The sequence below is a fragment of the Platichthys flesus genome, chromosome 6 (assembly GCF_949316205.1).
Source record: "Platichthys flesus chromosome 6, fPlaFle2.1, whole genome shotgun sequence".
In the NCBI taxonomy this organism is placed as follows: Eukaryota; Metazoa; Chordata; class Actinopteri; order Pleuronectiformes; family Pleuronectidae; genus Platichthys; species Platichthys flesus.
This window is the reverse complement of record NC_084950.1, coordinates 25,749,487-25,891,320: the sequence shown is the minus strand read 5'-3', so window position 1 is coordinate 25,891,320 and position 141,834 is coordinate 25,749,487. Positions and strand designations below refer to the sequence as shown.

Here is a 141,834-nt window from a genome sequence, read left to right as displayed (position 1 = left end):
AGGATGGTCCAAAAGAGTGAAAAAAAGTCTTGGTCATACGGACATTGTGAATTGGAGCGTTGTCCTGCTGAAAAACCCAGTCGTTACCACAAAGATGAGGGCCCTCAGTCATGAGGGATGCCCGCTGCAACATCTCCACATAGCCAGCTGCTGTTTGACAACCCTGCACAACCTAGAGCTCCATTGTTCCATTGTAGGAAAAAGCACCCCAGATCATGATGGCACCCCCTCCACTGTGCCGCTTAGAAAACATCTCAGGTGGCATCTCCTTGTCATGCCAGTAACGTTGGAAGCCATCAGGACGATCAAGGTTACATTTTTTCTCGTCAGAGAATAAAACTGGCGTTGAAGGAGACGTGGTCTTTGAAGACGTTTCTCGTTTTTGAAGCCCTTCCTTCGCAAATGCCGTCTGATGGTTATTGGGCTGCAGTCAGCACCAGTAATGGCCTTAATTTGGGACGAGGATCGTCCCATGTCTTGACGGACAGCCATTCGGATCCTCCGGCTCAGCGCCGGTGAGATTTTTTTGTTCCATAACCCTGAGGATCTTTTAAGAAATGCAAAATGACTTACTGCGTCCAACCTCAGCAGCGATGGCACGTTGTGAGAGGCCTTGTTTATGCAGTTCAACAATCCTACCACGTTCAAAGACGGTGAGCTTTTTTGCCTTTGCCATCAAGAGATCTTCACAGTGTGATTACTTGACAGGAAATGACATGGAATCCAAATTTTTGCACAGATTTTGGCTTTTAAAGGCTGTGGTCTTAAACTTTTGATCAGCTGATGAACAGCCTATTTGAGTTAAATTGTTGTTTTCAATAAATTGCCTGCTCACAAATTTTTGTCTCTTTTTCCCCATTTCTTCTTTTTGCAATTTGAAGCTCTACTTAGAACCTTCCTAAGATTCAACAGTGCAAAATGCAAATTCATGCAATTTTTTAACTGGTCTTAAGATTTTGATCAGGAGTGTATATAAGAAGACATAACTAGTTAATTTACAAACTTTATATAAAGTTACAATGGCAGGTACTACAGTAATTTGCTTCTTTCCAGAAATTGTTAAGCTGTTTATATGAGGTATTGTTTCATTTAATTTCCATCATCAGGACATTTTATTACATTTTTTCATTGTTTCACTAATCTTTGCTAGAAGTTCTCTCCATGCCAAGCCATGAATTGACCAAAAGATGGCAGCAAAGAATACGAAGCAGAAACCCAGTCAAAAAAAACACCTCTTACAGTTTTTCTCCATTGCTTTGGCTCATTTCACGAAACAGAAATGACATTCTCAGAGCTCTAAGTGCAATTGGCAAAATAGCCCATATGGTTCAGCACAACTACATAGATCACCTTCAAAAGGTCATATCTCACCCAAAACAGTTAACTCAAGTTTCAAAACCAAATCATTTTCTCATATAAATAGTCAGTGCCCCCAAAATGAAAATTTCCTTCTCGATTACTGTTGCTCATCTCTCAAAATAACATAGATGGTTCAGCAAATCTCCATAGCACACCTGCAAAAGGTAATATCTCTCCCAAAACAGACAACTCATCAGTCAAAACTAAATCCTTTTCTCATACAAATAGTCAGTGCCCCCAAATTGAAAAGTCCCTTTGGCATTGTTTAAACACTACAGGTCAAAATGTTTAGATGTTTTGTCAGTATGGCAGTGGACCATAGAAATATCCCTAATGTGCACATTTCAATCTTGGCTCAGTCCTTGAATGGTCACTGAATGGTTACAGTAGATATTTTCTTTCCAGAATATTATGTGTATCAAACAGAAAAAAGATTTATTCAAGGTTTCACATAAAATATGTTTATTGAACTCATACTGCCATGGAAATTGTTACAGTAATTGCCATACATCATGGTTACAGTAACAGAAAATGTGTACAGCACTATATACTGTCAAACAATAAGCACATCAAAACTAAAATTTGGTATAGTGATATATGACCTTTTGAAGGTGATCATGTAGTTGTGCTGAACCATATGGGCTATTTTGCCAATTGCACTTAGAGCTCTGAGAATGTCATTTCTGTTTCGTGAAATGAGCCAAAGCAATTGAGAAAAACTGTAAACTTACTGTGTGATTGGTGATCAGATGTGTGAAACTCAACCTTGATTACTAAAGTTCTAGTTGCACCTGAAAATTAAGCCGATGATCAAAGATATCCTTATTACAGTATATACCATGATGTTTTTCATGGTATAATGTGCCTGTACGATTTTGACAGTGGAGTGAACTATTGTGCAGGTGATGATGTACACAATGAAATTATGTCAACATGTTCTGCAGAGGACGACCACTTGACTGAGAAGCGACAGTCTGTTCTGACCAGCAATATATATTAAAATGGTAATTGGGCTAACTGAAGTTAATTGTACCTAACCGTTTGCAAAGGTGTGCTAAATCATTTGAAATTTGTGCAAGCTGCAAGGATGTGCTAATACAATTGCAATTTGATTAAAGGAATGAGATATTCCAATCTGTTGTGAACAAGTGCCCAGTGGTTTGGAGGTTTGCACGTGTTGTTTTGATGTCATGATGTCATTTCTGTTTCGTGAAATGAGCCGAAGCAATGGAGAAAAACTGTAATTTACAGTCTATGCATTCAACATGTCAAAATAAGCCGTGAAGGATGTTGACACAATCCAAGACATTAATCATGAAAGAAATGTTACAGTTTGGCGAGAGGAACACAGATCATCGTGAGAAGTTGTTTTTCTGATGCTGAGCTCGTCTGTTCCTACTGAATACTCCAATTTCATTGTTGACCTGCAGGAGAAGAGTCACCTTCCCCAGCAGATTTCTCTTTTAAACATGCAGTAAGATGATCACACTTTTGGATAAGATATGACATGTTTTTCTTGTCATCAGGTTGATGCTTGCTCTCACAATCCACTCTAACAAAATATAGTATATGGATATAGAAATAGTCATATGCTTGGTAAATTTTAGAAGTACAAACAGATATTTACCTCAAAACTGAATCCATCCTCATTCATTTTCAAACTTAGGATCATAAATCGGAGGCAGCTATTCATTAATTGTCTCTGGCTGCAGATATGGGTATGGACTGAACCAAGAAAACATCACGTATATATGAGAAGCTTGTTGTTTTTTAAGCTCTGGTTCTGAGGAGTTCCCATTTAAATGCTTGGAAAGAAGGACAAATGAAAGCAGCCAGGTGTGAACAATTTTATGTACAGATTTTTCTGAAAATTAACGTGAGTATAAAGCCTCCACACTGTACATGTTGGTAATTCTGATACATCCCAATAAAAAAAGTAGTACAGTACAGTGGATCAATGAACAACCCAAGAAAAATATGGATTGTTTTAGATCCAGTAAACAGCCGTGGTCCAAAATGAAGTGCATTCATCATTAACACAATACATACTGATGATGATCATTACAAAACATCCTCTGTTACTTCTTTAACTGGCTCAAAGGCTGCGTCGTCCATAAGCTGATAGTCCTTATGATGAGCCACTCTTTCTGATTGGCAGTAATAACTATTCGCACACACTCAATGTCAAAGCCAATCTTGTGGTACACATTGTTAACCTCAATGTTTCCACCTTTAAACTCCCCTAATGTGATGTATGATGAACACTGTCTTCCCTGTTTAGTTTCCACAGACTTCTGTCCCACTTCAAGAGCTCCATGATGAAGAATGTCATTCTGCCGATCCTCTGTACCTGTAACTATCTTAATTCTGCTGATTTTAGTTGATTTATTAAAGATTATGAGAAAGAAATCTCCAGTGCAGGGAGGTTTCCCCCAAAAATACTCATCAACTATACTACTGTAAGCCTTGGTTGCGTCATAGTTTTCGAAGACGTTGATGTTTGTGTAAAGGCTGGCAGGGGGGTTGTCAGGAATATCTATGGAGTCTTCCTCAAAGTCGTCGTCCTTCAGTTTGTTCTCCGCTCCTTTGTAAGATGAGTAGTAGCCCATGTGCTGGAAAAGCGAGGGCTTGAAGCGGATCACGTCCTTCTGGGCCAGCAGACCCCTGAAGTGAATGAGGAGCCAGTCACAGGGCATCTCCTGGTAGAACATGAGCAGGAAATGAGCCAGACGTGGCAGGTCTCTGGAGTGGTACAGCTTCCCGATGTAGCCCAGCTTGGAAAACTCCAGCATCACCCAGTAGGAGCCTTCTCTGGAAGTGATAACCTTCTTCAGGGCTGTCAGGAAGTTCCTGGAGCAGCGCACGTCGTCCTCTAACATCATGTAGAAGTGAGAAAGGTTTGTGCAGAAGTTGAGGAGGAACGCATAGTCGACGTTCTGCTTCGAGCGGAAACGGACACGGTCCTCCGGGTCGTTATAGTTCCTTTTCAATCCATCCAGCGACGGGTAATACTCCTCTGGTGCCTGGATCACCAGGAGGCGTCCGGATATGATGTGGTGAGCAAACTTCCTGGTGATTTCCTGAACCAGATTCTCACACCAGACCAGGTCAAAGTCGGCCAGGTGGACCACAACCACTATCTCTTTCAGTTCCTCGTAACTGGACTGATCAAAGATGGATTTGATGGTCTCAAGTAGATAATTCCCTTTTTTCCTCTTGACAGATGACAAACCAATGGTAAGATACTCTGTGGACAGAAAACACTCAAGTCAGTTATATATTTCTTGTTGCTTTAGATGAAATGTTTAGACCTCAGCACCTAACTTCAAACAAGTTTGGAAGAGACACCTACTTCTCCGTGGCAGAGGAGTCCCTGCCAGATAGCGATAAGTCACATTAATGGTCCCAGAGAAGTTGGATAAGTCTCTGAATGTGTGGACATATCTTTCAGAGTTTGCAGGATGCATCAGTGTCTCCCCCAGCCGTCTTTTATCAGCCTCCTAGAATTATAAAGACAACGATTACAGGAAAATTACACAAGAGCATTTGAGAGAAAACATCTGACAGACACATTTGAGCTTCATCATATTTGATAATGGGTGAAACCTACCAGCACATATCCACCATCCATGTAAAGGTTAAAAAAGAGCAGAAAGGTGATGAGGAATCCAAGAAACGGGAACATTGACCTCTTCCTGAAACACCTCATCTTGTCCACAGACTTCCATATCAGCCTCATGATCGCTGCAGGAAATCAGAGACAAACAGAATGCTGGTCAGTTAAAGATTGTAAAATGTATGAGGGCTTATAACCATGGCTACTTTTTATAAATTCTAATCCTTGAAGACATTGGGGTTATGACATTAAAACTTATGATCAGTGAATAAAAGAATAAAGACCTCATCACCTGCTTCAATCTACAAGTATGTATTAGTTTTGCTGTTACTGAAGAAAATTATCAGAAAACAAATCAGCAATATTTTCCGGACAGAAAACTAATTATTTAACTAATTTAACAAACATAAATGTCCAACATTCACCGGTTTCAGCTTCTTGAATGAAAGAAATTGCAGCCTTTCTTTTTAATTTGATTCATGCAACTTGATGTCTCTGGATTGTGTTCTATTGATCAGGAAAAACAAGCACCTTCTTGTTAATGTGTATATTTTATATATAATAATGTATCAATAATATATATAATATTGTTTATAAACTATAAGCAGTGGAGATGGAAAAGGAAACATGGGGAGAGAAGGATGGCAAGACCTGTATCAAACAACAAGCCCCCAAAAACTATTTTCAAATTCCATTTGGGATCTGGAAAATCACCATTATCATATTGTATATAACATTTTTTATTCTTAATTAGAGAATGAAAATGTTAGCAACCTGCTGCTTATTTTCACATCCAGGAGACCACTATTGATGGAAAGTTACAAATTACATTTACTTATTCACTAACTATTTGACGTCTAACTATTATTTGGGTATTTCCATTTTATGCTTCTCTTTACTTATACTCCACTACTACTTCAAGAACCAAATATTGAACTTCAACTCCAAACACACATGTATAAGACTCTCTACTCCTTTGAAAGTCAGAGTACACCCTGACCAGGTCACACATCTATCACAGGGTGAGATAGAGCCACCGATTGCTACCTTACTCTGGATTGTGTGAGGAATTTGGAGTAGGGGAGAGTGGGGTAATGTGAGACATTGGGTAATGTGATACACCCCCTGTATCTAGGCAACGGTACACATTTGTGGTCATGTGACCATAATGTTTTCAAACCCCTCCCATTCCCCCCTTGCCATGAAGGAGAAGTTGGTGCTGGTGCTGTGGTAATTATGTAAAAGTAATTATTTTAGCTTTGACCTTAATCAACTGTGTGTCAAAACAAATTGACTAAGGTAGAAAAACTTTTATCATACATGTTGATGAACTTCTACAAGTTAAGTTTAGTCTTAAACATATTTTAGTGTAATATTACATTACATATGTTTTATTTTTAATTTCATAAACATTGTAGAAAAGCTATCATGCCAAGAAACTACACCACGAAGACAAACTGGGGCCAAACACCCCTCGCAGAGATGAAGAGTGCAGCCGCTGAGGTAATGCAAGGAAAGGTATTTATATAGATTAAAATATATATTCCACAGGCTATTTTAGCTAAAGGGATGCACACAGTGATGCAGATTGTATCTAACTGCGTCTTTCTGCTGTTTGGTGTTGAGCAGGTAGTGCACAGTGGGTTTCTCAAGCTTTTCCGCTAAAACAGCTGCAAGAAGAAAGACACTCAGAGCGTATACTTCTGCTATGGTCCAATAATCCCCTTAAATTAAATCAAGCTGCACAAATTCATAAACTAATAATATCAGTGGGCTTTATATGAAATCAATAAATTATCCCTTGGGAAATCTGTCAAGATCAAAAGTGGTCTATTGACAATGTGAAAGAATCTGAAAAGAAATTCCTGGATCCACCAGGATCCAGTTCTTCGCTGACCTCTACCACATCCTTTCCCCAGGTTTCATGGTAATCCGTTCAGTAGTTTCTGCATAATCTGATGAAAACAGGGTTGATGAACTGGACCAAAACAATGAGCTGAAAGATGCTAAAATGTTTGGTAAATGGTATATCTTTTTATATAGACCTTTTCTAGTCTGGATGACCTTTCATAGTGCTTTATGTTAAAGCTTTGCCATTCACTCATTAACAAACATATTCATACAGTGCTTCTATGTGCAGCACTGTCTCTGTCACACAACACACACACTGCCGGCACAGAAGTCAGCTGCAATTTTTAGAGTTCAGTGTCCCAAACCAGTCGCCCCACGAGATGGAGCTGAGGGGAACTGCAGAGTCTAATGATAAATCTATGTGTTCATCATCAAAATGGCCAATTCCTTATTGTTTTTTGATCCATTGTCAATATAAAATATATTGATTGCTGCAGATTTAGTGAAAATAACAGCAATTGTCTCAAGAAGTATAAATCTTAAAGCTTAATGGACATTCATCCCTAATTGGTTATGATGAGGCACCAACACCACTTCCACAGAGATACAGAAGGCTGATTTCAAGGTTTATCATTGGAATAAACAAAAATTATTGCTAATAATGAGTCACTTTGGTCGTTAATGTAACTGCTTATGAGGGGAGGCATCAGTCATCAGCTCAGGCTGTGTGCAGCTGTCATAGGATTTTCAGAAATGACTAAACAACAGTGACATTTAGGAAAGAACTAATCTCACTCTTGTTCAGTGTGATTTTTCCTCACAGAGTAGACAGTCATTTAACTAAAAAGAATTATCCTACTCAGTATCTGTCCTATTTGGCATCACATCTGAGAAAACCCAACTGATCTCATGACGTCCTCCCTAATTCAGATGCTGGGTAACAACAAGACAAAGCCTACTATGTGAGTAACCATGAGCTCCCCAGTGGCAGGGACAATTTTTGTGCAGACTCTCGCCCCTGCCGCTGGGCACAATAACTCAATAAACAACTTGCTATTTACTGTGGTATTCACTGCTTCAGTTCCATTTTAGAAAAGGAAAACCATCTGCAAGAGAAGATAGTAGCTAGGCCATTTTGTGTTTCTGTCACAAAAGTGCACCTGAGAGACCCAGCGGCAAGAATAAGTGGAAACACAATGACAGCTGTGAGTCAGTTTTATGAAACCCCCACCTCACAAAAGCACCTCCACAAACACACACACCATTATTTGAGATGGCGGCCTGCAAAATCAGATATCGAGATGATGGAGGAATATCTAACAAGGCGACATAATGGCCACATGCTTTCTCCGGAAAGGAAATACTGCTAAGAAATTAGATTTTTGTTTGCCTTCTCTGAGTAAATCTAAACAGCAAACAAAGCGAGAAGAGACCACGCGCATTTATATGGAAATGAAGCTACATCTATGAATAAATAAGCACCAGTTGTTTGACCTGTTTGCTTTATAGTATAATATGCTCCTCTGCTGCCGAGTTGTTTTTGTTTTGATTTTCCCTCAGAAAATTATCAGTGTGTACGAGCGGCGAGCTCATTTCTATGACTGAAGTAATTTTAGATTAGACCTGGTAAAGTAATAACAGGTACAGAGGAATACTAATGAGTTTCAAGATTACACATTGTTATAGGTCCTATGGGAGAGTTTATCTTTACTGGGGAACATTAAAACAGTCTCTGGGAGATTTGTCCTTTCCACTAATCTTTTGTTTTATAAATGTTAACTCCACAGATGACGAGAGTTACAACAGTACTTAATATTAGTAGAAACCTGGCTCTCCTTGTTTGCAGGTAAATCTTCTGCATCAATGCAAAAGGAGGTAATATTAAGATAAAATGGATGATTTAAATAAGCAATTTCTCCTCCCATTAATATTTCCAGGAACTACATCTGATCGGACTCAACAATAGATTATGGACACATTATATAACAGGTAAATTGTCTGAGGATGCTACTGCAGCGAATGTTAGTGAATTACTCTCTTAAATTGCACATTAAGGCTACCAGCAGTCAAACACTCTCTTTAATGGTTTTTTTCTCCTCACTCAGTCTGTCTGTTTTTCTTAAGAGCAAAAAGGAGGAGGATGTTGTGAAAGGTCTGTGGGAAGTTTGTGAACAGTTATGACGTTGAATGGAGGATAATAATTTATTAGCATCAGAAAAAGCAAGGGACACAGACGTCATCAAAGAAGCAAAGAATGATGAGGGACTTGACAACAGGACTTGACAACAGATTTTTAGAGATCTATAAAGCAAATAACATTTTTTAGACGTTTGACTCAACGGTATATATGTAAATAATGCTGAAATAGCTGGACATGCATTAGATGGCAGCAGTTCTACAGATCGAGTCACACATTCAGAACTTCAACACTTAATAAAAACACTTAAATCAAAGTCTGTTAGGAAACAGGGTTTTAGCCATACACTGTATAGCGCAAGTTTTATTCAATTGAATTGGGCAGTTGGGAGTTTTCCACGTTTTAACGACAACAAACTTGTCCCCAAAAACATAAACTGATCTGACCAATCGCATGAAAAAGCTTCTTCAACTGAGTCTATGAAATCATTGCTGACTCCAATCATTCATGAACAACAGGCATTGGATCATTTATCATTACACACCAACAAGCAAGAAGGTAGTTTTAAAATAGTACGCTGCCAATAGTTACGACTGGTAGCGGTCTTTCCGCTGTAGCTGTCCGTGCTCCTGCAAGGTGCATGCAATTCTCGGCGGCCAGTTACAACACCGCCGTTTTGACGCAGGAAAGCCACCTTACCGCCCCTTTCCCTCAGGAAAGAAGTGGTGTAATAAGGAGCACTCAGTTAGTTGCAACCTCACACGATTCACTTTTTAATATGTTTAAAAAGGGGCAAGAAAACAGGCACTCAGCAACAGCTGAAGAACACAACAAATGTCTAGGATTTGAATCCGGTCATGATTGTAATGATTCCAAGCTTGTGGCTCTTCCTTAGGCAGCCCCAAGTGGTTTGACGAGTTTCCCTTTAAAGGTTGGGGGACTTGAAAACAGTTATGAGAAAACGTTTTTAGTCCAAGTATTGACTTTTACATCCAATATAGATTAAAGCAGTGCAGCTACACCTAGATGCCATTCACTGTGGAGTGAACCTCAACAATCACAATCCAGATTTTTGCTTTTAAATAAAATTGCACACACTCACCGATAACAACCCTATAAATATGACAAGATTCACAAATAATTTGCTGAGTAGTCAATCAAAATTCAGAAAGACTCCCTCTGTCAGAGTGTTAAAGAAAGGGGGAAAAAAAACGTGAATCCACAGCTTAATGTAATGGGTTCTTCACTGACGCAAACTGCATCCTTCCACCAAGTTTTGTGTTAATCTTTCCAATAGTTTTGCATAATCCTGCTAAAAAACAAGCAAATATATATCCGTCCCATTCAAGTAAATGGGGCAATGGTCTCATAGAAATACTGTGCTTCTGTTTGGAACACAGGCTTTCTATAGTATACGTTTGTAATAAACCGCTCCAATTTAATCTTTTCTTGGACCTTAAAAGGCACCTCAGGAGCAAGATATTATTATGATGTCAATTCTAAAGAAATTGTGTATTACTGCCAATGATGAAATAACAGATTTTTAGAGTTGAAATTGATGGAGTTGCGCTTCGATTTTTGGACATAATCCACAGTTTTTCCAGGATCACGAACATCAACATTTCCGGCCCATTATAACATAAATCTCAGATCTGAGAATGTTGTCTTAGTGCATCAAACAGCTGAAAAATATGGTTTAAATAATGACCAGTACAACACTGATGAATAATAAAAAAAACTCCTCTTGCTGACATGGTCTGCACCTTCAAAATTCTTGTGAGACGGTAACAGATCATAAAATTAAGCCTCCTTAAAGTATGATTTAAGCAATAATTTAGAAAATTCTGCAAAAGAGGCTGCAGAGTCAATAAATGGACCAATGTGAAAGTCGGCTTAAAGAAAAAGAGACTGTGGTTGTAATGGGAGGCTCGCAAGTTGGAATGTGTGTGTATGAAATGCTGAGGCAGAAAATGCTGCCTCAGCAAAGCAGCCATTCCTGAATAAATAAAGACAGAGAAAGATGGATGGCATACTTGTTGCTGCAGAGACAAAGTGCTGTGAGACTCGACTGTGATGAATGTACACACCAGCTGGCTCACATTATTGACTCCATGAACACGGATGATTTGAAATTGTGAATGGATTTACTTTGTGTTGACCGTGTGATGTTTTCTTCATGTTGCTGCTGCTGTGAGCTCTTAAAGGAAAATCCATCACACAAGACATTTAGCCATATTTTCACTTTCCCTAAGCACAGTCCGGGATAAAAACATGAAGCTGTACTGGTACTTAATTTTTCATGCGTCATGCTCCAAAATGTGCTCGATCCGCATGGCCGTACAAGACTTGAAAAAACAAAAAAGAACAAGTGCAGTAGCAGAATCACAGCTGAAGAACAGATAAACCTTCATGCATGTCAGACTGTCACAAGCACCTCATTAAAACACAATCCTTCTCCTTGGACATTAAACATATGAAATATAAGTATATGACTGAGTGCGCCTGAAACGCATGAAACGTAAACACTTCAAGCTGTAGGTAGGTATTGAACACAAAATTAGCTACTTCGAACACTGTTCATAAACAAGAGCTGAAGCCAACATTTTGACATTTTGACATTTTGACTAGACCTTCTTCAGACACGTTTACACAAAAGACTATGAATAAGACAATAATATAAGGGACTATCAAACAAAAAATATATTTAATTTTCAGAACTCTTCAGAAGATCACACAGTTGAGACTTTCTATTTTGTTATAATCTTAGGTTCTCTAATCAAACAGTTTGAAATTTTAATGGAGGTGGGGATGCACTACCTCATCATGCCATTTTAGGAATTGGTCATGGAGATATCTTTCACTGATCTTTTTTGTATATTCGAGTGCAGAGTAGAATAAAACACATCACTGTGTTTAAGTGTGGTCTTTTCAACTCTGAAGCTCTCTTATTGTTTGTTCTCGTTGTGCAGTGTCACCTCATACTCAAAAAACTAAAAATCCAATTCAAGTCGTAGGCAAATTGGAGAACAAGGGATGAACAGAGACACATTTGGGATGCATTTTAAATTTTTGGGTAACGATGACACTGTCGACAATAAATGTTATAGTCTGTGTTTGTATAATTTAGTCTGTACGAGGGACTGATTTGAGAGAAATTGGACGATATAGGTCTCTCCCTTGAAATATAATGAGTCGACACATCAGTGGAGAAGACAATAAGTCAACTTTTGCGTTGACTCACAGCACTTTTTTACACAGAGCAGTGCAAGAGCAGCACTGTGGCAGGCTGTGAACTGACAGCCCTTTCAGCAGCTCAGCAAGAGAGACGCTCCTCATTGAGGAAGGATTTCATGACTTAGCTATGGCCAAGAATCCACATTTTGGTTCTGACTGACTGAATCTGATGCTTTCATATCCCACAGGATTCCTGAAAAGACATAAAGCAACGTAAAGCAAGAGTCTCAGTAAAAATACAAGAATCATGTGCAGGACTATGGTGTCAAGCAGCTGTTACTTTGGAGAGTTTAATACAAATAAGCATGAACCTGTAGATGATGCAATAGTGTTGAGAAGGCTGATCAATATTCTCATAATTAATACAATTCTGCAAATTCATGAGAAGTAATTAAAGTAAGAATCTCTATACTTCATCACACTCATTATAAGTTACAAGTAAAGAGTATTAAGGCATATATGATAGAAAAACAAATCTGGAGATTTAAAGAGCTTGACATTTGGTTACCAAAAGCAAATCAGGTAATCCTTGAGTTCAAGTGATTATTTGTGCCATATCTGGAAGAATACCCTCAAGGCTTTCTGGAGATATCACAGTCACAAGAATGGACTGGACAGAAGACCTGAAAACAAAAAGCCTCTGGCTACTGGCTTTTGCCCATGCAGGCATAAATATAACTTAAATTTCCTATTTAAACTTTTGTCTTGTAACATTTGTATAATTAAAATGGTATTGATGTAATATTGCAACTTTACTCTGATAGTAATATCATGTCTTCATTCTCATAAGTTTATGACTCAATTCCCATAATATTAAGACTTCATTCCCGAAATCTGAGACCATTACTTTAAGGCCTTAAACAGCCTTAAAGTAATGGTCTTCTCCGGATGTATCACTTTAAAGAACAAACAAAAAAACAATTAACTTTTAAGAAACTTGAAGGAACATCTCTCCACTGCAACAAGAATAGTAATGATGACTTTGTCTGTAATCAGATTATTTAAGATCCTTTTAAATCAAGAGATCAAAACAGGAATCTGAGCCAAGGGCTGTTGATAGCTTTCTTTTAATCCTCTCCACATTATGAACTTCACACAGTCTTGTGGAACTCTGTGAATGTAATTTTATATACGATGCGCGTCTCAGACACTATATCCAGCTATTATTCTCTATCTCCATCCTGCCTCTGCGGGCTTCTGGCAAAGCACTAATGTGGGTCAAAGCACTGATTGCCGTTGAGAGTCTATCCTCATTACAATCGCCACCACTGGGACCCAAGAAGCCTTTCATGTTCCTTTTTAACCTGAAAGGTAAATACACTCCAGCTATAATTTACATGCACTGCAGGCCTGCTGTACAATCTTTAGAAGTAGAGTATCATGTTTGCATACTGAGGGCTAAAGCCTCCTTTAATCATGAGGACTGTGCAGCTATACTTATCATTGATAACATGATCATGATCACTGATCACAGAGAGGTGATTATTTTAAACCATGTTAATCTAAAAAAGGTAGGCCGTTATTACCTGACTACTTTTTAACTTGTCACAGGATAGTTCTGTAAAGTACAGGAATGGTCAATTAGTAGGGATACTTTAAAAAAAAAAAAAAAAAAAATAGAAGGATACATCTATGGCAACGAAGTATCAGTAAAATTAACCCATTAGTCGACTCTTAGTCTCAACCAATGACTAAAAGAAAAATGTGTGCTTCAAACAGCCACAGATTTGAAATATAATAAATATAGTACTTATATAATATATTTTATTTGCTGATTACTTTGATTTGCAGCAAGGTGTTTGATGAATTCCTACAACCTTTCCAAACTGCTGTCGTTCTTATTTCTTTGTTACCTTTATCTAAAGCTCATGTGATATGAGGGTTAGGGATGATTCACCGCCCCAAGTGAAGGGTCTTGTTCACGATGAGGGGATGATGGAGTGGGAAATGGACAGGCGGATCAATGCAGAGTCATCAATATTGCAGATGTTGTAGAGGAAAGTTGTGGTGAAGAAAGAGCTAAGTCGCAAAGCAATTAAGCTTCTGATTTACCTATGCTAACAAGCGTCGGGTCGGGACTGAAAGAACAAGGTCGTAAATGCAAGTGATCGAAAAGAGTTTTCTCTGTCGGGTGGATGAGCTCGGCCTTAGTGGTGAGGAATCCAGACATCCAGACAGAGCTCGTATGGTAGAAGCACAGCTCCTTTACGTAGAAAGAGGACCGTTGAGCTGGTACTGGGCATGCCCAACCGGGAGGAAAACTTTGGGTATACCCAGAACCAGCTGGAGGGACTACATACGCCACCTGGCCTGGGAATGCCTCCGGATCCCCCCTTGGCAACAGCTGTTTTGTCATTTAAATGCTCAGAATAAAAGTGAACCTATTTCAACAGCTGATGAGGATTATGTGATGTGATTGAAAAGACCATGTGGTTGAGATAGTTTGCAAAGTGAAGAGTGAACTTTGTCCCTCAGCATATTCACACAGTGTTACTTTACAAAAGGACAGGTGGAGGAAGCAGAGATAGATACTCTCATGGACATTACTTAGCAGAAAACAGAATTTGACATTGTGTACAGTAACACTGCTCCCACAGCGGCTCATGTCCCAACTTACTCTGAGCGTCCTGTAAAATGAATATGTGGGGTTCTTGCGGTCACAGCGAATCCATATGCAATGCAGAATAATAATGAACAGAAAGTGCTTTCAAAAAAATGCTATTAATTTAATAAAATGGCTACTGAGTGCCTTTAATGAGATGCCCCTTTCATAGTCCTCTGTGTAGAACAACAAAGCCATCTGGTAAACACTATTGTTCATTTGTCTGTTGACATCCAGGCAGTTTATGAGCCAACAGAGACCAGGCTGAGCTGGTGTGTATCTGCGTATGTGAGGCAGGAGACAAGGAGATGAAAAGGAAAACAAACTATTATTCTGTTTTAATTTGAAGAGTGCACACAATCAGCCCCATTATGTTATTTAAGTTAACATTATGGCAAACAATCCTAATGCTAACTGTGATAACGTTTAGGTGTTGAAAGTCTGGAAAAGATCTTCAATCGATCATAGTACATGGAGAAAGATAGAGGCTCGTGCTAGGTGGTCAGCAGCAACACTAGAGAATGACAGGATGACAGTTACTATCAGAGGGTTGAAAGGAAGCAGGCCTTTCTTGGTTTAATCAGGGATATTTGTTGTTGTTCTTCCTCCTTTTTTGGAAAGAAGTAGTGAAAAGTGTTGGAGGGTGGTTGTATGAACTGCAGCCAGGCCCTGCTCAGCTGTTTTCATTAAGAGACACGTCTCTCTTCCAACCAGGTAAATAAACATATAGACGTGCACTGGCTTTTCGTTTCCTCTCCACTGCAGTCAGGTTGATAGAATATAAAAATGAATGTACATCTCTTGTAAGCACTTGTAATTACCCAGTGAAATTTTACGCAGTTGCATCTATTTATAATGTCAATAATGAACCAAACATGAATATTTGTGTATAACTGTACATTTTATACCGTCCACCCCTTTCTCTCTTATTTTATTGGTTTTGTTTCTATATCTGGATTAGCTACATGTTTTCTTCATTGTGTAACTGTGAAAAGCAGTATAGATAATTGAAGGATAGATGTTCATATGAGTTTTTTAAAGTCAATCTCCTATCTAATGCTAATGTAGTCTATAACTTGGAATAAGGCAAACATTTGAGTTTGCCTTTCACACATGAAGAACGCAGCAGGTAATTCTCTTGCTCAGATGCATCACACAATAACACAGAAATCTCCAGAGTGTTCAGGTGAGGGGTAGCGCAGCAGGCAGGAGGCAGGATGTGACATAAATTCAACAGTGGAGATCACAAGATTTTGTTTCGGCATCTGCCCTCATCACCAAAAGCTCTCAAATCTGGTTGTCTTTCTATTTTGACTTCTTTGTCAGCGTCTGCAGCGTGTGTGACACCATTTTTTTTATCCTGAGATATATCATTATGTTAGGAGATAATACGTTTAGAGTTTAGTGCAAATCTGAAAGCATTTATACAATATTTACGTTTTAAGTAGTGAACTAATGCCAAGAGGATATAAGCATAATATATATATATATTAGGGTTGTGAAATGATTACAATTTTTAATCAAATTAATCACAGGTTTCTATGGATTAATCATGATTAATCACATTACCGATTTTCTCTGTATATTTTTGTGAAAACAAAAAATGTATGACAAAAGACGGATATATACATTTAACATGTTTTCTTTTTATATTCATAAATAAACAAATCAATGGTGCTGCAACTCAGCAGTTCTTTGGCAGTTGTTTTGGCTATTCCATATTGAACATTGATATAATCTTCATCCTAAACAGAATTCGGGCTTCTTAGCCATTTTAAGGTTGAATTAAACTTTTTTCTTTTCTTTTTAAATCAAACAGAAATTATTTGAGCTTCTTAGCCATTTTTTTTATAGAATGGTTGACATTTTTTATATTTTTTGTCAAACAACCATTGACCACACCACGACACAATCTAATGCCTCTAAAGGTCCTCTTAGCTAGTCGTTCTTTAGCCTGTTGGTGAGGCAAACTAACTTGTCCACATTCTATGACAGTAAAGCTGACCGCTTCTTTTGCCCAAAGTGTCCTGCGAGTGAAGCTGGTTTGGCGCATTGCACTTGAACTCCCCTTGCCAACAACGCATGCTTCGTGTTGCGGTGGTACTTTAGGCGGTATTACTACTGTGAAACGATAACGTCTTCCAACAGAGTGTACATATCACCTTGGGGTTATTGAATGTTCGATCTTTGTTTTTTTGGAACACGATCTTCCCGTCCAGAAGGTTCTCAGGTTCATCAGAATTATCCATGTTGTTTGTTTGAATGGCAGCTGCCGTCTGACTGCATTAGAGCGGTGACTAGTGCAGAGTGGGCGGAATTGTGGGTATATTGGAAGGTCCTTGTGCGCATGCGTTAAAAAAAAAACGAATTAATCCTGTAATTTAATCATAAGGCGTTAACTCGTTATTTTTCACAGCTCTAATATATATATATAGTAACAGTTTATAATACCTTTTATAACCATCAACTTTACAGATTAAACAAACAAGACATACCGTGTTAATGAGAGAGGGTTAGAGTTTATGGTGAATTTATTTTTGGACCGAACCAGGTAAGCCATTTCCCCTTACATCTTCGTCTTGTTTGGTCACACTTTTGCCTTTGTTCACTTTGCCCGAGGCATATTCGTGAACACATCTTTCTACTGACTTTGCATGCAATTGGGCTGCATCTAAAATTCTCTCCCTGTTCTGTCTTAACACACCTTGTCTCCTTCTGACTGGTGCACGGAAACACCTCATGTCAACTTTTTCCAGCACAGCCACCAACAAAGTGCCATGTAAAAACACAAATGCAGACAAAAATCGGCTCACCATCTTTACAAAACTAACAAACAAAAGAATTTCTTGAGTTACACCTGACACAAGGCTTTTTAACCAAGAGTTGCTGCAAATTTGATTGAGGCACAGAAATGCAATCTCCTGGTCAGAATTAGAGTTGACGCATGAATCTAGAGTCCAGAGGGAAATGTTAATAGAGTTCAGAGGGAGCGAGCTGAGGAATCATCAGCAAGTAAACAGCATTTATTTCGGAAGAAGGCAAATCTTCTTGCTTCCAGCTGAGAGTTTCACCGACTGCATCTCTGCTTGGTTCAATGTGTTTACTTATTCATCAAGGTGGAGGGGGCCAGTGAGTTTGCACAGACTCCAGGCTCCGGCAGTTACCCTCCTCCTGCTGTTGGACAACGGGGGCAGACCAGATTAAAAATGCATGAGAACAGGCATGGCCGCACGACCTGCACCACACATTCGTGCATGTAAGGATGTCAGAATGAAGAGCTGATGTGACTCTCTTAGCATCCAGCAGATCCAAGTTTGTGATGCAGTGTAGATATGCACACTTAAGCCAATTTACTACAAACCGTGTAGCTCTTTTTTTTAATAAAATGTTTGCATGAATATTTGCACAGACATAAGCAGTTGGATTCAAGGTCACAACAGAAAGAAACCTGGGGTTTTAGCAACATGGAAATTCAAAGAACAATATAAAACCGGTACAATTTCAGCTGGCATCTCTTACTTGGTGTGGGCGGCGCTGCTTGCAGGGCTTTGCTGCATGAGGCTAGCGCACACTCGCTTTATGTAGCAGAAAGTACAGTTATTAGCTTATTACATTTAGTGAAAACAAAGTTACTTAAGTAAAGTAAAGATACATTAAAAACGTACAGTAACGAATTGAATGTACTTTGTTACATCCCCTAATGCTGTTACTGTTACGCCCCTAAAATAGAGGAAAAGTGCAGGAATGAAACAGACACGTTGTTCTCTGGCTTCAAGTCCATGGACAATGTATTACAGAAATATAAACACATAGCAATTTCTGACTTTACAGCAATTCTCAAACACATCAGGAAAATCGGAACATTAAATATACAAAATACAAAATACATTTGGAATCTATGAATAAACAACATAATAAACACATTGAAAACATTCACCCAACAACAGTTACGCCTCCACCATACTACACACACAGCGGCGCAGGCGCTGCGCACACATTCGGGCCATGCACGGTCTCTACGTGCTCTGCAAGCATGGCGCATCGGGTCGGCTCTTTCATCTTTAAACTCTTCTAAAACTAAATCAAAAACCCCTGTAACCAAGTATCCCAGCACCAGCGCTCTCCCCACGACCTTAAACACACACATACGTATGCATTCACCATATTACAACTCCTGTTCTTACCTAAAATAGAGGAAAAGTGCAGGAATGAAACAGACACGCTGTTCTCTGGCTTCAAGTCCATGGACAATGAACGAGCCACTCCCTCTGCTGTCCAAACCCGGAACCCCAGTGTGAAAACAACCCATAGGCCAAAGCAACAGATGTCAGATGTCACTAAAGCAACAGATCTCAGATGTCACAGCTAATTAAATCCCTGAAAACACTATATTAGACAAATAACACATCCACCACACACTCCCCTTCAACACAGATGTCGTCCCGACATCATAGCCAACGTCAACATCACTTATCAATATTTACAAGTAGCCAGCAAGGGCACATAATGCAACTGCTCCATTTTGAAATGGTCCACAAACATGATAAGTACAAACACTCTGCTTGTAGAACATTCATCATCGGATGAAGCTTGTTGGAACACTCAGCTTTCTCAATAGTCCATGAATGCATATCCATATCTATATACAAGCACTAGAATTTTTTAACAGTCCATGAGTGTATGGGTATGTGAGCACTCTGCTTTCTTTAACAGTCCATGAGTGTATGGGTATGTGAGCACTCTGCTTTCTTAAACAGTCCATGAGTGTATGTTGGGCGTGTGTATAAATGTCTTCTCGGTGAGGAACAACAGGCTGGTAGTTAAACTGCTGCACTGGGGTCATCCACGTACTTGTCCCTTGGATTGCTCTGAAGGATCCTGGAGGGCACCAGTACCTGAAGTTGCTTTGGGGACCAACGCTGTTACAAACTGGGTTGCCTAGCTGGTTGTATGTGAAGATCCTCGGAGGTCGTCTCTCTCTCACTGGTCGCTAGCATCCTGTTTCAACTTCTCTGTTACTTTCACTCGGAACAGGTTACGGAGGTGCTTGTATTTCCTCTCCCAAAGCAAATTCTTCTTGAACCTGTTCTCCTTGGCCTAATGTCTCTTCTTCATCCAGCACAACTCCTCTGTCCTGAGCTTCTTGCGGTAGGGGTATGTCCTGGCACTGATGCTGCACATTTTGTGAGGGCGTTGTGAGTTCCCTGTCAGCATCCTCTCTGTCTGTGATCACCCGTGGCTTCACAGGCTGAGGCTGGATCCTGGGCATCTGATAGTACCCACAGTCATCGTCATCACTCTCATCCTCCTCCTCTTCTTGGTGAGGTTTCTGCTTATCTCTGCTGGTCTGAGCTGTTATTTTTCTCTTTGACGTTTCAGGTTTGCGCTGTGTCTCTAGCGGTAGGTGGTCACATGGTAACAGGAGATTACGGTGTAATATCCTGCTTCCTCTCCCTTTACCTCGCTCCGGCAGTACTTCATAAATGGGCATGTCTTTTCCCATTTGACGGATGACTTTATGAATGCACTCTTCCCAATGGCTCCGAAGCTTTCCCGTTCCACCTCTGGGTGTCAGGTTCCAAACTAGGACACGGTCACCCTTGTGCAGCACAGAACTCCTCACTTTAGAGTCATAATTTCTCTTGCTCCTCTCAGCACATTTCTTAGCATTTCCTGCTGTGATATCATAGGCCTCTTGCGTTTGTCTTTTCCATCTTCTCATGTATTCCTGTTGGTCTGCAGTTCCTGTCTCAGGAGTCAAACCAAACATTAGGTCAACAGGCAGCCTCGGTGACCTCCCAAACAGGAGATAGAATGGAGAGAATCCGGTGACTTCACAGCGCGTGCTATTATAGGCATAAATGAGCTTAGGAAGTGACTCTTTCCAGTTCGATTTCTGCTTTTCAGTGAGCGTCTTCAACATTTGCAGCAGTGTTCTGTTTAAACGTTCAACTTGACCATTCCCCTCTGGGTGATACGGAGTGGTTCTTGAACCCATCACTCCACAGTTCTTCTGCATCTGTGCAAATAACTGATTTTCAAATTCACCTCCCTGATCATGGTGAATTCTCATAGGAAATCCAAATTTCAGTGCATAATCATTAAACACCTTATCTGCAACTGTCTTGGCGGATTTAGAAGTTGTAGCATAAGCTTGTGCAAATCGTGTGAAATTATCAACTATCACTAGTATGTATTCATAACCCCCTTTACATTTGGTGCAGGAAGTCAATGGATATCAATTCAAATGGTTGTGTCGTGACGATGGGTGTGAGAGGGGCTCTAGTCTGTCTGGAGGGCTTCTTCTGTTTGAGGCATGTACAAATCTGAGACACGTAATGCTCTATCTCTTGCTGCATGTGTGGCCAGAAGAAACAATCTTGAATGAGGGATGTTGTTCGTTCCATAACTTGGTGTCCCATTTCATTGTGAAGTTGTCTCAGAACTGTTGCCTTGTACTTCTCTGGTAGCACCAGTTGTTTTCTGTTGGCAGTCTCTCGGTGAAGTATTCTGTCTCCATCTAAGCTGAGTTTCTCCCAATTCCTGAGTAAACACTTGCTCTGAGCACTGAATAATCTCAATTCCTGCCCCACCGGCTTCTTATCTAACTGTCTAGCGTGTACAACCGGGCCAACGTGCTGATCTTCTTTCTGGGCTTGACGTATAGCTGCTCTAGAGAAAAGCATAGGTGTCCCCACATCTCTCTCTGCACTCTCGATCGCCCTCGTGAACCACACTGTGTTTGCATCTACTGTTTCCACTGCTTGCAATGTTGCTTGTATGGAAGGAGAAGACATTTCCTCTGTGCATTCTTCTATCATTGTTCCAATTTCAAAGGGCATTCTTGAAAGACTATCAGCATCAATGTTCTCTTTTCCCGGACGATATCTGATAGTTAAATGAAAGTCTGCTAGTTCAGCAACCCACCTATGTCCTGTGGCGTTGAGTTTGGCTGTCGTCAATACATAGGTAAGTGGGTTGTTATCCGTGTACACAGTGCACGGTGAACTAATCAAATAATCTCTAAAACGATCAGCAACAGCCCACTTCAATGCGAGAAACTCTAACCGGAATGAAGATGGTAATTCTTCTCAGCTTTGGTCAGTGTGCGGGATGCATGCATACGCGGGATGCATACGCAATAACACGTAACTGTCCCTCCTGTTCTTGATACAACACTGCCCCTAGGCCTTGATTTTAGCTGTCTCAGGGTCTGCTTCAAGTAGAGCATACAGGGGTCCCGCTATTCGAGAGAAGTTCTGAATGTACTGTCGGTAGTAGCTGAGTAGTCCCATGACTGCCCTCACCTCTCCTACGGTTCTTGGCTTCTTCTCCTTTAAAGCTCTCACAGCCAGAGTATCAGCCGGGTCCATTTTACTGCCCTCAGCAGACACCATCCGCCCGAGGTATCGGAACCCACGCCTGAACACTTCACATTTACTAGGCTTGAGCTTTATCCCATACTGCCGTAGTCGCTGTAATACTGTCCTCACATCCTCTACATGTTCGTCAAAAGATTTACTGTAAACCAGAGTGTCATCTAAATATGGAATACAGATCTCATCTCTCAGTCCTGCCAAACATTCCTCCATGCAACGCTGGAAGGCAGCTGGGGCGTTCATTAAGCCAAAGGGGATCCGAATCCATTCATAAAGGCCCCAGGGAGTTACAAAAGCAGTCACAGGTCTGCTCTCTTTGGCAATGAAACCCTGGTGATAAGCTTTACCTTGATCTAGCAGTGAGAACCAATAGTTTCCTCCAAGACCATCCATGATATCTTGTACTCTGGGAATAGGCTGGCGATCAGGGAGAGTTTTTCTGTTCACCTCACGGAAGTCAATACATAGTCTTAAACTCCCATCTTTTTTTCGAACACAGACGACTGGTGAAGCATATGGTGAATTTGATTTCTGAACCCAGCCCTGTGTGATGAGATCATGCAAATAGTCTTTCATTTCACGATACAATGGCTTTGGCACTGAAAGATAGGTTTTTGCAACAGGTTCTGTGTTTTTCAGTGATATTCTGAGTTGCAGTTTTTCTACGCAGCCAATGTCCTCATCTGTTCGTGAAAAGGAGGCAGACTCCTCCCTTACCATCTGATGAGCTCTTGCTCGCTCTGGCTCACTAAGGTGGCTCAAATTCACAGGTGGGTCCCATGCATCGTCAGCAGCTGGGTTACTTTCCACTTTCATGTGATCCAGCTTGTGAGGGGCAGGGCTGGATCCTTCTAGAATGGAGGCTGGATAAACTGCCTGAATGGTCTGTGGGGTTCTGCACTCTCAAAAGAATGGTTGGTTTGTTACCTTTTATCACTTTTACGAGTGTGTCACAGAATTCGAGCCCCTCTGTCCAGCGGGGGTTCACATCGGGCTCCATGATCAGTGTGATGTCATGTTGTGGTGAACACATGAGCACATGACCCTCCACCTGGATCGAAGTGTGTTTTGGAATGTTGATCCTCTCCTTCTTTGTCTTGAAAACATACTCATTCATCTGCTCAGCACGAATTTGTTCCACAAATGCTTTTGCTTGAGTCGGCCCTAGGTCAGGAAATACGGCCCTCACCGCATAACCCATCTTTTCCCGATCAGTGGTGTTGGACTGTTTCAGCTCGCTGTCTATAATGAGCTCAATAACATTTGAGCCAATTATTGGTCGAATAAGCTTATTTCCTCTCATTACAAGTGTGGGGACTACGTCTTCTGTCATTGGAGCTTCTCCTGCAGCTAGTCTGAAAGTGACTTCCACCCACCCTGCATATGGCATGTTCTCACCGTTTGCTGCCACTATGTCTAGTTTGTCGGCTGTGTCCAGTATTTCAGAAATGTCTCTTAGCTTTGTGTCAGGCAAGTATTCTTCTTTCCATAGCTCATCAATTATTGTCACTTGGGAGCCTGAGTCCCACAAGGCTTGAACCCTTATATCTTGGATGTAACAGTCAAACAGATACTTTCTCCCCACCAGTGGAGCCATGTTAGCCTGTTTTTTTCTTGTAGAGGGAGAGTTAATGTTCATACATAAAAGTGGTGCACATTTCTTTTGGTGCACAGGCCAGTTATCAACTTGACATGATCTTGAACAGTAGAGTACTTTTTTTCATGAGGCACATTGCTTTAATGTTACTGTTTTACCCGTTTTCCCACAGTTTTCACAATGTGGGGACACTGCTGTGTAATTGGTCACTCCCTGTCCCGTGGGAGCAACCCTTCCCCGTTTAAAGTGTTCCCGCCAACATGTCTTTGTCCTTGAGCCCGGCAGCCAGCCAGGAAGTGCTCACTGCTGCCACACCTGTAACAGTGCATGCAATAGTCTTCAGTTCCCCGCTGTTGGCAACCGAAACATCTCCTCATACGTCCACAGTTTGGTGGAGGAAAACTGCGCCGTGGGGAAAACCGTTGCTGATACTGGGCAATCTCCCCTCGCTGTCCATGACCAGAAGTGGACCAATATCCTTGTGGCAGTTCCTGCATCTGCTGGCCCGGAAATTGCTGAACTGATGTGCTCTCTGCTCCACCTGCTGGTGGATAATGTCGTGGCGTGTACTGAGGCTGCTGCATAGACTCTCTGATTTGAGACACTTCAGCTTTGAAATCTTTCAATACAGCCATCTCAGACCTCATTTCTTCAAGCTGGGAGAGTAACATAGGGGAAATTTTATCTGATCTTTGTTGGGCAGGCAATTTCTCTTCCTTCTCAACAGGAGAATCTTTGGACTGGGCTGAATGAATCATGACAGGACGTTGTTGTGCTATTAATTTTCTCTTACTTTGGCTCTCAGCTTCACATGCACAAGCTGCATTCATCCGCTCAAGTAACAACTCATCTGAGATGTCAGTCTGTTCAAGATATGGTTGAAGATCACGTTTCACATTATCACTCTGTAGACCAGTCAACACAGTGTGTAGGAACATGTTCTGTACTAAGCTTGGGTCATATTTAAGGCCCGACTCTGCTTCCTGCGAGGCAAACAAAATCTTCTGTCTCAGGTCGAAGGTTCGGATAAAAAAGTTCTGTGGGGTTTCTTTGATGCCCTGCGCCTCAGAGGTGAGCTGTTTATAGAGCTCGGTTGCACTCTTCTCCTGATAGTGAGACCGAAGTATACATCTCAATGTGGCCAATGTCAGGTTCATCTTCCCTTCCAAATAGCCGCGGAGTTGCATACCAGGAGAAATTGCTCTTATCACTGCATCGACAATCTCAAGTTCTGGAAACCCTTTACTTAGGCCATGTTCAATTTGACGAGCTAAACTTGAAAATGTAAGCTTATCTTTCTGTCCTGGTTCACCAATTTGTCCAGATATTTTAAAATCCTTGTGCCATGGGGGAGGTGCAGGGTTGCTCTGTGCGTTGGTGTTGCTGGAAAACAATTTTTTATTTTCTTTGTCCACTTGCTTATTTTCCTCACTTGGTTTCTGTGTCTTTTCTAACTTGAGCTGCAAGGCCTCGATCTCGTTAATTATCTTTTCCCGTTCCTGATCCTTCCTAATCTGTTCCTCATTCACAGCTTCTCCCTGCGTTTTTATGTGTTCTTGTGTTTCACTTGAGGCAACTATCTGGAGCTCAGACATTTTATCCTGAAAATGGAGTAGAAAAGACATTCCCTTATCCTCCAGCTCTTCAAGCTCCTCCCTCTGTATGTGGTTAGAAATTAGTGTCACGAGAGCTGTTAGACTTTTCCCAGTTACAAACTCAAACTCTGGCCCTGCGATGATTAGAAAGTCACATAATTCCACCAGAATATCTCTAGGAAGTACACACAGTTCTCTGATTATCTCCAGTGCAGGTATGAAACAGACACGTTGTTCTCTGGCTTCAAGTCCATGGACAATGAACGAGCCACTCCCTCTGCTGTCCAAACCCGGAACCCCAGTGTGAAAACAACCCACAGGCCAAAGCAACAGATCTCAGATGTCACTAAAGCAACAGATCTCAGATGTCACTGCTAATTAAATCCCTGAAAACACTATATTAGACAAATAACACATCCACCACATTACCAAGTAAGTTGTGCGTCATTTCACATAGTTTGCCTCTGAGAGCTCACAACATCAGACCTTGTAATAAGAAGTGAGGCTTTTGTATAAAATTAAGCATAAAGGTATTCTGTTTATCTGGAGAATGTTTGCAGCAGTGACTTGAACTTACTGGCTCTTTACACCAGTGATTTTCAACCAGTGTGCCACGGCACACTAATGTGCCATGAGAGATGTCAGGTGTGCCGTGGGAAATTATCTAATATCTAGTGTTGCACCGAAGTATCGGCCGAACATCGGTAGCGGCCGATATTCGCCTCGTTTACCGACATCTGCACATCGGTAATAAACCGCCCGATGTGCGGTTGGGCACATCGGGCTCGTGCCCAACCGCTGGGCACAAGCCGCGGCTGGGGGAGCAGTCGCCCCGTCACCCTCCTCTGCACGCTCCCACGTTTTTTTGGGGGAGGTCCTCTTCCGCGGTGCCTCACGGCGTCAGTGGTGCGGAGGCTTTCTTTCTCTTGGACCGCGGGGCGGTGTCCGTCGCCGGCGCGGAAGGCCGGCCGTTGGAGGGGACCGGGTACGGCAGTCGCAGGCGGCGACTCTGGACACGTGTCGGGCCCTTCTCGCGGAACACCTCAGCTACGGCGCCCGCTGGGGGAACCCTCCGTTCGCGCGGGGGCCCCCTCCGGCGGTGCTTCTCGGCTGGCGCCTAGCAGCTGACTTAGAACTGGTGCGGACCAGGGGAATCCGACTCTTTAATTAAAACAAAGCATCGCGAAGGCCCACGGTGGGTGTTGACGCGATGTGGTTTCTGCCCAGTGCTCTGAATGTCAAAGTGAAGAAATTCAATGAAGTGCGGGTAAACCCTCCGGGGAGAGCGTGGCCTAGGGGATAGAGCGGGTGCTCTGCAACAAGAAGGTTGCCGGTTCACCGGCCACTGCTGCAAACATTCTCCCATCTGCATGCCTAAGTGTCCTTGGCAAGATACTGAACCCCTAGATGGCCCCTCATAAAATGATGAGTGTTCTAAAAATATAAGTCGCTTTGGATAAAAGCGTCAGCTAAATGACATGTAATGTAAATGTAATGTAATGTAATGTAAACGGTGGGAGTACTATTGGCACTCAAAACAGGTCAGTCTGAGGAGGTCTGATTTAGACAGGGTAAAAAGGTTCTGTTTTTAATGATCCTTGTGGTATTTTGACAAAAATATGTCACAGACATTTCATTAAGACCCCAAGGAACCATATCAACTGTGGTAAAATGGGTATAATATGTCTCCGTTAAATAAAGTTTAGTTAAATCAAAGATTGTTTCATAAATCTGATTCAATTTGTGCTCATTAAAAGATAAGAGTAATAAAGGGCTGAAATAATTTTAAATTGTGCTTTTTAATACATTTAGAAACTATATTATACCATATACTATATTATATGTATTATATGTACTGTGTTAGGCCATAGAGTGTCATTTTGGTTGGTGGTGTACCCCAGGATTTTGTAAATGTAAAAAATGTGCCGCGGCTCAAAAAAGGTTGAAAACCCCTGCTTTACATTACAGTTTCGCAATTCATACATTGCATCTATGTGTAGCTCTTTGTCACACAACACTTCTACAGTTTTGGGTTCAGTGTCTTGTCCAAGGACAACTCAGCACCCAGATTTGGGGAGACGATATGGCTGACCCTCTTGTAAGTTGCCACCAGCATTTGGTGTTTCAGTACAATTCTCTAAAATAAATCTTTGACTTGTTTTATTCATTCCTATCAAACTGCAAACAGCTGTCTCTAAGCTTGCAGCTAAACAGGGAAACAAGCGGATTTTGGAGCAGCATTTCAATATAAGTCAATCTCCTGCAAAACATTACACTGATTGCAACATTGTTGTTGTTGGTGTCTCACAGACGCTTTGTGATATATTTGCTTTGATTGCTTGTCAGTGAGCAGAGAGCCGCTGAAATTTTTTAAATCTGAGGGATGCAGATTGATAGAAGTGAGTGAAGGAAATGTTCCCTACCGTTAGAGTTTCAGTAGAAATATGTCAGTTGCAATGTAAAATGTTTTTTATATAATATATTTTATACAATAGTCTTTAACTGCTCTGTTATGGAAGAGTAGGAAAAACATTATATTTTGAGTGATTCATTACGTAATGTGATTGTCTCAGTATTACTTTGATTCAAACAGCTTGTCAGATTATTATGGAGCGTTCAGCATCAGTGGTGTTGCATGGTGACTCAGTCCCTCCTTATTTTTACCGGGCCTGTGTGACATCATGGACTGGTTGAAAGTTACTGAAATGGGTGAGAGGCTGAGAACAGGAGGCTGGGTGGTGTGATGGTGAGTGGGATCATTTTGAGAAAAGTGTTCGCCTTGGAAACATTAATAGCCTTTGATAACACATTTTTCTTCTTCTGATCTATCAATGAACAGTTGGCTGGCGCGCCGCGTACACAACAGCTGACTGCAGACATATTGTGGGAGTGGCCAAGGATGACCAGTGACTATATTAATCCTTGCTCAGAGGCACATAAGAACATTTGAAATTAGCACTTTTATGTTCTATTCAGTCCAGATTCATTCTGCTGTATATTGTAATTATTCTAGCTCCGTTTTGTTTTACTGTTGATGCTTTCACTCAACGTGCTGTGACAGAGAGTAAAAGGTTGTTTATATGTTTGAGACACAGGCATGTGAGTGTTCGTCAGTGTCCGTCAGGGAACGGGTACCTTGGTCATTTACAATATTAAAGGCCTTCAAGTTTTTCTTTTCTCGTTCTAGTGCTACAATAAATTCCAGTGTAAAACTTATTAAATATTGTTACATTAACTGCAATGAATACGATATGATAGATATTGGAGGCAAGAGGATGATAAATGTTGTAAATTATGTTCTTATGGTTACAATTTTTTCCAGAAATGTTTAAGAAGAAGAACGGAAGCAGGGCGGGAAGAAGGGAAGGAACGACAAAAGGAAGGAAGAATGGAAGAAATTAATGAGGGAAGGAAAGAAGGAAGAAAGTGTGAAAAGAAGGAGGGCAAAACATAATTAAGTAAAAATTATTCCTTACAATAAACCTTTTGACTTAATCTTTTAAGGCTTTTGTACGAAGTATTAAATAAATTTCAGTAAGCGTGTTCAATACTTTCCCCCTGTGTGATTCCATTTTATTACACATAACTTATTTCTGAACTTATTTGTTTGTTTTTCTTTGTATGTATGGATTACTTGGGTTGTTACTGACATCTGGTGAAAATGCCATGTCAATAGCACCTTTAGAAATATATTTACTGAGAAAAATGATGACATGTTCAATACTTATTTTACTCACTTTACACACAAAGATGGACAACATGACAATTCCACAAATGTGAAGCCAAATCATCTTGCTCGCCCCCTGGTGGTTGGCTGCATTTTAGTTTGTAAACCCCGGCTCCTCCATATCAATGGATTTGATATGGACCAAACTTAAAAGTAAAAATACATGTTAAATAATATATAGGTTTAGTTCTTATCACACTGATGTATGTTTAATTGTTCATGTTTCTGATAACTTTGGTTTTGACTAGTTCTAATTAGAGTGAAATGCGTGATTGACGGCTGAGGCTGACTCACAATCTATCAAGTGGGTTTACTTGCAGGATCTCGATTCCACGGCTCCACTCTATGACTGACAGGCTCCCTCCAAGTGATTTATCAAACACACAGCAGGGAAGCGTTAAAATCAGGGATATTTTGGCTTAATGTCTTTGTATTGGGAGGAAAAGCAACCCATTTTTCATCTTTAAATACTCATTATGACACTAATATGTAGTCAGAGTAGTGTTGCAATGTAAAGACTGGCTACGTGAACCTCTTAAATCTTGAACAACTGGCAGCAAGAAAAATGAAGTGACAGCAGGATTTTCTTAATTTAAAAAGAGTAGCAGGTGTGACAATTCTGTGGACAAGGCGCTCGACAATTCTGTGGAGACTATGACTAAAAATAGCTTGATGTCTTAAGACTCTCAGTTTTCAAAAACACACAGTACTGTGACTATCAGGTATGAACTGGATTAATTTCTCCTTCTGACCCTGCATGTAAGGGACATGATTTAGGGTAGGCAGTGATGAGTAGTTCTCTTTGTTTCGACCAAAGTGGTTTTCAAAAGAAACGGATCTTCCAGGGAACATAACAATATACGACAGGTTCTGTAAGCATAAAAACAAGAGGATTCAAATCGGTGAATTTAATCAGTGGCAATGAAACAGTTGGCCTGGGTGTTGTCATAGCAGAGATGCTGACCTGTTCACTTCTGGACACGAGTCCATTCAGGGAGTAAATCAGGAAACTTTGCTGCCAAGAAAACCACATTTAGGCCCAATCCCATTTCACCCCTTCTCCCTAACCCAACCCTTACCCCTACCCCTCGTTTTCGAGGGTTATCTTGCCTCTTGAAACGGAGTCACAAGGAGTAGTGGTTGAAATCTTCCCATACATATTGGAACAGCCCTTCGAGAAGCCATGAGATCATCAGTATTCGTTGCAAAAACCCCAAACTTCACCATTAGTCGTCGGTGTAAACAGCGAGAGATAACGCCACTTACGTTGACATTCATTTTTTAAATCATCATTGTATCTGGCCATCATGTGAAATGCCAGTGAGAGAACATTTGTGTGTGTGTGTGCTCTGTACCAGACAGTGCGCACACAGGCCCACAGACACTAACTGGCTCAGAAAGACCCATGCACTGACATCAGAGCTCGTTCATGTAAGGCAGCAGGTCTGTGACTTTGTTGAAGAACATTTGCTGCAGGTGGTTTGTACCGAGGTGGAGTTTCTGTGTCCTCCTCCACTCTGCTCTCACTTAAAGTACAAAACACTCATCACCAGTCCTCAGGACCTGATCAATACATGAAATAACTTAGTTTGATTCGCTCCAGAGATTATGAGGCAGACGTGATCTGACACCATCGGTTAATAACTAAACACATGATAAGTTTGTCACCTAAAACTTTTTTTTAAACCATGAACATGGTTTGAGATTTTTACAAATTTTCTATGAACATGAACTATTTCATTTTCATCTGCATGTACTGACTTTATTTTAAGTGTGAATTAGCACAGCTCTGGGCGTTTGTATGTCGAGAAAACTGTTGGGACATATTTGTGAACAATAGTTGGGCCTACATGTGTAGCCAAAGCCTGCAACCACATGTTTCTTTTTCCTGGAGACTAAGGAGAGCCTCCAGAACTCAGTCTCCCAGGGTGCTTCAACTTCACACCTTGGTGTTTAACTGCCCAAAGGACACATCTCTCACGTCATGCTCAAGATATAATAATCACAACAACACACACATGCATTTTCTCTTGGTCCTGGTATTTCAGATTGTCCCCTTTATGATGATGACTTAAAAAACGTGAGCAGCGAGTGAACGGCACTCACGTTCATCATTTGTTAACTGATTTGTTCAGTTTATCGTTTACAAAAATTATGAACATGCACAACACTGCATATATTTTAACAACGAACTTCAAGATTCGCAACCAAATCATTTTGATCTTTTAGACATACTGCAGTATGCTCTCAGAGGATTTTTTTTTCTCAAAGACAATCCCTGATAAAGTGAAATAAAGTTAAGCTGAATCAACCACAGGCTCTTGAGAGCTGGGGGCGGTGAAAGAGGCGGCAGGTGCTGCGTGATTGACACGTTTCTCAGCAAATCACATTTCGCCGCCGTTCCAAAAGATGCAAAAAAACTGCCTACTTCGCAATGAGTAGATCTGGAGTGGAATGTTGATGCTGGTGTGAGTCTCTAAATTGGAGAAAATTATTGTTTCCCTTGGATGAGTCTAGCATACGTGCTGATTCATAGAGCCAATATGCAAATCTCAGTTCCTGACAGTCATTGAGCCATTACCTGATAAATGAAATCTCAATATTTCACTAAATGCAACTGTTCTGTTAATAGTTTTCAATACTGACAACATGGAAATTCCATGTTGTGCATCCAAAGCATCCAATACCCAAATATTGATTACAACATTTGGGTATTGTGACATCACTGTTAGACTAATAAATAAACTGGCAACTGAGTGTATTCCTAGTACATATGTTCAATAGTTATACCAGGGATTTAAACTAAACCTCTGCCTTTATAAAATAAGTCCTGGATTTTCCTTCTGAAAAGGACTGACCTGGGTGGAAATTTGTTTGTGTGGCCTGTTATGGAAGCACTCTCACTCATTAATCATTCATCGGGCAGAGGAGCGCCTGCTGAGAGCTGGTTCTTGGCATTTAGACGAGAGGAAGACTACAGTAAACACATTCTCTGAGTGCTGCTCTGCTGCTCTGTCCAAATATAATCAATTCTCCTGTTATTACGTTTCACTTGCTGTGGGGTAAGAGGGCGAAGGGATATGATATCACCCAGGAAATGCCAATAATAAATTCATATCAGCCAGAAGCACCACAGGGGTACTGGGAAGTGTCAGGCTAGTCTGAAACACATTTCCAATAACAAAACAACGCTCCTGTGAGAAGTTAACAATGCCCCAAGGTGAGGCCCCATCTACTTGTCACTTTGGATGCATGACACCATGTGTTGCATCAATGCAAAATATGCGCAGGGGAAGCTATGATTTCACATGTGAAATGAAACTGCCTGTGAGAGAAAAAAGGGAAAGTATTCTCGAAGCCCATCACTTTCTCAGAGCTCTGCAGGAAAAGGGGACATCCACACGGAGGCAGGCAGCAGTAAGAAGGGCACAGTCTCATTGCCCCTAGTTTGAAATTTACATATATGGGAAATAAGAAGATTTAGAGAGCCAGGGGAATATGGGGGAGAAGATGTTGGTCTCCATGGCGACGTGTGTTGTGGAAGCATCAGAGCAAACTCAGAGGCATAGTGTCGCTCAGATGGCCTCTCTCTCTGTCACTCTGAAACGACAGAGCTCGCTGTAAAATCATCCCACAGCTCCACAGAGAAGAGGAGGAGGGAGAGGTGTCAGAGCGCACAAAGCTCTGCTCTGAAGCTCACTCCGTCACTTACATCCTTTTTTTCCCAAGAAATGATGATTCAGAGATACCATAATTGAGGGACACCAAACTCCATTCACACTAAAGCTGAGCACGCCCCCTGAATTACAAGGATGTAGAGACGGATAGAACAATGTAAATGGTTTTGTATTTGTATACAGATCTCACCTGGAACAATCGTCCAAACTTACTGGATTTCAATTATCTGTATTATCATTATCCTTAAACTACACTTTAGTCATCAAAATTGCATGTTGACATGGTCACGGTTAATGTTTGATGTAAGTGTCTTCCTGTCAAAGCCTCATCCTTGTCATGTTAAAAACTGTGAAAAAATATGATGCACATGCAGGTTGAGATAAATTAGATTAGATTAGATTAGAAAACTTTATTTATCCCAACATGGGCAATTTCGTTCACAGTTTCCAGTCTCACATAATAGATTACTTAATAAATACAATAAATAGCAATAGGAGGTAGACAAAAACATATATCAAAGGCGGTCCAACACACACATTTAACTCACAATTCATTTCAGCCCGTCAGTAACAACCACCCTGCCCCCGGAAACACCCAGCAACACTGTGCTCTCTACCTACTCCTTACTTTTGTCATCATTTAGTAACCTGATGGTTGCAGGGATAAAAGAGTGGGAGTACCTCATTGTTCTTGTCCTGATTGAACAGTAGCGCCGCCCTGAAGGCATTAGTTTAAATTCTTTACTGAGGACATGGTCAGGCTGACTGATAATGCATTTGGCTTTCTGGACTGCTTGTTTGTTCCACAATGAACTTATGCTCTTGAGCTGGATGCCAGTGATCTTAGAGCAGATCTTCACAATTTTAACTGGGTAAACTGCTGGGTCGCACGCTGAGGAGCGCCCCGGAAGTCGGATGTCTTCCCATAAGCAGCATATGCAGGGGCAGACTGTATACATAGAAATCTGTCATGGTTTTGTCTTCTAAGTGTGTTTCCGCCTCTTTATGAAGAGTGTTTTCAGTTTAATTATTTCCTCCTTGTGTATCATTGTTATCCCTGTGTTTATGTTAGTATATGAGTTGTTTCTGTGTCTCGTGTCTTCCCACTCCCTGTGTTCTGTTTCTGCTCCTAGCGTGTTTTCTTTATTCACTTCCTGTGTTTGTGATTATCTGCACTTGTCCTCATGTGTTCCACCTGTGTTGAATTGCACCTTGCCTTCCCTGTGTGTGTATATAAGTCTCCGTGCTTCCCTTTGTCCTTGTCCGTTCGTTGTCGTAATGCCTGTCATCAATCCCTTGTCTCCTGTTCTCCCATCCTCTGCCTTTTAGTAAGTTCCTAGTGTTTTCAATGGCGTGCTCTGAGTTGTTTTTCAGTTTAGACTTTTTTGAGATTCCTTTGTTAGTTGTTTTTCTGTTGGAGATTTTCCTATTAAAAGAACAAATTTAGCTTAAAACTCTGTATGCTGGGTCCACATGATTTACCAAACCCTGACAAAATCAGAGTAACTGTGAGCAAAATAAACACAGAAAAGTGAAAATGGTCTGGTGAAGAAAAATGCCGTCTTAGACAGACTTAATAGGGTAACATACATTATTGGACAAATAAACACACATTGGTGGTGGATAACTTTATAACTTGAATGCTTAATTCTATCATTTACTTTCACAAATGCTGTAAATGGGGGTGATATTATGCTGTGTTCACTTTCCCGTGTTTCTATATCCTTTTCTGTTGTGCAGTATTCTGACAATTTATAAGCTTAACAGTCCTGCTTTGTCTTTCATCTTCTCGGGTCAACATACCCACACCAATGCAGCTTCTCACATTTTGAAGACAGTGCTAAACGTTGTCCACTTCATGATAACATCTTTCATAGTTTTTCATACAATTTGTGCACGATATGTATGCATATGTGTATGTCCGCATTTCATGGTTCTTCATGAAGATAGCAAATGAGATGTGGTCATAGCTTTGGTTATCACCAACTTGGGTGCAAATTTGTCAGCAGTTAAAGTATGGCGGCTTTTCTTACCCTCTACTCTAGCAGATAATTAGAACACCCAAGCAGAGACTTGATCAGTGCTCCAGAGGAAAAAAAAAAAATCAGGTAATTTGGAACCAAGCCTGAAAGCCCATGTTGTGATGTAGCCCGAGAGTGAAGGGTAGCTAAACCATCATTCCTCTTCTGCCTGCCAACAGTGTACAAGTGAAGCTGCTACTATAAGATGAACATAATAGGATGCTAATAAATCCTCTGGAGATCACCGGGACATTAAATGATGCTTCCCAGAAAGCTCATGAATCAGGAACACAAGAGGCTGACTTGCTCTTGGATAGCGTCCTGTTTCTGCACCGCTTCGCTTTGAATGGAGTACAACCCACACTTGTGTTTTTCTGTAATATCTCACTATGATGTAAATAACCGTCACTTGATGAGTAATGCTACAATATTTTACCTCTTCACTGTTACACAAGCTGGCAGCACTTCTACCCTCTGACTTGCTAAGGTCTGTTCAGACTGTCCTGTTTTCTCCTGTAAATGGTAAATGGTCTGTATAGTCTTGATGACCACTATAAGCTCTTTACAGTACAGTTCTACATTCATCCACACATGCATACAGTGCATCTTTTCAAAGCACCTTTCTCTATGAAGGGTTCAGTATCTTGCCCAAGGACACTTCGGCATTAGGAATGGGGAAGATTCTAACCTTCTGGTCAATGTCTGGTTATGTCTTGTTGTGCTTGAGAAGTTTGTACTCTCAGTGTCATCCTCATTTATCTTCAATAGACCACTTTGACATATAGAATATTATAGTTTAATATTTTCTACTTATGATGATTTTATAAGAATATATGGTGATATATTCACTTTTAAAGCTCATACTGTTACAAGCTGGAAGGCCTAGAAAAGGGCTTTTAGGTGCATGAGGACATTCAACTTTTGTTTGACATATTAAAGCTCATATGCGAATACGGGGATGGACACAGCCCTCTGTCCATACTCTTACTTCTCCTGTGAAAGCTTACGTATATACGACAAAAAAGAGCAGTACTGCTAGAAATCTTGGGGGGCAGTGCAACCACTGGTTCAGACTGTTTCCGCCACGAGGACATACTTTACGGTTGGTAAGAAACTACAGGCATCTATACGACCTTACATCAACCAAGGCACAGGGACAGCTTTTTCTGAAGTTTTATTGCATGTCTTCCTCAGCAGATGGACAAAAGATTGAGATTAAGATTCCTTTATAGGTCCTGCATCAATCATGCACACACAGTCATGCTACAGGCAATGGAAGGTGACAGGAAGGTGAAGGTGACAGGAATTCACCCTCTACTTTTAACCCATCTGTCTGTGAACGCAGAACATGACAAACAACACACACCAGGGCAGTGTGCCTGGGGAGCAGAGGGAGTAAGGTGCATTGCTCAGGGGCACTTAGTCAGTGGGATGCGAAGAAAAGCTCAGCCTTTAGACTAGACTTTAAGGTACAATTTTCCATTGTCAAGATCTTGACTTGAAAAACATGTCGGAGTTGATCCAAAAAAGGTTTTATTGTCAAAATTATTATAACCCTCACTTTCAGAAAATGCACATTTACATAGAGAAAATGTCACATTAAGACTTATCTGTTTTAATAGAAATTGGGTAAATTGAAATGGATTGGATTGGATTAGATGATATTGAACTGAAGTGGATGTTATTAGATTGTTTTGGACAAGACAAATCATCGGATTCGACGAAGAAAAATAAGACTTAGGGACAAAAAGGGGAAAGTTTTAATTTATTCAAGAAGTAAATATTGTAAACTTCCATCCTTTGCACAATGATCTCCTAAGATATAAACAACAGGCTTCACAAAATACACAGACAGTGAAAGGAGCACAAGATGAACTAGAACACTGGATAAATTGTTCCAAGATTCAAAACTTAGCTCAATATTTAAAATCAATTGAAGATAATGTAAAACATGAGCAATTAATTGATAAGGCAGCACTGAAGAAGTGGTATTTAATTATCTGGAATATATTACTGCACAGTGCCATGGCACCAGCAAATTTAGTGGAACATTTTAATTTGTGCAACTTATTATATTATCTGTCAGCGAGAACATTATAAGCTCCTGCAAGCCGCTCTGCTCGAGAAAACCAAGTTATGCTCATGAAGAATTTCTTAGACATTTTTGTTCTTAAAATGAGGAGCCAAGGACAGTGCTCTGTCTAACACTTATTTATCAACCTTTAAAGTGGAGATATGGATGTGCTGGAGAAAAATAACATTCTTCATTTTGTTGGTGAATCTCGTTCATTGCTAAGAGCTGTTGCGGCAGCACTAGCAGCAGCTCGCTCTGTGACTGTTTTTCTTTACTGAGGAGGTGTTTTGATGAGATGAGAATGTGAAACTGGAGAAGGACGTCCACGCAAACCTCAGCCTCATCAATTGAGATTTCTTTGGGCCATCTGAATTCATGCTCATTTCCAATCTGAGGACTGCATGCCTGCAGGAATAATGAAAGGCTGACTCTGCCAGAGGTTCACTCTGTCTACCAGCATAACAATTCACTGCAGGAAGTGTAAACCATCTTCCCACTGCTGAACAGATCAATTCTAATTTTGTTCCTGAAGTCAATACCACTCTCATGTCACTCTTTTTATTCACCTACCACGTTTATCAGACTTGTGCCTGCATGTAGAAGGTGATCAAATCTCATTTTCTTACTGAAATCATAACGTATGATGTTTTTCACTTTGATTCTACAATTTGAACCGACATCTGTCTTGTTTCACTGACACTTCTGCCTGTGCTGCTTTTAAGGCTAAGCCCCAACTTTGGGCCTGGGAAAGCAAGAGACATGTGATTCCACTGATTAGCAAACAATACAGGCCTGATCTGGAACAGCTTTGAAATCGAACACACATCTTTAATCTAAAACATTCAGAGAGGGCATACCTCCGCCAAGGTCCAACAGTCCTCTCATGAGACCACATGAATACAATGTACTTGTACTGTGCAATGACAATAAAGTTGAATCTAATCTAATCTAAAGGTTCCCATGCCAGATAGTGAACCCTGGACCTCAGCTTCGTGGATGAGTATTTTGTGTCTGTGCTGCTCAACAACATAACATTTTTGTTTTTGTTTTGATCTGACCTCTCCACCCATTGCAAACGTGTACGTTGTCAGATAAAAATAACATTGAATTTTGAAGAGTCATTGAAAAAGACAGGAGTAGTAATCTTTAACTGGGGGAAACATTTAAAACACAATGACTAGCCACGAGCAGAAAATATCTATATTATTTAACTGAATGCAATGCAACTAAAATGAGACTTCCAATACTCCCCTTATGAAACCACATTTTAAAAAATTCACTAGATCTGGAATTATATTTTGTATTGCACCACACTAGACAACACTCATAGATATCAGTCACCTTAATATGCCAGATTTTTTTCATCAAAACCCATTAAGTTTTCTCACGAAAAACATGGCAAAATGCTTTATCTCGTAGATTTAAAGAAATTTAAGTTCCTGGATTCATCCCCTTATCAAAAAGAATTTTTCTGTCGGAAATGCCCAACCCCATTTTCTCATGAAAATCAGTTTAGTCCTTTTTGCTTTACCCTTCACCCTTCATCTCTGCTCCATCTTTGTTTGTGAATTTTTACGTTTTGTTTTTTTGTGTTTGTGTGTCTGTGTGTTTGTACTTTTAGCCTTTGGTTCTGTCTACTCAGGACCACCTACTCACCTCCACACCCAGCCCCTGAGTCACACTGCACCCAGACTTTGTCATAACATGGAGATCTGTATTTGGTTTGGTTAGTCAAAGCAAAACATTCAATCACTCCTTATTTATACTGTTTAACTTTTAAGGGTTGCGGGGGGGGGGGGGGGCAAAGATCCATCCCAGTTGACATTGGGCGAGAGGCGGGGTAGACCCTGGACAGGTCGGCAGTGTACCACAGGGCCAACATACCGAGACAAAACATCCATTCACACCCACATTCACACCTATGGTCAGTTTAGAGTCCTTAGTTAACCTAGCCTCACGTCTTGACTGTGGGAGGAGGCTGGAGTACCTGGAGAATACAAATGTAGACACAGGATGCATAACCTTACACAGAAAGGCTCTGACTGTCCGGCAGGTTCAAACCATCAACCTTCTTGCTTTGAGGCAACTGTGCTGAACACTGTGATCATATTTATGTTGATATTTTCCTAAAATATTGTTTATGTAGTAATATGTAGACTTTTCCTCACTCATCTTTGTTTTGCTGAGAACTGCTCTAATATTACTGGATGCCTACCAGCACAATTGGCGCAAGAAAAACATTTTTACAATCTCTCGGCTGTTTCTTTACCTCCACATTCAAACATTTCCAAGAAACAGCCAGAAACTGTCCTATTCAGGAAAAAGCTCTTGGATACTTTTTTCGCATGTTGAAGTTCTTACATCCGCTCTTATCAAAGGGCTCTGTCAGGAAACTGTAAAACAGGATCCTCCAGAAAGGGGGGGGGCGTCTCACAATCCTGTCACCTTCAGAGCAGACTGGCTTAGCTTATTAAGACTTGGGGAGCTGTGTACAATGTAGCTGTCAGCTGGGACATTTTGAAATTGAGAAGACTCAAATAGAGTCTTCTCAATTAGAAACTCTGTTAGCTGTAGTTAGCCGGCTCCCGCTAGCCGCGGAGCCACCTAGCTTAGCATGTAGCTTAGCCTTAACGAGCAGTCCCCAGACTAGTCCCGTGCAGCCGGGAGCCCAGGGCAGATGGGTGATGTTCCAGAGGGGGCATAGTGCTAGACTTAGAAAGCCCACGATTAAAGAGCCACCAGCTCAAGTTTCAAATAGATTCTCTCCACTCAGCGAGGCACCCGCTGATAAACAAACTCTGATTATTGGCGACTCGGTTCAGAGAAACGTCAGGTTAGCGACACCAGCGACCATAGTTAATTGCATCCCAGGGGCCAGAGCCGGCGACATCGAATCTAAACTTAAGTTAATGGCTAAAACTAAAAAAGGTAAATACAATAAAATCGTAATTCACGTCGGCAGCAACGACTCCCGGCTTCGTATGTCGGAGGTCACTAAATTGAATGTTGAGTCGGTGTGTGCTTTTGCTAAAACGATGTCGGACACAGTAGTTTTCTCTGGCCCGCTCCCTAATACAACAGGTGATGACATGTTTAGCCGCATGTTGTCTTTTAACCGCTGGCTGTCGAGGTGGTGTCCTGTAAACGGCGTGGGCTTTATAGATAATTGGCTAACTTTTTTGAGAAAACCTGGTCTTGTTAGGAGAGACGGCGTTCATCCCACTTGGGATGGAGCAGCTCTCTTATCTAGGAATATTACTAAGTCTATAACATGACAACCCATAGTCGGGACCAGGAAGCAGAGCTGCAGTGCTAAACACTTCTCTGCGCTCCCTGTGGATCAGTCACAAAACCCCATAGAGATTGTGTCTGTTCACCGTTCGATTAAATTATTGAAATTAAACAATAATAGAGCGAGAACTCCACACAAAAATTGAATACAAATTAAAACAACCTCTGAAACAATACAGGAAACCCAGACTTTTAAATGTGGTCTTTTAAACATTAGATCACTGGAAAAAAAGGCTCTTTTAGTTAATGAAATAGTCTCTGATTACAACATAGATTTATTGTCCCTCACTGAGACGTGGCTGCATCCTGATGATTATGTCAGTCTAAATGAATCTACTCCCCCCAGTCATATCAATTCACAGGTTCCTAGAGAAATTGGGCGAGGAGGTGGAGTTGCTGCTATTTTTAACTCCAGTCTATCAATTAATCCTAAACCTAAACTCAGCTACAAGTCATTTGAATGTCTGGTTCTTAGTCTTCCACCCCAATCCAGGAACCACCAACAACCAATCATATTTGCCGTAGTTTACCGTGCTCCCAGGGCTTATACTGAATTTTTAAAGGAATTCCCTGAGTTTTTATCAAACTTAGTCCTAAAGACCGATAAAATTATTATTGTTGGTGACTTTAATATTCATGTTGATAATAATAAAGATTGCCTTAGCGTAGCATTTATTTCAATACTAGACTCTATTGGTTTCAGTCAGTGTGTGCACAAACCTACTCATTGTGGTAACCACACACTTGACCTTGTATTATCGTACGGTGTCGCAATTGAAAATTTAACAGTACTTCCGCGCAATCCAGTTCTATCAGACCATAATTTAATAACCTTTGATTTTTCAATAACTGAATATATGCCACTAATAAAAAATTCATTTTCTAGATGTCTACCTGATAGTGCTGTAGCTAAATTTAAGGAAATAATCCCAATTACATTTAAACCCATATTAGCAGTAGATATAAACAACAAATTCTTTAAAACCCTGAGCTCCATTGAGATCGACCACCTCGTCGATAGCTCTGCAGACTCATTACGATTAACATTAGACTCAATAGCGCCTCTAAAAAAGACAAATGTCAAACATAGTAAATTAGCTCCGTGGTATAATTCCCAGACAAATGAGTTAAAACAATTATCAAGAAAACTAGAAAGGAAGTGGCGCTCCAGCAACAATGTTGAAAACCTCATAGACTGGAAGAATAGTGTTAAAGAATATAAAAAGGCTCTCCACAAAGCAAGAGCCGCCTACTATTCAAAACTAATAGAAGAGAATAAAAACAACCCCAGGTTTCTCTTCAGCACTGTAGCCAGGCTGACAGAGAGTCACACCTCCACCGAACCCAGTATTCCTCGATCCCTAAATAGCAATATCTTTATGACCTTTTTTAATGATAAAATTCAAACTATTAGAAATAAAATCAACCATCTCCTGCCCTCAATTGGCACTAATACCCTCCCAACAACAGAGATCTCAGAAACGGCTGAGAATCCTACCCATTACTTAGACAGCTTCTCTCTGATCACCCGTGATCAGTTTATCAAATTAATCTCAGGTTCTAAACCAACAACCTGTATCTTAGATCCCATTCCTACCAAATTACTTAAAGAAATTCTGCCCCTAATTGATAGTTCGTTACTTAACATTATCAATCTGTCATTATCATCAGGTTATGTACCACAGTCTTTTAAAATAGCTGTCATCAAACCCCTACTCAAAAAACCCACCCTAGACCCAGAGGTTTTAGCCAATTACAGACCAATATCTAACCTCTCCTTCATTTCTAAAATCTTAGAAAAAGTGGTAGCCAATCAGCTATGTGAGTTTCTCCAGGAAAATAATATATATGAAGACTTTCAATCGGGGTTTAGAGCCAATCACAGTACAGAGACAGCCTTGGCAAAAGTCACTAATGACCTTTTAATAGCCTCAGATCAGGGACTTGTGTCTGTCCTCGTTCTGTTAGATCTCAGTGCAGCATTCGACACAATTGACCATCAAATTTTATTACAAAGACTAAAACAGTTAATTAACATTAATGGAACCGCCCTTAACTGGTTTAAATCGTATTTTTCTGATCGCTCCCAATTTGTGCAAATTAATGAGGAGTCATCTGTGCGCACCAAAGTTAATCATGGTGTTCCACAGGGCTCTGTGCTCGGCCCAATTTTATTCTCATTATATATTCTTCCACTAGGAAACATTATCAGGACACACTCGGTAAATTTCCACTGCTATGCAGATGACACCCAGTTATATTTGTCAATAAAACCTGAACAAAGTAATCAATTAACTAAACTTCGAGCATGTCTCAAGGACATAAAAACCTGGATGACCCGCAATTTTCTCTTATTAAACTCAGACAAAACAGAGGTTATAATACTTGGCCCCAAACACCTTAGAGATGCATTATCTAATGATATAGCTGCGCTAGACGACATTGCCCTTGCTTCCAATGAAACAGTCAGGAACTTGGGAGTGATCTTCGATCCTGATTTATCCTTTAATAGTCACTTAAAACAAATTTCTAGGACCGCTTTTTTCCACTAGACATGTCCTTTCACAAAAAGATGCAGAAAAACTAGTCCACGCCTTTGTTACATCGAGACTGGACTATTGTAATTCATTATTATCAGGCTCCAGCAGGAAGTTGTTAAAGACTCCAAAATGCCGCAGCACGTGTCCGTACGAGAACAAAGAGAAGAGAGCACATTTCTCCAATATTAGCATCGCTACACTGGCTTCCAGTTAAATCTAGAATAGAATTTAAAATTCTCCTCCTCACCTTCAGGGCCCTTAATAATATAACGCCTTTATACCTTAAAGAGCTGTTAATACCTTATAAACCCACTAGAGCACTCCGCTCCCAGAATTCAAGCCTACTTGTCGTCCCTAAATTCTCTAAAAGTAGAGTAGGAGCCAGAGCTTTTAGCCATCAAGCCCCTCGGCTGTGGAATAATCTACCACTTTCAGTTCGGGAGGCAGTCACCATCTGTTCGTTTAAAAGTAGGCTCAAAACCTTCCTTTTTGATAAAGCTTATAGTTAGAGCTAATTAGTGCGCCAGAACGTTACTTGTTCTATTTTATGACACATGACACACGGAGCTTCTCTTTCCAGCTTCTCCTTCCTCTTCTCCATCCCTATCCCCCTTCCCCGGAATCCCTTTGCTTTATCACCCGCAGATCCAGGGCCTCTGTGGCCGCACCATGGATTACGGTTTGTGGATCGCGCACCGGGGGTCGCGGTGTTGGATCCAGTGTGGCGGATTCTGAGTCATGTGGGCTGATCGTGGTGCTGGTGGCGGACCCTGTGTCGCGTTTCCATTGGGCACGGGTGGTGGACCAGGACCGCGGTGGTGGCTTGTGATGGGTCCTCCTGGTGGGCGGCGGTGGACGGTGACTGAGGACTGAAGTGGCGTCTGGTCTGGATGGTGGATCGTGGTCTAGATGGTTGCTGAGCATGGACTGTGCTTCATCAATGCTGCTAGAGACTTTGATTATTGATGATGTTCTCCTGCACGTGGCATCTATTGCACTTCTGTCCGTCCTGGGAGAGGGATCCCTCACATGTGGCTCTCTCTGAGGTTTCTACATATTTTTACCCTGTTAAAAGGTTCTTGCTGAGGGTTAAGGACAGAGGATGTCACACCCTGTTAAAGCCCTATGAGATGAATTGTAATTTGTGAATATGGGCTATACAAATAAAATTTGATAAAATTTAATTTGAAATATTCATTTTACACAAGATAAATCCAAAAAAGATTGAATGAAGCTAACAAACCAGTCACTGTCAGTTTAAGTAGAAATGCCACATATTATGCATGTCTGCTAAAGCTGACAGAGGAAACCTGTCTGCTGCTGTAATAAGTCTTTTTTAAGTTGTTCTTTATGTTTCAATGGTAGGAGATGTCAGAAAATTTAGGCCACATTTAAACGCTGCTGGCAGGAACTTCTTCACCAAATTAGAACTACACAGGACAAGCAGAAAAAATCCTCAATCCCCAGCTCTCCGTTTAGTCTGAATTACAAAGTAGAACTGGATTAACTCCAACTGTTCTACCTTCAAAATATAATAAAGACGGTCGAGCAGACATTGTGGTTTTGTGATTATGACACTGCGATATCAAACATAGATAAACATAGAAGTGATTTTTATTTACATGTTTTTCCTCTATGATGCACATTTGGTATATTTACTTTCATTTTAAAGGAATAATCTGAATAGACTTTCAGCACAGGAGAGACAGGCAGCATGAAGTAGTTTGCTCGGCCTGCCTCTCTGAAACATTCACCACTGCTGGAAACGTAGCACTTCGCTACCAGCATCTTCTGCACTCCTCCTGCATCCCAAATGAAACATGCATGGAAATCACGCCCATGTGATACTGCTCAGTAGTCCAACTGAAGACAAAAGGATGACGACACTGAAGCATAACAATAGTTGGGCCAGAGCAGGGCTGCTACAGCAGAGTACAACTGCAGGGTAGAAATGGAAAGGAAGAAATCAGAATGTGAGAGCTGAGTTGCAGGCACTGTGATGAAATCCTCTCTGGGATTTACGAAAAGGAGGGGTGCAACCAAGCCCTGAATGTCAAACGCCTATCTGATCCAATCACTGAGGGGCTTCGGTTAGTGTCAAATAGAAGAGAAGATCCCTGAAAATTAGTCAAATAATCCCTGATCTGAATCAGGATCCCATCACAAGCACAGCACAGAGCATGTGTTGAGAATTTTGACGGGTGTGCTCTTCACGCTTCACTCATCAAACAATGGTTTGATAAGCTCCCATCTGATTGTCCCTCCCGTGACAAGTCCAGACATCCACTGATTGTTGAATTTTTAAGTAATCAATTTGGTTATTGCTCATTTTGAAAAGTATTATTACTGCTTATCATTAATTTATATGTATTTATGTTGGTGAACTGTCATAGTTACATTACATTACATTTATCTTTCTGGCAGTAATGACTTAGTTAGTTTCTGTTTATTACATAATGAGTAAAGTGCAACCCATATCTACCAGAAGACAGAAATCATTTTTGCTGATATTTCAGGGAATGATATTTTAGATTGTGAGAAATTTAATTCAATTTAAGGCGACTGTTTGGCCTTGGCTGATGTGCTCTCTACTGAGAGCCATTCTAGTTTTAAAGAATGAGTTTTACTATGTATCTGAAAGGGGGATCCATTTAAAAATGAACGCAATTACACATAAAAAGAAGATGAATATATAATATAAATATGTATATTTCATGTTTATATATAAAAAGTTAAATAAAAGACTGAATACTTACTGACTAGCAGTACTGGCAGAGGTATTAGTACATCGTCTGTTGTATTGAATTTGTGGTTTATTAGTTTTTTGCTTGGACAGTATAGGTCATAAACTGACAGTTATGATGAAGATTAATAATTAACAATAGTCTCTACTCGTCCATTGGAAAAAGGTTTTCCAAATCTAAACAGTGTCCCATTAGCTTACACTGTAGAGTGGCTGCTCCCTGTGCATTGCCCTTCCCCAAAATCCAGTTTCAACAGTATCACTGTCAGTAGGCTGGATGCTCTGATACATCATTTTGTTCTAAATTTAAATATAAGCTAGAAATACCGTGGCGCTGCTGTATGGCTCTGCCAACCATTGCAATTTCTGTTTACATACATCCTTTTCCCACATCTATGTAAAAATCACACTGACCATTGACCACCAAAATATAATCAGTTAATATTTATGTCCACTTCAGTGTTTCTACAAAATTTGAAGACTGATCTTAAGAAATCACGGAACATAAACAATTAGTGAGGTCACAAGGACATTGACCTTTAACCACCAACATTTAAGTAGGTCATTAGTTGCTGTCACAAGCCAGCGGAATAACAACTGTTTCATTTAAAACACAATAATGACTTGAGATTGAGCAGCATTTTTTTATCTCCTCATCATCGTGTTTCTCTGATGTTTCCTTCGCTCGCCCTGTTCTCGCCTCATGTGAATTAGTCATAATTACTTCTGCCAACAGAGGTGAAAGCGGATATTTGAGTCATTAGACAAAGACACTCGGTTCACCTCAACCCATATCTGATCTCATCATATATCACCATTTGATATCTCTCTTAAAGTTCGCCCTCAGTCAGGAGAAGCATCTAAGTGCAGCAGCCACAATTTCCTGTGGTAGGATAAACACTCCAAATATCGTAAAAATCTATTTTGATAAAATAACTGAATGCGATATTTAGTTTTGATTATATCACAGAATTATAAGTAGATTTGTTTTGGGACCCAATTATTGCCATTAGTGGCAAACCCAAGTCCCTGTTTGTGTATAATAAAAATGTTAATATCAATTTACAGACAATTATGATGTGTGGTAGGTGGAGGTGCTGAATGGGAAATCAACCGTAGTAGACTGGGCCAGAAAGAAAGAAGTTAAGTGCACGGAATTTCTGAAATATCTGAACTCGTCATTTAACTTGTGAAAGTAAAGCCACCTCCCAGGAATGTTATGTCTTTTATTGTGAATTTTGTAGAGGGGAAGAACATGACCAAAGGAACAGCAAACTGCATTTTGCAGCAGATACAGATAAATGAGCAGATACAGCATTTCCTTTTCCACTTCCTAAATATATGCAATATGTTGTTCCGCCTTGGCAGACGTATGCGCTCAACGACCACACTTCTAGTTCATACCAGTTTTAGACTGTTGTCAAAACAGTCAAATTTCAGTGTTGTTTATGCAGTGTTTTAAAACCCAGGCAGCTGAGAGGGTTGCAAACAATATGTTCTGTCAGGTTTTAGTGACTGTGATACAATTGGATACATCAAGCAGAAAAAAAGGAAACAATATGAGCTGGTGGTGATTTTAAGTGGGGGATATAAAGGCAGTGAGCTCCTGATTTTGGAGACAGAATATATTTATTGTGTGTTCTGAAGGCTGTTTGGCTGGCCCAACAGACTGCTTTTAACTGAGAGTGAACCTACAGCAGAGTGATTATTTGTCTCTTGCCTCAACAAGGTTCGAGTGTCCTTTAAACATAAAATGGCAACACTGATCATCATGTTTATGCTCCTCTATGCAGACATGCATCTCCTATTTTCAGATTCAAGTACCCACTGTCACTGTTCTATTCATCTTTTCTGGTAACAAACAAAAATCAAAAAATGATAAAAATATGTTTTAAAAAATTGCACACAAAAAAATATACAGTTTAAATCGATCAGAAAACATTGATAGCTAAATGTGGCACATTTGTGAATTAATAATTTAGTACAAATCTTAATATAGCTAAATTATGAAAATTTCTTTTAAGCACTTCTTTGCAATTTGTCTTTTACGTTGACATAATTTGTTAAAATGTCTTATCTAAAATTTGAATTACATTCCTTAGAACTATGAGCAGGCTCATTGCAGACAGCTGCATTCAGAAGAGAAAAAGAAGATGAAAGAAGAACATTTGTCCAGAAAATGTCTCATTAGAAGAGAATACCCACCATTTGACAATTGACAAAAATGTAAGGATGGATTTGGTTATTGTCATGAAATACAAAGCTCTGAGAATTGGAGTCAATATATGCAAAAAATCTATAAATAACAAAATGTAATTTCTTTTTTACTTGTAATGTGATTCATGCGGTCACATTTCTATTCACAGTAGTACGAGTGTTTCCATTTGGAGCAATCTCTCCACGCCCAGCCATCCAGACAGAACCAGCAGTTTTTGGCATCAACAAGAGAAATCAAGAGGATTATGTGCTCCGCCTGCCAACACAGTATTTTGATCAGAGGCCAGGTAATGTTAAGCAATCTACGATAATCCTACCATTTCAGTCTCCCTTTTAGTTCCTGTTCCATTCCCGGCCTCCACTCTTACCAGGTTGTTATCAGTCTGAGGGATAATTGAGCCTTGTGGGACTGCTGCATGCCTTCCTCCTCAAACATTAGAGGGAGGCAGATCAAACAAAGTTCAGAACAAAGTTTTGAAACACATCGGAAATAAAAAAGCTGATCTACAAGAGACCACAAACATCTTGTCTTCCTTTAACCCTCATCCTGAACTTCAAAATACAAGTTCAGACTTTGTTCATAGTTTGATATCATTGGACTTTTGAGCAGCTGTCAGTCATGCACTGAACCCCTGATATCTTTGCAGGGCTCCAGACCAACTTTTTCCACAGGCAGCAGTGGTGCTCCTTACTGAAAATATTAGGAGCACCAGCAGAAAATCTTTTGGTGCAACACTTAAAACGACATGCAACACAACACATTCATATTTTTCCCCATCTTAAGTGTTTAACTGATACATGTTTTGGTAATAAATAGCACAACCAGGAAAAACGTTTGTTTTATTCTCTGCTACTGTTATCCATTTGAGCACAGGTATTAGTGTCTTACTTTGGACCTGAGCTCAATAACTATAGGACCGGTTTCCTGGTCAAAAAGCTGCTGTTATTTCTTGTGATGCTGCAGTGCTTATAACAATGATCTGCATCAGGGTGACCACATATTTTTTTGTGTTTGATACAAATTGAGTTTACACTTGTGACACTAACAACACCTATTGCCTTATGTCATGCGTACAACCAAGAGTGCTCTCCACTTACTCACATCTTAACTTTTAAATTGAAAACCTGCCACATGTTTGCTCGCTGTTGCTACCATAGAAGAAGAAGCAGCGGAAGTGAGGTAGTTTAAAGTAGGAAGGAATGAAAAATAGGGGGAGATTTAAAACATCACACACTGTAACAGTGTAAATATTTCCATCGGAAATAACATCTCAACCTCGGCTCCACTGATGTCCGTGGTGCCACAAGGCTCTATTCCTTGGTCCCATCCTATTTTCGCTGTACAAGCTCCAATTAGGAGAGATCATCAACCATTTTACAGTTTTTCTCCATTGCTTTGGATCATTTCACGAAACAGAAATGACATTCTCAAAACAACAAGTGCAAACCTCCAAACCACTGGGCACTTGTTCACAACAGATTGGAATATCTCATTCCTTTAATCAAATTGCAATTGTATTAGCACATCCTTGCATTAACAAGTACAATTTCCAACAGCTTGCACAAATTTCAAATGATTTAGCCCACCTTTGCAAACGGTTAGGTACAATTGCCTTCAGTTAGCCCAATTACCAATTGAATATATATTGCTGGTCAAAACTGACTGTCGCTTCTCAGTCAAGTGGTCGTTCTCTGCAGAACATGTTGGCATCATTTCATTGTTTACATCATCACCTGCACAATAGTTCACTCCACTGTCAAAATCGTACAGGCACATAATACCATGAAAAACATCATGGTATATACTGTAATAAGGATATCTTTGATCATCGGCTTAATTTTCAGGTGCAACTAGAACTTTAGTAATCAAGGTTGAGTTTCACACATCTGATCACCAATCACACAGTAAGTTTACAGTTTTTCTCAATTGCTTTGGCTCATTTCACGAAACAGAAATGACATTCTCAGAGCTCTAAGTGCAATTGGCAAAATAGCCCATATGGTTCAGCACAACTACATAGATCACCTTCAAAAGGTCATATCTCACTATACCAAATTTTAGTTTTGATGTGCTTATTTTTTGACAGTATATAGTGCTGCACACATTTTCTGTTACTGTAAGCATGATGTATGGCAATTACTGTAACAATTTACATGGCAGTATGAGTTCAATAAACATATTTTATGTGAAACCTTGAATAAATCTTTTTTCTGTTTGATACACATAATATTCTGGAAAGAAAATATCTATTGGAACCATTCAGTGACCATTCAAGGACTGAGCCAAGATTGAAATGTGCACATGAGGGATATTTCTATGGTCCACTGCCATACTGACAAAACATCTAAACATTTTGACCTGTAGTGTTTAAACAATGCCAAAGGGAGTTTTCATTTTGGGGGCACTGACTATTTGTATGAGAAAGGATTTAGTTTTGACTGATGAGTTGTCTGTTTTGGGAGAGATATGACCTTTTGCAGGTGTGCTATGGAGATTTGCTGAACCATCTATGTTATTTTGAGAGATGAGCCACAGCAATCGAGAAGGACATTTTCATTTTGGGGGCACTGACTATTTATATGAGAAAATGATTTGGTTTGGAAACTTGAGTTAACTTTTTTGGGTGAGATATGACCTTTTGAAGGTGATCTATGTAGTTGTGCTGAACCATATGGGCTATTTTGCCAATTGCACTTGGAGCTCTGAGAATGTCATTTCTGTTTCGTGAAATGATCCAAAGCAATGGAGAAAAACTTTAATGGGATATACTATCATTCCTATGCCGATGAAACCCAAATCTACCTGTATTTTAAGCCAGACAACGTCAGCCAAGCAAGTGTTCTAATAGAGTGCCTCACTGCCATTAAGGAGTGGATGTCACTTAACTTTCTTCAGTTAAAATAAAACAGAAATAATAATATTCAACTCCTACCATTTCTCGGTCCCCTGGACACCAATATTAAAACAACAGCTAAAAATCTAGGTGACACATTTGATCTGAACTTCAAAACACATGTTAATTAAATCTTTATATCCTTATACTAAATATTTCTAAAATTAAATCATTTCTATTTCGCCCTGACTTAGAAAAGCTAATACGTGCCTTTGTCTTTTCCCACCTGGACTATTGCATGCACTTTATACATACCTTAGTTAAACCTAAGTAACTCGTTTGCAGGTTGTCATAATCTGACGATTGATCATTTCTTCTTATCAATCTAAAACTCTTACCTGCTGACGCGATCAGTTGGAATGTTGTGGGAGGGGTTTCTTGTGTTGGCTCTGGAGATTGGCATGGACTCCTAATCGTGAAGTGAGACAGGAAATTATGCATTTAGTTTATAGAATTCAAAAGACTGTAATGCATTTTCACCCACACATCTCCTAATGAACTGCACGGCCAATAGAGAGTACGGAGGACTGCATGTTCAGCAGACACAAGCTTCAGCTTCACACAAACAGAGCCCCCTCCAGTGAAAATGTTCTTTCCCTACATCTGAGATTACACAGAAAAAAATGGCCCATTATCGACACTAATCTCTGACGTCCATATGTAGGCAGATTTCTTACAGCATATTTGTACATTTTCAATTAAGTACCAAATGCTATGGATTTACTTACAACCAATATATGTATACTCTATTGTTATTCACAGGACAAAGTTGCAAAACACACTGTCATTCATGCAGCTATGAAAGAGAATAAGAAAAAAATCATCTAGAATAATTGTGATACAGATGAACCGGCAACAAACCTCAGACGAGTTTGTGGAATGCAGCATCTGTTTATGGCCCCAAAGCCACACTTGGATTTCAGCTTGGATCTGCTGTTATTAACATGTTGTGCTGAGCGTTCTGCTCACTCTTAACACAAGATGCTAAATTGCATGAGGGAGGCTACAGCCCTGATTAAAATAAAATTATTCTGTGAGCAGATGGCCATGCAGACTTTTTTTGCTTGTTTAAAAGTAGGCAGTCCACCCACCTTCCATATTTTTCACACTCAATCACTTTACTTTGTCGTAGGGAAAACTGAAAAGGGGACGGACGAGACAACTGAAGGCTAGAGAATAAAAAAATAAAAAAATCCATTGTTATAGTGTTGATGTCAATGGGTTCTTTACGACAATTTTTTCTATTCTTTTTTAAATAAACAGGAGGAAAATAATAGTTGTAGATTTGCTGATATTAAATTACTCAGTCCTGCACCTTTTAACTTGAGCAACCCTATAGACATTGTTTTGCCTAAAGCAGACTAACAGCAAATTTGATTATAATTCAATCTACCTCCCTGTCTCATTATGAATGTGTATTTCGTTTTGAATATGTTTGGAAGGAAATGTGATTTGTTTGTGTGGTCTGTGATCACTGGCAACGTTTTTGTGTGCAAGGTCACCTCTTGTCTTGCTGCAGGGATGTAGAGGTGCCCTTGAGTGTATGTCAATACACTGTGTTATCACTGTTGAGTGTTGTTAAAAGTGTGCAAACTTCTACCCACATCCAATCACTCACACACATCTGTGAAGCTCCAACTATTTCTGGCCTGATACAGATTTAAATATCTCAACTCCAGGTATTTGCTGCCAATGATGATCGATCTAAAACCATTGCTGTCTTTTTGCTCATTAAATCTGTAAATCTAAATGCATAGGTCATTTAATTATTTAGAAATTTCGATAGATCTGTGAAGCTAAAAACAAGTTGGTAACAAACTGTGATTGGACTGAAAACGGAAACAATGACTTACTTTGTAACAATGACAAAAAAAAGTATTTAATGTCTTTTGGTTACAATTCGGCTGAAACCTGATCCCATTTAACAAGATCAGTATTGGTGCTTATAACGATGAGCAAATCAGAAATGTGCAAGATTTCAAGATGTCCAGAAAAAAAAGAGAGTGATTGATTTTAGAAGCACAGAACAAACATGTGAAACCAGAATTCACAATACAGACTTTTCACCCAGAGAGATTTAAAGTTGGTGGTGTGGCGTCTTTTGCTTGCAATCGTCATATCTGTGTGATCTGGGAAGAGAGCATGAGCAGATCTTAAAGTACTCTAGGTGCACGTGAAATCTGGACTATTTGGTCAAAATTAGTTTCACCTTGAGAAAGTCTAAAGTCACTAACCCCCAATTTAGCCCTGTGTTCATGCAATGGTTTTGACATTGACAAAAAGACAATGATTTTCAAGTGAACCTGACTCAACTGAAGCTGTTACATTTGTTAACTGGCTGCACTGCTTCCCCCCCTGAATTGTTGCTGCTTGTTTATTGATCAGTGAGCTGTTTCGCCCAGCTGCAACACTGAAACTTTAATATGAGCTCTTAAAAAAAGGTGGTTCAAGAAGTGAAGAGTCACACAGGGAAAGAGAACATTGTTATGTTGAAGCTAAAAACACGGCACTTTCCTCTCTCCAAGAGGAACATGGTTAAGGTCAATACAGGTAAAAGCCATTTTCCTTAACCGACTCCCCCTCGTTAAATCTATATTAATCACAACAGAGAAGACGCAGGTAAAGAGAAGCAGACAAATCAATGAGAAGGATTTTTAAGCTGTGAGACAACAGAGATGTGAAGAAAGGGGCTGGAGATCAATATCAAGCAGATGGCCCTAATGTTTTGTACGTTCAATCAAGGGCTTTGTTGAGAGCAATATCGTGGGCCAACAAAGATGAAAAATCTCAGCAGTTGTCCTTTATAGAGAGTGATAAAGGTCCTTGCTGATGGTAAATCCAGTTGGCAATAAATGTAATTTCTAATTTTAAAGGGTCTATTAATTCTTGTCCACAACCACTGCCAGAAGTAGTTTTTATTAACAACTGTCATATTACTAGCGGATGTGTCAGCTGACAGTGTCCTGTTTGACAGTGTCCTCCTGGAAAATAACATATGATGCCATTAGGTGCCATTATAGGTCAAATCCCACACAAACACATTGAGGCTGCTGGGGAGCAACAGTAAATCACTCTAATCCAGGCAGGTTATTCCCACATCGCTGAAGGGACGGGGATATGTGTCGCCAGCTGAGTCATGATAAAAGCTGTGATAGAGTTCAGCTGTCACTCAGAGAGGGCTGAGCCACAAATCTCTCATCACCTGCCTTCTTACACTTCTGTAAAGCACGGACCTGCACGCCTCAGTCAGCATGGGCATGGAGGGATGGCCAGGGTAAGATCCAGCTCCCTGTTCATCCTGATACACAGGGTAAATACCCCCCCCCAAACAAAAAAAATGAACAAACAAACAACAAATATGCAGCATTAAATCCGACAAGCAGCCAGGGCTTACTTGTGCAGGATTATCTTTTCTCTCATGCAGATCGGGATCATTATCGCTGGCGCTGGTACCCTCCTGGTCCCTCAAGCCGAGATTTGCCTCATCTCCCTCTCATCCTCTTCCAACCCACAGCCCCTCTGCGCCGCCTGTCAATACAGAGACAGTAAACGCTGCTCAGACTGCCAGCACGGCTTCCACACTTTGCACAGTCCTACTGTAAAGCCCGCCTGAGCAAACCAACCATCCACGAGAGCACAAATGGGGAGGATGAAGTCTACTAGAGGGGTGTTCGTATGGTGAGAAGGACAAGAGGTGAAGGGAGCAAGAGCCAAACTCTGCAGAAGTTGTTTGCTCCTCTTCAGAGGAGACAAGAGGGTCAGTGAAAACGACACCCAGAGAGATGCAGAGTGAGCTTACCTGGCCACAGTGCAGACACTCAGGCAGATCTGTTGCTTCCTCCTGCTGCTCCGCACTGCTCCACTCACCTAAATCACTTCCATGACTCACACAGAGGGAAGAATACCGGCTCCCAGAGAAAGTGGAGTAAACAGTCGCTGCAAAGGAAGGCAGGGAGCTTGCTCTCGCTGCAGAGCCGCTATCTCTCATCCTCCTTTCTCCTCCTCTGTCTCTTCCTCTGCTTTGATCTCTCTCTCTCTCTCTCTCTCTCTCTCTCTCTCTCTCTCTCTCTCTCTCTCTCTCTCTCTCTCTCCAGTGTTGCCTCCCCTCTCTTTCTCTCCATCTCCGCTACCCCCTCATTCTCCACCACAAGGTGTCACAAACAGCATGTCTGCACCCACTGCCTCTTAATTTGAATTGTCTGCCTTAAAGAGGCAGATGCACAACGCAGCAGCACGCTGAATTTAAAGGTGCTTATCTGTGAAGCACAACCCAACAGTGTCTTCAAGCATTTTCAAGGTCCTTTTTTCTTAAGGATCTCAGTCCACAGTGGGAAAACAAATCATTTCCTACTCCTCCAATCTAAGTTGACACGTAAAGAGCACAGCAAACATCTGGATAAAAGAAGGACACACACAGCAATAGTTATTTTGTTGAGTCTCAGCTGATTAAACCAGCGTTCTTCCCCCCAACTCGTCTTCATCGCTTATACTGGATTTGATAAAAAGCTGAATTCAGAATCAGAATCAGAATCAGAATCAAAAGTATTTTATTGCCAAGTAGGTTTACACCTACAAGGAATTTGCTCTGGTAATTGTTGCATACAATGAACATAGGACATAAAAACGCAATAACATAAAAACGCAATAAATACAACATACATAGGAAAGGCAATAAAAAATAGAAAACCAGTATATATTTACTCACTGTTTACTTCTTATTTACTCACTTTTTTCCGATATTTATACAAAGTAACATTTATTTTTACATAAACATTTCTGAATAAAAATATATAGAAGATAAAAGATATAAAAAGTGAAGTAAAAAGTGAAATGCAAAATGCAAAACAGTAAACAGTGTCCGCTTGTAATATGCAATGAATGCAGTATAATATAATATGATATGATATTCACAGTTAAGATGTCCTCATTTGTATTTTGTATCTCTTTTGTCAGACCCCTGAATCAGAGCTGGGAATTTCTTCGTGATTATTTTAAGTTTCATGAAACTAATTCCATGTCACAATTGTGACCAGTGCATGAGCATGGAAGAATCTAGCAGCACATGCAGAGTAATCATCGTTTCAATAATTGTTTTAATTCAATGAAACAGTTTTTCACTCAGAAAATTACATTTCATGTTTACAGTTAAAACAGCGCTACCATCTTGCGCATTTGCAGCCAGAGTCTTCGCGCTTGAAATGTACCGACTATATAATATTCCCCACATTTCTATAGGATCAAATAACCAATACAAATTTTACTAATTGGGAAAATTAGCACTCAAACATACATCAGTGTATTAAGAACTACCTAAAATGACAGAAGCCATGATTACAGAAAGTACTTTCACTTTTCAGTTTCCATGTCCCATCCATAAACATGGGGGAGGCAGGGTTGATAACCTATACCAATGCCAGCCACCAGGTGATGATCAAGATGCTTTGGCTTCACTTGGAGGGGCAAGCTACTGGCTTCTGATATTTGTGTTTAATTATACATTTATCTCATATTATACATATATCCAAAAGTCTTGAAACTTTATGCGATGGGGCATACAACAGCAAATGTAAAAGTATACTGCACTACGTAAGATGCAGAAATCCAAATAGCAACACAACACCAAGCTGCTCTCACTAAGAAGATCTGAGGATTGTGAATTTTGAGTGGATGCAGCCTTTAATGATCAGTTCAAACTGGGTCTGTGCCGAAAAGAGGGCCAGGAGTCAAGCTTCAAATTTGCAATCATAATTAGCCTTCAGGCTCCTTAAAATGTAGATTACATATATTCTCCATGCTGCCAAGTCCTCGTGCGATATTCGGTCTAATTTGGCATGAAAAACGGATTAATGGCAGAACCAGAGACGCTCGTGCTGAAGGCATGAAGTGCTCTCAGTGTTGTCGTGTTTGGGTATCTGAAACTGTGCTGCAGCTGTTTTAAAATGTAAGAGTCCTAAATCATTCAGATCACACCATGTAACACCACAAGCCTATACCGAGTCCCTGCTGCTACAAGACTCCAGTAAGCATTAGCCCAATTCAAGTGCAGCAGCTTCGATATGAAGCGGAAATTAAAGAGGAGTAGTGGAAATTCGATCCTGCTCTCACTGGGAACTAGTGAGTCTGCTCTAACCAAGAGTCATCTTTTTGTCTTGTTACGTGTTACACTATATCTGCTGTCTGTTCATTGGCCTCAGCATTAAACAACTTAACTTGGTTGCAATATTTTGGTCAGTTTTCCTTTGCTCCGATCCACAACTAGATCTGAGCTCTGTACCGTTAATGTTAATTTTAATGTTCTACTTCTAAAACCATACAATTTTGATCAATACACTTCAGGATTAGCTGTTCTCTGTTGCCCGTGTGTTGTAGTTTAAATATTTCATCTCAGTTTTAAGATTGATGAAAAATTTATGATTTTCCTACCTTGAAAAGAGCTGAAACCAGTGTCTACCTGAATGTAGTTAATGATCAGTGAGCAGGTATGGTTTGAAGAAATGCTCAAGTGGACTCTAAAGAGAATACAGTCTGTAGTTAATGGGCTCAAATGTGATACAAAAAATGTTTCATTGTGGCCTGATATTCCAAAGAGGCTTCTAGGGACAATACACCAACTGAGTAATTATGTTTTAAGAAATGAAGAGTGCTACAGAAATGTCTCTCGATGGTAATATCAGTCAGTTGATTCCACCATTTTGGTTGCAAATAAGTATGGTACAGATATTCACAGTCCCCACAGGATGACTCTTAATTAATTTGGTGATCTCCTGTCTTTCCCTCCAGCACCTACATACGGTTCAAATTTGTTTTTTTAAATGTAATCTCTAAAAGATGTATCTGTTGCAATGCAATTTTGTTTGCACATTTAATTTCTCCAGTGGATCAATCAAAACACCCTTTGCGCTTCATTCACATATCTACTCACATCATGGGTCATTATTTCTCCAGTACTTTGGTTTATGACCTGATGAAATTCCCATCAGCTTCAGCTCGACTTTCTGTTTGTTGCTAATTAGCAAATGTTAACAAGCCGGAGTGACTTCATTAAAGCCAAAAGTTCCCTGTCGGCTTCTCTGAGAAGCAACCTGAAACCTCTGGCAGCCATAATGATGAGCAATAGTCAGCTGACTACTGATACAACAAGGGACTGTAATTATACATCAGGGGCGTGGTGTGTACTTTAGATATTCATGTGTGCTTTGGAGACACGTAAAGCTAACTTATGAATGGATGAATAAATCAATTAAAAATGTATGAGACATTAAAGTCCCGCTGAAAGACATTCATGGCTGAGTTGTCTCCTGGCATTGTGCTGCATGACCTCTTCTCTCTGAAATATGAATATGGATTTTCCTGCCTGAAAAATAAGCTCTGAATGTGTCAGAATTAGTTTTAATTTATTCTTTCAGAAGTTACAAGTAGCACTGGGAGCGTTTTGGGGCTGGTGACAGATGACACTTAAGAATAGTGCAGGTACAGGAGGGTGAAAACAAAGAAAGAGACAGAATTCTCTCGAGCAGTTTGCTGTTGCAAATTGCCATTTCCTCCATCTAACATTAGAAAGAAGATCTTATTATATTACAGTTTTTCACAATTGTTAACACCCAAAAAGCGAAAATTCTGCACAATTTGCACAACCTTCACTTCATGTACCAATTGCTCGACCCAATTTGGCACTACTTCACACTCCCTTATCTGCATTATACTCTGACTTTCATTCTTTACACTCTGATGTCAATTACACATCACCTTGTTGTCAAAACACTACACACAATGTTCAGTTGTTGCACACACTTCTCAAGTAAAATCTCAAAGCATCAACCTACAACACACAAATACTCAAATCTCTAAACATTCAGGTCTGTTGAGCAATTTCACCTCATTTACACAGCCGAACAGGTGACTGAAATTGTAGATATGGGTCGTGAGAACAACTCAATCACACTCAGACAAATAAAAACTAGGATCCTGGCTGACCATGCTACATTTAGAAACGTCCAGACCGTCAGCCTCTCTACATTGGACCGTATTCTTCATAGGACTGCCATGTGAATGAAACAAGTGTTCAGGGTCCCATTAGAACGGACACAGGCATGAAGGAGTTACAGTGAGAGTTTGTGCTTGTAAGTACCAACATTCAGCACATGCATGTATTGTACCTGTAATCCAATATTGTTCCTTTTCTGCACTGTCTCACTGTAGCCCACTGTGTTGACCTCTCTGTGTCCATACTGTAACTTGCATTCTCATGCTGTCTGTGTCAGCGGATCCAGGAGCATGACACAGCTCATATGTTGTACCAGTACATCTTTATTGATGAGGTGGGATTCAACGTGGTGAAGAGGAGGCGACGGGGCAGAAACCAGCGGGTTTAAACTTTACTCTAATGTAAAGTTTAAACCTCTTTTCTGTTGCACTGTGTTCGCACTGTGGGCTCTTTCTTACATATATAATCAGTAAAGACACGGAATTACAGTTTTTCACAATTGTTAACACCCAAAAAGCGAAAATTCGGCACAATTTGCACAACCTTCACTTCATGTACCAATCACTCGACCCAATTTGGCACTACTTCACACTCCCTTATCTGCATTATACTCTGACTTTCATTCTTTACACTCTGATGTCAATTACACGTCACCTTGTTGTCAAAACACTACACACAATGTTCAGTTGTTGCACACACTTCTCAAGTAAAATCTCAAAGCATCAACCTACAACACACAAATACTCAAATCTCTAAACATTCAGGTCTGTTGAGCAATTTCACCTCATTTTCACAGCCGAACAGGAGACTGAAATTGTAGATATGGTTCGTGTGAACAACGCTATCACACTCAGACAAATAAAAACTAGGATCCTGGCTGACCATGCTACATTTACAAACGTCCAGACCGTCAGCCTCTCTACATTGGACCGTATTCTTCATAGGACTGCCATGTGGATGAAACAAGCGTTCAGGGTCCCATTTGAACTTAACACAGGCATGAAGGAGTTACAGTGAGAGTTTATGCTTGTAAGTACCAACATTCAGCACTGACACATGCATGTATTGTACCGTAATCCAATATTGTTCCTTTTCTACAGTGTCTCACTGTAGCCCACTGTGTTGACCTCTCTGTGTATATACTGTAACTTGCATTCTCATGCTGTCTGTGTCAGCGGATCCAGGAGATAGATGATAGATTACTTTATTCATCCCTGAAGGGAAATTAAGTCGTCATAGCAGCCGGTACATTTGAATACAATAAAATAAAATACAATAGAATAAAATAAAAAGAATTGTGGTATGAAGCCTCACACAGCTAATGTGTTGTACCAGTACATCTTTATTGATGAGGTGGGATTCAACCTGGTGAAGAGGAGGCGACGGGGCAGAAACCTCAATGGCCAGCGGGCCATTGTTGAGGTCCCCGGCCAGCTGGCCCGGTAGATGACCCACAGTGGATCCATCACGTTGTCATCTGGGACAATGTGACCTTCCACCAGGCTGCTCAAGTGCGTGAGTGGTTCCAGGACCACCCAAATGTTTACGTTCTATATCTTCCACCTTATTCTCCTTTCCTGAATCCTATTGAGGAATTATTTTCAGGTGTAAGGAATATGAACGGAACCCACAGGACCGGGTCCCACTGCTCCAGGCCATGGAGGAGGCTTGTGGCGATGTGAGTGTCGAGGCCTGTCAGCATTTTGTCTGTGAAGTTTTCAGCTGCCTGTGTGCAGTTTTGAGAAACCCTTTATTGTTTTGAAAAACATGTGTTAACAATTGTGAAAAACTGTAATTTTTGTGAAGGGTGGGGGGGGGTTGAGCAGGCCGGTTTACTGTTCTCTGTTTGTACCGAAATAAACCTTTTTATGCTGCATATTTGTGTGCTGTTTTATGTTTGACTATGAAAAAGGTAGGCCTACACTGAGACATTTTACAAAAGGAGAAATGGCTCATTCTCCAGAGTCACTGTCATTCATATGGTGTGTTCCATTTTGATGATTGTGTTATCAGTTTTGCACTACAGTGTGCTGTAAATGCTTGGTAGTGTGCAAGCAAATGCTTAGTTGTGTGTACTCAATGAATGGTATGTGTGTGTCAATTGAAAATATGGCTGTGTGTACCAAATGAAAACACGAGTTCCATTTTGTGAACAGGTAAGAGATTTGATATCAAAGAGTCATCTTGCAAAGGGAGTGTCAGGTTTAGCATTTTGTGTGTGAGGTTTTCAGTTTTCTGTGTGCCGTTTTGAGAAAGCCGTTATTGTTTTGAAAAACATGTGTTAACAATTGTGAAAAACTAAGCACATTCATTTTAGCTCTGTACTAAAGAACATTTCTGAAGTGTTCTTAAGAACCTCGGCCAAGGAGGTTATATTTTCACCCTGAGTGTTTGTTTGTGATCGAGATTACACAAAAGCCACTGAAAGATTACATGCAATTTAGTAGAAATGATGTGATATGGTTCAGAGAAGAACCCATTAAACGTGCGTGCAGATCAGGACACTTTTTTTTCCCACTTTTTGTAGCATGTGATTCTAGTTTGTTGCTTTGGATGTTTGTTCATTATTTGGCAGGATTGTGCAAAAACGACTGACCTAATTTCCATAATATTGGCTAGGCGAGATGCAAGGAGGAACACATAACATGTTGGTGTCGATCCAGATCAGCAGGTAGATCCACATATTGTCTTTTCATGTCTTTACCATTGCTAAATAGGGTTTGTTGTTCTCAGAGAATAATTCATGGCGCTTGATGAAAACAGCCATGTCAAGTGCACTGATACAAATCTGGATCTAGTTAATTTAAATGTGGTTTCAGAAGGGGACTGTTGGGCCTTGGTGCCGGAATGCATTCTGTGTGCCTTTGAAGTTGAGTTTTTCCATTTTATGTGTGGCAACATTGTGTTTTGTGCTGTTGATTACTCGGCTTTATCAGCCAATCACTAGTACAGGGACATTATATATAGTTGTAGCTCTCCCCTGACGCTGATGGCACGTTCACCCTTGTGATTATTACCAGACTATTTAACCAGGTGGTTTGTTATTGGTGGTACCACAACTGCAGACCACAGGCTCGCTCTCCCCCTCCCTCCCTTAAAGGTTCAGTGTGGAGACTTTAGTGACATAAAGTGGTGAAGTTTCATGTGGCAGCTGAATACATCCTCCTCTCCTTTCCAAACAAGAAAGAGAACCTTTGATAACCTTCAGTTTTCATAAAAACTCAAAGGGTGTTTTGTTTGTCCAGTCTGGCTACTACAACAAACATGGCAGCCTCCATAGAGAGGACTCCCATTGATTCCATGATTTTGATTTGCAATTGAAAATTTTTACAGTGCGTTATTGGTTTGGAGTTAAGGATTATTTGATCTACCTCAGAAGATAAAATTAATTCAAAACCCGAAGTAATGAATGATGAATATTGGTACTGCAATAAGAGTGCTGATTGTGCGAGGTAAAAAAGTCAATACTTCACCTCATCTCCTCCATACATCAAGAGATTTCCAATCAGAGGGAAAACATAGTGGATCATAGCAGCAGCGCTGAGATTTTTCTCCTCACCTCCGCCAGGCTGGCAGCGCTTTACATCAACACCATGACCTCAGCTCGATCCATTAGCTTGTCAGAAACTTTGAATTGGAATTGATTCACCTTGCAGAAATTATTCATCTGTCTTGATTATTTATCGTTCTGACAATCTTGTTGGTCCTTTTGTCTTGAGTGTTAAGATTGTTTTGGGGTGCAGAATTTTAAATTGAGATGAAGGTGTGAATTGCTCCTGAAACAATGGATACAGATTTGTCTAGAACAGCTGGAGCATAGTGAGCCATTTCAAATGCATTTACGTCAGTGGTTCACTGTGTCTGGTTTTCATCTAGTCGCAAACTTCCCCATGTACTAGAAGTTATTCGATTTTTTGTTATTTGTCTTTGTAGCAGTACCAGCAAACAGTTTTTAAAGGCAACATGTGTTTTTTATAAACATGGAATAAGGGGTGTAATGTAGGTGAAGCGGCTGATGCTGACAGCAGCACGACAGAAGAGGAGGAAGAGGGAATGTTCACTCCACATATACAATGCCACTGCAGGTACCCTAACTTATCTGCATCCTAACAGACTAACCTAGAGTCTCTGACTGAATGAATGGATGGATAAATTAATGCATTAAAGAATATGTGAATCATCCAAGAGGTGCTTTGGAATCCAGGAACCATACAGGGAGGTTAATTTAACTGCTTGCGCTTCAACATTTGCCTTCTCTTTCCAATGCAAGTGCAAAGGCTGTACTGACAGCCTGAAATCTTGACAACTGTTACAAAGGCTACATTTTTAGATCCACTTAAAAAAAATCTCTGCAGTCACAGAAGAACGTGAAGTACAAAACAAATTCCCTCAAACACTGTTGGGAGTCTGAAGAATTCAGATGAAGGTAACCTTTGGTAGGTAAGTAAACATTAGTCATAAAAGGTTGTGAGAACAGGCCAGTAAAATCCTCTATTTTGAGTGGGCATGTTTCCCACTCTAAAATACACACAACAGATTTGATGCTGCCATTAACCACCCACTGTTGACATGTTGGACTAAGAAGACATTTAACAGGCCTAATTTCTATCATCATTGTAAGTTAAATATAGAACAGTGGGACAGTGTGTTACAAACACAGGGATTTGTACGTCTGGATGGATTTCAGAATATAAAACCTGTTTAAAGGTTTTTGAATATTTCTACGTGTTGATATTAGAAAAAATACCTTATTTAGTATTTACACATTTGTTTTTGTTTAAACTGCAATTTGCAGGGTTAAATAGAATGGCTCTTAGTAGAGCTCATACCTACACAAAGGCCCAACAGTCTGCTTAAATTCAATCAAGCTAAATCATGTCACACACTTATAGGTATCATTAAGATGTATGATTAATTCTCAGAGAAATCATAAAAAACTTTTGAAAAATGCCTTGCAACGTTAAAGAAAGGGATTCCTGGATCTCCACCTAAAATGAATGGGTTCTACTTTGTGTCTTACCCCACCTATCCACAAAATGTATGGAAATGTACCAACCAACAAACTAGAATGGCATTCAGCTCAGTGCAAATACCTCTGCCAAGTCCCAACACCTCAAATTCAATCAAGCTGCACTCATTTGCACATGCTCATAGATATCAGTTTCCTTAATGTACCTGGTTTATTCATCGACATTGTTCTCTCATATTGTTGCCAAACATCATATGTCACAATGTTAAATAAAGTGAAAAATCATTCCTGGAGCCCCCCCCCCCCCGATCCGGCCAACAAAAAGGGTTCTTCCCTTACCCATACCACAAGCTACCATTAACAAAGCCAACCATCCATCAATGACCAAGTTTTTGTTAATAAGTTTATATAAGAAACAAATAAAGTTGAAAACGTATCCTCCTTGGCGGAGATGCTATACATCAGTAAAGCCGAACCCACAGCAGCAGGTTCGGTATAATGATATTTTTATGCATTGGATGCAGTTATGAGATTTTGATCGCCCAAGATTTACTTGCCAGCTGGCAAAGCTGTAATTTTGTGTACTTGACAGTTGCTTTTATATACAAATATATATAACTTGTAACACCAGATAAGCATGGACGGAAACATCAGATAACTCCAATTTGATTAAACGGTCAAATAGAGACTTATACTTTCAAGGTCCCACTTATTTCACTGGTATTTTTAACACAGATGATGAATAATAGTTCATTAATTTACATTGTTCCACTCTTCAAACTGCCAATTACTGTTTTTCTATCTGCCTGCACCATAATTACATGCTTGAAGGGCGTGAAGGTGGCCATTAATGTCAGCCTTGCCAGTATAAAAGGTGAATGCAGAATGCAATGCTAAAGGGAAATTCTGTCATCCTATCACCTGTCAGATGCCTCGCTTCTGCTCCATCCCCACAGACGGGAGGTCTGAATATTTCATGATCTATAATTTGAGGGGCTGCAAGAGTTCACAGTGTGACTAAATATTCAGTGAACTGCTACTCACATTTTTAACCCGGTGAAACCAGATGAAAGGTGGCAGCATGGGCGTGACGTGACACTCTCCTCTGCACCTGAAGTACCGGACCGAAATCCCTCTCTGCTCAATCCCGGGGTCACATTTTCTGAAATGAAATAAATAATTCATTGATGAATTTAACACCTCACTGAAAACAGATACTTTACAGTATTAGCCAACATCACACCAGTCTCTAAACCTTCAGGGTAGGGACCCTGAGGTCCTCTTGATATGCAGAAGAGAGATTTATCTATGAATTGATCTACAACAATTTTTGATCGGATCCTCAATTAATTGTAATGCAGAGATTTTGATGCATCACTTTGCCTCTCAAACATTGTTTTTCAGAGTTTGGTAACTGTTGCTTGGGGATGAGCATTGTCAACAGTTGAGATTTGACAGAAAACAAGACAACCACAACATTCAGCAAACTAAATGTCCCAAGCCGGATATGAGCCGGGAAGTTGTGACCGCCAGGGCACCCAGAGTGATAATAATAGTAATAATAAAAAGGGTAATTTCAATGCCCTAATTGATGTTTGTTAGCTAATGACTAAATTCAAACTAATGAAGATAGACTCAGTATAATCCAATAGGAAAACCGAAAACACAAACTCAAAACAAACTACAAGCAACAGACTCAAATGCATAATTTAAAATATTGCCCTTCAAGTCTCACTTCATTATTGCACTGGAACAACAGTCTTGTTCTTAACACTGGCTCCACAGTAAGACGTACCTGTGTGTGGTGGTGGAAAAGGGACACAGATCTTTCACTTTAATCAAATAAATAATAAATGTAGTTTCACAACCATCAGTAGAAGCTGTTTACTAGCACTTGTGACTCTTCTTCAACCATATACTTTTTATACTGCTCCTGTAAAGTAGATGAAAAGCTATTAATAGTGTTAGTTAGCGCTTCAGTGCAGACGCCGGACTGGAACTATCTCTGCTTTAACATGTATTGTTCTGTTACATGCTTTATAACAAACATCTTCATAATGTTTGATGGATAAAATGATAGTAATAGAGATGAATTAGACAAATTAGTGGGTTAGCATGTTAGCAACAGTATCATTGCTATTACAAGATGGCGGGGCGATTGCAAACGATTCTAATGCGTTCCTGTGGTTTACTGACGATTATCTCAAGATAAGTCTATAAACTGACATACCTTCATCTTCTTTGAGGCTCTTCACTTTATTATGTCTTGGCCAGACAAATACTTTATTTTATCATGTTCCTAAAGTTAGAGTGTCATTTGACCTGCACCTGTGATGTGTGAAGTCCAGAGGAGTGACAGTAAACCTGACATGTCCAGAGTCCAAGGCAGCTGCTGATTTAGGTTCCATTAACAATTAATAACAAATAGCCTGTTCGTAATGATGCTGTATTTATTTAGATTTTCTACTTCTCACTCTCAGGCACCTCTGCTGGCAGATTTTTCTTGTGGGGCACCGCGGAGCATGTCGGGGCGAATTCTCACAAGAACTCAAATAAATGCCCTGTCAGATATCAAAACACATTTGGGGGGAATTGATGACAGAGAGAGTCATTGATATTCTTAAATATTGATTAATGAAGAAAAATTGGGCTCCAGTAAAAGGGTCACTTTCCTCATCCAGGGCAAAAGGGCCAGTGCTTGAGCACCACTAGGGGTCTATCTGTGCACGTGCCTGAAGAGGAGTCTGGTGTGAAGAAAACAGAGTGACGTCTGAAAATTGGAGAAGAAATCCAACATTGGTTTAAGCAAGAACCTTGTTGATCAATTTCAAGTCTACTTTAACATTGGGAAGGGACTTCCGGTGATGGCGGCGAGGCGGGCAGCAGAGTAGTTTGTGAACTCCCAGACTGGTCCACGAATTTCCCCATTTTTAGAGAATTATTCCGGCTTATTTTATTACAAATTTAATGGGGAAATATAAACTAAGGAAGGCTAAGAACGTCACTATTCAAAACAGATCGGAACACGAGGAAATGGCGAGTGGAGAAGCTGATGTAGATGTCGACACGGTCGAAGCTAACGAGCACGTGGACATGAACACTCTGCAAGCTAGCATCAAGGCAATCCACGCTGACTTAAAGGCAGGACATGCCGACTTGAAGAGGGAACTGAATGGTTTCTGCGAGACAATTAAGCGAGACATGAAGGAAGAGCTGGGGAACTTTAAAGAAGAAGTGAACCAGAAGCTGAGTGAGATCGGTGTGGAGCTGAATAATACACAGGTCAGACTGGACGAAGTAGAGACACGAGTGGCCGAGGTGGGACGCTAACGCAAAGAGCGTGCTCCTTGAAACTTTGCAGCAACAAGAGCACATTCTATCCAAATTAGTGGACCTAGAAACACACTCCCGCAGAAATAATCTCCGCATTTTTGGAATCCCCGAGGGAGAGGAGCACGACAATCCCTGTGCGTTCTTAGAGGAGTTTATTAATTCAGAGTTATCGCTCCCCGACGTTGACCTTAAAATACAAAGCTGCCACCGATCTTTCGGCCCGAAGCAACCTCCCCACGCCGCCCCGAGATCCATGATCGCCTATTTTCTCGCCTACAGCACCAAAGATCTGGTGCTGAGCACTGCTTGGAGAAAGAAGGAGGTTCACCTTAATGGAAAGAGAGTTTTTTTCGACCACGATTACCCGGTGGAAACCATGAAGAAAAGAAAGGAATATGCCCCGCTGAGGAAAGTATTAAAGGCAAAAGGGCTGAGGTTCCAGACACCCGCACCTGCAAGGCTCCGAGTCTTTTATGAGGAGGGACCGACGACATACACTAATGCAAAAGAGGCAGCGGAGGACATGCTGAAGAGGGGGATTCTGTCGCCTGGCGAAGAGACCGCTGCACCTGTGGCTGTCTGCAACCAACGGAGCGGCGCAGACACGGCGCCCCGGAGGAGACTGACAGACTCAGGCTGGGAGCTCCGCGAACCCACCAAACGCCGAAACCACACCGCAGGCATCGATCGAGCCCGAGAGAAGCTACGGATATTTCAACACTCTCAAAGGCTTTAGGAGAACTGTAACTGAGATGCACTCGTGAGTAACTAGAGATAATAGCCTACGTCAGAGTTTACGCACACAGATATATATATATGTAGCCTATAAGATGTTTTAACAGTGTTCGTGGCTGATTAAAGTTTGAATATCAGTCCTGTTACTTTACCTGTTTATATAAATTGCTATGGTATTGAGTATACTTAGCCAAAACATTAGTCACTCTCTGGACCAGTAATCTGGGGGGGATTTATCTGCACTCAAGCCGCTGGGTGTGTGCTCTGATGACACTGATGACATCAATGCGCACCTGGAGGGGCCCTCCTCCTGGAGGCCTCCCCTCCCTGTTCAGAAGTTACATTTGCACTTCACTTTTGGAGGTCACTACTTTTATGTTTGACTGTGTAGCACATACTTTTTTTTTGTTTACATGTTCAGGTCATTGGAGGAGCATTATGTGTTTATTGGTCTAATGGGATAGGATGATAAACCAGGAGTACAAAGTTATCACTTTGAATGTTAATGGTTTGCTTAACCCCATCAAAAGGAACAAGCTACTAACTAAAATGAAGAGAGAGAAACAGGAAATGGTTTTCTGGCAAGAGACTCACCTCTGTGATGTGGAACACGAAAAATTAAAACGCTTTGGCTTTAAAAATACTTACTACTCATCTTTTGGACGTAAGCAAACAAGAGGGGTAGCAATACTGATTTCAAATAAGGTAACATTCCAATTTTCAAAGCAATTAACGGATACAAAGGGGCGTTACATCTTAGTAAAGGGACATATAGACCAGAAACCTGTGACACTGCTAAACGTTTATAGACCCCCAGGCAACGATAAGATATTTATTAAAAAAATATTTGATTTAATTGCTGAGGAGACCTCAGGTGTGCTCATTTGTGGTGGGGACTGGAATGTACAGCTACAACCCTCCCTTGACTCCTCTAACTTAACGAAAAGAAAGAACCCTGAGACAGTTACAGTCAAAAAACTTCTTCATGAAGCAGGTTTGATGGATATCTGGAGGCAAACTCACCCGACGGAAAGACAATTTACTTTTTTTTCCCACCCTCACAGCGTACATTCACGAATTGACTATTTTTTCATGTTCAACTTTGACAGGCATAGAATCACACAATGTGATATAGGTGTTAAAGACATATCGGACCACGCAGGGGTATATCTATCTCTACATCTGGATACCGAAATTAAAAACACAACTTGGAGGCTTAACACTAGCCTATTAAATGACCCATCGTGCAAAAAATATAGTATTTAGAACACAGTGACAATGATGAAGTATCTCCAAGTAACATATGGGATGCTTCCAAAGCTGTAATCAGGGGGAAACTCATAATGTTGTCTTCTACTAAAAAAAAAGAAAGGCAGAAACAACTGAATGACTTACTTATACAACTAAAACACTTAGAAATCAAACATATGGAACTTAATGACCCCCAAGTATTAGATCAGATAAAAGTGACTAAACAAAATTTAAATAGGATATATGACAGTGAAGAAGAGATGAAACTTAAATTCACTAAACAAAGATACTATGACAATGGGCCAAGAGCCAAAAGATTATTAGCCTGGAGGATAAAAAAACAACAGGATGAAAGGTCCATCCATAAAATTAAAGATACACAATCTGGCAAGGTGTGTCATAAGTTGAAAGAAATACAACAATGCTTTGAAAATTACTATAAGGGTCTGTACACACAACCGGATAGTGCAGAATCCCCAAGCATTGTTTGAACTCATTGGACCTGCCGTCCATTGGCACGGAACAGAATAGTATAATGACATGTGAGATAACAAAACAAGAACTAGACAGTGCCATTTCGAGACTTAAAACAAATAAAATGTCTGGTGCGGACGGATATCCAGCGGAATGGTACAAAACATTTAGAGAGATTTTAGCACCGGTACTATTGAAATGCTTTAATTTTACGCTGAAGGGGGGTGAAATACCAATATCATGGAGACAGGCAATTATTTCTGTCATCCCAAAGACGGGTAAGGACAAGTCTGAATGTAGCTCGTATAGACCCATCTCAATTCTAAACATAGACTACAAACTATATGCCTCAATAATTGCAAAAAGATTAGAAAATATAATTCCAGATATAATAGATGACGCTCAAACAGGTTTCTTAAAAAACAGACAGACACAAGACAACATAAGAAGGGCCTTACACCTAATGGAGCATATGAGTAAAAATGAAGATGTATCCATTGTTCTCAGCCTAGATGCAGAAAAGGCGTTTGACTCGGTCAGCTGGGAATACTTATACTTAACCCTGCAGAGATTTGGTTTTAATAGCTCAGTTATTCTATCTTTAAAAAACCTATACCACTCCCCTACAGCCAGAATAAAAATAAATGGTAGTCTATCAAACCCCGTTCAGCTTGAAAGAGGATGTAGACAAGGATGCCCCTTAAGCCCGGCCTTGTTTGCTTTATTCATAGAGCCACTAGCGCAAGCAATTAGAGAAGATCATGAAATAAGAGGAATTTGGATTAAAGGGACTGAATATAAGACCTGCCTTTACGCGGATGATGTATTGGTTACTCTTTCCCAGCCCGAATTGAGCTTGCCTAAATTATTTTCCTGTTTGAAAATGTTTGGTCACTACTCAGGTTACAAATTGAACATAAACAAAACACAAATATTGTCATACAATTATACACCCGCAGCACAACTACTTAATCCGTCTATCTGAAATTTGGACAATGATGTTGTAAAATATCTCGGGATCAGCATCCCAAAAGATTTATCCAATATATACGCTATAAACTACTTACCACTTAACAAAGAAATAAAGGCAGATTTGAATAGGTGGACCTTATTACCTCTGGACTTGCATAATCGAATAGACATAATCAAAATGAACATCTTACCACGATTACTTTTTTTCTTTCAATCAATACCTGTAGAAGTACCTTCAAAACAATTTATCGAGTGGAGAAGAATGTTTTCTGTGTTTATTTGGAAAGGCTTAAAACCTAGAGTTAGATATATTACATTGCAATTACCCAAAGATAAGGGGGGACTATCTCTACCGAACATGGAGCACTATTACAAGTCAGCCCAACTGAGATATTTAATTTATTGGTGCAACCCATGTTAAAGTGCTAAGTGGAAAAATTTAGATCTGAGTCAATTGGATATTCCCCTCCAAACATTACTTGGGGACAGAAGTTTATACTCATCTGTTAAGGAAAAATTAAATTGCTGGACAAAAACTCCCCTAAACATCTGGTTTGGTGAGTGTCTTAAATTAAAATTGGAAAATCATATCAAAATTCTAAGATGGGTTGCAAACAGTGGCGGCTCCTGACAAATTTCTCAGGGGGGGCAATTGTTGCGATGATGGCTAAGATCCACGGTACAATCAGATTGTTTTCTGCTTACCTCATTGAACAGCTAAATGGTAACATCAGACATCGACTGCATGTTCTATATGATTTTTTTGATACAGCTAAATCAAGTTCATAGTGAATGTTAACATGCTTTTGGCTGATGAATGAACTATCCCACTGTGGTCATCTAACGGTACATTTTCATCTACCATTTTGCCTCCTTAAATACCTCGGAAAGTTAAAAGAGACTGCTTTACAATAAATCACAATACTCTTTCTCCATCTGATAACATTTATTTTAAGTGCAGCAGTTGTGTTCTGATTTAACAAAAAAATGGATGTTAGCATAGCCTAGTAATTATAATATTTACAGTTCTCATCACACAACTTGATGACAGCATATATAAAAACTAGTGGCATAGCCTACTCATTGCAATATTTACAGTATTCCTAAAACAAGAATGATCCAAGGTGATAATCAAAACATTGGGTGCTATTTAACAAGAATTTACCCATAAGACACATGTACATTACAAAGCAAACAAAAAAATTGGCTAATGATATGCAATTAATACAGCTATTTCCAATTCAACATTTGAGTAGTGCAACAACACAACAACATTAAAACAACATTTCTCACTTGTATTGAAATTTTGCTCGTCTCTCTTTCAAAGCAGCAAAGTGATCAATGACCCTCTCATTAAAATCAGGCATGTTCCTGACTAGTTCCCTCTCCATGGAAAGCATGGCCAGAGCATTGAGACGATCCTGTCCCATTGAGTTTCGCAGGAATGTCTTGATTCTCTTTAAGGTCGAGAAACACCTCTCAGCTTCAGCAGTTGTCATGGGAGTGATTATGAGGATGTTCAACAGAGCCACAGTCTCAGATAGGGTCTCGTGGAGGTTGTTCCTCTGTAGAACCTGGTAGAGTGCCAATGCACCACTGCAGCCCTTGAAATCTGGACTCTCGTAGATAAGGGACAGTTCAGTCTTGAGCTTCGCCTTATTCAGCATGGGGTATGCCTTGGCAGTGGTGTTCAGAGCCTCATCAGGGAACACATGGCAGTACTGCTCAAACAGGTCTCCTTGTAGCAGCGTTGCACTCACAAGGTGGCTTGTGAAAGAGAACCTCTCGTTTGCATGGCCCAAGATGGTGTCACAGACCTGTCAAAATAAAGAGAGTATATCACAAATTGGAAGTACACTATGAGTTAAAAACACTGCCACCATCCATCCTTGAATGTAACTGTAAATACAGAAGGGGTGATTTTTTAACACTAGGTTCCAGAGGCCTTAAAAAGGAGGTCTGCATGACTTTAGAATACAATACAGTAATATGCAATGAAGTGAAGTGAGAGAAAAATAGAACAAAAAAAGAAAATAAACAAACAAAACTACAAAATCATCTACCTCCTTAGACAGCCTCTGCTTGTCTTGCTCTCCCAAGGCCCTCCTTTTTCCTGTAGTTCCTGCTGCTACTTGCTGCTGCTCTGGAGATGAGCTCTGGTCCCTGAAACAGACAGACAAGGAGAGTGTGTGTTAGTATATGAACGTATACAGTATGTCAATGCAATTACCTACAGTTCCTGTCTTAGAAAACCAGTAATAATAGTATGTTTTGTCCTGTTTTAAGATATCCTATACGAGCCATTACAGAGCCTATATTAAAAGGCAGTTAGGAAAAAGGCAAATAATATAGTTTCCCTGAATATGAAACGCTGCCATCAGGCAGAAGAATGTGTATTAAGATGCAAATCAAATCGCTTAAAATGATCATTTGTTCTGGCCTCCTATAATCCTGATGCAATAGAACGTGCAATAGAATAATGTGCAATAAATAGATAAGTACTTAACTTTAGCACTCATACTTTAGCACCTGCACCTTATTCCCAAGTTCTAGTGCAATAGTTATAGTTAATAGTTTTTAATGAATCAATCATTCACTGTGCCCAAGACAAATTTCCCCATGGTGACAATAAAGTGTAACTTATCTTACCGTATGGCTTGAACACTGCTTGTGAAGCTCTGCAGAGCACGTTTGATGAAGACTGCATCAATGTCCTTCTTCTGCAGCTGTTGGTACATAATGTCAACGTGAGGCATGATTTGATGAAATAGATGCAGGAAAAACTTGAAGTCATCGTCCTGCAGCATCCTCAGGTAGCCAGATGCCTCCCTCACTGTGGTGCAGTCAAATGAGCCGTCTGTGCTGATGGCTTCAAAACACTCTATGAGGTCATCTAGGTTCTCATAGACTTTGTTCACGACCCTGCTGTTGAAGTTCCATCTTGTGGCCGATGCTCTTGGCAGCCTCCGTGCAACAACCTGGTCGAGGATGGTGGTGCGTTTGGGTGACCGACTAAAAAAGCTAGAAATGCCATTCAGATCCGAGAAAAAAACCCTCAATGCTGGGACCTGAGAAGTGGCTTGCTGCATGATCAAATTCAGCTGGTGTGCATAGCAATGTAAATAATGTGCATTTTTGTAATGCTCTCGCACTTTTTGCTGCACACCAGCCTTCTCTCCTCATCACATTGGCCCCGTCATATGCTTGCGCGATGAGTTTACCCCTCTCTTCCTCGGTGAATAGACTGTTCAGTCTCTCCATAATAGTAGTGGCAATCGAGTCAGCCGTTGAAGACGAGAGGGGGACAAACTCAAAAAAACGCTCTTGAACAGCATGGCTCCCATCAATGTATCGCAATACCATGACCATCTGAGTCTGAGTCGAGACGTCCGTTGTTTCGTCAGCTTGTATCGCAACGAAGCTGGCCGACTTCACCTCCTCCGTAATGCGTGCCCTAATGACAGCTGCCATGCAGTCGAGCAGCTCATTTTGGACGGTCTTGGATGTGCCTTTAAAGACGGTGGCCGTTTTGAAATGCTCCTCAAAAACTTCATCTAGGGATGCAATTAACTGTACCAATCCTCGAAAAATTCCGGGGTTGCTGGATCCCTCGCTCTCGTCTCGGCCTCGCAAGGCCAACTCGAATACACCGCAGAACTTAACACCGTCGATCAGGCGGCCCAGAATGTAACGATTTTTTTCCCACCTCATCATTGTGCCGACGCAGTGCTAGCCTGTAGCCATCGTCCAACTGCGTGTTGACGCTCCCAAACGCTGACAGTTTTAAGCAGCTGTCAATGTGGATCCTCGATGTTTCATGCTTTTTTATTTTTTCGGACAGATGATGCATATCTTTGAAACCTGTTGTAGTCCAAGGTGTTTCCGTGGTGCAGCCATCAGGGTGGATGAGGACGCAGGGGTAGCAGAAGAGTCCGTTGGCTAGCTCGCATCCTGCTAGCCAGTTTTTCCTCTCCACCCAGCACCACAAAATCCCCTGGTGTACGACTTGCCTCCTTTCTTTGATATTTGTTTTATATTTAAATTTGGTCGGGGTGGTCCTAATTGTTTAACAGACAATTTTTCCTGATTGCTTCGACGACTAAATGGTAATTCTCTAAATGAAATGATGGAGTTGCTCTGAGCTGTAATATTCGCCATGACGATCGTGAATGTGACTGCGGCGGCAGCAAAGCACCACGTGACGTTCACTGTAGTGTACGTATGATATGACGGAATCACGTTAGTGCAAGCACTCCCGGAACCCATAGAGAATGCATTGCAGGGCTTGCAGTTTGAAAAAAAAAGCTTTTACATGAAAGTCAATGAGAGCGCTGGGGGCGATTTCCAGCCAGGCTGAAATCGCCCATAGCGCTCGGTTGGTATGAAATACAACTGCTCAGAGGAAAACAGGCTATCTTAATTTTTTACAAAATGTATTGGTTAGCATCATTATCACTAAAAAATATATACATATGATATATTATTAAAAAAAAATAATAGGCATATTATCTTTTTTTTTTTTTTTTTTTTATCTTTTTTGACTCAAGGAGGGCGGCGCCCTATCGCCCTCTATTGGCCGGCCGCCCCTGGTTGCAAACGATAAAGATTTTGGGCCTTCCCACATGGATGGCAGATATAAAAACTGGTCCTTTAAAGGCATTACCACTTACTGTCTTATTTTGGATGGTGGTTTGCTGGTTGACTTTCAAAAACTTAGTGATAGGTACCACCTAGAAAAGCAAGACTTCTTCAGATATCTTCAAGTTAGATCTCACTTTAATAGCAATATAAAAACAACAGAAAATTGCAACACGGACCTAATAACTATCATGATTGATGCATATAAATCTAAACTCAACAGAAAACTTATCGCTAGAATTTATTCGTGTTTACAGTCACATAAAGGAACTTCCACACTTTATATTAAATCAAAATGGGAAAAAGAATCTAAAATAATTATTTCTGAAGAGGATTGGCTGAACATTTGCGAAACTCATCGGAGCACTTCAAGTTCAGGCCAGTGGAGGGAATTTGTGTGGAAAAATATGATTATATTTTTTATCACTCCGAGAATAAAACAACTTCAGAGGGGTTTGCCAGAGTATGGGCATTGCTGGAGGGAGTGTGGAGACACCCAGGCGAACCATTTCCACATATTCTGGGAGTGCCCAACTATCCGACCCTACTGGTTGGAAATAGTAGGAAAAATTAACGTTATAATGGGTTTCGAGACCAAACATGACTTTTGCACAATATATCTTGGGAATATCCCATCCACAGTTAACTCTAGCGACAAGTATTTGCTTAAAATAATGTTGGCAGCTAGTAAAAAATGCATTACAAGAAGGTGGCTTAACAAAGAACCCCCGACAAAAGGGGAATGGATTGGAACTTTAAAAGAAATGTATCATATGGAAAGGCTGACTTTCTCCTTAAACCTATGCATGGACAAATTCACAAATATATGGAGAAAAAAAGGTCAACTCATTTTGAATCCGTTTAGATAATATACAGCTACGGTATTGATAAAGGTATAAATGTATAAAAATGTGTGTGAATTCTTGAAGATGTATATGTATGCATGTAAGTATATCCATCTGTAATGCAGATAAAAACAAAGGTCTGCTGCCCTTTTGTATGCTTGTGGAATATAGCGCCCCCTTTCGGCGGGCGTCGGGAATTCCGGTGGACAATGGACTTTCACTTCAGACTTTTTCCTTGAAATGCCCCCGTGATACTCATTGTTGGGTCAAACAAGAGGACCTACCTCTTATCCTGGACAAATGTTCACATACTCTGGTTGGCTCCCTCCCCCAAGCTACTTATATAATAACAAAGTGACTCTATGACCTTTTTTCTACCCATTTTATGTATGTGCTTTTTTTTTTTTTTTTGTGTTTGTTTTTCTATTACATGTCTGTTTAAATAACTATGCAAAAGAAAAAGAAAAACAAAGTTTAAAAAAAAAAAAAACATTGGGAAGAAACCTCTTATGGCCCCTCAAAGACATCCTGGACAGACTAACAGACTCTGGTCCCCTCTCAAATGGAGTATGACTGTCCAGTGATGTTTGATCCTTTTAACCAACACTGGACAGATCTCCAACAGAAAACAAGAGGCTGCAGATTATGTGGTGCTGGACAGAATGTCATAATGATTGTTTTTTATTGATTTGAGTATTTGTCCACATTTACAAAAACAGCCAAACACAGATGACGTGTGCCCTCAGGACAACATGTTTACAGAGTTCTGTCCTGTACAAACATTGAGAGACCCTCACAGCCTTTTCACAGACACACACCAACTCATCTGCCAACAACAAAGCATTAGAACAAAGCATTGTGCTCAGCCTCTTATCTGCTAATCAATGTGGAGAGACCACTCAACATAATTGACCTGGGATGTGATGATGTTTTTCTTTCTGCCTTGAGCTTTCACATATACACAGAGCAGGAGCACCCAGGTAAGTGGAGGCTGAACACGAGGAGGAAGCTGTACATGATAAGTAAGCATTTGCATATGAATAAGAGCAAATACTAAACCCTGCCACTTATTATTGTTTGAAGTGAAGCAGTGCACATGTTTCCGTCACAACAATATCATGATGAACAGCATGGTGCTCACTGTCTTTTTTTTGATGATGCATCACCATTAGATTACACTGACATACAGATGCTAATTTGCTATTTTAGACGAACACACACGCACACACTTAGTTTATATGATAACATTATTGGCACTGTTGTGTTTTATACACAGTGTCTGAGCAGTATGGGACCTCCAGCATCACCATGTTGTTTTGTTTTTAGAATGAGTTCTGTGGTGTGCCCTCTTTACTCAGGTAACAAGTAGGATAAGCAGGCTTTCTACTTTACTGCCACTGATGATGATAAATATTGAATGTATGTTACATCTAAAGCACCATTAAGATGAGCAAAACCTTGTAGTTTTACTCCCAGTGGCTTGTTTGACTCATTTGAGCCATTCAAGCAGAACTGAGCAGTGACGGATGGACGAGGCTCCTGCCTCACCGGGTTTCCTTCACTCTATGAATAATGGATGAAATATTTAGCCTAGATAAAAACGGTCATTAGGAAAAGACCTTTCAGCACACAAATCCAGGTGTTGTCTTTTTAAACCACATTACAGCATAGAGGCCTCTGTGACTCACATGTAGCTTGTTTATTAGCCTTTAAAGCTGTGCATTCATAAAAACAATTGACAGAGGGAAAATATTCTATTAAATTTCAATGGAAATACAGCACACCTTCGCAAACACAACCAAGTGCGTCATGTGCATAATTGTTGACACACTTTCTGTGGACTCTGTGAGTGTACTACACATGTTACCTGAGTAAAGAGGGCACACCACAGAACTCATTCTAAAAACAAAACAACATGGTGATGCTGGAGGTCCCATACTGCTCAGACACTGCTCTTACTGTACATGTGCATATCGCTAACTAAATCTGAAAGTGTTTTAGTCAGAGGGACTGAGTTTGATCATTTTTGTAACAGTTAATCTAACAATTTTGCACAAATTCCACTCTGTAGTATGCAGGGTTTAGACTTTTCTCTCTGGCTCACTTTTTTTCATTTGGAGGATCTCTGTGTTGAGGTAGTCAAAGGTGATGTCAGGGCCGGTGAGTATTTGACATATTGAACAGTCTGATGGCAGTTGGACCGAAGCTGTCCCTCAGTCTGGACGTCCTGCATTTCACACTTCAGAGCTGTGAACAGTCCGTGATGGGGGTCCTTATAAATGGAGCTCTTCTGTGGACTCAGAGAGGGTAGTGATGTCCTGGTGATCCACTCAGTAGTCTTCACCACTCTCTGCAGGCGCTGATGTAGACGCTCAGTTTGAAGCTGCTCGCCCTCTCCACCTCAAGCCCATGGATGATCAGTACCCGATGAGTTCTCCTTTCCTTTCCCATGATCCTTTTCTGGTCTTGTACGTGTTTAGGGTGAGATTCTTCGCCTCATACCACGTCACCGCACTTGCCACCTCATTTTCATTTGCTGTTTTAACACCACCAGAAATAAGCCACAGTGCTCCTGTTACGCCTGTAATTGATCTGTGTCACTCTGATGTAACATGCAGTATCATTTGCAACATGCTTGCCAGTTAAGATTTACTCATTGATGATAGTTCAAACAGACGGATGAGGGACAAATGCTGATTTGGTTAATCACCCAGGTAATATCAGTTCATCTTTCAGTCTAAGGGAGTCAGGTGTAATGACATTTCTCCAGGTGTTCCTGGAATATCTAAAGCTCCTGAGATATTACGTTCTTAAGAATGGGACAGATGGACGGATGTACAGACAACCTGAAAAGATTCTGCTTCTGGCCCCAGCTGTTTGGCAGCATGGAGGCACAAACACAACAGAAGGTAGCACTCAGATTTTCTGCTCCCTCTTTGGTCACACTTGTCAGCAGCAGGGCCAGTATGTTTGTGGTAAAGTGGGCCTCTTCAGTTTGTGGTTTGCATGTCTGTCTCTTATCTCTAACCAAACAGAAAGCTTGGCTGCAGCTTCTCACAGACTTGCTCCTGAATAAAAGCCAGTGCATCCAAAGTTCAAGTACCTCTGGTTCGACACTGTGATTGCCGAGACGTAAAGAAACATATAACAATTTATGGCCACGCTGCTCCCCTCCTCCACGTTATGAGCCAATGTCACCTCTCCTGTTCAGAGCAGGCGATCCAAACTGATGAGCTGCTGTTTGTTTGGCTACAGGCTGTCTCCGATGAGACACGATGCTGTCACTTGGATTTCATGGCAGCAGCCCCGATGGCACTGAATCACCATCTGAGTCTCTCACCGCCCCACGTTCCATCAAGCGCAGGTTTTCCAGCAATTTCACAATTTTCCATGCTTGTATTTGTTCTTTTTTATTACTGTTTATTACTATTACTGTTATTCTTTATTTATCCAGACAAGTGCAAATGTTTTGCTTTACAACGATGACTTGATTATTCTTCTGCCAATATTCACATCTGCAATGATTCTGTGCTGATGGTCAATCTGCTGGAGCAGTTGGGAGCAGAGTGCCCTGCTCAAAGGCACATAAATCAGTTTTTTGGCCAGAGTGACTGGAGCTGTACAATGATCTGAGAGGTAAATGTTTAGGAAAAATACTGCAATTCCAATGCCACCTGGTATGCACATACAATAATCCATTAAAACATATACAATTTAAATATAATATGCATTATTTCTACAAAGATATTCAGGCAAAATATTAGAACAATGAAGTCAACATGTTTTCTTAAACCTCGGATTCACATTGTTCATCACTTATATCAAGTACTACAGGGTAACAGGCCAGGGTATCATGGTTTGGTCATCCATACTAGATTGTGGACATGTGTACAATGGTGTGGTCCCTCGTTCCACTCCAGTCACTGATTACAGTAAATTGTTGTATTCACACCGACCAAACTGAACAGTGACTTACATAATCAGTTCTGTTTGAAATATAAACTCTATTTTTGGTTGAGGGGATGAATTCTGGGGTTAATTCATCTGACAAAAGCTTTGTTCTGTTTCCAGACTGGTTTATAACACAGCATGATATTTGGGCTCGGACAGGCTCCTCTCAGGACTTGGGCTCGGGTCACAGAGAATGAGGGTCGTACGATGTGTTGTTTGTACAGTGTGTTGTCAGACCACATCGAGAGTCTTCATCCTGGATCAGGTTAAAAAGCATCACAGAGAACAGGGGACGTGTTGATGGTTTAAAATGGGGATAATCATTTCCAGATCCTCTCCTGGCAGACAGACATCCATCGTGTTGCAGCTGGTGCATCTGAGTCAAAAAGGAAAAAGTGAGTGAGAGTGGTTTGGACTTTTAGATTGTGTTCTATGTTGTGAATTTATATATCACTTGAGTCCTTAAATGAAATCAAGATGTTAATATGTTGCACACGTTTATGTTTTTACTCATATGTTGAGCTTCTTATCTGTTGAGTCATCTGTTTACTGTTATTTTTACACCAGGGTTTAGGATGAAAACAGCATTTCAATCCCATCCAATGTCAAACTGAAATCAAATTCCTTGTGTGCATATGTATACTTGGCCAATAAGTTGTATATAAATAAAATTCTCATTCATGCATGTTGCTGTGGGAATAATGTGAAAGCAGATTGTTACTCTTTGAAAACCCCTGTAGGTAAATGTCTGTTATATAATATAACAACATCACACTTTCTTTGCAAAAGAGAGAGAATTATACTACATTAAAACTGAATGTTATACCTTTAGAAATGTCATCTTTATGTAAGAGATGCAAGAGTAGATAGGGCCGTATTTATTGATTTTGTACAACAATGAAATGATACAATATGGACACATTACTTCAAGTTTAAGGATGAGTGGTAAATACATATTTTGAGTGAATCCTGGGTGTTTGACGGGAGACTTGCCTGGAGAGTGACCTAATTTGGAAACACATGAACCCTATTCGATTGTTTTGCTTCTTTTAGCTGTGTTCCTAGCATTGTTTTGTGTGTATCTTGTTGTTTTACTTGATCCAGACAGCTGAACATGACATTACATTACATTTTATTACATTTTCATTTAGCTGACGCTTTAATCCAAAGAGACTTACAATAAGTGCATTCAACCATGAGGGTACAAACCCAGAACAACAAGAATCAAGAGTGTACAATTTTCTTCAAGAAAGCCAAACTACAAAGTGCTATAAGTAAGTGCCATGGGTATCTGTGTGTGGGATCTAATCACACAGCACATTCCACATGGACTAATAGGCAGATAGTTGACATTTTGTCATCCTCCTCAACACGACTGGAGCAGTGGTAGTTCAGTGGAAGGACATGTCACTGCTCTGCTGCAGCGGCTCGGTGTCCTTGAGAACACAACTGTGCAATGAAGCAACAAAGTGCTTCATTAAATGTGCCCTGGTAGATCTGGTCTGAGGAGGATGTCTCCGGGAAGAAGGATAACGTTTGGCTGCAGCTCAAGAGGGAGGGCCCACTGAGTATCTATCACTGGAGGAGACTGGTTGTCAAATAAAAAATAAGTAAAAAGCAGCGCTGGGTAATTTTACAGGATGAAAGTCAATACAGGCAATCATCTAAGACACGCCTCTCGCTTTCCCTTGAAGCTACTCACTGGCACAGTATTTACAATTGTGCAGGGCCAAATGGTTTTAACCTGCTCACAGAGGAAACAGATTATATTTGGCACATGTTCAGGAGGAATGTAGTGTAATTAAAAAGCTCAGTCAATTCAAAGCAGTAGAGTTCCTACTTCCACTCAGAAAAACAGTAAGGATCTTATAATCTTCCACTTAAAATTATATTGAGTAAGTGAATACACTTTCATTTCAAAACAGACATTAGAACACCAATTTTCCATGAGGCAGACCACTATTTTATAGGAATTACAGATTGTAAATGCTTTATCGATCGCTGACATAACCTCGTCTGAAACAGCGTACATCTTTTGAAACTACTTCTTGTCCAGGAGCTGTAACGTTAAGTTGGCAAAGACCTTGACTTGGTGTCAACGTTCTTCCTCACACATTTTGATCACACATGGACAGCTCTAGGTTGAGGTGACAACGGAGACAAATTGAGGCCGGATTTTAGATACAATCCCTCAGACCTCAGTTGGATATAGTGCGTGACGCATGAGGCCACTGTGATCAACTGAGTCACTCCCTCTCTCTCTTTCTGACATTGGATCTGGATCCGCCCCTTTACCTGCTCTAAAATTGTATTGGTTCTTCCTTGGGTCGGGCCCAACCCATCAACATTTTATTGAAATCTCCTATGTAGTTTTTGAGTAAACCTGCAGTCAGACAGAGGAACAACAACAACAAAATGGCAAGACCGCATAACCTCTGTGAAAGAGGTATAAGTGGGTTTAATAACGCAGGTAGGTAGATTTTGTTATTTCTGCACAGAGCCGGGCCAACTGTGTCCTACTGCTTACATTCCTTATGCTAAGATAAGCTCACTAGCTTCTGCCTGTCACTGTAAATTGAGTTTGCAGAGCTGAGAGTGGAACAGTTACATATGCCATATTCCTGCAGCCCTTAATATTTTAATGTTTTTTCCAACCAACATTTGCAAACCAATCCAAAGATATCTGGTTTAAGAAGAGCAGCAAGTTCTCACTGTCTCGGAGCTTCAGACAGTAACATCTTTATTAACTGCTGGAAACTGCCCCAAAAAATAAATTGTCTTATTGATGCAAATTAATTGTATGTTGATCAGCTAATTAACTGGATTTTTCAGATTTAATCAAATAACATAAAGGATGAATCAATCATTATCTGCAGCAAGGGCATGTGTCTCTATCAAATAGTTGCTGATTAATATTCTGTCAATCATCTAGTCAACTGTTTCAGCAACAGATTACATTATGTTTCCCCTATTGTTTGACCCCAGTGCCATTTATGTTTTTGAATGAAATCACTGAGAAGAAATTACCGTGAATGTGTTCTACATTCCTGTGACTCACTGTCTGGAATGCCAGAAACTCTTATTGCAGGAAGTCAACCGGTGTTGGTTTCCGGTTCACCCTGAAAGATGAAGGGGTGATAAGATATCTGTACTTATTTTCATGTTTCTAATTTTGTGTGGGCAAAAAACAGGAAGGAATCCAGCCTTTGATTTATATTCAAATGAGAAGTATACAGGGGAAATTAGATTTCCTCTTTCATTTCAGAGAACGAAATTCCTGGTGGCAGATCGTATTGTATCATCTTGTAGCGTTAATATCCAGCTCTGAGCGTCGAGAGCTTTTCTTCATTACAAAGACGGTAAGGAACTTTTACACCTCGTTGCTGAGAATGCAATGACAATTTCCATTTCTGCTCCAACGTTCGAACAATACCCCAAAGTATGTTTAAGACGTTTCTCAGCCGTTTTAATTTACACATGAAACACGATAACATATCAAAGGAGCTTTTCTTTAAATAAAACATCAAAATCTGTCTCTGCTCTACATCCCTCATGTAATGAACCGGGCTAATGCTGTGCCTCAAAGAAAACCAACCAGAAGGTGTTTATACAGCAGTGCAGAATTCATCAACGTACACCACCAGTTCAAGTTCAGACAATACACCGACTTATGTGAAAAAATATGTACTGCTAGCCTGAAAAGAAGCAACTCTCCATGAGCAGCAAACTCAAAGAAAAATTGTCAATGCCTAATTCTGATTTGATCTTAAGGATTAGTTTTAACTCTATGGACCTCTGTGACACAGCTAAGCCGAGTACAAACACAAGAAATAAGGATTCACAAGAGGAAAACTAGAGAAACTGAGTTTGATTCTGGAAGGGCTCGCAATAGGGTGTATGTTCCAGAACAAAAAAAGGAAAATTTTCCTAAATTAAAAACAAAATAATCAGACATAAGTGATAAATGTTGGGCGAGAGCTTGTGTGCAGCGTGATACGAGTCAAGAAGTCATGAGGCGCTCACTTCCACCTAGTGGAAAGCAACGGCAAGTGATGCATTTTCCCGTCTGGTGACCACGCAGCGTGAGCACTTAAGTGTTTTGATCTTAAAATGAAGTGTGATCAACTGACTAACTAGAAACTGCTCTGAAGTCAGTGTTGGAGTATTTCACTGTTATATGGAACGTATTATCAAGACGGTAACATGCACCTAGATGGATCAAGTACACGTGCAAACACTTGTTTGTTAGACCCACAGATGGTCTGCTCATGTGTTTTCCCTTCACACAAGAACCTGTTCCCTCTGTAGAGAATCGGCACAACCACCATTATAATAGCAATATACCAGTGCAAGGTACAAGTCAAACGATTAAGAAATAAAATTATTTTAACTTTTTTTTCCATTTTTTTAATTTTGTTTGCAGTAATAAGAATATATCGATATTTATTTGGTTTTGACATCTGCTTTCATTTTGCGATGTTAGGTGTTTTTCTATCATTGTGAAAAGATGAGATACAGGATACAAAGTTGCTTCTAAAATGTGGCACAATGATCTAACAGCGTGGTTTGGATGGAGATCTGGGACAAGCTGAAGGTTTATGCAGGAACATGCGTTGGAGTCTTCAACTGTAACTTCTCATTGACTTTGAATGGGAGGACTTCATACGAACTGCATTGCTTGCACTGTGTTTGGAAGAAGTTGAGCACAATTTACCATGCTGTCCCAGAGGTACCAGTCAAACTTATCATGTTTGGACAAACACAAAAACACAATGTGAAAGATGAGACAGAGGCAGCAAGTGAACCTGCTTCATATTCATCTGGTTATGGATTTATTTCCTGTGTACTTTTGCTTTAGCTTAGCATCGACAGCTAGCATGACATGATAGCACGAAGAATGGCTATGTTGAGCCTCCCAAGCACAAAATAGAGTTTTTTTTTCAACTTTTCAGGTTAAATTCAAAAGTCTTGAGACAACTGCTCGAGCAAAAGAGTCCAAATAAATTCACCAAAGACAAAAAAGAACTTCAAGACGTCACATTGAGAAAACTCTCACCGAAGGGGCTTCTCGCTTTCCTTCCAATATACAGCACATCCATGCTCTCTGTGCAATCTAAAGGCGGTAATCCTTCTTCATGCATACTCTCCGTGGGTGTCTTCCTCCTAACGACCCAACGTGATACACCAATACAGATCAGAGAATCTAATGCAGTCAGTCTGCATACATGCAGTACTTGGAAGCGATATTCAAACGGTGACTGGGAGTGGAAATGAAATGAAAACCAAAATCGCCAACCACTGCAAGTTCAGATGTACATTTTGAAAGCTGCTTGAAATATTTTGAGTTGTTTATTAATAGTTCACATCCACATTGGAGTCTGTAAAACCTGCTACACGTATGGAGGAGTAATTTGGTCTCTTTCATGTGTTTGTTTCTCCTTTGCCTTTAAATTAGCAAAGAAAACCCTTGGACAAGAAATTTGCAGTGAAGGGATAAATAACAATCCTCCAGAGCATCGTCTTGTATAGTCTGGGCACAGGAACAGAGCATCTCCAGTGGCAGAATGATGTGGTGAAATCCTGTGTGAATGTGTGATGAGGAAGCTGGATGCTGCTTTTTCAAAACATGATGACACATCTGACTAGACTCCCACATTTACACCTGAGCTCCTCATCTACTATGAAAACAAACAAAAAATAACTTGAATGAATCAAGACTACTAATTGTGTAAAGAGTTAATATCCCTACAGCTGGACAGACCCGCACTTCCACTACTTTGTGGCAGCTTCCCCATCGGGTCTCATGCTGAAGGGCTCCAGGCGCTCGCTCTCAGGCAGCATGTTGTTCAAGCGCTCCATCAGAGGCACCGTCTGGTCGATTCCCATCTGGATGCGTCTCAGGATCATGGACATCTCGTTGACCTTCTGGATTTGCTCAGCGTACTTGGCGTAGCGTTTCTGGCGCTCCTGCATTATGGTGAACAAGGTTTCTACGGACAAGTCCATCTGGAAGAAAACAGACGAGGGAGAGAGAGAGCAAGAATTAGATAGAGAGCTAGTCTGTGACTTTTGATGACACTTTGAATCATCTCAAGGCAAAGCAGGGAAAATCTTAAATATCTGAGATGATTTATAAAAATTCTGATTTACAACTACTCATTTTCCTAATGTAAAATATTCTGGTTAAATAAATTTAAAATAAACTTAATACCAAATGTTTAAGAAATATAAAGTTTTAGCATAGCCTTTCCAAAAAGCTTTTTCTAATGTAATTATCACAAACGTATTTTTTGTCCGATTTTGTGTCTTTATAATATGACAGCACTTTATTAATATTTATATTGCCTATCTTTGTTTCAATGATTTATCACTTTTCAATTATTGAGTAGTTAAAATGTTAAATTTTCCTCAATGACTTAAAATGACTTGTTTGGCCATGAAAAAACTCAAAACCTTTAATAAGAAAGACAGAAAAAGAAAAGCGGCAAATTCTCACATCTGAAACTCTGGAATGAATGAGTATTTATAAGAATCGAACAGTTAATAAATTATCCGAACTGCCCTTTCCTGTAGACTGTGGGTAGCTGTGGACATTTTTCTTTTATTCTCAGACAGTTTAGTCAGGACTTTCTCAGCACTGGCCACCGTTGTCGGTTCAGGACAACTTGAGTCTTAGCCATCAGGAAATTCCCTCTGCAAGAATCCCTCAAATAGCTAATTGGTCTGCTTTGTTAATTTCCAGGGAGCAAATCTAAACTTAGGGGTGAAATAACATTCCGTTCCATGCAATTTTACCTCTTTTATCCTCTTGACCAAGGCATTCTGGTCGAAGGCCACGGCCTCTGCACACTGGTGTAGATGGTCCTGGTAACGGATGCAGAGCTGCAGAACCTGAGCATTATCCAGCCTTTCTAGACTCACAGTGCTTGGTGACGTTTGGCCGCTCAGCACTCCTGTGGAGAGAAACGAGCCGGGGACCCACATAAACATGTTAGAACAGGGTAATGCTCAACAAAACCTGGATTTTGGTAATTATTTTAATTAGCTATGCACTGGATCTGAAGGACCTACCCTTCCTGCTATTTCAGGAGTGTGCCTTCACAGGAAACATGGCTCATTTTCCACATTTAAGTGCTAATGAGTTGCAGTGACAATTATCTTTGCTGCACAGAATGTTAAAATAGACCATTGGGAACTTGTGAAAGATGTGATGAAACCGTCACCATCTTCGTGAAAACTGTAAATGTAAAAACCCGACAAAAGATCTGCACAATGTATCCAAAGACCCTCATTTATAAGAGCAACATTTTAAATCGGACAAACAAATCTTTGCCAGACATTATCAAGATTTACCAGACAGACCAAAACATTGCTATACATATCATCCATCGATCCACCCATTCATGATCTATACTGCTTATCCTAACAGTCGCTGGGGAACTGGAGCCAATTCCATCTGACAGAAGGTGAGAGACATGGTGTAGGCTGTACTATTTTTGTCTGAAAGTGTTGTTTAATCTAGCACATGTAAAAGTTTCTTCTAGGCGTGTGCCCTCTACACCAACCCAGGAATGGAGATCTGATCCAAATCAGTGATGATAGTTTAACACTTAAAGATAGGGTTGTTAATCCTAGAAATACTAGCAAAGCAGGCTACACTTTGAAAAAATTCCAGGGATACATCTGACTGCCTACCAATGGCAGTTGTTTTGCTGTTTTGTTTTGTCCAAAGCTACACCACCAAAACAAATGAATGTGTACTGACTGATAACTGCTACAAGACGACTTGTTTATCTCAGCATCAAGACTCCAGTCATGCACAATGAGAGCACAGGCAGGGTTCGAACAGACAGACAGGTGTGCCAACAGCTCAGTCGATTCATCTGGTCCCAATAAAATGATTGGTTATCTTTACGTTGCCATAAAAAGTGTTGCAGTAACAACATTGCAACCCAACATTTAACACATATCTTATAACATTATCTGCCAGATACTGTATACTTTATTAGGATTTTTGTTGTGAGTGAACTCTTGGAGACTGTATGCTTATTAATGTGTTTATTAGTTATATGTAGCTGTAACTAATAAAGTTTAAATGAATGCAGTATAGCCTTCTTTCTTGCTGGTTAATATGTGCACTTTCCACTGAAACAACAAGCCACAGTCTACAAAATGACAAGCAAGCAGAGACTATTCAAAATAGGTTCATAAAAAACAAAGCATAATCATTGTATTGTTAATTTGATTACATTAGGTTATTTTTGACTTGCTGAACCAAATTGTCTGAATGATGAAAATCGATGTCAGCAGCTAGGGAACTTGAACGGTACCTTTCAAAAGTGGCTGAAATGTGGGTATTTCTTGAAGCTTGATGACGTCTGGGTCATTGTGGATATTCCGCAATGACTGGGTCCCCTGGGTTACAACCACGATATCATCCATCTTCGCCTTCTGCTTTGCTGGAGACGGCACCACTGCAACAACAACCATACTCTTAATATTAACAGGCACAAATTCCTTTACCATGTCACAATCAAATCACTTGCTACTAACTGTCAACACTAATCTGAGAAAAATGTGTTAAATCTTTTTGAGATGTACGACAGTGTAGAGGTAGATGTAAGAGTACTTTGGAATACACTGATCCATTTGAAACTTAATGGAATGGTGAAAGACAAACTTGCATCCTTTATTTAAAAAGACAAGTTATATAACAAAGGTAAAAAATGCTGGATCCAAGATTTGATTTATCTGAAAGTACAAATTTATCTTTAAACTTAGAAATAATTAAGTGACATTGATCATGCCAATCATCGATATCGACTGATATGAACGTTTTTATCCTGATATGTTTGCCATACTGCCCAGCCGTATAAGAATATCATCAGAAATATAAACAAATGTAAACAAGTATTAATCATGCAGAACGAATCATTTCTGACTACATGTTAGCATTTGCTTTCATTTCCATATTAGATTTAGCATTGATTTTTACTGAAGAATGAACATGTTGTAAGATGAGTATAATTGTATTCTGAAGAAGTAGCTGGAAACTCAAAGTAAAGTAACTACAAAGTAAATGTAATGGAGTAAAACATGTAATCATTAAATTTGAGGGGGAGGAAGTACTGCAGTAACTTAACTGTCCATCAATGCCAGTGACAATGCAAAGGTGCAGTCACTTTAGTTAGTCAATCTACTGTTGGTTAACCTGGAGACGGATACAAGTGGACAGAATACAAGGTGTTGTGTACCAGAGCACAGATTCACCTGACGCGCTGTAGTCGGAGTGTTTGTGCTCCGCTTCTCCGCTCTGCTCGGCTCCCATGATGCTAACGTCTGGCTAATGCGCTAGCAGTTAGCTTTCGTTAGAGTGTCCACAAACTGCGGCGAATTACCCACGAATGCGTTTGATGCTGGAGGGTCCACATACACCAGGACTGGCAGTGAGGTCACCCTGACCGCAGGAGAGGTGCTAGGAGCCAGGGGTGTTGTTGGCAGCGCTGCGACAGCAGTGTAAGCTATGTCAGCTAACGGTTAGCCTCAGTCTCAAACGTTCATGCTAGTTTACTAGCTGACATGCTAATAGAGGAAGCTACACGAGCTGTAAACCCGGCAATGAGTGAGAGACATGTAGTTGAAGACATTAAACAATCTTAACATTAACGCGTCACATGACACACCCGATATGACTGACTTTCTGTTCACGATTCTTAGGCAGCTGACAGACCAGCTTACTTCCGTAAACATTGATCACGTGGACTACCCTGTGCTTGTTTCCATAGCAAAACATAACCGCAGTCTTCTGCTCCTGAGGTCTGACGTAAACACAGCTCACCAATCATGACTCTTTTCTGTATATTAACTTATTAAAATTCATATTACATTTTGTCAGTGTTTACCAAATCTATATCACAATAATTCCAGGTCTTCTATAATTAATTTTGATTGATTATTTATTTAGGCCTCGGAAAAAACATTGAGGAATAAGACCCTTATTTAAAATTAGTGCCGAGGGTACAATGAACAGTTAATACATTGAGAAAATAAATAAATAAATAAGAATGAAATAAATATGCATATATACATACAGCAACACAAGGGAAAAGGTCACAAACAATCAACCCTGACGATTCAATAAATACTATAAAATACTATGGTTAAGCCTAACCCAACTAACAGTTACAATCACTGCAGGAGAAGCCAGCCGTACATGAAACAAGACTCGAGAACTCCTTTAATGAAATAAATGAGGTCAACTTTAAAGATTTTTGGACCTCATTCCAGATGTAGGGTGCCTTATAACAGAAAGCTTTCTTCTCCAAGTTAGTGTTAACACGAGGTAGATATAATGAAAGCCAGCTCTGGGAGCGGGTATTGAGGTTATTACAATTCCAGAGAGAGGAGAGATATAATGGCAGTAGCCCAATGATTGTTTTGTAAATATAGATCTTCCAATGACCATCCCTTTTTTTAGACAGGGCTGGCCAGCCAACTTTATTATAAAGAGCAGAGTGGTTTGTGCCATAGCGGTCTCCAGTGATAAAACGTAGAGCAGAATGGTATACAGCATCCAGGAGTTTCAGTGTGGTTTGCGATGTATTCCCATAAATAATATCAGCATAATCTAAAACTGAAATGAAAACAGACTCAATAATGCGTTTTCTGGTCCAGAGCCTCTGTACGGAGTGTTCATTTATTTATTCCTTCTACCACGTGTCGTGGTAATCTGTCCAGTAGTTTTTTTTGTAATCTTGCTTACAGACAAACAAACAAAACAAACAATTCAAAGTCCACTGGTGAAAAACCTCTTTAGCGGAGATAACATCCACAGAGACATGAAATGACCATAGACACCGACTTACCACATTTGGATGCTAACAGACCACAGACGGAAACAAAACAACACAAACACTGCAGTGTCTCTTTCATTCTAGGGACCAACATTGGAGGTGTGGGCAGGGCTTTTACCCAATCCAAACCCAGAGGCCCATCATCTCATAATCCATCCACCCAATCACCAAAATAAAAGGTAAGAATATGTTGGATAGATTAATTGACCAATATTTAAAAAACAGAAATATCTTCAAAAATGGACCCCGTAACATGACAGTGAGCTTCATAATCCCCATCAGCCGGAAGCCACCATCTAGCATTAACATTCTTTGCAGCCAATAAATAATGTTTAAGGCTTTTCCAAGGTCAAATAATGACTAAATCATTTTAGAAAATTAGTTTTTTCTTTTGTTGTCATATAAGACCTCCAGAAAATATACCAAATATTGAAAAAGTACAAAACGCCTCGTAAGCTGTGTAGATTTAATAAACAAGACGCAAGTCAAACTGAAAAACAAATCACTTTCAATACAAAACAATCCAAGTCATAAAGACTTAAACGAGAGCAAACATACAAACATGTATTAACTTATAGGTTTTATGTCAACTTTAAATGACGTGGAACATCCTGTAGGATAAAGAACAGGCATTAACATTAAATTTCTCATGTAAAGCTGATGCATTTGATACATAAACATTTGACTACTGTAATTTGTAACAGTAACACCTCTTTATTCAAGACAATCTGTGGGGTTTATTCTCCCTTTTTAGTTTCAGTCTTTTTAAACAATCTGCTAAATAAGAGGCTCATGAATCAAACAAAAACACAAAATGCCTTGAGGTTTAAACTTTTATCCAAGAAGGAAGAAATCCTATTCAAAGAATTACCAAGAACGGTTTACTGTAGTGTAGGAAACACTCTAAAATGTGGAAAAACAAGTCTTAATATTAGTTATAAAAGAACTACTTTGCCTTTACATTTAGTCAAAATTTGAAACCAGTGAAAGCTGATTTTGTCATTAATATATCAGCAGAAACACAAATGAAGGCCTCAGGCGGAGGACTCCAGGCCTCTGGAATCCTGTGTTTGGTCAACTCTTTCCTCCTTGTCGGTCAGTTTTCCATTGTTTTCTTCAACCAGAGGGTACTGCTGCAGGTTCAGGGTCAGCATGCGGCTGAACATGCACTCAGTAAACTGTGACAATAAGGGACAAACAATGTATTGAATGCATTTTCATGTAATAAAGAAACTTCCAACATGTTTGAAATGTTTCTTACATCTGAGTAGACTCCCAGAAGAGCGTCTGCCTTGGAGAAGAATTCCTCCTTCAGGGAGATGACAATGATCTGCATGTTCTTTCTGGACTCCTTCCTGATGAAACTGGTCAACTGAATGTGAACAAAATACCAACATAGTGCGCAGGTAAGCACACAAAACCCGATACAACACTGACAATTACACTACCAGTCAGGTTTCCCGATTTAATTGAAATTTAAGTAATTCAAATCAAGCAAATAACTCAGTAGGGGTGAACGGTACACAAGTGTCGTAGTCATCACTGCTGTGATAGGGCACCATGATATGGATTGTACAATGCCTTCAACACAGAGATAAATCAACAGCCTATCTATAAAACATACTGAATTTGTATGACTTCAAAATGATATGTTGTGCTCCGAATATTTTTCAGAATATTTTGTATCAAATTAAAAGATAAAACATTATCGCTTCATCAGCTGTTGCCTTACAAGGTACAGTATGTGATCGAAAGGAGTGGACAAACTGATCAGTTAAAAACTAACCAAGCCTAACCATAACTGTAAGATTTCAGTTTTCAGTTTTCAGAGCCTTACTCAGGCCCAATGCCGACAATATTAGCTGCACTGAGGTTGTGTTACCCTGACACGAACGGTTATTGTTATTATTAATTATTGTCCAAATCTAGTCCTGTCTCCAGTATCCACACTCTATAATGCAGGTTATTTTGCCATGTCATGAACACCAGCAACATGATGTTACACTTAAAAAATATCATGTCTGTGAAAATGAGGAAGCAACCTGCAAACGGGCAAAGCTGTTTGTGCAGCCAAACTGCAGAAGAGGAGTAGGTCCCAAAACCACAGGAGTGTAACTCCAGGCATTTTTTACCGCTGCTACACAATATAACATAAGACCAGTAAAGGATGGACAGATCTGACTTGACAGTGCAAATAAAAGTGCAACTACAGTGATATCAATTTTGGGTCATATTGCCCATCCCGGATAAACGGTACAAACTATTATGGTTAACAAAAAAACATGTGCATTTCATAGAAAACAAACGGAAATGGAAATGGAAGTAAGTAAAGAGAAACTTTGTGAAAGTTTGGTGTTGAGTGGGCAGGAAACTAGGTAAACTCTGGGTGAAACTGGAAACATACCTTGTTGATGTTAGTGTTGTCCAAGGCTGCGTCTACTTCATCCAAGACAAGGAAAGGAGCAGGGCGGAAGCTGAGAGAAAAGACACAAGCACCAGTGTCAAAAAGCAGCAGGGACATGAGTCGCATGAACCTAAGATCAATACTTTCAGTACAAAAGAAAGTGAAAAAGAAGCAGTACCAATTTATGTATTAAGCGGAAATGTCAAGTGAATCTTTGTGATATCTTTACATAGAGTTGATGACACTGAAGAGGAGAGTATCAAAAAGCTCTTCAAATTACATCTTATATATTTTGTTACTCACTTCGTCAGTTTAAAAAACTCATGGTCTTTAGCTGCTAAGTTCCACATTAAATGGTTTCTGAAATTGAATAACAATCTTCTATATTGTAAATGTGATTTGTAGTTTGGTTTGCAGTTTTGTTGAACTTCCAGGATTACCTGTGAATAGCGAACACCAGGGCCAGAGCAGCAATGGACTTTTCTCCACCAGACAGATTGTCCATGGACATGAAGGATTTTCCAGGCGCCACACAGTTGTAGTTGATGCCGCCAAGGTACGGTTCCTCTGGATTGTCTGGAGTCAAAATGGCCTGGAACACATACAGCACTGTATTGTAACTTCTTTTAATGGAATTTCTTCTTTTAGACACCTTGTCCTTGTTTCTCACAAAGGGATTCTTCACAGAATTTACCTAGTTAACTTAATATGTTAATACCATTAAAATTAACAAATTTCAACACACACAGGCAGTGTGTGTTGGAGTCAGTGAAGCTTTAACCTGATAACGTGGGCGCCAAAATGAAGGCAAGACCTTCCGTGTCTCACACATGCCTTTCAGACATCCAGGATGGCCCGGGCGTAAATCAGTAGAGGATAGCATATAGATATATACAGACAGGGAGGACAGAGGAAAACATGTGCATGTGTTGCTTCACCTGAGCACTGCTGTTCCTGCAAATTCTTTTATAGATCTGATCAATTACGACAGACACATGCTCGAAGCACTGGTTGAAGAGGTGGAGGCGCTGGGTTTTGACATGCTCGAACTCCTGGTTGCACCTTTTTGTTACTTTGGTGCTGGCTTCAAAGGCTGAGTGAAGGGGGGAGGCAAGGCTTAATAACCAGTCCAGGTACTTCAGTTATCACATGACAACTGAGTGTGATTACAACATTAAGCAGAAATCCAAAACGACTTAAATGTTTCAAAAAGTGGTTTTCAATGGCAAACGTTTTTATGCAGATACAAACTTTAAAAGCAACGCCTGAGTAAAGAATTACCTTCGGTCACTCCCTGACACTTGTCCTTCACCTCAATCATCTTTTCCAGAGCTTTCAGGTTGGGGGCTGTGGTGCGATGCAGTTCTGACTCAATGGCGGACACTGACTCCTTCAGCTTCTCTAGTGAAGCCTCTACCTCCTTCTCTCCCTGCAGACTCTGTATAAACATATATTCAATACAAGTATGTGCTGTACAAATGTATTGTGGTACATGCTGGTCCCATGAATAAACAGAACTCAGATAAAATCAGGGAGATGATGAAGTTTCAAGTCTCACCCTGAGCTCAGCCTCCAGTTCAGAGTAATCGATGACGAGCTGTGCCTCTCTCTCATAGATGTCCATGGTAGCTGAAGTGCTTTCTGATTCTGTGTCCGGCTGCACAACAAACACAGATCAGTCAAACCAAATGTTTTAAAATAACTCTTGAGTTTTACAGTAAATGTGCATGCATATTCCTTTGCTGACTTTAAAACTGACACCTGCACTTCTCCTGTGTCTCTCTGTGTCCTACCTGCACCCTACTGATTTCATTCAGGCTCCCTGACAGCAGAGTAATGGGCAGACTCTGGATCTTGCAGGCCAGCAGTAGGTTGTGTCTGGCCAAGCGTTTCTGCTCTAAAGCCGACTCTGCAGACATCACCTCACGCTGAAGTTTCACCAACTCTCTGACAGAAGGAGAAAAGTTCCCTTTAAAAACACCGCTATTTCTTATAGTTTTGTTCAGAGCTGGATTTTATTTTTCGTCATCATAAAAGTGGAAGATAAGGGCACACTTAAAAATAAGAGTCACTCATAAATTTTTTTTACATTTACCAGCATGTGTTTTGAGACTGAAAATGTGTTATATGCTCTTGTAGAAGTCACTACTGAAGTCTGTATATCTACTGCATATGTGTTGTATTCACAATTTCAAGGAGAAATACTCCACTAACCACAATCCTCAAGTGTAAAAGTTATGTGTTTGATTGGTGGGGCTCAGTGTCACAATGGAAATTGTTCAACACTTTAACCTCATTAAGGATTTTCTGAAACGTCAATGGAGGAAATGAATGGAAAAGTTACATCCAGAACAATCAAAAGTGGGCAGTCACTGATCTCTATGGTTTGCACAAGTTAACATCACATCTTACATTTAACATTTTACTTAAAGAGTCCCTACCTTCAATAAATTCCGTAACAATTTCGTGAAAAAGTATATGAGCTACCTCCCAGAGGAGAAACCTCTGTAGAAGCATCTGCTGCTGAACTAATAGAAACAGTGGCAGTTGCACTAATAATATTAGTGTAATTCTAACTGTTTGATCTCTTGAAGCCTTTGGGTTTTCTGGTCCAGCTCAGCTTTGGCAGCTGCCACTTGGTTCTTATTAGACAGCAGCCTGTTGTTCACCTCCAGCAGTTTTTTCTGAGCTTCCTCCACCAGCAGAAGCAGCTGCTCCTCATCCTGCAGAAAAACAATGAAACATGCAATGGCCGAAAAATTTGATCCGAGCCAGAGTTGTCCAGCACCAGTCCAAGAAACTACTAAACTCTTGATTCAACTTTTAGTTAGTGGGGCCATTATTTCTGGCCATGCTCATTGGAAACTAAAATTGTAACTGTGCGCGGTATTTTACCCTCTGGCAAATAACAAGAGGTAGTCCAACACTGAGATGATTACCTTCTTCTGCTCTGCCATTGACCTCTTCTCCTTGTTGATAGTTGCCTCCATTTTGTGCAGCTTCTCTATCTGCTGCTTCAGTTGGTCTTGTTCATATTCCAGCTGAGCACTCAGACGAGCACGCTGTGACTCAAACTCCAGCCTTAGGGGAGAGGAATGATGCATCAATGTGTTTATGTTGCAAATGACATGGAGCACGTACCGTGCAAGTACTGTAATTTTATAAAACAAGTATACACAGTACTAAAACATGTACAAAACTAAATCTGTATTTATAAGAAAATTACATACAATTACATTAAAAACATGATCAAATTGAGTTTCCATTAGAACCTGTTTTAGAGTTCATTCACCACTTTGACAGTTCACACCCACAATCCTCCATGATCAAATCCCATCTCCTTAAAGCAATTCACGCTGTGAAAAGCTACATGTGTGTCAGAGTGTCCCGAAATACTGACTCATCAGAACGTGTGAGGTGCATTGAGGAAGACGTCTCTTGAGTCAGCCGAGGATCACTATGCTTGATTTATTTATAACCCTGGCTAAGTTAGTGACTCGATGGAGTGAAGGCCAATGGTAACTTCTTAACCGTCTGAATGACTTACTGATGGAGTCATAAGTAAACCCACCTGATACCAGTGTATAACAGTTGTCACAAACCCTTTTTAATCCAAACGTAAGTTGAGATCTACCACCTTGATATCTTCCAAAAAAAAAAACACATATTTATAATTTCTGTTAAAGGTTGAATATATGAATATTCATATACACAAAGAAAGGCAGTGATGCAGCTTTATCTATTCAATGCACAAAGTTAACATTAATATCAATTCATATTTATTGCATCTGTTCAATGCACAATATTTAGCTTATGTAGAACAATGTTTTTACATAGATTTTGCCTTGAATATGGCCATAAATATATGACTATTTCATGTAGTCCTATTTACTCAAATAAATACCAGTACTATACAGTATGAAGCCTTGCATCTTCCGCTCCTGAAACTATTTTACAATAAAAACAACTTTTAAAACAAAAGAATAGATTCTGTCAATGGAAATGCTTTTATTTTGAAACGCATACAGAAAGTGTTGCAAACATTTGTTTGTGACATAAATTCATGGGATAAAACAATGAAACTCTGTTGAAAGATAGTATCTCTGTTTATTCTGCAGTCAAGTACAATGTTTATCTGTCAATGTCACAAAAAAATTTCCAACACTTCCGAACCAGTTTCAAAGTTAAAGCACTCAAGCGTTTCACTTTCTGAATCCATTCCTTTGTTCTAACAGAGCTTTGATTGTTATCGACAGACTGCAAGATTAATGACAAAAGTCATATATTGTGATTGTATTAAAAGGCTGACTTAAAACATCTATGAAACTTTAAAGCCCTGCACAATTCCTGACTCAAAATCACAAATTAAATATTTATCACAGAGGTGTTTATCATAAATCCTTTATCACAGACCTGGCTGGTTAAATCTATCACATAAAAATGATGAGTGGTTGTCGTACCTTTTTTTGTCAAGCTCTTCCTGCTGTTTAAGGTATTCCTGCTCATACTCTCGGATGCTGTCCACACCGATCTCAGCACAGAAGTCAGCAAACACCAGGTCCTCAATCTGAATACAAATATCATCTCATTAAAATTTGATGAGGTGTTATAAAATTATCAGGATTTATTGAGAACAATTATGTCATTTGAACTTTTAAAGCTTTTTTTATCTTAACAGTAATATAGGAAATGTAGAAAGTAGTGGTGTTGGAAAAATCAATTGTAGTCCATGTCAGCATGAGGCAACAGGCTGTGAAAGTGCTGCAAATAAAGGAACCTGATCGATCTGGTCTCTGATCCTTCTCATCATTGCATCCTTTGCCTCCACACTTTCCTGCTGCATCTGGATCTGAGAGTCCAGGTTTACTAATTCACTCTCCATACGTGAAATCTCCTGAAAACCACAGGTAGACAGGAAAATACACTTAAAGAAGATACTGTACAACTGCTCATGAGTTGGGATCTAGAAAGCTGCACGGAACCTCTCTAAATATCGTCTACTAGTTAGAGATGTTCCCCATCCCGCCTCTTGACTGTCTGTCTCTTTCACACATACAACGTTTGAACCGGTAGCTGAGACAGCCAATCAGTTACATCTGTTCAATTAGTTCCACTGTACGACTGTGGTCTTGGTTGTTAGGAGACTCTGGAAGATGTAAGCCTCTGCTTCATATGACATATTTACAAATATGTGTGAGCTGCTACTGAAGTCATAGCTAATTGGTTTGTCGTATGTGTGAGCGATCTGCTTCAGAGTTTTTATGGTATATCTTTGTGTATGCAAGTTGAATATAATTTGTCTGGAGCTTTGGTTTATACAGACATCTACAGTAAAAATTTGACTTTCATTATACCGCTTGGCAGTGAAGGATATTTATTTTGCGAAGGTTTGCCAGCTCATTTTTGGAGTATTTGAGGCGGGTCTGAGCACCATGAGCCTGAGCAATGATCTGGTTCAGGTCTGACTCCTTTCTCTTCAGCCTCATCAGAGTCTGCCATAAACAAAAAACACAGCAGGACTGTTCATTAGCATCCAAAAGAAATGTCTTAGCTCAATTACACACAGTCTTGCACATTACGTTACATAATGTGTTATTTGGAAATTCCACGAAAAGTACAAAGTATCGTTGATAGAACTTATGTTATTTAAATAAAAGATGAAAGTTTGTGTAGCTGAATAGAAAATAAACAAAACTAATCAAAGCTTTTGGACTCACGCGTAGCTCAGCTGTAAGCTGCTCCTTTCGTTCCCTCAGATGTGTCATGTCTTTCTCGTCCCAGCAGCGAGCTTTGCTCCGCAGATCACTGGAGCCTCCAGAGATCACGCCTGACTTTGCAAACAGTGTCCCGTCCAGCGCTACGGTCTAAAGAAAACTGAATAAAGCATCTCCTGCCAGAAAAGGCAAACATGCCTATCCTGACACATCCTGACTCAAACAACCATGACTGACAGTCAAGCTTACCTTATTCCGCTCCTGTCTGTCAAAGGCCATGCTCCGAGCTTCTTTGATCGTCTCACACACCAAGGTATTGCCACAGACAAACTGCACTACTTTTCTCAGCTGGGCGGCACCTGCAGCAGCGTTCACCTGGACAACATCCACCATCATCTTGGCGCCAGGCACCTCCCTCAGTCTCTCATTCAGAGGAGTCACCTGAACACAGTGGTGATCACGTCTGTCCCAGGTCAAATTCATTCTTATCAGCGATTGATTATATTAAATAATTGCTTATCATCACATAATGATTGATACTTTTCTTAATGAGTAAAATCTTTATTCAGAGCAGCGCATTCATCAGCCGTCCTGCTCGCTGTTTTACTCTCTCGCTCTCTCTATCACACACACACACACAAACACACACACACATATTCACTAACAGTGTGAGCGAACATAAATGTAAACGTAGACGGCGTGACTCTCAGTTTGGCTTGACACGGTTGACGCAGTAGGCAGCGGGAATGATAGATTCACAGAGAGGAGCAGTAAACTACTGACAGAGCTGGTAAAATCTGTAAAAAAAACAACCTTTCAAGGTCCACAAATGTATGAAAAGACCACAAATGATCACTTAGTGAAGCTGTGCATGGCTCCCTGGGTGTCTGCCCCGGACTTGGAGGCGCTGTGGCCGGGCTGTGCGCCCTCCCCCTGCGTCCGTAGCCAGGTGGAATTTCTTCAACTAAACCATGTTGTTGGAATATAAATAATGCTTTTCATTGTGTCTGCATAGACCACTTACTGTGTGGGGTCTATGTTAGCATTAAAACCAAAGCAGACTGACTTGATACCACGCACCAAACCAGACAATGTATACTTAAACATTTGTTTATTTATCGCTAGCATATAATCATCGCGATATTCAACATTGATATTGCATGTTTTCCTAATATCCTGCAGCCCTAGTTTTCCCTTTTAAACCACCTAAAATAGTTAGGACTTGTTTTGGAAATGGTTTCAACTTACATCCAAGTAGTCGATGGGCAGAAAGGTTTCAGGTTCATAATGCTCCTCCTTAATAAAAGAGATGCAGTCACGGGCCACCTTCTCCGTGGTCACCACAATAGCATTCATGTAACGCCCAAACACCTTGGTGACAGCCAGCTGGTACTTCTTATGGATTGGACTGCATAAGTCCAACAGCTGACCATACTGGGACAGGGGAAATAAAGGAATAGATGAATGACGCATTTGGTTCACAAGAATAGGCCTCATTGTTACAGGACGTGTCTCCCATATTATACAACCAGACTTTATTTGTGAGAATTAACTCCCAGGTCTCTGAAAACTAAATTAGCTGGGGGTGAATCATATAGTATGATTTGAGTGATATGAATTGGTCTCTTACCACAGATTCAGGGTAAAGTCTGCGTAGCTTCTCTCGCATCTCTTTGCGCTGCAGCTGGCGCCGGCTTTCCTGTGTGTACAGACGGGCATTACCCAGCTCCTCCAGCACCTGACCCATCTCCTGGTTCACCTCCTGGCTGCGCTGGCGTCCACGCTGCAGCTCTGCATTAAGACGCACCTCTTGCTGACCATATTCCTCAAGGGACGACCTGTGACATACAGTGCCTTTATAACATATGCTTGGTTTCCTTTTGAGATTCCACATCCTTACACCAAAGTATTTAATTCTTCACTGATAAATCTACGTGGAGTAATGTCTCCCTGAAAGCCAGGGAGAGTCTTGCTAGAAGACACGACATTGTGCAAGACATGTGCTGATGAGGTACACTAATGACATACTTGCAGGTCCTGGTGTACTCCTCCAGCTTCTCTGTTCTACGTGTCAAATCTTCCAGCTGAGTGCGGTTGCTCCTGATGCCAACCTGCAGCAGGTGATTTGTAGTATTATAAAAATTAATCACAGATTCAGTGGTGACAAACAGTGCGATACCTGTCTTGTTCAGCAGCAGTTCAGTCTGTGTTTATAAACTTCAAAAGATGTGTTGTGTCAGCAGAAATGTGTCTCCAACAGTACCTCGACTTCTTTCTTTCTGCACTGGTCGAAGGCCATCTTTTCGTAGTCCGCTTTCACCTCCCACTGAAGTTTCTCTGCCTGCTGGCTGAGGACAGTTGCCTGCTTTTGAGCCAGCTTCTTCAGGTCCTTGTATCGCTCTAACTGAAGCAGATATACGTGCACAAACATGATAAGGATGCTCTGACAATGTCCCTTTTTGCTTAATGTTTCCTGGTATTTTCCATCTGGCTGCAGGTCTAAGCTCTTATTGCAAAATCTAGTTCCCCCTTAGTCTTCAGCTGAAAATCTGGAACAGTTAAGAAGCCCCTGCCAGAGGATCTCAATGTGCACTCAGGGTTGTGTGGGAGATAAAAATATGTAATTAACTGAGGAGCTATAAGTAATTAAAAGAACCTTAAATTCACTTCTACAATATACTGGAAGTCAATGTAAAGCCGCTAAAACCCGGGGGATGTGTTCCAACCTGATTTTACCATGTTTAAATGTAAGTTGCATAGCTTTGGACTCCAACCTGCTAGTTGCTCAAATTGAATCTTGTTACTTACTTTGCGGAGAAAGGAAATGGCGTTCTTTGACAAACACTTACCTGATCCTCTTCCAGCTCGATGTCCCTCCTTTGGGCTGTTCCCTGCTGCTGGGCCTGCTCCTCGTAGTTCTTCCAGGTCCTGTCCAGTTCACCGATCTCCCGTCGACCCTCAGCCACGTCCTGCTTTTTGATGGCCAGCACACTCTGACCCTTCTTCAGGGCATAACTGACCTCCTCAGCCTTTTTCATGTGATGGGTGGTGTTAACCTTGGCTTTGATGTACTGAGACCGAGCCTGAGACAGGATATGTTCATGGGCACTGGGTGACAGCAACAGAGGAGGCTCTGGTTAATTCTAGTCAATGGAATTTTTTCTGACAAAGACCCCCCATATATAAAGACAGACCCCTACATTTTTTTTACATTTAATCTATTTACAGAATCTCCTTCACACACAAACTCACCGAATTTCCTTCTCAGTGTGCTGCTGCTCTCTAGTAAGACGTCCCTGTTCCTTCTTCTCAGTTTTGACCATGTGCTCCAAGCTCACCACTTTATTGTTCTTTGCAGCTGCAGCCAGCTGTTTCTCCTTCTGGATGTCACTGAGAGTGTTGATACCCCTCTCATTGTAGTAGAGCTCAGCCAGGCTTAGCTGCAGGCGGTTTTGGTGAAGGTCGTCAACCATTGACTGGTACTTCTGGGCCTGGAGAAAAGAGAGATGTGTGTGCATGTGAGTGTGTGTGGGGAGGGGGTTTATTGTTGGATATCCATGCTCAAGAGAAGCTAAGGTCATCAAATTCAGTTGGTGCTAAACAGTCCAAATGTACAAATGTCCAAATTTTCAAATGCATTGCATGCCACTTGTGGATGGACGCACAACTGCAGGTAACACTATGAGGTCTGACTGACTGCATGGATGGTAAAACGTTATTGAATGATAGCGTTAGCGCAAGAACAAGTATGTGCCAAATAATGCTGTAAATAGCACAGCAGAAAGTCATACAATGCATCAATGGGGCAAAACACAGAGCTATAGGTCTCTAATGTTATAGTGAGAAGTGTTTAATTTGTTTGGTCAAGATAATTAATGAGAAACAGTGCTTTGACATTGCCAGATAGGGCATGGGCATTGGTGGAGGTATGCACTCTCAGAGCCCTCTGCTTATTGTTTTTTTGATGGAGGATTGATATTCTACCTTCCAGTTTGATAATCTTTTGCCTAAGGTGGTGGCTGCTAGAACAGTCAGGAGGAGAGGGGAGTTGCAGCATTATGGCGTGTTCAAGAGGTTTTTAACAGTTCTCCTCTCTAAAACAAACATACCCAGAGTTTAAATCTGGAAAAATCCATTATTTTCACATTTAAAATCAATGCCTCTCCTATGCTGACAGAGGATGTTTATATTTGCTTATTATATTTTACCTCAATTTTTTCCTGGGACACCTGCTTCCTCTCTACGGTTGCAGACTTCTTCATGTTAAACTGAAACTGTGTATTCTCTCTGGCCTTAAGCAGGGCCGCTTTCTTCTTATCGTACTCTGCAGCAAACTCTCCCGACTGACTGATTAGCTCGAACATTTTCGTCCTCTCCTTCGGGTCCTTCAAAGCAATGGACTCCACTGCCCCCTGGTGAGAAGTATCATGATTAACAGACTTCTTTTGCATGGCTTTTATTGTATAACAAGCCATTACGAACTGTGCCTGTGTCTAAAATACCCCCTATGTTTTATGTCTTAATGTATTTATTTGTTATGTAGTGATGTTCAACCGTTGTGTCTTGCATTTCCTAATGTTTCTGATGGCAATATTTCTGTTATCTTTTCAACCATGTTCATAAATTTCTCCTTCTCCTTCTCTACACTGAAAATAACATATTTAATTATTTTCTGAATTGAAATAATTAGGGATTGACTAAATAGATTTTTTCAACAAAAGTCGATAACAGATAATTACCTGCTTCTCATGGCCAATGAAGACAATGTTAAATCAATAATCTGACATTATTTAATAATTTTTTATTGAGTATAACCTGATCGCTGAATGTGAACCGGCGCACTGCTGTACTTGCAGTGATGCCTTTCTCATGTTAAAAGAAATTTGACTTATGTCAGAGGTCTATAGGATAATTTGCGTTTGTACCGCCTTGGTAAGGTACAGACCTTTCAGGTGACTTATAAGATTGGTTTTGTTAAAACATGCAGTCCTTTTACCTTCCCTTCAATCCAGGAAAGTTATTTGCATTGCTGCCACCTACTGACTTAAAAACCTCATTGCAATTATAGGCTCTTTTTATCAGCTTACAGTTCGTTTTTTTTTTTATATTCACTTATACCAGCATCCACAGCATGAAATATTGTCCGACTATTAACACTTGAATTTCAATACCCTAGTAGCATTTGTAAGCAGTATAAACATGTTTTACACAGTTTTTATTAACAATTATAGCTAATAATATTAAGACATCATCATCCATCAACAGTTGTTGTGGTCAGTGTGTTCCTTTATCATCTGCTCATACAGAAGGTGCTCACAGGAAAAGTTATCAATTAATACACATTTTTTATTAAATGTTTACATTATGCTTATAGAAGCTAAATAGGAGGATTTAAAGTGATTAGTATTAGAGCTGGTCTTACTTATGCGCCACATCATACTGTTAATAATATAATTTCATGATACTACTTCGTAATAACACCAATATATACAAGTTACAATGAATATAAAAATGCTGTTACACATTTCGGTCTCTTGGCAGTTTACCTGAAGCACCAGACAGTTTCGGGCTTTGGTCACAACGCCAATCTTCTTAAGCTCTACCAAGTATTTGACGAGACTTACTTGAACGCCGTTGATGCGATACTCAGAGGTGTTTCCTGAACAATACAAAGAAAAGCAGTGAAGACTGATTGTAATCAAAAACTCCCAAACCCTTGGAAGATAATAATGCTAGTTTTCAGTATTAGATTTCTCAGCACTGTTACCTAAATTTGAAACACAAGTATTAATCAACATATTTTAAATCCTAAACAATTTCTTATACAAGTTACCCAATTTCACTTTGTGACGGCTGTTGAAAAGGGCTATAACTGTGTTGAATAGAAATATCACTATTATTCACAATACCAACACCTTTTAATGAGGAACAAAGCAGAAGGAAATATGTGAGCAAAGTTATTCTTATTAAAGAATATAAAGGTGCTATGTCAAAGGATAGACAGCTTGTTTAACTCAAATTAAATACTGTGTTATAAAGTAACTTAACTATTTCAGATTAACTCCACTTCAACCATCAACATACAAATGTTACTGTGTGAATAATAGTGTAATAATGAATGTGACCTGAATTTTGACAGCCTTACATATTTACTTCTCTTCACCGCAATCTGCTGTGAAGTGATTTGAACCCACCGGTGATGCTGCGACGGAAGACGGTCTCCTGCTTCTGGTCGTCACGGTACCGGATGGAGACCCGGGCCGTGCTGGACACAGGCTGGCCGATGTGGGCTCCGTGAACCAGGTCTCCAAGGTGCTTTACCCGGAGGAGGGCAGCCCGCTCCCCCATGGCGAAGCTCAGGGCGTCCATCACATTGGACTTGCCTAGTTTGAATTGCCATGTTACATATGTCCTGCTTCAATAATAAAAGTCGATAAAGTTCTATACAGGGGAGTTTGCTTCTGCCAGGTTAACGACCATGCTGAGCATTTTCTATACATATTCAGACCAAGTCTGGATAAGCCACATTTTTCATTTGGAGCATAAAGGATATTTAAACATACAAGCTAACTGTAAATATAACTGGATGCTAGCAGCATGAATTAAAAATAATAATCTTCACAAAACGTCAGAAGTTTAGGCTAGTTGAGACACCAATGACGATGCTGGCATCGTCTGCTAGCATTAGCAGCTAGTATTGTCTGCTAGCATCAGCGGCTAGCATTAGCTGGCTAAAGAGCAGCAGAAATTGACGTTTGAAGTTACTTACCAGAACCATTTGTGCCAATTACACAATTAAATCGCATAAACGGGCCAATAACCTGCTTCCCTCGCCATGACTTGAAGTTTTCAATGTCAATTTGTTTCAGATAACCCATTTTAAGACCTCTTTAGCAAACTGAATGGAGACCCTGCCTTCTGCATCAGAGACCAAGTGAAAAAGGATGAAGGGCGCAGGTGCGCATCCGCACTAAGCGGGAAACTGACGGGTTCTCTGAAAAGCTTTTCATATATATATGTACCGGATATATAAGGTTAAGATTAAGATATGTTTATTCATACCAAACGCATGCACAGACATGCACAACACACTCATGCAATGGCAGGCAAATTCAACCTCTGCATTTAACCCATCTGTTTGCAGGACACACAGAGCAGTGAGCGACCATGTACGGGCTCGGGGAGCAGATGTTGGGGGAGTAAGGTGCCTTGCTCAGGGGCAGTAGACAGGGTAGGGAGACTCTTGGATTTTTGGACAGATCAATCCAGGTTCGTCTTTTGTTGTTTCTCCGTGGAGTTGAACCAGAGACGAACTAGAGACCCTCTCTGCCCATAGTCAAAGTTTCTGCCACTAGACCACCGCCTCTCCCTCAGACATACTACATCGATCATACTGTACATACATACTTGCCTACACATTCATACTGTACATACATACAGTCCTACAGAATAAAATTATAGAAAAAGTGCATAATACAAAGAGTGCAATGTCAATTATACATTATGTATTAATGTATATATATATATATATATTTATATTACAAATGCTAGCATAGATTATGTATTTGTAGATGTGACTACAAATGTTTTCAATCTCTGAAGAACTGAGGTGGCATATGAACAAGCCCCAGATGTACATGCCACACCAGTATTAACAACTGTAACTTCAAATCCATTTAATTAACTTTGGTTTTGACTCATGTGGCTAACAAACCCCAAAGGACAGTGAAGAGTTTTGCTTCTGTAATAAGACAGAGGCAAATGTTTACATCGAAATATCTCATCTTTCAAGTCAAGTCCTGACTGTAAATGTGGAATGCCAAGTTAAGGCCTATTTCAGGACACCGCCTATTTAATCCTTAGATCAAACCCCTACAACATAAATAGAGTATATTTGGCTATTTTTTAGACGTCTCATGTTTGTGCAAACAACTGCTCTATAATATGACAGAATATTGAAATAGACAAAGTAGAAATATATTTTAAAGAAGAAGTTAAGTAAAAATCCAAATACTATATCAGGTGGAAAGTGATTTGAAACTCAAGTCACATATAATGTGCAGTGTTTCTCTACAGATATAAAGTCAAATTTGAAGAAAGTCAAATAAAAGTAACACTTGTAAATTGACACAGAGACAAAAGTATACTGTATTTGTGACTTTATTGGTCAGTCTTGGAAACAGATGTCATACATCAGCGTAGAATACTTAGTAATGATGTATCCTCTTTTCATGTTCATACATTAGTCATTAATAAGGATGGTCACGGACATATCCCATGATATAATTCAGGGCCTGCCAGGTCTCAGAGGCGGTGGGAATGATCTGATTGGCCGGCAGAATGAAACCATAGCGACCCGTGTCCCTCAGCTCAAAGGCAAAGGAATATTTGATGCCCAGATCATAGGACCAGTCAATGCTGCCACCACTGGCTTGATCTGTGTGGAGAGGAAGACACATGATAGTCATGTTAATGGAAACAGTACTAATTTTAATATTAATACTGAGTCAGGCATATTACTGTTATTTTGTTTAATTGAAGTTTTGTTTAATTAATTAAGACATATATTGTTTCAGCTTAAAGAAAAGTCTTTACACAGTAGTTAGAGCTGTCAGTTTATCATTATTTACATTGGAAATTTTGATGTTTGTTTATTTTAGTGAAAGCAGAAACACCAAACTATAACAATACTCGATTACAAGTAAAGGTCATACATTTCACTTCAGTACAAAAAAATGAGTATTATTATAAACGTTTTGGTGGTTTATTTGCTAATGTAAAGATAATTGTATTACTGTTGAGTAAATACTGTATAGAAATGTATTATATTTAATAAGATGTAACTTGCATGTAAAATTTGCAATGTCACTACTAACTACTTTCGATTACATTATAATAAATAATAATAAGAAGTATTGGTGTGGTCAAACTATTATTATTTATATGGAACTTCCAAATCTTTTACATAAGCATAGTAAGAATACTAAAGAATCTGGGTAATAGTATTACAGTTTTATAAATGTTGATGTGCAATATGGAATTGTAACTTCTATTCATATTGTTGCTTAGTTTATACTCTAGAGAAGTGATTTTCACTTGTGTTTCTGTTGGACTTTCTGTTTTTGTTTCTTGTTCACAGATTTGTTTGTTTTCTGTGAAACGGTTCGTCCGTCTGAAACGATCAGATCGGTTTCATTCCAAAATAAAAGCTCCAATGGTTTTATAAAAACATTCGTCTGGCGTCTCGGACGAATGTTTTTCACATTCCGGGTAAAAAAGAGTCCAAACGGAAACCGTCTTAAATTTATCTCGAAACGTTTTTTTCTGATTTGAATAAAATTTCCTGAACTCGAACAAAGAATCTTGTCTCGAAGTTCGATTCCCTGATGACCATCATGGGGTCAAAGGCCGCGTCTCTTTAGAAGAGTGAAACTTTTCATTTTCTGACTCTGAGTGTTTACTTTTCTTGAGTCATTTACTAAAGGCTGGTCATTTGTATGTAAATGTTCTACCTGCGACATGGCTAGTTACTACTTTGAGGTCCACAGTTAATTAATGCGGCTGACCAATAACAAAAAGTCTTTCTGCAAGGTTTCTAACTGAGGAATTTGAGATCACATAATATTGTAAAGAAGGATGAGAGGGTTACTTACAGATGATGTTGCAGATGCTTCCCACTTTGTACCTGGTGCCATAAAGAACAGCAAGCTTTCCCACTGCAGCTCTCCCGATAGAGTCCTAGTGGAAGAAAACAGAACATTATACTGAGGTGAGGAAATGACCACTTATAACAGAAAGAGAAGGAAAAATGCTATGAAGTTATACTTTTTATTTATAAATTTATTAATAGCTCATTCAAATGTTGTTGTTTTTTTAAATGAGACAACCTTGGCAACTTGCAAGGCTGTAGCTGTAGATTTGTCCATTAATTTGTCTTGAAAAGGTTAGCCAAGCTTTGTTCGGACTGTAGACAAACAATATTGTTTTCAAAACGTACTGTAATTAAACTATTGATCGATTGGTGTGTTAAGACACAACAAACCCATCTGCATGGGTTCCTGTAGAAATTACTTTCAGTAACTATGCAACCACCATCTTTCTGAATTTAACGAATAAAAAAACAAACAAAGGCAGAGGTTATCAATTAGAATATTCCAAAAAAAGCAAGGCCTTCATAAAATATGAGTAACTGTTTTAACATAAAGCAGAATATGGCTGAGGAAAGTGACCAGGCGTACTTAAAGGAGATAGTTATTCATAGGTAGTAATGATGACTTTAAATTGTATTAACCCCAGAGCGGCTAATTTGAATTTGAATCAGATATACAATTTGAATTAGGAAATAATCTGTAAGCCACCGTTCTATAGCTAGGGGCAAAAGAATAGGGCATTTTTCAATATCCTACATCCTCTCGTTTATAAGCCTTGTTGATCCGACCTTCGCTATCTGCTATTTTCGTCTCTCTTACCAGCTCCTGCTGATGGGGCACGGCTCTACAGGAATAACCGTAGGGGTACATGAGCAGCTGGGAGTAGGCATGGACGGAGATGAAGGACTTGAAGTTGCCGTGGCTCTTGATCAGGTTCACCACGTTCTTTACTTCGATCTCGGAGTGAGCTGAGGGGCCGTGGTAAGAATCGGAGCAGGGGTTCCTACTGGCGCCAGGACCTGGAGGGAAGAGCAGAGAGGGAGACAAATCATGATGAATAACATTTCTGCAGAGAGGGAGAATCAGCAGAATTTCGTGAGAAGTCCAAAAGGCCCCATTGGAGTTTCACAGTCCATAATGTACCTGTTACAAAAACATTTAATGCAGTTACATAAAGGTTCCATTCTATCATAAAGACCTATTTTATCATGCCTGTAATGTTGAGTTTTTGTTGACAATGTGATACCTGCCACCTCTAACTGACTAATTCTAATACATATAATTTAATTCATGGAGCTATGTTTCTAATACTCTGCCCTTTCTTCGGACATCTGTTAAAACTGAACTTATATTATATTTGCAAAGGTCTCATTTGTGGCAGAGCTGTTGTATTGGATTACAACAGCTTGTACAAACAAAGTAGCCACTGGCTGTGCTCTTGTGTCCAAAAATGTCCGTTGTTTCACCTTGTAGATGAGGCAAGGCATAAATACTTCCTTCATGAATTTTGCTCAGGTTGTTCTTATCATCAGGGAACTAATAGCAGCAACATAAACAATTCATATCAAAGACTAAGGCATCCATGTGTTAACCTTAAACATGATGAGGACTGTGGCAGGGGATTTCTATAACTCTGTCTGCAAAACAAATATTCTTCTTCTGTATAAACACCATCTCCAGGTTGTAAATATGTTTTTGTGCTGTCTTGGGAATATGAACTGTTTTTTGTTTTATCATACTATCATATGAGTAATGTAGACTGTATGTGTGTATTGAAATAATTAAAAAAAAGAGGAGATAAGGAGACAGAGGAGTCTTCTCTGTCTGCTTAGCGATATGACATCGTTTCTGAGTTGAATTTAGTGTTTTGATAGACCACATACAGAGTGTATAGAGTATATGTCACATTTGTGCAGGTTGAGATTGATCACTAACTATTAAAATGTTACACGAGTTGAAAATCTGTGTATATATTGTTTAAAATTAGTGTAAGGTCACAAATACCATATACATTCTCTGTGGGCTGACCATCAAAACAAAGTGTACACAAAGGTTTTCTGTACTTACCCCCAAATCCAGCATCCCAGTTCCTGTTGGGGTCGACTCCACGGCACACAGAGCCTGAGGTCTTGGAGCGGGTCTTACGCCACATACGGTCCTGTACGTCAGATAGCTTCAGTTAGTATCTATCACCATTTCTTTTAGTCTTGCTATGATTTAAACTCCATGACTGGGTGAGTTATATGTCCTTCAGGTTTTAATCCTCTGATTTCAATATAACTTGAATAAGAACAATATAAGTCAAGTTCTACTTCTTGAGAAAATCAAATGTCCCAAAAATTTCACTGATTGTTATCATGTACCCCTCTCAAAATATCCACCTAACACAAAAACCAAAGTCAATGCATACAAGTTTAACACACTCCTATTGAGTGCTGGTGACATACGTTGGTGTGGGTGTAAACGTAGCCGTCAGGGTTGGTGAGGATCAGCATGTAAATATCCATTGTGTTCAGGAGGGAGGTGAGGGAAGCATCTGTGGTGTATTCACTGGCAATCTGAGCAAGAACAAAGGGCACTGTATTATAAGACACAGTACTTCTAAAACAAAAGAAAACTTTGATATCTTATGCATTTTATGGGACTGCAGTGTATGCACCAGAGAAGGAAAATAAGATTATTGTCAAGAAGCTACTGAGGAGAAATATAAAGTAAAATGCACTAAAAAACGTACAATTATTATTATGGTTGTCACTAAATATTATTTACCTTTCTCAATTAATCAATACATTGTAAAAAATGGGGGGAAATAATTTGTCAAACAAAAATAAATCACAAAAATATTCAATGTGTTCAATCCTCATATTTGAGAAGGTGGAACCAGTGAAAGTCAATAAGATAAATAAATAAAATAAAATATAATAAGATAAAATAACACAAACAATTAATAAGCTGTCAAAAAGTAATTATTTTGTAAATTAATAAATCATTTATATTTATCATATTATAACTGTATCTGTACAGCCCCTTTTACTTCTGATGTATTTCTTCTGTTAAGCACAAATCAGTTCAATAACATAACATCATCCTGCTGTGGTACCTTGTTGGCTGTCCACACTCCGGTGGCCTGTGACACCCATTCCCTAGCATGGATCCCTGTGTCGATCCAGATAGCAGGACGCTTGGTGCCTCCAGTGCTGAACTAAACACAGAGAAAATTCTGATTAATATCCCACTTTTTTTGTGCAGCCATAGAACTGTTATCTCGGACATTGAATTCCCTTCAGAAGCTGTGTGATATACAGTGGTTTTAATGTAGCATGATGTCTGCAAAAGGTTTTCATCTCTCCTCATGAGCTACGGATGAAGAATCTGGTTAAGGGTTAATACTGGATAATGGTTCCTGACCAGCCCTATAGACGGACGCACAGATGAGACATTGATGAACCTAAAAATTACAGTGTCAAACTCACACCTTCATGGTATTGACTGTGGGCAACATTGACTTTCCAATGTCAGATGTTTCAGTCATGCTTTAACTTAGTTGCTATAATGCAAAAACAGCTACATGCAGTCCCAAACAATAAACTCAAATTATTTGAGTTGTGTGAGGTGTTAATACTATTATTATCTTACCTTGAGCACATACATGGGCCTGTTCTCATAGGAACGCCCAATCTCCTCTTTGGTGACCAGCTGAGGGTACTGAGCCACCAGCGTGTCCATCCAGCTGTAGATCTGTGAGGGAGGTGGCATTCAATTACAGCCAAACGTGCAATGAGAAGACATTGTACTTCAGTCAGGGGTCAATAAAACCCTGGGCTTCATTTCAGTGCTGTTCACTGGGGGTGGGGCATTGTTTTACAGGTGAAATTAAAATATAGGGCTGTATATTTTTACTATGTTTTAATTGTCTTCATTCATTTAAATTATTTATTATGATTGTATATGATCTTCCTGATGAGGACGAGCTTATGTTCATATTCACTAAATCATTATCTAATTCATGATCACAATAACTATTTAAAAGCAAAGATAAGTAAAACCTTCTGATAGATTTCTGTATTCTATAAGTTTAATTTTACCCAAGAACTGACTTCATATAACTGACTAGACTTGACTAAGCTGGAATAGATTTGACTACTGTAATAGAATAGAATAGAATAGAATAGAATAGAATAGAATAGAATAGTGTTTATAGCCTACTGTCTCAAGAGGATGATAGGCTCCAAAGTTGAAGCTCCTGGTTCTGCGCTCCTGCATCCGGTTCATCTCCATCTCAGCTTTCTCCTCATCAAGAACCTCCTGAAAGTGGCATGTATGAAATTTAAAAAAGATCAGCATCATAATCACTTCATTATCAGGGTAAAATTCAAACCTAGGAGACAAATATGGACAGCACTGATAAATCCCCTAAACCTTTCTGACAGAGGTAAAAGTATCACTGTGTGCGAATGACAAACCTGCATGTTTTCAATCACGATGGTGAAAGGGATGGCATGGGCCTGGAGGTACTCCTTCACAGAGCTCAAACTGGAGCGTGGCACTCGGATGTCGACTGGAAGCTCAGTGGAGACTGGGTGGAGCCAAAAGTCCAGCTGGTCAGACAGACAATAAGGAGTCACAGACTGGACACCACCAAAGTTGAAGATGAAGTGTACTGAGCAGAATGTTGTTGTTGTTTTTTAATTTCTCATATAGATCCAATGAGCATGGAATGGCAAATGGTAAATAAAGATATTATATTACTCTTGATAAAGGATGTCCACATCTAAAAAATCCAATCTGAGATTTTACAGAAGTAGAGAATTTCTGGCTATACTGGGATTTAGATTCATATGTGTCATTTTATTAATTTGATTCAGGCTATATTCATATATGAATCTAAATGATCTAATGCTCAAGTCAACTAAAACAAACGAAATTCATAATCAGTTGCGTATGATATGATATCATATGTATGATATGTATTTGCTATATTTGCTTGCATCTGAATCCACATTAAACTTATATCTCCTAAACCTTCAATATATAGCACACAATAATAATGAGGGGAGGTTAACAGCCAGCAGAGAACAGGTCTCTGAGAGTTTCTGACAGGAACATGACTCTGTTAACCTTCAACAGACAGAAACTCTCAAGTGGGAAGTTCGTGGGAAAGCTGTTTGGCACAAGCAGCTGAGAAAACCTGAGCGTAGGTGTTTGCAGTATTACTGCGTGTGTGTGTGTGTGTGTGTGTGTGTATGTGTATGTGTATGTGTATGTGTATGTGTGTGTGCATACCTCCCACTCCTCCTGGGTTTCCATGGCCCGCAGGAGTTGGAGATCTTCCTCCGACCGCACATTGACTCTTATGACCTGATCTCTGGAAGAAAATCAATTTAGTGTGAACGATTTTAGTATATATTAAATTATTTATGTTTCTGCATGATGCTCGTAGTCATGACAGTTTACTGAGTTCAACAATAGAGGTTGATATTTAATTAATTGTTTTGTTTAGATTGTGCAAAACAGCTTGTACCCAGACAAATTATTCCCACTCTGTTGCCTTTCGAGAGTGTAATTATGACTTGATCCCTCTCTAAAAAGAATCCTGTTCTACCCATTGAAAACCAATGGGATTTATTTTTCATGCTGAACAGGGAGGAAACATTATCTAACTTCAACTTCATCTGTATAGCAGTTTAAAAAGAACATTGTTGATTCAAAGTAACACATCAATAATAGCGAAATTATAGACAAGTCCAAAAGGATGGGGCGAGGCCATTTAGTGCCTTGTACAAAAATATATTTTTAAATCCTGTAGCTGACAGGCAATCAATTCTCTCATTCTTGTATTAATTATATTTGAGACTGAATCTTCTTAATATAAATCAAATTAAAGAGCTAATGCAGTCTGAAAGTTTATTCTTATAAATGATGCTCTTACTTTAATCTCTGGAATACTAGTTATTCGGTTTGCAGAAACATGTTTACTGTAGAGCAACATTTTATTTTTAAAATTCTATTGATCACCAGCAAAGTTGCTCATAGAAAAAATAAATTTGAATTAAATTCTATATTTTCTGACAACTGGAAATTGTTGTTAGGTGCCGCAAGTTGGCCTGATTGAGGTATCCTTTATTTGATCAATAACATAGTATTTAAATCAATAGGAAAATAAAGGTTAAATGATAGCGGGAAATATTTAAAGCCCTGCCAAGCTTTAAATATCAATGGTCACATAAAGTAAAACTTTGACAATCTCTGTGCCAACAAAGGTTAGAAGTCAAATGTTGAGGTAAATAATATAAATATGATAGTTCTTTCAGCAGTGTTCACAGATAAACTCACCCGGTGAAAAGCCTCTCAGCTGCAGCTGCAGCCACAAGCAACAATACCAACCAGAGTCCTCTCATTTTCCTGTGTGTTCAGACCACACAAGTGTTCAGGCATCAGATCTCCTCATCTCCTAATATCACCAGCAGACAGGTGGACCGTTCCCACGATGCAGAACACAGTTACTTCACTCTGCTGCTGATGACACATCCCCTGTGTGGAAAACAAGGTTATTTTGAGGGACGAATGTGCTGAATGAGCTTTGTATAATCTGCCCAGAGCTCAGCTGCTGATAGTGGCAGTTTTCCCCAGATATTCTATTGACTTTAGTGAACTCGGATGCAATATCTTTGAGTATTACAGGGCTCTGTGTCTTCAACGTGAAAGAGAAACATGGATCAGCCCATAGGCTCCTGGTCTATTAAATTAATATAATATGCATTAGCTGGATATATGTGTACTAAAACCATTGAATCTCTGATGTCCTCCTGGGTTGAATATGAAGTCCTTAGTTTTATGGCATGGACTGTGGTGACAGGCTGCAGTTACTATGAAGTTGAGTTAAGTTTATAGTTTATCTTCTATTCTACTGGAGGAAAGGTAACAGAGTGGTTACTACTGTGTTAACGGCTCCGTCAGTATCAGGTGGATTTCTGCTCTGCCTTATACCTCTCCCTGATCATTTGACCAACATCGCAGACTTTTGGTGAATCAGCACGTCTGTCGGACCATTTTGCACCCCCGACCAATGCTCTGCCCTGAGACAAGTGAAGAAAAGAAAAAGTCCACAACCACAAAATATGTCCTACAAGCAGAATTCATCAAACCCTTTTATACACTGTCCCTGTCTCTGAGGAATATGTCCCCATATATCAGAACAGCAAGGTCAGCAGGTGAAGACCCTTTTCTGTTTCTACTGTGTAATGCCAGGGACACAAATAAATTATTTTCACAGCTTTGTGTTCAGAACTTGACAAGTTGACCTCAACCCTGTCAAACAGCAGTGAGATGAAGCCGAGGGCTGACTGTGAGTCAGACCCTGTGGCCGAATGAGAGTAAAGCATTTTAACCAAAATCTGGTTGGATCCTGAACCCAGAAGATAAAATTCCTATTGAATTTAAATGAGATATTCCACAACAACAAATGGCTATAATGTTCAGCTGTGCTCATACAATAAGAAGATGTAACTAAGAGAGTGCAAGAAATACTCACAAAAAACAGTAGGTGGCAGTGCACCATCACATTTCTATTACAGCACAGGAAATGTTATTTCCCTTCTATGTCTTCAGTGAGTGACATCTGATTTATGAGGCTGAAATTAACCGCAACCTTCAATTATTGATCACACAGTGTATTAATCGCTGTCATTGTTAGAGTTGTTGAGTATGGACGTGTGAGGGCATCTTTTAAAAAGGCAGTTTCACTAGAGCTGCTTTTGACAATTGATCAATTGTTTTGATTCCCTTAAAATCTAAAACATCAAACTAGGTAGCTTCTTCATTAAGAATAAGAGCAACAGTTTTGCTCCTCTGTTTTATATCATTGTGAAATTAATATTTTGGGTTTTTGGATGGTTGATTGGACAAAGTAAGATTTGAAAGATATTATCTTAGGCTATTAAGGAAATTGTGACAGTCACACACTTTTCAAACACAGGATACTATACTGAACACTAACATATATATCTTATATAGATTCTAAACTACATTAATATCCACAAACAAAATCTGGAAGGTCATAAGTCTTGTTGTGAATAAGTGACTGTTACACCAGCTTCCAGCCCCTGATGATTATATCATGTGGACATGTGTAGTAGAAGAGCATAGGTGTTATTGCGAACAGTGATGGTGGATCGGTGCAGCTCACATGTGACAGTGTCAATCAATCAATCAATCAAATTTTATTTGTATAGCCCATATTCACAAATTACAATTCATCTCATAGGGCTTTAACAGGGTGTGACATCCTCTGTCCTTAACCCTCAGCAAGAGTAAGGAAAAACTACAAAAAACCCTTTTAACAGGGTAAAAATATGTAGAAACCTCAGAGAGAGCCACATGTGAGGGATCCCTCTCCCAGGACGGACAGAAGTGCAATAGATGCCACGTGCAGGAGAACATCATCAATAATCAAAGTCTCTAGCAGCATTGATGAAGCACAGTCCATGCTCAGCAACCATCTAGACCACGATCCACCATCCAGACCAGACGCCACTTCAGTCCTCAGTCACCGTCCACCGCCGCCCACCAGGAGGACCCATCACAAGCCACCACTGCGGTCCTGGTCCACCGCCCGTGCCCAATGCCAACGCGACACAGGGTCCGCCACCAGCACCACGATCAGCCCACATGACTCAGAATCCGCCACACTGGATCCAACACCGCGACCCCCGGTGCGCGATCCACAAACCGTAATCCATGGTGCGGCCACAGAGGCCCTGGATCTGCGGGTGATAAAGCAAAGGGATTCCGGGGAAGGGGGATAGGGATGGAGAAGAGGAAGGAGAAGCTGGAAAGAGAAGCTCCGTGTGTCATGTGTCATAAAATAGAACAAGTAACGTTCTGGCGCACTAATTAGCTCTAACTATAAGCTTTATCAAAAAGAAAGGTTTTGAGCCTACTTTTAAACGAACAGATGGTGACTGCCTCCCGAACTGAAAGTGGTAGATTATTCCACAGCCGAGGGGCTTGATGGCTAAAAGCTCTGGCTCCTACTCTACTTTTAGAGAATTTAGGGACGACAAGTAGGCTTGAATTCTGGGAGCGGAGTGCTCTAGTGGGTTTATAAGGTATTAACAGCTCTTTAAGGTATAAAGGCGCTATATTATTAAGGGCCTTGAAGGTGAGGAGGAGAATTTTAAATTCTATTCTAGATTTAACTGGAAGCCAGTGTAGCGATGCTAATATTGGAGAAATGTGCTCTCTTCTCTTTGTTCTCGTCAGGACACGTGCTGCAGCATTTTGGACAAGCTGTAGAGTCTTTAACGACTTCCTGCTGGAGCCTGATAATAATGAATTACAATAGTCCAGTCTCGATGTAACAAAGGCGTGGACTAGTTTTTCTGCATCTTTTTGTGAAAGGACATGTCTAATTTTTGAAATATTACGCAAGTGGAAAAAAGCGGTCCTAGAAATTTGTTTTAAGTGACTATTAAAGGATAAATCAGGATCGAAGATCACTCCCAAGTTCCTGACTGTTTCATTGGAAGCAAGGGCAATGTCGTCTAGCGCAGCTATATCATTAGATAATGCATCTCTAAGGTGTTCGGGGCCAAGTATTATAACCTCTGTTTTGTCTGAGTTTAATAAGAGAAAATTGCGGGTCATCCAGGTTTTTATGTCCTTGAGACATGTTCGAAGTTTAGTTAATTGATTACTTTGTTCAGGTTTTATTGACAAATATAACTGGGTGTCATCCGCATAGCAGTGGAAATTTACCGAGTGTGTCCTGATAATGTTTCCTAGTGGAAGCATATATAATGAGAATAAAATTGGGCCGAGCACAGAGCCCTGTGGAACACCATGATTAACTTTGGTGCGCACAGATGACTCATCATTAATTTGCACAAATTGGGAGCGATCAGAAAAATACGATTTAAACCAGTTAAGGGCGGTTCCATTAATGTTAATTAACTGTTTTAGTCTTTGTAATAAAATTTGATGGTCAATTGTGTCGAATGCTGCACTGAGATCTAACAGAACGAGGACAGACACAAGTCCCTGATCTGAGGCTATTAAAAGGTCATTAGTGACTTTTGCCAAGGCTGTCTCTGTACTGTGATTGGCTCTAAACCCCGATTGAAAGTCTTCATATATATTATTTTCCTGGAGAAACTCACACAGCTGATTGGCTACCACTTTTTCTAAGATTTTAGAAATGAAGGAGAGGTTAGATATTGGTCTGTAATTGGCTAAAACCTCTGGGTCTAGGGTGGGTTTTTTGAGTAGGGGTTTGATGACAGCTATTTTAAAAGACTGTGGTACATAACCTGATGATAATGACAGATTGATAATGTTAAGTAACGAACTATCAATTAGGGGCAGAATGTCTTTAAGTAAGTTGGTAGGAATGGGATCTAAGATACAGGTTGTTGGTTTAGAGAATATGTCACAGTAACTGCTGAGAATAAAGCCCAATGAGCACCTGGTGTGTAATGCCCTCCCAGCATCTTCACAATCCTAATCATGTTTTATCACGCAAACACAATCTTATTTTATTACAGTTAGCAGGGGGACCTGAAGTTTGTGTCACATTATTCATTCAGATATCCGCTGGTTGATATTAGAGAGTGCATCTCACAGCCTCCATGTCCCATCAGCTGCTGTGACAACCCACCAAAGCCGACCCCTTCCCTCAGAATTAATACGAAGAGGTTTTAACGTGTCACTTCCCCCCCTTTTCACTGCAAAACAATCCCACGAGGCAAGGTTGGAGAAGGGGCTTTAATATGAAGGGATACAGGGGATGTGGGAGCTGAGCTGTGAATTTCAATTTTTTCTCAATGTGGAAATTATTTATTGCTACTCCTGCTTCATGAGTTTAAAAGTTTAATGTCCCCATAAAAAGTGACTTTACATGCAAATGTGTGTGTTTTTACCCCCTCTTTCCTCCCCTGTCATATGCCTCTAAAAGCTATATGAACAAGGCACCTCCGACTAGCTTGTTCCACATGACTTCCTCTGCTTCACTATAAATAGATCCATTTACATTGCATTTCATGGCTGAGATCCCTCTCAATATTTCGGAGGCCCACCAGTAAATTGACCATTAATCATTTACTACTCCCTTGTTCCCCTCATTTTGCGCATAAGTGTAGATATTGCAGAGTCTTTGCCAGAACAAGGTTAGATTTTTTATTATCTGTTTTGTTTTATTATCTGTTACTGCTATGCGGATGACACCCAGTTATATTTGTCAATAAAACCTGAACAAAGTAATCAATTAACTAAACTTCGAACATGTCTCAAGGACATAAAAACCTGGATGACCCGCGATTTTCTCTTATTAAACTCAGACAAAACAGAGGTTATAATACTTGGCCCCAAACACCTTAGAGATGCATTATCTAATGATATAGCTGCGCTAGACGACATTGCCCTTGCTTCCAATGAAACAGTCAGGAACTTGGGAGTGATCTTCGATCCTGATTTATCCTTTAATAGTCACTTAAAACAAATTTCGAGGACCGCTTTTTTCCACTTGCGTAATATTTCAAAAATTAGACATGTCCTTTCACAAAAAGATGCAGAAAAACTAGTCCACGCCTTTGTTACATCGAGACTGGACTATTGTAATTCATTATTATCAGGCTCCAGCAGGAAGTCGTTAAAGACTCTACAGCTTGTCCAAAATGCTGCAGCACGTGTCCTGACGAGAACAAAGAGAAGAGAGCACATTTCTCCAATATTAGCATCGCTACACTGGCTTCCAGTTAAATCTAGAATAGAATTTAAAATTCTCCTCCTCACCTTCAAGGCCCTTAATAATATAGCGCCTTTATACCTTAAAGAGCTGTTAATACCTTATAAACCCACTAGAGCACTCCCCTCCCAGAATTCAAGCCTACTTGTCGTCCCTAAATTCTCTAAAAGTAGAGTAGGAGCCAGAGCTTTTAGCCATCAAGCCCCTCGGCTGTGGAATAATCTACCACTTTCAGTTCGGGAGGCAGTCACCATCTGTTCGTTTAAAAGTAGGCTCAAAACCTTCCTTTTTGATAAAGCTTATAGTTAGAGCTAATTAGTGCACCAGAACGTTACTTGTTCTATTTTATGACACATGACACACGGAGCTTCTCTTTCCAGCTTCTCCTTCCTCTTCTCCATCCCTATCCCCCTTCCCCGGAATCCCTTTGCTTTATCACCCGCAGATCCAGGGCCTCTGTGGCCGCACCATGGATTACGGTTTGTGGATCGCGCACCGGGGGTCGCGGTGTTGGATCCAGTGTGGCGGATTCTGAGTCATGTGGGCTGATCGTGGTGCTGGTGGCGGACCCTGTGTCGCGTTGGCATTGGGCACGGGCGGTGGACCAGGACCGCAGTGGTGGCTTGTGATGGGTCCTCCTGGTGGGCGGCGGTTGACGGTGACTGAGGACTGAAGTGGCGTCTGGTCTGGATGGTGGATCGTGGTCTAGATGGTTGCTGAGCATGGACTGTGCTTCATTATTGCTGCTAGAGACTTTGATTATTGATGATGTTCTCCTGCACGTGGCATCTATTGCACTTCTGTCCGTCCTGGGAGAGGGATCCCTCACATGTGGCTCTCTCTGAGGTTTCTACATATTTTTACCCTGTTAAAAGGGTTTTTTGTAGTTTTTCCTTACTCTTGCTGAGGGTTAAGGACAGAGGATGTCACACCCTGTTAAAGCCCTATGAGATGAATTGTAATTTGTGAATATGGGCTATACAAATAAAATTTGATTGATTGATTGATTAATATTTTGTGTTGACACACTGCAGTACGGCAGAGGAAAGATTACTAGAGGTGTGCACTGCATGCTTTCATGTCACCTGAGCACATCTCCCTCATGTGACTCATGTCTAGTCTGGTGGTCAGATGATTGAAGCAGGGAGAAGTGAGTCATCTGTGACTTCCTGTTGTGAGGAAAACTACCCCATCTGATTTGATTACACTGTTGGACACCAGTTTATGATGTGCAATGAGCTCCCTTATTGAGTTAGAGTGGAAATTCTATGTAGAACTAACTTGCAGGTGGGAATGAGAATGAAAAGGTGACAGTTTCTCTGCTAGTGAAAAAGTGAAGAGTCAGACCGCTGATTTAAAATGCTAAAAGAGGCGCCACTAAACTTTCTGATCTATTTAGCACGCTAGTGCTGCCTTTGTAACTTGTACTGAATACGTTATGTGGACTGGGTCTAGAAAATTGCTCCGATTAATTCTGACAATACAAATTTGCAAAGCTGACATAGTAAAAGCATCTTAACGTCTTGATCCACTGATTTGTAAGAAGATCCATCACAAATGACATGAAGCCATACAATACAAAGATAAAAGACAGTGGGGCTTTGACACTTAAAATGAATCCCAACAACCCTTACCCCAGATGGGTGGTAGAGTTAGCTGCAAAAGTTAACTTATCCAGCCATCAGATACAAAACAACATCTGTGTTTCAGTCAGCTGTTCCTGCCCCCTCCCCCATTTCTCCCACCTCGGCTCTCTGCTCCATTTCTCTCCTCTCACCCCAACCAGTTGAGGCAGATGGTCGCCCACCTCTGTCAGAGGGTTTTTCTCTCCACTGTCACCTAGCATTCGCTCTAGTGGGAACTGTTGTGTTTCACTCTGTAATATTATTACAGTCTTGTCTTTACTATGGAAAATGCCTTCGGATATTCTGTTTTGCGATTAGGTGCTATACAAATAAAACTGAATTGAAGTGTAAATTTGAATAAATGAATACGATTTTTTGGCTCTGTTTTGGTCAACACCCTCCTTAGATTCATATCTACCCGTGTAGCTGCTAAACGCTGGTGGGCTTTGTTTGTCTGCCATGCAGAGCAGGGTTGGTAGCTCACAAACTTATCTTGGATGGGTTAATAATGTCCAGTGGGTTTGGTGAGACTCAACCCAGCTGCTGTTGACTGAACCAAAAAAGCCCACACTGAGCTAACATAGGCTCAAGGTTTTAGAAAGCTGATAGGTTGTGTGATGGTCTTTTCTTATAACACATTTAATTGATCGTTCATGTAAAGTTGATGGAGATTTAAGTGTTTAAAAGTGGAGCTTCTGTTTTAACCTGTCATCAGAATCCCCATCTTTCTAAATCAGCCAGCTAATAATATAGCCAAAATAAAAAGGTTACTGTTCTTCAACCCTTTTGATTGGAGTCATAACTTTGGCCTATAATTTGAAAGGTAACACTCAAAATGTTTACAAGAGATACTGAACCAACGTTATATAGACATTACAATTATTACAATTCAATAGCCTCTCATCATACTTAACAACAGCACTAGGACCTTGGGCAGTCTGCATCACTGCTGCGCTGGCTTTCTCACTCTGCCAAGTTACGTCTCTCATCAAGACAGCAGGATTACAGCCAAGGAGTTTAGCTCATAGTAAATGATGCATGGAGTGAAATTGTAAGTACAGGTAGTTACAGAATGTAGCTATCTGTAGTTGTTAATGATTGTTACCTGCTTAAATTTAGGTTTACTTGAGGCAAATGAAAGGGAATATTGTAATGAGCTATGTAAACTCTAAGCTAGCTAGCTAGCTATTTTGTTAGAAAATGTCTCCAGTGAGCAAGAGTGTCACCGAGCAAATTTGAAATGTAAGAAATAACTATCGACAGCTCTCTATTCTTTGCATTAATATCTATCTCTAGTATTTTAAAACAATAATATCAGTGCCTATAGAATGTTGTTGTTTATAATCAGTTAATGCTAGTGAAAACTAAATGTCAGTGTCCCTCATAACGCTAGTGTACCGGTATATCATCCAATTCATTGACCAGATGGATATAAGAAGATTCTTAAGCAGAGGTGACAGCTCCGCCAAGTCAGATGAGAGAGAGAAGCAGGAGACTGACATACTAGTACATCCGTCTTTCCTTTACAAGCAGGAAAATTATTTCTCTGTATTTGAGAAAAGTTCATATTTGTGTTGTCAAATTTCACAATGACCCTGAAATTCTGTCTCTTCTGTTATCTTATACTGAATGAATGCAAGCAAATATGCAGTGAAAAATCACACTCTTTCTGATTGAACCAATCAATGTGCTGTGTGAAACAATGGATATCCGCAGCCCCAAATGAGCCCAAAAAAATTTGGTGCGCGCACAAACATTCAGCATCCTTAGGGGCTAAGCTTCCCCTTTCTTTCAATCCTAGAAACGCCCCTAGTTCAATGTAAGAATATTATTGGTTTTAAGTAGTGTGTACATAAATGTCTAAAGCACAAGTCCAATATTTGTACATACATGTATATGCTCTGTAAAACAGGGAATACAATATTTAAACTCTACTTTTCATTAAGCTGCCTTGCTGACAGTTTCCCCGTTCACTTTGACTTCATCAAAAATATGCACTCAGGCATTTACAAGGATCTGTATAAAGATTACATAAGCTCTAAAACAGCCGAGTCAAGAGGAAATCCTCCATGGCACTGTCACATTTACGTTCTCCCTTTTTGTCAATTGAGCCTTGATGGAGCCGTACATCTGTGCGACATAACAGATGCAGAGAGAGGACATGCTCTTGTTGGCTTATTTTGGAAGAGCAGTGAATGTTAACTGTCCCAAGGCGCAGATTTTAATGCTGAAAATCTACTTTTTTTATGTTGTAACTTTTGCATAGTCAAGATAACATGTCGACCCTGAACCCGACCTCTTTCCCTCCCTGTCAACCATCCGACCTAATAGCGAGTTGACAAACAGTCCTTCGGGCTGTTTAACCCTGTCACGATTCCAGCACACTTTAGACTTGCTTTTGCTAAATGGGCCACACAGCTTCACAGAAACCTCTGCATCACACCCTGCATCCAAATCTTTCTAAATGTGCTTCTTACCCTTTATATCGTGACAAGGATTTCTCCATCTTCATTTGATGATGGAATACTTCATTCTGTGTCTGCTTCGTTGCATCTTTAGATTTGTTTATTACATAATAGTCTAAGAAAAGACTACATCTGCCAAGAAAGGCCTCAGCCTGTGTAAAATTAGAATGGCAAGCACAAACTGATATGGTTATATTTAGCAACACTCCCCCCTCTGCTTCTAAGAATAGCAGGAGCAATGTTTCATATTCGTCCTAAGACTGTGCCTTGTGCTTGCCACAACGTTTCTTTCCCTGTTCTTCCTGAGTCAAGTGCACAGAGGCTGCATTCTGCAGGGTTGGTGTATGTTTTTTGTGCTGCCTGCAGGGTTTATGAGGTGTGTGTCATCGAAATTTTACACACTATTTCTTATCCCATTACTCATCACCACCTATTTCAGCATGTAGGCATCGTTGATTAGCTTATAAGGGGGAACGAGGGAAATAAAACTGGCAGAGATGGCAGCTCAGAGAACCAAGCAGCTCCCTGTACAGCTCAAGTGATATTAGATTCATGCTGAGCTTGTTCAAGTCTGCTTTATTGCTTCAGTCTGCACACTCGATGCAGGTGGTCCTTGCACTGACAAAAGCTAGGACCTGTGATTCCCTGAGGTGCAGTTTGAAAAGTTAATTTTCTTCCAAGACAGAATGAAGCAGGGTTTGATTGAGCTATACAAAAAAATGATGTATGATATATTTATGTAAAAGATAAGATAATCCTTATTAGTCCCACTACAGATGATGTTTCCCTGGGACATGTTCAATGGTCTGTTTTATGAGGAACTACATTTCAGAAAAATATGTACCACCTTGTATAATGACATTAGATTATTCTAATCAGTATTGCAAGTCATTTCCAAGTGTCCTGTTGATCATGTTCTTGATATATCTTTAAACTAAGTTAGACATAGACATACCATATTGTCACAAGTTCTAAGAGCTAATGTTGACATAATGGCAATTCAGGGGGCACATCCTCCGGAGGAACTGATCTATACAGCCCACGTCGGCTGTATTCTTCTTCAGCTGTGTAGACTGCACCTGCCCAACTGTAATGAGAAGGTCTTCTTATTGCATCACAGCTTGTCTCGCCACTCCAGCCGTTGCATGGCAAAAGAGCTACAGTTCAAAAAGGTTCTTCGGTTGATTAAAAACACCGAAAATATATTTTTTTAACATGCATAAAGTTAGCTTTTCAGTTGAGTGGTTACATTTAAATTTGAATCCCTTGCTGCCACAATTGCCTGTTTGAAAAAAAGGAGTGTTGTTATATCTCAGGGGTGAAAGAACACATTTATCGGCCGCATTTGAAGGAGTGGTAACTGAGACAGTCCAGTCGCGCTGTTGTTACGCAATTGGTCTTCAAATCCAGCCTCTGAAGAATGAACCCACTGAATTGAGACACAGCTTCTATTATAAAATCTGTATGTAGCTGTGTTTTTCCATGAATATGATGGGACAATGATGAGGGGACAATATCGTCATTAGAAACTGTGACTCCATTAATATCTTTGACGATAAAAAAAGACAATTGTGAGAGAAGCCCAGAGGCTACAAAATCATTTGGAAGAAAACTGCAAACCACTAAACGGAGGTTATCAAATATTAAAATGTTGATTGTTAATTTTTTTTTTTTTTTATCCAACTCTTAAAGGCAGTGGTATCTCTAAGCATTGTTTTGTGTGCACCACTAAACTGGTGTAAATCCAGATCCGGGGGTGGATTCAAGATTATTTTTTCACTTTCTTTAACATTGTATTTTCTTAATTGTTTTTGTTGATTTGGATAACTACAAATTTGGCATATAATAGGGACTGACATTTTGGACGGGTTTCCATGAAATTTGGTGGAATCAGGTGGAAGTCTGTGGTAAGGGTCAAGGAAGAGCCCATTCGATTTTGGTGTGAATCCAGATCAGGGGTGGATCTTGTGTTCTTCACTTTCTTTAACATTGTGGACATTGTTTGGGAAATTCATAAGAAATATTAAAAAGATCTTGGATTTTCTTTTTGCGAGTGTAATTTGGTGCAGTTGGAATGTATCTAAGGGGCCTCTAGTTGTAGAGAGTTTTAAATAGTGTTAATAATGTTTTGTTATATGGCTGTTTTTGTTTAAGTTTTTTGTATTGTTTTTCTTGAATTTTTAATTAGTTTAATTAATAATTCTATCAAAAAAGTCACCATAGATTTCCATGACAAGCTAATATTGTAGACTTCCACTTTCTGCACACGGGGGGGGGGGGGGGGGGGGGGGTTACAGTGCCAATTAAAGTTTCTGATTATAGCATCAAGTGGGAGGCGACTATAATAATAATAATGATAATTCAACAAGAACTTAAAAGTCATATGCAGGCAGATAAACACTGAGAGCAGATAGAAATGAGTGCTCATTAAAATCTTGGACAGGACTGGAACAAGGAAGAGATAAAAGTCTACTGGCTGTAATTAGCACACTGTCACTCGTTACAAAGCAGCCCACGCTCTTAGCATGTCAGATCACTTCCCCACACTATCCACTGATTGTTTTGTTGCTTTTCTGAAAAGCAGGAAGCAAACAATTTATATCCATCGAGGCCGGCGGTCTCTAACCGCTGGACGTTTTCAGTGGATCTGTCATCGGACATTTGAGTTAAAGCGTGTAACAACTGTGCCAGATAATAAAGAAATAAACACTGGACTGTGTATTTATGAAGGCAGGCAGCTACAACACGCAAACACCATTGCCTCTGAATCTCTAACTCGATGGTCAGATCATCCTGTGACCTCACAATGCTAAATAATGAAGCAGGGACTCCATAAAATGTGATCGTACAAAGAATGTAAGTGTCATATAACGTAGAAAGTGAAAGGGCCTTGAAGAATCCTTCAGCCGTAAACTCCAGATGGCTCAGTGAGAGAGAAGCCCCTCAGTATCACATGGAGCTTCCACTAACGCATGGCTGGTTCTGTTCTCATTTGAAAATATCATGAATTTCACAAGCTCATATCTATCTCATTTCTCATTTCCGTAACACTTGGGATTTTGTGGACATAAAGTTTTCTCAAAAACTTTTAACTGAAGCAGCTGGAGGTAATCCACCTATCATTGTTGTTTCATAGTCCTGACTGTTATTCAAAACATGCTGAGAGTACTTACTAGTTAAATGCTCCAAGGAAGATTGAGATGAATAACAATACAAAGATTTAGGATTCCTACACAAGATAAAAACTTTAGGTTACTTTCGTAACCCCGGTTCTCTGAGTAGCATGAGTGAGATGTCTCACTATGGGATACGCCCCTCGCGCGTATTCACAGAAGCACTTATTCCAATTCGCCAGCTAGCTGCAGCGCAGATGTCTTGGATAGAGACTCCCTTGAATGGCATCCACTATCCAGTGAGAGAGTCTTTGTTTGGTGACAGGTTTGCCCCAGTGGGGCTTAGCCCAGGACACAAACAACTGATCCCCTTTTCTAAAGCTCCTTGTCCTTTCCACATATGTGTGTAAGGCACGGACAGGGCACAGCATGTGTAACCGCTGCTGTTCTGCAGAACCATAGGGAGGTGGCTGAAAAGCTGACAGTTCCACTGGGGAGCATGGTTTAACAACCTTTGGAACAAATGCAGGATTCGGTCTCAGCGTCACCCCAAGGTTCCCTGGGGAGAACCGCATACATGCTGGATGTACAGATAAAGCGTGAATATCACTTACACGTTTAGCTGTAGCCAAAGCCAATAACAGACCCACCTTCAAGGATAACGTTTTCATGTCCACGTTATCCAATGGTTCAAAAGGATGACTAGAGAGGGCTCCAAGCACCACTGCTAGATCCCATGATGGTGACATCGTCTTAGAGATGGGCAGCAACCTCCATGCACCCTTTATAAAACGACAAACCAGGGGGTGTTGGCCCACTTGTTTTCCATCAAATCCAACATGGCAAGCAGAAATAGCTGCCAAGTAAACTTTGACAGTAGAAAATGCCCTTTTTTGATCAATCAAGTCCTGCAGGAAGGACAGGACTGTACCAACTGGACATTGAAAAGGGATTTCCTGTGCCTTAGCACACCAATCCTCAAACAACCTCCACTTACAGTCATAAAGAGACCTAGTGGATGATGCTCTGGCATTCTGAATTGTGTTAACAATATTCTGTGATAATCTAGTCAGGCTCAGATTAAACCACTCACGGGCTAAGCCCACAGGGCGAGGCGCTCCGGATGAGGGTGAAATATCTGTCTGCGCGCCTGGGAGAGCAGGTCCCTGCGCAGCGGCAGAGGCCATGGGTGACCGTGGAGGAGCTGTCTCACTTCCGCCAGCCAGTGCATAGACGGCCAGTGAGGAGCGATCAAAATAAGTGACAGACGATTCTCCCGCACCCTGAGCAGTGTCGGGGGAATCAGAGCCAGAGGTGGAAAAGCGTAAAGCGGGACGCGCGGCCACTCGTGAGCGAACGCATCCAACCCCAGCGGTGCGCTCTGGTCGTGCATGGAGAAGAACAGTGGGCACTGTGTGTTCCCCCTCGACGCAAACAGATCCACTGTTGCGTGGCCGAAATGTGACCAAATCTGAGCTACTACAGCCGGGTGAAGTTTCCACTCCGCGTAGAGAGGATTTCCCCTGGACAAAAGGTCCGCACCCACATTCTGAATTCCGGGAACGTGGGTCGCCCTCACTGAGAGGAGACGCTCCTCGCTCCACAATATCAGTCTGCGTGCAAGAGTGTGTAACTGTAGAGAACGTAGACCCCCCTGGCGATTGATATACACCACCATGGTCGTATTGTCCGTCCTCACTAACACATGATGTCCCCGGAGGAACAACAGAAAATGTTTCAGCGTCAGAAACACTGCCATCAACTCCAGATAATTTATATGGGCATGTTTGAGATACGTGCTCCACATCCCATTCGCGGATCTGCCCTCGAACACACCGCCCAAGCTTGACAGGCTGGCGTCCGTTGTGATCACTTTTCTGGCAGATATTGCGCCCATGCTCACCCCCGCTGTCAACATAGACGGGCGTTGCCATGGTAGCAGCGCGAGGACGCAGGACACGCAAGCCGTTACACTGCGGCGTCTGTGGCGCACAGGATCCAGTCTGAGAGAAGCCACCCAGCGCTGAAAATCTCTCATGTACAGCCTGCCCAGCCTCACCACCAATATTGTTGAGGCCATCAGTCCCAATAACCTGAGGCACAGTCCGTACATGACCCGACGTGTTATGGCAAAACGAGAGAGAGTGGACCTGAAAGTGCGCACTCTCTCGGCTGACAGGCGAGCCGTGTAGGTCAGTGAATTTAACGTGAGACCCAGAAAGGCAATTTCCTGTCTCGGCGTTGACACACTCTTTTCCCTGTTCACCACAAAACCGAGATCGGCCAGGTGAGTCAGTACAATGCTCGTGTGCGCCGCAGCCTCTTGCTCTGAGCGCGCCAGCAACAGCTAGTCATCCAGATAAGTGGCCACGCGTATACCCCGCTCCCTGAGGGGAGCTATAGCGGCGTCGACACATTTCACAAACACCCTCGGGCTCAGTGACAGGCCAAATGGGAGTACCAGGTACTCGTACACCTGGTACTCGTACAGAGTGTACGAGTACCAGGTACTCGTACACTCTGTCCTGAAAAGCGAACCTCAGATATTTCCTGTGCGGTGGATAAATGGGAATGTGAAAATACGCGTCTTTCAGATCGATTGATGTGAACAAGTCCCCCGGTCGGATCAAACATATCAGCGTTGAGTGTGTCAGCATGCAAAACTTGTACCTCCTGAGATACGAGTTCAAAATGCGAAGGTCCAGGATGGGACGTAATGAGGACCAGGAAATACCTTGAATAGAAACCCTCCAGTCCCTGCCTGTGTGGCACTATTCGTATGGCTCTTTTGTTTAATAGAGCTGATATTTCTTCCCGTAACACCCGGGCTGACTCTCCCTGCGCACGGGAAGCGATGAGGCCGGGAAAACGGGGGGGCATTGTGGCGAATTGAAGCCTGTAGCCTTTGGCCAGTGTTCTCAATACCCATTCTGACGCTGTGCATGCTTTCCAACTCTCTAGCCTCAAAGTTAGGGGGGAGTGAAGCTCTGTCTGACACAGACGATCTTTGGGGGCCCGTACCAGCTGCGCACGTCCGAGTATCACTGCGCATGCGCGGTCTGATAGGCTCGGAGTGAGCGGAATGGGATGTTGCACCACAGGTGGGACGCTGCTTCCCCCTTGTGGTGGAACTGAGCTCTGGGCCCACTCGTCGCCGAGAGGGATGGGTGGCACTGGGTAATTTCTCCCCTAACACACGGGATAGCTGGGCTGCCAGTGAACAGGGAACACGTGGCAGCTCCGCTCGCGGTGGGGTTGACCGCTAAGTCGCTTTCTTCTTCCGCCTGGCCTGCTGACCGGTCGACGGGCCCGGTTGAGCAGCCTGAGTTGACGGGGAATAGAAGGGCTTTCTCAGCCAAGCGGGCTTCGTTTCCGGGGGGCCGTTGGTGTTCGCACCCGGTTGAGCCCTGGGGCGCTTCGGGATGTTGAAAGCAGGAGCGGCGCTCCTAGAGGGAACCTGAGCGAAAGTCTGCCGCGGGGGCGGAGGCGCCGCGGCAGGTGTTTTCCTCGGAAGGCAGAGCTGTAGCGCCTCATCCTCCTTTTTCTTCGCCTCACAGCGCTTTTGCATTGAGGCGAGGGCGGAGCCGAAGACACCCTCGGGGACAATAGGCATGTCCAGGATGTCCTCCTTTTCTCTATCGGACAGATTGGTCAGATTCAGCCATCTCGTCCTCTCTTGTAACACCAACATCGACATGCACTTCCCTGCCGCCTGTACAGCGCATCGCTGTACGCGTAGGCAGATATCCGCGATTGTGGTGATCTCGTCCCACGCGGAACTTTCGGGCATGTCGGCTATGTCGTCAAAAAGCTCCGCTTGGTAAGCTGACAACATGGAGGTGACGTTGAGAGCCCTCACCGTCAAAGCCGCTGCTTTATAAGCTCGCTCAGTCATGGCAGATTGGAAGCGATCGGCTTTCGTGGGAAGTGTGGGAGCCCTGGACGAGGCAGCTGACAGCCGTGGATGAAGGTGTGCTGCCACCAGGGGCTCCATGGGAGGCATGCGGGCCATGGCATGCTTATCCATTCCCTCAATATCCAAGGAAGACGCACCTTGAATGGTGGTTTTGCTGGAGTAAGGGTTCTGTTTCCATGAGGCGGTAACTTCCTCCAGGAGTTCCGGGAACACCGGGAGAAGTTGTCTCGCAGCCCTCTTTGCTTGGGGTAATTTCTTCCCCTCGTAGCGGGACCTTGGGGCCTCCGCCACGACCGCGGGCCATGGAATCTTCAGTCTCTCCGCGGCGCGTTTACACACATCGTGCATATCGCCACTGGGCTGGGGCGTAATTGTCCCAACCGAGCCCTTTGCAGGGCTTGAAGAGCTGAGAGCCTGTGAAGGTGGGACAAAGCAGGATTCATAATCCTCGTCGTCACCGTCCGACACCAGACAATCCCCGCCGTCGGACTCATCCTCCTCCTCATAATCCAACATGAGGGGAGGCTCCTTTAGCGGGTCAAGCAAATCCAGCGTGGAGCCCCAGCGACGAATCTCTGATTCGGGAGCGTCCTCCTCGTCCACACCGGGTTGGGGTTCCTCGGTAGTGGCACTGGAAAGGATCGGGTCCCTCTCAGAGACGCTAGCTTGGCGTGCTAGCTGTCGGCGGAGACTCTTCGCTGTGAAGCGGGCGCAGTCGGCGCACAAGCTCGCGTTGCTGACAGCGGCGCGGGCATGTTCCAGCCCGAGACACGCGGAGCAGACCTGGTGAGTGTCCATGCTCGATATTTTATTTCCACAGGTGCACAGGCGATGGGCATCGCCTGGTTGCGAGGTGGAAGGAAGCTTTGCAGCTTGATCCATTCAGCTTGGTGTGCTAAAGGGGAGCGAATTATTTGGAGTGATAGTCGCTGTTAGCTAGCTCCGGTGGCAGGCAGTGTGGTGACCGCAGGCTCCCGGTGCCGTTTCGCTATTCAAATAGAAGCAACTACCTATGGTGAAGGCAGTCGTATCGGCGTTTATTCCACTAGCGTCCGGCGATGGAGGTGTTAGCTCCGGTCTGTGGACAGCAGGTAGTTAGCATCAACGCCGAATAGAAAATTGCTTGTTCGTGAAGCGAGAAGAGGTGTTTGAATGACGTGTGATGCCGCGTCCACCGTATTTAAGGTGCGGCACCTTGACGCGGACGTCACGATTGCCAGCCTATCAGGGCTGGCGAATTGGAATAAGTGCTTCTGTGAATACGCGCGAGGGGCGTATCCCATAGTGAGACATCGAAACGAATGCTAAGAAAGAAAACCCAGTTTATTAAGGTGTGTTGACTGAAAACCACCGTAAATAACTTAAATAATAGTCTTCGAAATCATTTAAAAGGTTTCTTACATAATCCTAGTATAGTAATAATACTACTCTGAATAAAATAAAACCTGCAAATGGTTAGAAACTAACATTGCATCTTTGCAAATTGTTATTTGATAATAATAAAAACTGTGATTTAAAAAAAACTAAAGTTTAAAAATATATAGAAATAGTCATAAAAAGTACAATTAGGTAAAATAGGGTAATATGGTAAGTAAAAGTATGAAACTGCTGACTGTCACAGGAGCCTTTTTCCCACTACAATACAAATACAATGAGCGATCCTGGTTTAATCCTTGTTTCCAACTCCATCACAACAAAGTTCCCTTAAAACAGCAAAGTCGTAAAAACAGTGGTAAACTGGGGTAAATGGAGAAAGATGTCACCTATGGAATTTTCCAGGCTCCCATATTTTTAACTGGTGCAATGCTTGGATCTGCACCTCACATCACATGATGTTTGCCTGACAGTGACACTGCAGGTCAAAAGGCTGTGTTAATAAAAGCTTCAGTGTCTGGACTGATCAGAGTGGTGACAACCCTCCTTTACCTTTGTTGCAGTTTTTTTGTTTGGTCTGCACCTGAGCACAGGTATACATCTGGGCTGGGTGCACATTTTAAACATAGATAAACACCACAATAAGTTTATAATATAACTGAGACACTTTAACTCAAGCACCTGATGGAAAAGTGGTAAAAAAAAATGCAACATGTTATTGATGAAAACTGCTTTAATCTGCATTATTACCTCTGTTAAGGAGGATATGTTTTTATTGCTGTTTGTCTGTCAGCACGATTACGCAAAAACATCTGAACCGATTTGATTGAAACTTGGTGGATGGGTGGGACATCGGCAAACAAAGAAATATGTTATTAAAGAATCAGCTCTAGGATTTTCTTTCTCTTTCTTTAACATTGAGAGATCATCAACATTCGATTTTCGGAAATAATGGACAGACCGTGATGAAAGAAACCAGACACGACTGATATTTATGAGTGTGTGCATTTTGGTGCCGTTTGATTGAATTTAAGGTGACCTTTGGGCCTTGGTGGAGGTCTGTGCTCTACTGAATGACATTCTATAATAATGTAATAATACCTTTTGTTTGTGTACCACTTATATAAACAAGGTAATGTAGTGCTTCAAATACATATTTTTAAGAGCCAAGTCATAACATGATGAGACCTCAAAAATAATAGGGAAACCCAACAGTTCCAACAATAAGCAGCATTTTGGCAACTGTGGAGAAAAAAAAATCCCTCATTAACTGGCCCCTGGTCATTTGAAATTTCTTGAGCACAGAAGACATAGATTGAAATATAAGGCTGTGGATTCTTTATAATATTCTCATGGTTAACAAACCCCATGAAAAGAACCCCAAACAATCCTACTATCAGAGGGATTTAACATTTTTTAGATTTTCTAACAACCACATCTGTTTCAGGATATTGCTCATCTGCTTTTTGGAAAAACAGTTATCTCCCCTGTGTTTTTGTCTTTAGTAAGCAAAAAATATTTAGAGATGATACATCAATTCTTGGTTTTCTACATGAGATTGTTTTGCATTAAGAAGTAAGAACAATTCAGACTGTTAGCAACCCCCCATTCCAAATAACAGACAGACTTTTATTGTATGACAGACTTTATAATAGGCTGCAGAGTACACACTGACATCATCGTGAAGACTCAGGCAGGAGGAGGCTGCCGTAATCAGCCACATTTAAATGGAACAGGGCTTCCTGTCAACAATTTAGATCCTCAGATGCACACCTCCGAGGTGTAATGGTGTGAAGCACATCCATACCAGTGTGATGGTTGTTTAAAAGATTGGCATCTTTGCCCTGAACAGATGTGGTGCCTGTCAAAATGGTGAGCAGAAAGCTGTAACCACACATATTTACATGTTACTGATGTATTAATGAACACTATGGATATTTAATACTACTCATATTAGATTCGATCCCTATGTACCCATCGCCTCCCAATGGGCCTCGAGTGAACCTCAAATCAGTTTCTCTGTGAAGCATAAAATCAAGAACAAGCATTGTTGGTTTCTTATGAATATTTATTGAAAGACTTTAATTCTTACAGAAATAATAATTTCAGATCAACGTCATGTGGTGTCCACATTTCCAATTAAAACAGTAAAAACTGTGCTGTCTTGTAATGTCACAGAAAATGATTGTAAATGCCATGTATAAACAATTTCTCGCTTCTTTAGTGTAATTACAAAAATCATGCAAAAGCCAAGAACCACCCTGTTGAGATCCAAAATGAGGGCTGATGAAAAGAGAACAGTTGATGTATTTGTTTGCCAGTTTGTGGTAAGATGAGATAAGATGGGTGGTGACTTTAAACATGGCTGTATCAGGCCGGATAACATTCTTTCCAGCTCAATGATTCTGTCGCTTTGCTGAGAGCGAGGCAGCCCATTTTTCTCTGTTTGGATCATCCTCCCTCTTACTCACATCACTTCAACCGATGGGTCTGAGATAACAATGCAGAGATGAGTCTGATAGAAGAGTGGCTGTGCATTAACATACAAAAAATAACTAAAATAAATAAAATATCTGAGAATAAGAATCAGTCTTCAAAAGAAAAATCTGAAGGCATTGCACAATTCCAAGACTGATCAGTGAGATTTTAAGGCAAAAAAGTTATTCTAAAATACTCTGAAATAACACGCAAAGGTGTCATATTACAATTTGTTTTCAACCCACGGGTGCAGCTCTGTTAGAAAAGACATGCAAACTCAATGCATGCTGTAAAAAACAGCAGGATAAAACGGGAGATTCATCACGAGCATTCAATTAAACCACTTTGTAAATATTATAAGTTACAGTAAACCACTTTCATGTTACAGGTGTGAGGATTACATGGACGTCATACGGCCTGGCATGCTGACACGGTAGCGCATTTGCAGAGTGACACACTGTAGATGCAACAATGAGCGTAGGGAGGCAGCGAGGTGTAAAACCTCCTTCATTAAAGCTGGTTTGTCCACTGGTAGCGCAAGTTTTTTCTGTTGTTGTTTTGTTTTTGTCTCACAGTCTCCTACAAAATAAATGCTTTTTAGTGTCTGCTGGGTCCCTATACAAACAGCTCTAATTTCTTCCTCCCGGGGGCACATCCATGCATGCCAACACAAGGGCCAAATGCTTTCATACTGTACATTATAGAACTATACGGTAGTCATGGAGTAATATGTAGCTTTGCAGTAAGAGTTTCTCAGCCCCTCATAGTGTTGTCTTGATATGAAGCCAGGGTTTCATGCTGATATATATTTTTTTCATGCTGATATATTTATCTTTCTGCAGTTTGTGAGTACCTTTCCCCACATGTTGAAGTGTTAGGATTAGGGTTAGGGCATGTGGCTACAGTAATAGTATTAATGTGCATTTAAAGGATTTGAGAGGTGGTGTCTTGTTTTCTTGCAAAACAAGACACACAAGTGTAAAAAAGCTGCAAATGGTGTGTTTAAGGTTCTGGTTTTCACATATAGAGCTCTGCATGGTCAGGTACCTGAATACAACTCTGACCTGCTCCGTCCTTACATCATCAGCTAGTCACAGAGGTGGGTCCCTCACACTCGTCTGAGAACAAAAAACGATCGTGCCTTTGAGGTGGTAGCTCCAACACTCGTCCTATGGACATACGTTCAGCTTTCTCTGTTGACGCCTTTAAAAAGGAGTTTAAGAATTACTTGTATGCATTTGTGTCACCTTCTAATGTTTCGTGCTTGCTGTTTAGTTTTGTTTTGGCTCTATATGTATTTTTAGAAGCTATTTTTTTACTTTTGTTGTGGGAAAGGTGCTATAATAAATAAACGTTACTTACTTTGAGAAATTTGAGAAAAAAAACAACATTCTGAAGCACATCCACTGTGAAGTGTTCCTAACAGGGTGTAAGTCTGTCCTAGGTGCTGCCATATTCTATATGTGTTAGCAGCTCAGTCCTACTGTCCTACTAAAATTAGATTAGAGATCTGCTCTATCGCTATCACAGATAGCAACTAAATAGTTTTTAGCATTAGAACTAATCGGTTGTTAAGTGGTGATATGTGTTAACTGTTTTCGGGTCCAAGCTGAGGAAGCAGTATGCTACCTCTTGCCCTAATTGTGGATCTCAGATGGTGCAATCAAAGTTTGTCTTTTGCTGGGGTATGCTAACATTAGCCAGCCTACTTGAGCAGTACAGAAGCAAAAACTGTGTGAATGAGTCATGTCAGGTGAGTTCCTGCTAGGCTAGGATTTTTTTTTTTTACCCTAATTGATGCCTTTTTGTTTGTTTGTGACCTGAGGATTTGGACCCTGATATTACATGTTGTGTGTCATCACACTTAACAAGCTGATTACCTCAGCCAAGGAGTTAAGGCTTTCATTGATGTTTGAATGTCTCTCTATTCACAGGGTAGGGGCCATAAAGTGGCTTTTGGAGCGGATTCAATTAAGGGATGGATCCTGGAATTAATGTTTTGCTTTCATTATTCTTGGAAGATGAAGCTTCTTTCCCCACGTTTCTGTGGATCTCAATGCTTCGGTGGAAGAAGAATTTGGTCTAGTGACTGCCATTCTAGTTTTTAATATTACTTGTAAAAAACACTCCATTATGTGAGTTAAGCAGCCAAACATGGGGATATTAGAAAATAACAACTGTTAATTTTTGTTATCTTTATTTATTGAACCCGTATTAAATAGCCCAACTATGCAAAACAAGCTTAGTGTTAACCTTCTTTTGAACAGCGTCCCAACCGTGGTCGGGAGCCCAGTGGAGACTACTGCTCTGCTCCACAGGGCCGAACACAGCATATGCCTACTGCTATTCCTCAAAGGAGCTACCCATCTCATGTAACAATAGTTTGATTATGTCCATATCAGCTGCATGGATAATCAGTGTGAAGAATTTACTGTTTAAAAGTGTTCTCAACATTTGATTATTACGACTATTGTCACTCATAATCTACTGCAGTTCCAACAAAATGGATTCATGTGTATTATGATTGTCTATCACTATGTGTCGTTTGACATGTGCTATTTTACATGTAAGCATTCACCAGGATTCAACATGCAAATTCAGACACCTTGGCAGGGATTTTTGTTTTGGCCCCTTTCTACATTTAAAGTGTATAATAAAAGGCTGAGAAACCCTGAATACAAAGGTACAGACATTTATATAAACACCACATAAGTTTATCATTAAAACCACAGTAGACAAGCAAGAAACCCTTAAACTTCACTCAACCCTCACCTTGTTATGTAACGGTCATGCATGTTTCATATACAAATACATGTACTGGATGCACAGTATATATGAGAGTGTGGTTGACATCTTGTCGTGATAAATAAATGAAAGGCCCTGCCTTGTGTTTAAGGAGTCACAGAGTCCCAGCTGTTTGCTGCGAGTCAACTTTCCAGAAAACATAACAGAGTATATACAGAATATATTTATATGTATATATATATTTACATAGCCATATAAATAGACTGTTCCTGCTTGATCTGGTTCAGTCTGGTGTCGCTCCAGTCTGAAGTCCGACTTGAGACCAGTGCTACATTGTGCAACCCGGCATCCCCGCTGCTGTACGGGGTCCCCACAATTATACAACAATACACAAGAGTACAAAATCTATCAGATTTCTCCCCACACTGAGGGACCCTATTCAGTCAAACTGAATAAATCACCTTTTCTGGGTTAAGTCTCAGCCAACTGAGTGATGCTACACTTGTCCTATTTGGCAGAAAAATGTTGCTACAGAGTGTCTTTGATCACCAGGTCTACTTTAAAACATCTTGCCCACATTAAACATACATTATTATCTAACCACATAAAAAAATACAGGCCTGTCGTTCATGATTTAAATATGAATAACGTATGTATAAACACGAATAAGGCCTGTTAGTCATGATTTAAATATGATTACAGGCCTCAGTATAAAATGTAATACTTATATCAGCAGTTAAGAAGCAGCATCACACATATAGTATATGAGCAATACACAAAAAAAGGCCAACATTTGTACAGTGTATAAATACCTATGAAAATGTTTGACAAGCAGTTTAAAGTAGACATTTTGCTGAAGCAAGTATATGATGATTTAGGCGTGAGTTTAGAATTTTTTTTTGTAAAACTTGACTGAATAGGGCCCAAAAAAGTTCAGATAAGAGCTACAGTTTGTAGCACACAGATACACAGTCAAATGTATAAACGCAGTTTCTCACATATTTTCATGAGGTGAAAAGGGCCTCTGGATACAACGGCTGTCTCTTGATAGGAAATGATTTGTGCTTTTGAGTCATGCTAAAGTTCTCATGTATACTTTGCTGGGCAATACAGCAGGGCTGCATTCAAGCTTCACCCTGAAACGTGGCTGAAAGTGACAGTGCAGTTACTTGCTTGAGATTAAAGTGTGATTTTATATGTTTTAATGAAAACTCCACAGAAAACTGAGGCTTTAATCACCAAATACTGAATCTGTAAAATCTATGTAGCTCCTGTGATGGGAGATTTTATATTTAGTTAAGTTTCATGCAAGGAATGACAGAGTTATAGATTGAAATATTATCCTGACGTGTTCCTGTTTTTAAGACTGAAAACATGTCAGGTCAGCTTGGCAGACTCAGATGTGTATTCGTTGAAGATACCTCTGAGCCTCTGTTGAGACAAAAGGTATTCACACCTAGGGTCTTTTATGGGTCGTCCTGCAGAGACGGGGGTTCACTGAGTCTAAGCAGATGCCTGATGTTATTGTAACCTTCGAAGGGGTTCTCATTCAGATTGGAGGTGACCAAATGTAAGTCTGAAGACAACACGCAGAGAGCTGATTGGATAAACATTCTACCTCTCTGAAAGGAGGGGCTTATTTAGTATAAATCAAATGTGATTACATTGTTCTGTGCCATTGACCCCAAGTCAGACAAAGTGACATGGGTGCTCTGGTCCCTAGCCGTAGCTAGGTAGAATTGTATGAACCAGAATTGATAATTGTTTGCTGTGAAATGTAATTAAATATTCCATTACACTCCTTAGACATCATCTGTGTTCAGTTGAGGTTAAGAAAAATTCCATTGTTACAGGTTTTAAGATCCACATTTAGCCTTTCTTGACACATTTGATTGAAACAAGTGAGTAGAAGTAGGTTGCAGGGTAGATATAAGAAACTCTGCAGTCATTATGAAATGGCATTATAACTATGTAAAAAGCTGGCATTGCCTGAATGGGGTATACAATGCATATGCAGGGTATCCATTGCTCCTCTGATGGTTTTCATTATACTTTCTTTTACTGTGAAATGTATTGCCATTAACGTAGTAATCACCCTGCAATGCATTGAGATTTCTTGTACACATCTGACGTATTCATGTGAGCAGGATATGTTATGGTGCTTTACGGATCAGTCAACATAGATTTTAGTCCACACAGAAGCTGGTGGTTGCTAGGAGCAATGAACTCAAAGCCCATTAAACTCAAGTATGTTAACATAAAATATTCAACAACAAACTTAAATGGAAGCTCTGCATGATGATGTTTCTATTTGTTCATGTGCAGCTGTGTGGACTTAAACCACACGTCTCCAATACTGTTGTTATTTTTCTACTGAAGTAATGGGACAGGAAGGGGACATCCCTTAATACCACTGTGAGGCAAAGCTTAAATTCTGGCTTCCAACGTAACTCTTTCTGTGAACACCATCTTCCCTACTCTCAGCTGAACATCTTCATAATAGCTAACTAACTAAACATTGTATACAACTTCACCGAACCAAAATTGTGAAATTAAAATGCATATCAAATATGATCAAAACTTGTTTAATGCAGAAAATAATTTTAAACTAAATTTTCGACAAAGAACAAAGGAATAGTTTCCATTTTGTATCTTTGCCTTGAGAATGTCACTGCACAGGTTTGCACTGGCGCGCTGATTGTTCGTATAGATGGACATCTTTGCAGGATTATGCGCAGAAACTTTTCTTAGGATATCATAAGCACTGTTAAAATTAAAGTAGAGAAACAGTCCTGACCCTTATTTGTCTATTTTAATATAACAGGATTATTCATTGCTTCATTATGCTCCTTCGGACATCGGACACGTTAGACTGGTTATATTTGCTTTTTAAAATTGAATATGATTAATTAATTCAATTAATTTGAAACAAGGGCCTAAGCCAGTGTTTAAAAAGGAGAACATTGCCGCTGGAGTTTGTTGTAACTGTTGTGAGTCGAAGCGAAGGACAGCTGTTTTGATCAGATTTGACAGAAGTTTTCTGTGGAGTTTACCATGAAGGACATGGTTAGCTACATGCTATTAAACATTAGGGACTACTGATTATTATTGGCTTCAACTATTAGTCAGAATGCTGTTTGAAAACATGGAGCTAAAACACTGCTCACAGTCATTAACTGGTTCTTTATCTTAGAAGAAAAATAATCTTTGCATTGTGTTCTGTGGGTTCACTAATGTTCAGTGCATATATCAACAGTGCTATGCTACCACTGAAATGTGAGTCACCTGATCTGATAAGAACCAGAGTGCTGTAATTCTCTGCTTGCAGTTTGGCAAATGTTTTGTGGATACTTACTGTGAAAGTGTGAACTCTACTGACTTATCAAAAATCACAGACACACCAGCACTTTGTAATCAAATATTTTTTTTTGGCAATACTAAACAAAGTGAGGTAGAGAGACGCAAAAACCAGAAAAAAATAAATGCTACAGTTAAATACAATGTAATTTCATGAAATTAAACAGACACAGTCAGGTTCGGTAGTGTGATGTGAGTGTGTTTTTTGACTTCTGGGCTTGGATGTTCCACGTTTCCAGAACCCAGGGACAAGACCATACCTGTTAATGTTATCTTGTAAGGCTGGTTCAGGTCCCTGCTGCATTTGATTTGACCAGAATCCCAGGGAGCACAGCTTCCTTTTAAGTCAAGGCAGGTGGACGGGGCAGAAGGTAGGAGCGTGGGAAGATTTTAGGCGGGTGATGGGTTTGTTCTTAATGGAACATGGCAGCGGTTGTGGTGGGGGGTTTGTGTGGGAGGGACAAAGCCCTGAGTGCAGGACAACAGTGCATGCTTATCTTAAACTAGCACATGCTCCATTTATCAAAAAAAAATAATAATACACACTGTAAAGAAGAATGTGGCACCAGGGCCTAAACATTATTGTACAAATTCACAACCTTCAGTTTTCCTCAGCCGAAAAATTGGAATCTGAAAGGTTTTCACATTAAACGGTAAAAAGTTCTTCCTGAAAAATCTCTCTTTTCTAGACCTC

At 40.4% G+C, this 141,834-nt stretch overlaps 5 protein-coding genes, 2 long non-coding RNA genes and 1 pseudogene across 11 annotated transcripts; 2 read left to right on the top strand and 6 right to left on the bottom strand.

Annotated features, from left to right (window-relative positions):
• Positions 1-1,829: 1,829 nt before the first annotated feature.
• Positions 1,830-54,521, bottom strand: LOC133954797 (alpha-1,3-mannosyl-glycoprotein 4-beta-N-acetylglucosaminyltransferase C-like). Its single transcript, XM_062389286.1, has 5 exons — positions 54,354-54,521; positions 50,893-50,963; positions 4,970-5,103; positions 4,712-4,859; positions 1,830-4,606 (listed from the first exon to the last, which is right to left on the bottom strand). The coding sequence occupies exons 3-5, from the start codon at positions 5,096-5,098 to the stop codon at positions 3,438-3,440; spliced, it is 1,446 nt and encodes a 481-aa protein (XP_062245270.1). The 5' UTR covers positions 5,099-5,103; positions 50,893-50,963; positions 54,354-54,521; the 3' UTR covers positions 1,830-3,437.
• Positions 54,522-71,103: 16,582 nt separating this feature from the next.
• Positions 71,104-73,394, bottom strand: LOC133954621 (uncharacterized). The gene is made up of 3 exons (XM_062389035.1): positions 72,922-73,394; positions 72,336-72,435; positions 71,104-72,089 (listed from the first exon to the last, which is right to left on the bottom strand). Exons 1-3 carry the CDS (start codon positions 73,359-73,361, stop codon positions 71,562-71,564), a joined length of 1,068 nt encoding a protein of 355 aa, XP_062245019.1. The 5' UTR covers positions 73,362-73,394; the 3' UTR covers positions 71,104-71,561.
• A 5,112-nt stretch (positions 73,395-78,506) lies between these two features.
• LOC133954814 (uncharacterized) lies at positions 78,507-80,415 on the top strand. Its single transcript, XR_009920824.1, has 2 exons — positions 78,507-79,391; positions 79,827-80,415. It is a non-coding gene; the product is annotated as an uncharacterized LOC133954814 (long non-coding RNA).
• Positions 80,416-84,521: 4,106 nt separating this feature from the next.
• borcs5 (BLOC-1 related complex subunit 5) lies at positions 84,522-89,453 on the bottom strand. Its single transcript, XM_062390361.1, has 4 exons — positions 88,977-89,453; positions 88,037-88,180; positions 86,502-86,659; positions 84,522-85,712 (listed from the first exon to the last, which is right to left on the bottom strand). The coding sequence occupies exons 1-4, from the start codon at positions 89,032-89,034 to the stop codon at positions 85,479-85,481; spliced, it is 594 nt and encodes a 197-aa protein (XP_062246345.1). The 5' UTR covers positions 89,035-89,453; the 3' UTR covers positions 84,522-85,478.
• Positions 89,454-90,512: 1,059 nt separating this feature from the next.
• On the top strand, positions 90,513-97,748 carry LOC133955361 (uncharacterized). 4 transcript variants are annotated; one of them, XR_009920873.1, is made up of 5 exons: positions 90,513-90,738; positions 91,577-91,654; positions 91,831-91,965; positions 93,381-93,519; positions 94,781-97,748. It is a non-coding gene; the product is annotated as an uncharacterized LOC133955361 (long non-coding RNA). The 4 variants fall into 4 exon arrangements; XR_009920871.1 differs by having other exon boundaries at positions 91,574-91,654; XR_009920874.1 differs by having other exon boundaries at positions 91,574-91,654; positions 94,294-97,748.
• Positions 91,420-105,555, bottom strand: smc1b (structural maintenance of chromosomes 1B). Of its 2 annotated transcripts, none has more exons than XM_062390170.1 (25): positions 105,447-105,555; positions 104,872-105,060; positions 104,224-104,336; positions 102,886-103,089; positions 101,930-102,168; positions 101,523-101,785; positions 100,941-101,077; positions 100,693-100,788; positions 100,308-100,502; positions 99,926-100,111; positions 98,927-99,118; positions 98,681-98,827; positions 98,318-98,455; positions 97,741-97,857; positions 97,424-97,530; positions 95,903-96,044; positions 95,541-95,686; positions 94,757-94,910; positions 94,522-94,620; positions 94,245-94,401; positions 93,902-94,056; positions 93,404-93,555; positions 92,964-93,033; positions 91,821-91,931; positions 91,420-91,737 (listed from the first exon to the last, which is right to left on the bottom strand). In XM_062390170.1, the coding sequence occupies exons 1-25, from the start codon at positions 105,553-105,555 to the stop codon at positions 91,594-91,596; spliced, it is 3,762 nt and encodes a 1,253-aa protein (XP_062246154.1). In that variant the 3' UTR covers positions 91,420-91,593. The 2 variants fall into 2 exon arrangements, with proteins under 2 accessions (XP_062246154.1, XP_062246153.1); XM_062390169.1 differs by having other exon boundaries at positions 100,308-100,515; positions 100,706-100,788; positions 100,941-101,081; positions 101,527-101,785.
• Positions 105,556-106,819: 1,264 nt separating this feature from the next.
• On the bottom strand, positions 106,820-114,803 carry cpa4 (carboxypeptidase A4). The gene is made up of 11 exons (XM_062390102.1): positions 114,661-114,803; positions 113,611-113,692; positions 112,791-112,925; positions 112,534-112,632; positions 111,964-112,065; positions 111,428-111,529; positions 110,775-110,885; positions 110,395-110,485; positions 109,147-109,346; positions 108,331-108,415; positions 106,820-107,114 (listed from the first exon to the last, which is right to left on the bottom strand). Exons 1-11 carry the CDS (start codon positions 114,723-114,725, stop codon positions 106,927-106,929), a joined length of 1,260 nt encoding a protein of 419 aa, XP_062246086.1. The 5' UTR covers positions 114,726-114,803; the 3' UTR covers positions 106,820-106,926.
• A 13,542-nt stretch (positions 114,804-128,345) lies between these two features.
• On the bottom strand, positions 128,346-131,984 carry LOC133955104 (uncharacterized; annotated as a pseudogene).
• Positions 131,985-141,834: the final 9,850 nt, after the last annotated feature.

Excerpts from the sequence above, each read along its gene's own strand:
- cpa4 (XM_062390102.1), bottom strand. The coding sequence starts at position 114,725 with ATGAGAGGACTCTGGTTGGTATTGTTGCTTGTGGCTGCAGCTGCAGCT. Across the intron at positions 108,416-109,146 it reads TGCCCCATCAGCAGGAGCTG|GACTCTATCGGGAGAGCTGC; the intron begins GTAAGAGAGACG and ends TTCTTCCACTAG. Across the intron at positions 107,115-108,330 it reads AAGCATCTGCAACATCATCT|ATCAAGCCAGTGGTGGCAGC; the intron begins GTAAGTAACCCT and ends CTCTCCACACAG.
- smc1b (XM_062390170.1), bottom strand. The coding sequence starts at position 105,555 with ATGGGTTATCTGAAACAAATTGACATTGAAAACTTCAAGTCATGGCGA. Across the intron at positions 100,503-100,692 it reads CCTGCAAGTATGTCATTAGT|GAATATGGTCAGCAAGAGGT; the intron begins GTACCTCATCAG and ends TCGTCCCTTGAG. Across the intron at positions 94,402-94,521 it reads AACTGGAGGCTGAGCTCAGG|AGTCTGCAGGGAGAGAAGGA; the intron begins GTGAGACTTGAA and ends ATGTTTATACAG.
- borcs5 (XM_062390361.1), bottom strand. The coding sequence starts at position 89,034 with ATGGGAGCCGAGCAGAGCGGAGAAGCGGAGCACAAACACTCCGACTAC. Across the intron at positions 88,181-88,976 it reads CTCCGACTACAGCGCGTCAG|TGGTGCCGTCTCCAGCAAAG; the intron begins GTGAATCTGTGC and ends TTGTTGTTGCAG. Across the intron at positions 85,713-86,501 it reads TGGTCAAGAGGATAAAAGAG|ATGGACTTGTCCGTAGAAAC; the intron begins GTAAAATTGCAT and ends GTTTTCTTCCAG.
- LOC133954797 (XM_062389286.1), bottom strand. The coding sequence starts at position 5,098 with ATGAGGCTGATATGGAAGTCTGTGGACAAGATGAGGTGTTTCAGGAAG. Across the intron at positions 4,860-4,969 it reads TGGATGGTGGATATGTGCTG|GAGGCTGATAAAAGACGGCT; the intron begins GTAGGTTTCACC and ends TTATAATTCTAG. Across the intron at positions 4,607-4,711 it reads GACTCCTCTGCCACGGAGAA|AGTATCTTACCATTGGTTTG; the intron begins GTAGGTGTCTCT and ends TTCTGTCCACAG.
- LOC133954621 (XM_062389035.1), bottom strand. The coding sequence starts at position 73,361 with ATGCAGCAAGCCACTTCTCAGGTCCCAGCATTGAGGGTTTTTTTCTCG. Across the intron at positions 72,436-72,921 it reads AGCAGTGTTCAAGCCATACG|GGACCAGAGCTCATCTCCAG; the intron begins GTAAGATAAGTT and ends TGTCTGTTTCAG. Across the intron at positions 72,090-72,335 it reads AGCAGAGGCTGTCTAAGGAG|GTCTGTGACACCATCTTGGG; the intron begins GTAGATGATTTT and ends TTATTTTGACAG.